This window comes from Halichoeres trimaculatus, unplaced genomic scaffold (assembly GCF_033239565.1).
Source record: "Halichoeres trimaculatus isolate MK-OKI-2021-1 unplaced genomic scaffold, fHalTri1.1 fHalTri1_scaffold_13, whole genome shotgun sequence".
Classification (NCBI taxonomy): Eukaryota; Metazoa; Chordata; class Actinopteri; order Labriformes; family Labridae; genus Halichoeres; species Halichoeres trimaculatus.
In genome coordinates, this window is record NW_027437191.1 from 23,073,609 (window position 1) to 23,205,460 (window position 131,852).

At 40.7% G+C, this 131,852-nt stretch overlaps 4 protein-coding genes and 1 long non-coding RNA gene across 9 annotated transcripts; 4 read left to right on the plus strand and 1 right to left on the minus strand.

Moving 5' to 3' along the window:
* Positions 1–363: 363 nt before the first annotated feature.
* On the plus strand, positions 364–25,432 carry LOC141801776 (3',5'-cyclic-AMP phosphodiesterase 7B-like). Of its 2 annotated transcripts, XM_074685040.1 has the most exons (13): positions 364–680; positions 6,024–6,084; positions 18,173–18,262; positions 19,996–20,159; positions 20,241–20,304; positions 20,427–20,522; positions 20,657–20,757; positions 21,782–21,913; positions 22,007–22,098; positions 22,495–22,639; positions 22,738–22,834; positions 23,960–24,040; positions 24,121–25,432. In XM_074685040.1, the coding sequence occupies exons 1-13, from the start codon at positions 660–662 to the stop codon at positions 24,360–24,362; spliced, it is 1,386 nt and encodes a 461-aa protein (XP_074541141.1). In that variant the 5' UTR covers positions 364–659; the 3' UTR covers positions 24,363–25,432. The 2 variants fall into 2 exon arrangements, with proteins under 2 accessions (XP_074541141.1, XP_074541140.1); XM_074685039.1 differs by lacking the exons at positions 364–680; positions 6,024–6,084 and adding an exon at positions 11,753–12,427.
* A 13,930-nt stretch (positions 25,433–39,362) lies between these two features.
* On the plus strand, positions 39,363–68,847 carry LOC141802166 (uncharacterized). Its single transcript, XR_012599458.1, has 3 exons — positions 39,363–39,468; positions 49,193–49,282; positions 68,140–68,847. It is a non-coding gene; the product is annotated as an uncharacterized LOC141802166 (long non-coding RNA).
* A 4,081-nt stretch (positions 68,848–72,928) lies between these two features.
* myb (v-myb avian myeloblastosis viral oncogene homolog) lies at positions 72,929–80,990 on the minus strand. 2 transcript variants are annotated; one of them, XM_074685055.1, is made up of 16 exons: positions 80,863–80,990; positions 78,873–78,990; positions 78,566–78,637; positions 78,383–78,475; positions 77,547–77,767; positions 76,934–77,162; positions 76,772–76,840; positions 76,582–76,686; positions 75,977–76,222; positions 75,793–75,873; positions 75,118–75,236; positions 74,908–75,022; positions 74,726–74,821; positions 74,391–74,489; positions 74,224–74,307; positions 72,929–74,121 (listed from the first exon to the last, which is right to left on the minus strand). In XM_074685055.1, the coding sequence occupies exons 1-16, from the start codon at positions 80,883–80,885 to the stop codon at positions 74,008–74,010; spliced, it is 1,884 nt and encodes a 627-aa protein (XP_074541156.1). In that variant the 5' UTR covers positions 80,886–80,990; the 3' UTR covers positions 72,929–74,007. The 2 variants fall into 2 exon arrangements, with proteins under 2 accessions (XP_074541156.1, XP_074541157.1); XM_074685056.1 differs by lacking the exon at positions 75,793–75,873.
* A 6,273-nt stretch (positions 80,991–87,263) lies between these two features.
* hbs1l (HBS1-like translational GTPase) lies at positions 87,264–117,076 on the plus strand. 3 transcript variants are annotated; one of them, XM_074684763.1, is made up of 18 exons: positions 87,288–87,528; positions 88,469–88,537; positions 88,683–88,814; positions 89,646–89,897; positions 104,479–104,587; positions 104,674–104,882; positions 105,710–105,875; positions 106,393–106,510; positions 108,837–108,983; positions 109,075–109,149; positions 109,258–109,375; positions 111,691–111,759; positions 111,932–112,036; positions 113,079–113,169; positions 113,287–113,395; positions 113,499–113,599; positions 113,684–113,828; positions 114,893–117,076. In XM_074684763.1, the coding sequence occupies exons 1-18, from the start codon at positions 87,486–87,488 to the stop codon at positions 114,902–114,904; spliced, it is 2,070 nt and encodes a 689-aa protein (XP_074540864.1). In that variant the 5' UTR covers positions 87,288–87,485; the 3' UTR covers positions 114,905–117,076. The 3 variants fall into 3 exon arrangements, with proteins under 3 accessions (XP_074540866.1, XP_074540865.1, XP_074540864.1); XM_074684764.1 differs by lacking the exon at positions 114,893–117,076 and having other exon boundaries at positions 87,286–87,528; positions 113,684–113,837; XM_074684765.1 differs by lacking the exons at positions 104,479–104,587; positions 104,674–104,882; positions 105,710–105,875; ... (9 more) ...; positions 113,684–113,828; positions 114,893–117,076 and adding an exon at positions 90,281–92,374 and having other exon boundaries at positions 87,264–87,528.
* Positions 115,891–124,627, plus strand: aldh8a1 (aldehyde dehydrogenase 8 family, member A1). Its single transcript, XM_074685877.1, has 8 exons — positions 115,891–115,900; positions 118,332–118,519; positions 119,213–119,360; positions 121,143–121,298; positions 121,383–121,532; positions 121,609–121,865; positions 123,922–124,083; positions 124,175–124,627. The coding sequence occupies exons 1-8, from the start codon at positions 115,891–115,893 to the stop codon at positions 124,625–124,627; spliced, it is 1,524 nt and encodes a 507-aa protein (XP_074541978.1).
* The last annotated feature ends 7,225 nt before the right edge of the window (positions 124,628–131,852 follow it).

Consider the following 131,852-nt stretch of genomic DNA (forward strand, 5'->3'; position numbering starts at 1 on the left):
GACATCTAGAAATGAGATGATTTTTTAAAAACATTTATTTCCTGTTGTTAATCATAATTAAATGTTAGGGTCCCATCCCTAGTATAAAGTGATCCATAGCTTTGCTCCTTCCCCATCAAAGGGTTTGTAGTCAAAGAAGGAGAGCCAACAGAGACAAGTGAATATTACAGTACAGATCCACTCAATCCAACATACCTGTCCTCTCCAACAGAGCAACATTTGTGGTTGTGCTATGTAGTATACTCAGGTACAGGTATATGGCTATGAACTGTCCCTGTCAAAATAAACTCATTCCCCTGCGCTGATTGGTCCACTCATCATAAGTCCCGCCCCCATGCTACAACCAGCCCCTCCCCTCTCCTCTCGCTGCGGCTCACAACCAAGTCATAGAAACGGCACGCGGCGGCCAGCAGCTCATACAGGACAACGTAACTTCACCTTGGGGGGTTTCGTACACCAACTCTGTCCTTCCTGTGAGAGAGAAGTGAGACCCAGCCGCTGGAGGAGGATGAAATAGTTAGTTTGTGAAGCTAGGGCACTGTCACCTTTCGTCCTGCTGTATGCGTCTCGCTCGTGCGCTTCCCGTGACATGAAAACACTCCGCACGCGCCTGATTACATCGCATTCACCTGCTGTCCACGAGTGGCAACGATGGTTAAATGTCCTGTTTAATGGTCGAGGTATGTACACTGCTGTCTTACTGTGCTTCTAGCTCTGACACAGGCGCACATAGGCTTCAACACACTGAGTTGTTTTGTATAGGCCCTTTAACAGCTAATGAAAACATCCATAAAATGTTCCTGTAAAGACGTTTAACGTGTCCCCAGTGCTCTATGAGTCAACAAACACCTTGCATTGCCGAAATGTGCTTTTATTCATGACCTAAACATGATGTTAATGTGCTGCACATGAATGTCTAAGCATTGTTTTGATTCTAGGAAGTGAGTGTCCAGTGACCTTGATTTTTAGATGCTAGTAGTAGTATTTTGGTGCAGACTCCTCCATGGACAGCCTCTTTTATAAACTGCTCTGATGTTTTCAGGAGGCCCCTTGTGTTATTGCTATATGTCACCTCATGGTATTGACGAATTTACAGCAGCTAGCCTGCAGGACACTGCAGACCACAGAAAGGGAAGCTTCTGTAGGCTGCTTCAGTAAGAGTGTAAGGTTTGGTTATGTCTCAGGAAATAAACAGAAAAACTTGAATCAGCGCTTGAATGTACGTTTTTCTGTCTGAAAATGTAAACAGGAAGTGCAGACAAACCAGTTAACTCAGAGTGGATGTCCTTTGTAAAGCACACCTGCGAGTTCATACTCAGGGCTTAATCACTACTTTCTTTACAGATCTTCAGAGTCACAGTTTAGTTGACAAAAAGTATCATACCTGTAACCTTTTGATGTAGTACACTAATGAGGACTACTATTTTAAATTTCAAACGAATACTTGTCTTTGTTTTTCTTTTTTTTTAGTGAAGTTTTATTCCCAGATATCTAAATATTTGCCGTGTTGAACTTAATTCAGAAATGTACATAATTAAAATGTGTCAGTATCCCCAGGAAAAAACTACAAAGCCACAGAATCAGAAATATTATATTTATCTTGAGGGATATAGTTGCTCGTATACACCTGAAAGTAAGATTATTGGAATAATAATAATAGAAAGTTGGAGTAGATCACAGCAAAAATACCCCCCCCCCCAAAAATAAATAAATAAATAAATAAATAAATAAATAAATAAATGAATGAATAAATAAATAGATAATTTTGAAAAATAAAATAAATAACATTAATTAAAAGACAAGAGCAGAATAGTTTAGCAAATATAATGTATAAAAAGGGTTGAAAAAAGGAATACATTAAAAAGTCATATTTCTCACAATATCTTTATTTTTAAATCCAATTTGAGGCCCACTCATCTGACATGTCTGAAAAAAAAACTCTTATTTAAGATAATTAATATACAATTAAGAGGTAACTAATAGTGACACCTGAGTTGCTGAAGTGTAAAAAGAATCTTCCAATGGGGCAAGAATAATGTGCTTAATTACTTTCTTGCCAAGAAACTCTACAAGTAAATTATAATTAAAGCAACTCAGGTGTCATTTTTGTCTCTTAATATCTTTAAACAAGACATTTTTTTTGGACTTTTCAGGTTAGTGTGGTTAAAATTAAGTCTGATAAGATATTTATTGTGAGAAATGGGGAAAAAATGGCCTATAGAGAATCTGGGCTGAATTTTGAGACTAACTTGGAGCAGACACATGAGATCATGTGAATACACCTCAACTTAAGCATAATAAATCAGACTTTTCAGAGTTTGTTTGTGGCTTTAAATTCCCTTTAAAAGTTGTTTGGTGCTTTGCTGCTGTCGCCCAGATTGCAGGACAGTATGTACCTCCCTTTTTCTGTGTCTTTATTTCTGTACTCTCAAGACCAAGAGACAGAGAACGACGGACCGACACTCAAATTTTACCACTGTGTCAACAGGAAGAGGATCAATCTGCTGTTATATAAGAAAAGGTTGTTTAAAGAGGTGTTTTAACAGCTACAGCATGTGCTATATTTAGCAGAATAAGCTGTTTATACATATGTGTGATATTGGTTGGACTTCCTGCCTATAATCCTGAAATATTTACATAACAGAAATCCGAACCAGTTTCTGTCCAGGTCCTAAAAACCTACAGGAAACGGTGAGCAGACCTGCTTAATGTAAACAGTTTGACAGAAACTAGCTGTAAACAAAGAAAGAGATTTATACACACAGAAACAGAGAGAAACAGAGCTGTACATTTCAAAAGGACTGAAGTATAAGCACATATTTGAGAGATCATGGGGAAAAACAGAAGATGGAGGGCATGCTGTAAACATGCCATAACCATGTGGGCTGGATGAGTGACTCGTCACTGCCCCTGGTTTGTCTCCATCCACCCGTTTCCTGCCCTCCGGTAAACAACAGCGTGCTAATTTAGATGTAAATCCTCCCACTCAAGGTGCTGTTCTCTGACTGTCTTCCTCTGGAGGGGGAAACTGAACATTGTGTTTTATGAGGTAAAGGATTATTTCTTGTGAGTCCATCAGGTCAGTCAGAGTTACCTGGTTTCTGTTATACGTCTACATGTCTTTGCCCCAATGGTGCTTTACACCGTGTGAACTCAGTCCCCTTTCATTCTTTCTGCACTAAGCAAACAGAACAATTGAGACACATTATAACCATTACCAGCAGTTATAAATACATGACCTGAAAAAGAGGTTCATTTCAAGAGCTGAGTGTACCTGGACTTTACCAGGAACTGAACTCAGACCAGGGTGCATCTTTAGATTACCACACTGCTGTAAGGTCAGGGTTTCAGTCCTTTTTTAGGGTCAACAGGTGTGAGAAAATATTGACACACTTGCACCATGATACATGTTTGATATCGTACAGACCCACAAAGTGAAGTTTTTATTGATAGTTTACATCTCTAAGTTATTAAAAAACTGAAATCCTTTTTCTAACCTGATCTGAGAGCAGGAGTGAGGAGTTTTTGGCTGCTAATGGAGCTGACTGAAAGTTTTGTCGTATTCTTAAGCAACAGTAATCTAAACTATCAGAGACAGAATTAATATGTTCTTAAATGCAATTTTAGCTTTCAAACTTCTGCAGAATCAGCAATATTTTACGTTAAACTGCAAATATTCAAAGCAAGTGAAATATTTGCCTGTAGAAGGGTTAGTGGTAACTTTTCTGACACCTCCTGCTTAAAACCCCAAAAGTCAGAAGGATTGTGAGGCCCCACTTTCACGGTCCGTATTCATACTGAAAATCAGCCTGCAGAAGGATTGCTGACCCCCTGGGTTTTTTTCCACTCTTTCTTCTTCCAATTTCTTGCTTTTTCCACTGTCCTATCTGTTAGAAATAGAGGTGTAAAATTCCATGAGTATAACTCAAAAATATATAAATGTATCTTACATGTACCACATTGTCCAGAGGGGGCACCAAAGAGACAAATATAAAGAGCTCTTCATTGATGCTTTAGTGTAGTTGGGTAGTTTTCATACATTTGCATCTCAAGAGTTTTAAAAATTATAATCTTTAGTCCTCTTTTTTTTTCAAAAAACTAAAAACTAGTAAACAAAAATTACAATATTACATTTTTTTAATACAGTTTGCAAGCTGTTAGTCTTAGATACTTAGATAAACACTTGATACTTAGATAAACACTTGAACCAGATGACTTAATGTGTAATAAGTCTGGAATATGTTGAATTCAAGATAGAAAACTGTATTTTTTGACAGTTTTCCAGTTTCTTTTGGATGCATTTGCGCACATGTGGATCCCTTTTTGATTACTTTTACCAAAAAAAGTCCCTATAAGTAAGTCCTTAAATAGTGTCTGTAATATCACCCATTTGTTTCTGATACAGAGTTTTGAAGCCCGTCGCCAAAGGGGCCATATTGGAAAATCCTTGTTTGAGTTAGGTTTAAATAAAGAGGCGGGTGGGTCTTTAGCCTCTTTGCAGACAGCTACTAAGTGCCCACTTGTCAGTCAAGCCAGAGACTTGGGTTGTGTCCGAAATCACTCACTCATTCCTACTCACTACTCACTATATAGTGAATTAGATGTAGTTAACTATATAGTCCACTCAATCAGCTAAATTAAAACAACATTTTGGACACTACTCACTCATTCGCAAGCCGCTGACAGTGACGTATTTACTCTTGTGTCGCTCACGGACGGCTTGGGATTTACAGTTATATCTTTTCTTAAAAACTGCAAAACAGTATTTATTTTAGTGATACCTAATATTATATTTAGCTTATTTTCTGCAACAGCCAAATATAATAGAAACATTTATTACACGTTATTTTTAAATAAATAAACCCTATATTTGCGCGGAACTTATGCTGTGTTTAAGAATTACAAGGTCCAGTGAATGCATCACCTGCGTACTTGATTTAACGGCTAAAGTCCATGTTGTTTGTGAGACGGGCTCGTCTGAAAGTTAAACAGGGAGCTAAGTGTTATTCTCTGACAGTTTTTAATTTTGTTTCATGCTATTGGTAATCATTAAACATGTAATTCTTCTGTTTGAACCGAAATGCATAATGGTATATATTGCTCATATAGTGAGCATCGCTAATACACTACTTTTCAAAATGCATTGTGGGATACATTGAGTGGACTATATAGTGAATGACCATGCTCACTCAGATTTCGGACAGCACTACAAAATGGCGTATTCACTATATAGTGAATAGGGAGTGATTTCGGACACAGCCTTGGTGTTTCTGCTCCCAGCCTCTAGTGGACGCTTAATGAACTGCAGTTTTTAACTTTGCTTTTAAATATACAGTTGTCTGTACCACTTTCTCCTAACTTTGAATGATAATGAATTAGCCAGTTTTATGTTGACTATTTGTGACTGACTGTTGTTCTTTAGTGCTCTTCTGTGTGAGATATGGGAAAGAATAAAGATGAGGTTTGAACTTGAAAGAACCTCGCCTTTTGAAAAGAGGCATCAGAGGTCTGACAATGAGGATGGACCATGTGGAGGCATGTGATTAATGTGCAAATCAATGCCAGATCATGCCAGTACTCTGTCTGACCCACTTTATCAGAGCGCTTGGCAAACACAGAGACATGTCGCTTCTGGAACAGCAGATGCCACTGTCGCTAAATTCATGTAACCTTCTTACTCACTGAGATGAGAAACAGTCAAACACATCATGTAATCACATTACGAGGTCTTTATTTTGAACTGTGCAGACCTCTTACTTAACTTTGTTTTGTTTAATGTTCATTTAATTTAAAAGAGCAGATCTGTAATGGAGGTAATAAGAGCTTGTTGGAAAACAGTGCAGGCAGGCAGAGTGACATCAGTGTGAAAGAGGTCTGTGTGTGTGAAGCCTTGCAAAGAAGGCCACCATGACTTTTCACACAGTTTCTATTTATTATCAAGGTTCGATGATGCTCTTTTGATGGCAGAGTGTATTTTGAGGTGTTGTAATATTAATCTCAGCTTCTCTCTCTCTTGGGCGCAGGGGTGTGGAGCAGTCACATTTAAAAGGTCGGCGCAGGATGCCATACAAGTTCGCATGCTGGGTAAGAAAGCTAACTGACCTGAATACTTGAGTTTAAAATGTGGTAAATGTATGTCGTCTGCTGCAAACTGATGGTGCAAAAGGTGTCTAAATATTTGGAAACAGAGCTCAGGGCTTTCAGTAACCTTTGGCAGTGTGTAATCTCTGTTAAACACGGAGGCATTTCTCTGCTATCTCTGTATTTACTCTGCACTGTGGCTCAATACAGTCAGTTTCATAACACTAGAGAAAGTTCAACATGTGCAGACGCAAGTTTGAAACGTCTAAATCTGTTACGTGTGTCTTTTTCTCTACGTGATGGAATGTATACCATAAAAACATTAATGTAACTGCAGATTTATATCCAAAGAGTGTGAAACTTTAATGAGTAAAATGTAAACTGAACTGGTTGGATTTGAAATAGTGAAGACATCAAATTTGTTTTGAAGGCACCAATTGCTGCAATTTAAAGATATTTTATTAAAAATCAGGAATGGGTATTGATAAGATTTTATCAATGATTCCTTTCAATTCCTCCTGTGAGTTTTCTCTGTAATAGGCGTTGCAGGTTTTCTGTGTCAACAACATTAAACTGAGTTTATAAGTGAATAAGTGATTGGTCACTGGATCTTGATATCTCTGGGGGTAAATATATAGAAATAAGTAAAAATTGCCCGCATGTGATGATGTACTGTTTTGCATTATATTATTGACTCAAGTAGGCCATCTAGTGTCTCAAAGTGGTTATAGTATTATTCTAAGTTGTTTGGACACCTTGCTGTAGTTATGAAGCCTGCCATGAGCGTGCATGTAACTTTTATTTCATTTGCCTGCAAGTATTGTAAAATTTTGAGTACACAGTAATTTTTTACAAAGACTAATTTTGATTCATCTCTGTGGTGAAAGTTGAAATTTTTCTCTGGAGTTGAAGTTATACCAATGCATACTAACTGCTATATCATGCAATTTCCCATCAAGCTAGCACTATTTTGTTTGTATTGTTTTTGGTAATAGGATCATGTTTAATGTAATGAATATGAATCTTGCATGAAAGAGTAATGTACATTTCTTTGCGTGTTCAGTTCTTCAGTAAAACTTCGAGCTGAAAATCTTGAACCAGAAATGTTATCTAACTGCTAAGTTCGGTGGCTCCACAGACTTGTCAACATAAGGTCCTGCAGCTCAAACAGAGTGTAAAGAATCCATAAGGAATCATTAAGAATAAAGGCTAACAATGCTTTCAATTCTCAACAGAAACCGCTTTTCGATACCTATCCCTATTAAAGATATGCAGTTGTTTTAAATTGATTGCTCAAAAAAAAAGCTGAAAAAGAAGTATGTTGCATCATTTTTTCTTACACTCTGTAAAGGTTTGTGAAGTAAGCAGGCCAGTGTATAGTTTTAAAAGTTTAATGTTGTCCCACATTTGTGTGCTTTCCAATTGTTTTCATTACATGATGCTCCAAGTGTTTTCAGTGGGCAACCAGTTAGGACTCTTCTACTACAGAGGCATGGTGCTGTGTGCAAAACATTAACTTGTTAAAATGTTTAAAGGCCTTGTGAAAATTTCAAAAGTAATCTTGAAATAGTCTCAAATTCATATTTTTGCATCTCCATAACCCATGATTTAAAATAAACAGCCAAAGATATGACGTATAAGTTGTTCCTGGGCTGGTCATAGGCCTACAGCCAGCAACTCCCAGAGGCTGTTGATGGTAAGGGGCAACATCCAAATTAATATTGAAGTTTTAATTAGTATTGAAGTTAATATAGTAGTATGCAGAAGTGCAAAAAAAATGCTCTTCGCTGAGAATCCACTTGAGGCTGGCTTCAGAAATACCGAAAACCTTGTATACACCAAGTCAAAAAACAGACTTTTACTGCAAAAATAAAACATATTTGCAGCCTGGTTGAAAAAAAAGCAGAGATCTGAAATACTCATTTCACCAGCGGCACAGTGTTTGAGGAGTGATTGATTTTTTTCTCTAACTCTGTGTTTTAGAAGATGTTAGGATCACAAGTTTGTCCAATTAGACATTTGACAGCTCAGCTCACGAGACTGATGGGTGCCCTATACCTGTTTAAGAGGAAGCTCAAAGCCCAAGTCATATCCTGTATGGCCCCCCCCAATGATCAGCTTCATTACTCTGCACCAGGAACAGATAGGTGACGTTGCGGAGGCTACGTCCATATTTTATATAATCTATGCTCGATGGTGACATTGTGGTCAGGAATCCCCATACTGCTTTCCCCAAACGCTGTCTGACTCGAGGTGACTCCTGTTAGCTCCTACATCTTTTTTAGCGGAGATCTCACGTTGACATAATAAGAAAGGGAAGCTACGGCTTACATCTCCTCTCCAAAAGCCTTTGTTGTCTTGCACCAGCTCTCTTTTCTCTTAGTTTTTGTCTCTGAATCCATCTGGGCCTTGAATTTCCAGAGTTCTTCAGATATCTCCAGTGGTTTGGCCGATGAGCCAGCCTGGCTATGCCGCCACCAACTAGGTATCCGGGTATCAACAACAGCAACAGAGTGCAAGCTAAAGCCTGTGACTCCACTGTGAAAAACAGTGAAAAACAGCCCGCAACTCTTTCCAAACGCACAAGCAGAAAAGGAAGAAACACCCAAAAGAAAATGTCAAAGAAAATCTGGCATGCTTGGTACAAACAGATGGTAGAATAGTGTAACAGTTCACAATGTCAGCAGGAAGTGCCCTGATTGGTCGACTGCATAGAGTAAGATTTCCGAGCATTTTCGGCCAAGTATTGGAGAACAACACCGAAACATTGGCGCAAAAATCAGCCACTATTTGAAGGTCAACACAGAAGTATAAACCAGGCTTCAGATTGTAAGAATGTTTTCCTTGTGCATAATTGAGTTTGAAGCTAAAGTTGGGATTCAGCAACTTCCTCTGAAAAGGATTTGTTTCCATGAAATAGATTAAGGATTTCCACATCAATTACAAAAAAAATAAAGAAAATGAATTTAGCCCGGGGTCAGGTCCAGTGCTAAAAATTTCACGCACTCATTCTTGTGCTTACACGAGCACAAACAGATACAAACACTTGGCAGGCTTTTTTTTTTTTTTAACAGGACATTTCAGTCAAAGGCTGACCCACTTCTCTGCACAGTACCCTGCCAGAAAACGTGACCAGTGGCATCATTAAAGAGAATCACAAATAAGAGGCGCGCACATACACACACACACACACACACACACACACACACACACACACACACACACACACACACACACACACACACACACACACACACACCACCGGAGCACAGAGACCAAGACCAAGTGTGTCCACTGGCTGACTCTCAAACGTAGCCATCCAGGCTCACACTGACCTCATTAACTCTCTGGTACCTCTCCCTCCCTCTGTAACCCCATCACCTTACATCTCACTGCTTCTCCCTTTCACTCACAGTTTCTTTTCACACTTTTTCAAAGTTGGGAATCAGATTCCTCATTGTATGCCTCCTTCATTCATATCGGTCTCATAAAAGATATTAATGTTACAACCATCACATTAATCTTATTGTCTGTGTCTTATCCCATCTTAAAAACAGCCTCTTGTGTCTCAGATTGGACTTTCAAGGCTGTGTGCCTGCATGTGTGTCGACTCTCCGTCTGCATGTGACTGTTTCTCAAAGCCAAGCTCCAGAATGAACACATTCATCTCCAGATCATCTTTTTCTTTTTTTTTTTCCTAACATGAACCCAGTTGAGTCAATCTAAATTAATATTGGTTATTAGCAGTCTCAGGAAGGCCTTTGGGGGTCTGTGTGCCTTTTAAGGACAACAGAAAGAGAGTGTTTCAGCTTTCAATGAGTTATTGGGTCATTTGAGTTAAAGCTGATTCACTTGAGTCCAACGAATTCATTTTATTTTTATGTGTGTCAGCAGAACTGAGTAAGTGCATTGAGGGACACTTTGTGTTTTAAGTTTCAGTCTGATGTGGATACACTGTGCTCATGCAACGTTCATTGTGAACCCAGCAGTTTTTTTTTTTTTTGTCTTTCTGGTGTATCTTTGAAAGTGTATCTGGGATTTAAAAGCGTGAGTCAAATTCTTTCACAAAATAATTTTTGTTTTTGTCCCCACAGCTCCAAGTTCTCACGCTTCTAAGATCATTTTCATCTGATTATACCAGTGTCATACATATTGCATGAGTGTTGCGATTCTGATCTCATCTATCTGATTGGCATCAATCTGTTTTTTTTTTTTTTTTTTTAATTGATGGATGATTGTCATCATCATCCCGTCTGCTTCACAATCAGGAATCATGCACAGTCTCATGAGAGTCACGGTTGGAGCAGCCTCAGATTTAAGTGTGCTGTTTTGCACGCGAAAAAGTCAGGGGTCTCATACAGGAGGGCATGCAAACTTGATCATTACCTCCGCCAAGGAGGTTATGTTTTTGGGAGAGTTTGTCCATCTGTTAATCTGTGAACAACATCACTCAAAAAGTAACAAGCGGATCTTGATGAAATTTTCAGGAAATGTTCAAAATGGGATAGAGAAGAAGTGTTTAAATTTTGGAGGTGATCCGGATCACTGTCTGGATCCAGCTTTTTTTAAAAAGGATTCCTTATCATTGTGAGATAGGGCCATTTTCACCATATAACTCCTGGATAAACAGTGGGGTTGCTTTGCAGTAGAAGACAAGACAAGGTCACGATCATTTCTGACAGATGTAAAAGTACAATCCAGATCCTGGCATTATTCTGGATACTAACATCCGGAATATGAAATTTGTACTGGGTCATCACAAGTTTCAACACTGTCAGGTAACAAATTATGGTACAAACCTGCAACTAACACCAACTCGTAGCATACAGTCTGCTGAAAGGGAGTATAACATTAAAGTAGGACTAAAGTGTTGCGTGATAATCACAATATGTTTGGCAGAGGTCTACGCTCTCTGAGTGCTTATCTAGTTTTTATAGCAAAACACTGTTTCAGAATTATTTTTCACCATTAATTTTTGTTCACACACAAAAAGTCTGCAGCTCCCCTCTCATAGTAAACGTAAAACTATTATCTTGGCAATCACAAATATCAGGGCCAGACTTGGTTTCAGCAGATATCAGCAGTAGAACAACAAATTTAATGTCCTGAAATATTGAGCTGGCAGCACTTGTGACAAACTTCAGCAATCTTTACTGAAAACACAAGTCATGTAACTTGTGGGTTTAAACGCCCTGAGGCCTCTTTGATGTTGAACCATGGCGTGCTTTGGTGGCATATGTTTAGACTCCAAACTGTGTCAGTGCCCATTATGGGGTTATTTTGGCTTTATTTTATGGTGTAAGGAAGTGAAGGCACATCACTAATATTTAATTAGAGTCTGTTTTAGATCTCTTTCATTGTATTGGTGACAGTTGGATTGGCGTTTGTAGGTCAGAGGTATCTACATGAAGCAGGTTAAAACCTCTTCAAATAAAGGTGAACTGAAGGTGATGTTGGTCACACCTTGAACACACTTGTGCTCCTTTCACTCTTTGTTGGCAAACAGGCGTCTTAATGTCGCAGGCTGATTCTGTGTCACTGACCTAACTATGAAGCATCATATTGGTGTGCTGTGGATGTAGCAGCATAAAGGCAGAGTGAGGGAGAGTGTAAGTGAGCTTCGAGCCGAGAGGGGAGGGGCTTTTTGACTCCAACAACAACACTGGAGCAAGTGAGACTGTAGCGGGGAGAGAGAATGCGGCAGAAGGAGGGAGCAGACCGTCAGTGGCCACCGGCTCTGAGAGAGAAGGATAGAGACGGGTTTCTCTTTTCTTCTCCGCTTCCTTTCACTGCGTCTTTATCGCTCTACACCCATTTCCAGCCGATCCCTCTGTCCTGCTCTCCTCCCTGCTGCTGATTCTGTCTCTTTCATCTCTGTCCTACATCTGACTTGCATCTTTCCCCACCTCGCCTCTTCCTACTCACCTATGGCTACCTGAGAGTGAGCTTCTCCTTCTCTCCGTCTCTCTCCTCTTTCTCCCCTCTCAGTACCGTCATCAGTCCGCTTATCCGAGTGTGAGGATGCCAGTGCTAGAGGGGCTTTGGGGCCCTGATATTAGGATGCGGGACTCTCAGCTTAGTGTCGGAGTTGAAGTCGGGGTATGTCCTGACGAGGCACCCCGCTCGCCGGTGTGGGGGCCTCTCAGGATGCCTCCAGTTACTTGCGGGGGTTTGTCGCTTGCTCTGGAGCTCCCAGCTCTCATACGCCAGCTCAGGGCTGCTTGGAGAGCTCGCAGGGCTGGCCCCCTGGATCCTGAGAGGAGTCCGACAAACACCTGGGTGGCTGAAGAAGAAGATGTGGAAGGGATAAAGGATGACTTAGAGGACGGGAACAGTGATCTGGAAGGTAACCACAGAACATGAAGTGAAGCAGGCTTTGACAAAGGATTCATAATTTGTGTGTAAAAAGCAGAAAAAAGATTGCTTTGATGTTTTTAGGAAGTTTTTTTTTTAATTTACATCTTATAATGCCTCTATATTTCTCCACAGCTTCTCAAAAATACTTATTTTGTTATATTTGCAAGCAAAACTTCAATATCCAATATCCTTTGTTTACGACTGTGTCTGTGCCGGTAAATTACGTGACTCCAGACGAGGTTCAAAGCAGTTCAGACTCCCAGCTGGAGTGACGTGAATTGAGGGATTTAAGCTTAGAAGTTGGAAAACAAAAAAAACTGTGTTACCATCTGCTGTGCTGACTCTGACATGATGCCACCAGTCCATCCTTTGTGTGTGTCTGGAGTGATAGGCAGGGAAAAGTTGCATAGATGACAGTTTGATGTACACAAATACAACAGAGACATCAAACTGCTTACCAGATCTGATAATCTTATTCTGGACTCTTTGCTTTGACCTTTGTCTGGTGTGTAGATGGGTTTTAAAACCTGTGAAGCTGTTGATGGTGATCTCATTGTCATTTGAGTGTAATGTCGTGATGACTGATATCAGTGTGTAGTGCGTTCATGACATTAGTCCCTGCAGAGCCTTTTAAGTGTTTTCGTTAGCTGATTATTCACTCTGAGGGGATTTACCTGAGTGCAGAGCCTGACTCATTTGGTGGAAAAATGGACAAATGTACCCTGTTCCCCACCGTCTGTGACTTTCCCTCCTTACGTCGTGATGACCTCATTGGTTTGATTATTCTCACGGACTCTGAGGGCCATTTTTGCGTTATTTGATGTGTGGAGACGCTGAGATAACTTGTCAGTAGCGATTGTGAGTCACTCTGACATTTATCACAGCCATGACTGAAAATGATCTAAAATCAAGCAGAAAAAGTGTGACTGAGTTTTGAGTTTCCCTACAGACTCCGAGTGAAGAAAGTGGAGGAAATTTCTGCTCTGACTCAAAAGCGTCAGATCTATTGCAATGCTAAAAATAAAGACGGTATCCTTTAAAGCTCTTGTGAGAAGTTTCCAACCAATCATCAGACAGAATGAAATGAACATTACAGCCTATTTATGACCTTTAAGATCAAACAAGACCAGTGATTACAAGCCTGACTTTTTTACATCTCTAATTTTTAACGCCTGCAACCTCTTGGAAGGGGTAGGCGTCAGACGAGACGATTACCGCACCTAAAAGAAACAGGCTTTTTGAGTGAGTCATACATTTGGCTGCTAAAAGATAACAGGATGAAACTCTTCTTTTTTCCAGAAAACAGTACTAATACACAGGCGAAAACCAGCAAATATGTACAAGGTGACACTTTGCCTACAGGGGGTGCCAAAGTCGACACAAATAAATAGTTTCTCGCTGGAGCTTTAAGGTCATTAAAGGTCATAGAAGTCTTTTAAACATTTATTTAAGCAGTTTTCCATCTGTCTTTGCCCTATAAAACCATTATAACATAAATAAACTGACAGCTTTTGTTGTTGAATAATGAAAAACATGAACTTAAAGCTCCTGTGAGGATTTTTTGCGAGTTATGGAACAGACAGAAACTGGCATTGAAGCCTTTTTACACAATGGATGAGTTGTGAATATCTTAAGTGTGACTTCAGTGAGATTTTTATGAACAGTTCTACAGTTTTGGCATCATGTCAACTAATCGCTGCAAAAAGTGTAGTTCAACCTTCAATAACATTCAATGATCAGTGATGAATATTCACAAAGAGCTGAGTCTGAGACTTTCTGACCCATTCTGCCCCTGGGGACAAAGAGGAGAAGGGTCAGCTTAAGGGCCTAAGTGTTCCCTGAACAGATGAGTCTTCATACATCTCCTAAAAGTACAAAGGGACTCTGCGGATTGTAAAGAGTTTGGTAATTCATTCCGCCATTTGGGCACAACAGAGGAGAAGAGTCTGGCCAGAGATTTAGAGCCAAGCTGGGTTGGGGGCACCAGGTGTCTTTCACAAGCAGAGCGCAGTGGGCGAGAAGGAGTGTAGACCTGGATGAGGGACCCCAAGTAGGCAGGAGGCATTCTTGTTAATTTTTTGTAAGCCAGAAGAAAAGCTTTGAATTTGATTGGAGTCACTGAGCTTCCAGTGAAAAGAGATTAACAGTGGGGTGCGTGCTGTTTTGGGGCTGGTTAAAGACCAGACATGCTGCTGCATTCTGGTCATCTGCAGAGGTTAAACACAGGGAAGCCTGCTATTTAAGCATATGAAAATATGAAAAATTCATGTTCACAATAAACCCCATGTACTCATACCTGAATAGTTAGGTTGCTCTAAAAGCACTGAGTTGACATTTAAGCTAACAAAAAGTGGTGCTGAGACTCATTTGATTATCCTTATTATGACCCCCTCTTTTGTTCCAAAGAGCACCTTCATACTCTTTTAATCTTCTGTCTGACATCACTGTAGCCCTCTTTTTTACTCTGTCACGTACACTAATGTGATCTAATGTCACCCTTCCCTCACACGAAGCTGCGTGAGGCTGTATGTGCACACCCTGCCCCCTCTTTACCTGGAGATTCCCTCCAGCTGTGCAGATTCACTCTGTGTATTTCTGCATCCAGATAAAGGAGCATCAGCTGGCAGCAGGACGCCGCATCTACCAGCGTGTGCTGACAACGGTTTGTGTTTGAGCATTGAGGTGTCTGTTTCTGAGAAGGAGAACAGCCCCCAAAGCACAGTTTGTGCCGTAAACACCCACAGATATATGTGAAGCCAAGTGAGCATATTCTGATGGGTGCCCTGTGTGTGAGCGTGGGCGATCAGCATCAAGTGCGCAATCTTGTTTTCACATATGGAATCAAGGATTTAACCTCATTTACAAGTGTGTGTGCGCACATATGTACAGATGATGATCATGCACAGCACAGGCGTGTGATGAGGCGCGTGTGCATCACTGCAAACAAGCTTCCTGACTGATTCACGTTTCCATCCCAAATGACCCAGTTCTGCGCCGCGCAGAGACAATGACCTATTTACCACAGAGAGAGTTAAAAGAAGAGGGAGGAGAGGAGAGGAGAGAGGCGGAGGGCGAGACGAAACGCTGGATCGGAGCGGGAGAGGGGATGTTGTTGTCGAACAGGAAGGGAGAGGAGGATGTAGAGACAGGAGCAAGGAGAAGCGGAGGAAGAGATGGAGTGACATGAAATAAAAGAGATGGTTGAGTGAAGAGAAAGAGAGCTAGAGGGGGTGTGAGTGTTTCTGTGGAGGTTTTTCCAGATCATGAGTTTCCTCCTCTCACTGCTCATCAGCTGGATAAAAAAAGCAAAGAGGCTTTCCCCCTCTTCTCCTTTTTTTTTTTTGCACAAACTAGGCCAGCAGGACTCTTCAGCCTCACGTGAACAGGCTGAGTCACTCCACCAAGCTGCATGTATCCACACACACACATTCACACATACACACTGAACACACACAAAGAGAGAGATGCCACTTCGTTTCAGTCGTATGTTTTATGCAAAGCTGCCAAGCTTGGACAGAAAAACACGACCTCCCTGCAAACTCTGCTTTTCGTTTGGTCAACTCACCCTGACAAAGCAGGATCTGGCAACCCGAGGGAGTTACTGTGGCGACTCTGACCCCATTAGCAGGTAGTTTAGCTGCGCTTCTGTGCAGAAGTTACAAAGGTGATGGGAATTTGCAACCTCAGGGATATAACACGCTCCAGTTCCTCACATCTGATCCTTGAATTATTCAGTACACCCATAGTTTCTGGTTTATTCCAGTGTGAATTCAATGCTTGCACATGTGAGCTGGGGCCTATTTTCATTGTGTATTGTTGTCTCTGGCCTAAATAAGGAAAAGATTCTGCCTCAATTTGACTTTTTTGGCCCTGAGGAGAGAACTTGGAGCCCATGTTATCACTTAAGTGGTTTCATCAAAGATATACCTTTATTTTAGATTTGATGCCAGCAATACGTTCCACAAACTGGGACAGAGGTGTGTGTATAATTGTGATGCATCACCTTTAGTATCTCAATGCTCTGTAAATTCAACAAGTAGGCCAAGTTCAAGAGTTTAAAAGTTAAACATTGTCCTACTTCAGCCTTGTTTCAAGGGTTTCATTACAGAGCCAGGCTGTTATAATTTGTGCAGAATATGGTTAGTCTCACTCTTCTATATTTGACTGTTGTAGTAAGTAGACTACAAGTCCCTTTCACAACACAAATGCCTGCAAAGTTTAGCCGTTAGAAGAAGGTCTGTCCTTTCTCTTGAAGAAATGACTTTCTTGGAGTACAGGTAAACTCTGGAGCTGGACTGGCAAAAAGACATCTTGGTATTTTCCAAAACAAATGCACCCCTTGGCAAGAGTCACATTTAAATGACAGTAGTTAATGATGCTCATGGGAAACAGTCGTATTCCAGAAAAACAGTACTGATTGTGACCACAGGTGTCACTGCAACCCATGTGAAATGCAGAGTCAGTGTCAGATAAAACACTGAAGCCCTGTTTCCACCAAGTGGTCTGGTATGGATTAGTACAGTTTGGTACGGGCTGGATCAGTAAAGCCTGGTCTTCTTTGTGTTTCCACAGCCAACTATCTTGGTAGGTGGCGTGTAAGCCAGATGCAGATAATCGCATCAGCTACGTAATAGCCTGACGGCATAGCAACACAGTGTACCCAGCCAATTAATTCAACCGAGAAAAAAACAGGACGTTTCGACCGCAGTTTCATGCTGTTGGTGATGTCTTTTTCCAGACAAAAAAAAAATTATCTTGAGGCTTCAGGATCTTGGCTGGTGATTTAAACATGTCAGGGTCATGTGTTGTTCATTATTACCACTGTTGCACAGGAAGTAATGATTATTTTGACCAATCAATGGACTGCAGTGTTTCCAGCTCCACCTTCTGGGGTCAGACCAGTATGTCTGGCACCCCAACAGAAAGGTGCCAGAAAGTGGGACGATACAGGTCGTTAGTCTGGGGATCTGTCTCAGTTTTAGTCAAAAGAAAAAACACAAAATGTGTGTCGTACCAAGTTGAAACAAACTGAACAGTTTGGTGGAAACAGGGTTTAGATATGTCCTCTTGTTTAAAAACATGAGCACTTTGAGCATGTGACACCCCCTTTTTCTTTGCTAAATCTGTTTGAATTATGTACGCCATGCGTCAAGTTAAACCCTTCAAACCAAAAAGTCTGTGTTAAGAATCGCAGCCCTTTCAACCAACCAGAATCAGTGTTACACCACAGTGGAAACAGGAATAACAAGTGTAAGAACACAGCGTATGCACTGAACACTCTCCGAATTTGAACACTTTTTATTATTTAGGAGACATGCACCCCAGCAGCTTCACAGTAGCATGAAATCTCTTCCCCTTGGGCAAACTCAGACAGAAGCATGATGTCCCTGTGATTCAGCTGTTTCAAAGACCCTCTTGTTGAACAGAGGCTGTTTTAAGAGACACTCTTAATTGGCTTTTCTGAGGGGCGATTATGTCGAACATCTATGAACCGCGTAGGGGAACGCTCGGCTGTGTTGTCCTCTCCTCACCTCGCTGCCTGCTTCCTTTGTTTCCTCTGTTCTAGTCTAAACACTCCTCTGTTTTTCACCCTGGAGGAATTAGATTCACGGATTATGTGTGCTTGTCTGCCAAAAAAGGCCAGAACAGAACATCAGTAATAACACCAAATGTTTGGATTTCTAAAATTGTCCTCCCCTTTTTTTCTCTCCTTTGTCCTTGTTTGTGTGTGCAGCTGATGGCAGACTGAACGCTGGTCATGCTGGTGTGTTGCTGGTTGAGAGACGAGGCTCCTACCCGCTGATTGACCTGCGAATCCTCAAAAGTGAGTAAGAAGGAAGTTTGTTTGTGCAGCAAGGAGCCTTAAAGTGACAGTGGCTTAAACCAATTTCATTGGGTTGAAATAAGAGTTTTCTAAAACACTAGTGAGAGAAAAATAGGATTTCTTGTTTTAGCTGTAACTCATGTAAAGAAACACCAGAGGATCATCAGAAAGCCTAATAAAGCACAATACCCCCCTCTTTAAAGTCAGAATTGAACAGAATGTCAGAATTTATTTACCTTCCAAAAATATTAGACATCAGGTGACCGAATTGCTAATGCTGATACTGAGTTGTTACTATTATTTTTTTGCATTTTACAAACAGAAAGCTTGGAAAATACAGCTAGACAAATATTGTGAATCATTACATAAAAAGACAAACAAAGGTATCGCAATTCCTTAATAGCAGCCACACTAACAAGGCTGCCTGCAATGTCAAACATGATTTGTTTGTTTTTCAATCGGCTTCATGAGTGTAAACATCAGTTCACACTGAGGACTCAAAACGCTGTTAATCAGCGTGATAAATTAATCTATGACAGTGATTCCAAACCTGTGAGCTGCAGCCCCCTGGTGGGCAGTGGATGTTTTGCAATTGAACAGCCAAATCCTTTTAAAAACTGTGATTTCTGCTTGTGCGTGTGTATGCATGAGCGTGTATGCATATGTGTATGTGTGCGTGGGTGTGTGTTTAAGGGGTTGAGGTGTAATTATGTAAAAATGAAAATACACAAAATACTGTTTCAAATGTTAAAACTCAGTCAACATTTGAAACAACATTAGTGTTCAAATATCTTTCTTATTATTATTTTGTTTGTTTTCCCTTTAAGTATTGGACATGTGACACGGAAATGAGAGACAGGAACTTTTATTGTTTTTGGCTGGACCACTATTCCCCTCTTTTCATCTGTGCTCATTCAGTGTTAGTGTGAGAGCCTAGTTGGTTCTAATCAGGTTTTTCTGAAGAACTTATTTGATTTTCCACCAGCAAAGTGCCAAGTTGGAGCCAAGTCATACCATTTCAGGTGGAGTTTGTTAAGTTCAAGTTTTTAATGAGGAAACTCCTAGTTTGGGCCCTGGCTCAGCAAAGAGTTGGTGCTTGCTAACCATCAGTTTTGAGCACCTGGAGCCAGAGCTTTGTCTATGGAAAAACAAAGAACCAGTGTCAAGTCAGGAATTGGCCTGGAACTAGCACCAGCACCAGTTTGGTGGAAAAGAGGTACCTGCAGCAGAACCGCATTGCAGTTTTCAGTTGAGTCTTTTATGTTCAGTCTTTGATTATAAAAAGTGGACCCTGAGTTGGAAAAGGTTGGGAACCACTGATCTTTCTTATAACAAAAAAAAAAACCCTTGCTTTATTTCAACATTAACATTCATTCAAGACTCTTAATGGGGCCTTAAATTATGGGCTACATGATTTGGTATTTGATGCCATGGCTTAAAAAATGTAGTTTTAGGTGGTAGGTGCCTCAAAACTTCCTCATTTCTCTCATTTTTGCAGTGGAACTAGATGCAATTAAAGGAAGAAACAGGCACAAATAATAAAGAGTTTATTCATATTTACTCAAGAATAAACTTGAAACTCTTCTCTCTGAGTCAGAGTCTTGTGCATTAGATTTATGGTAACTGAACTGTGTCCACTGCCCTACTTTATCACATGCTCTGCAGAAATATTCGTACATTTAGTTCCCACCACGGTCTGTTGGACTGAATCCTTTTACTCTTTGTCATTCCAGCCAGTGCCCAGCAGGGGGAGGTAGAGTCTGGCACCAGGAGGAAAGTGAAGCGTCTGCTGAGCTTTCAGAGATACTGTCACGCGTCCAGACTGCTCAGGGGGTTGGTGCCTCACACCCCTGGGTCACTGCACCTGCTGGACGACGACTACCTGGGACAAGCTGCTGTGAGAACACATAAGAATCTGCAGACATGTCTCTAGTTTTGGAAACTTGTTTTACCTGACTAATTTTGTTGTTCTTTGCAGCACATGCTTTCAAAAGTTGGCACATGGAACTTTGACATTTTCCTTTTTGATCGTCTAACAAATGGTGAGCTGTTTGTCTTCAAAATGCATGAAAATTTCCAGGTTTTCCTTTTCACAAAGTTGCATTTTCCTTTTTTTGTGACTATATCCTTATAATGATATGTCAAATGGATCTGTATACTGCAGGGAATAGTCTGGTGACTCTGATGTGCCATCTCTTCAATGTCTACGGCCTCATTCATCACTTTGAGCTGGACATGGTCAAACTGCACAGGTTTCTTGGTAGGTCACACCTTAGCATCAAGGATCAAACTGACTTGAGATTCATCAATCCAACTTTAAAAGTCCCAATACAGGAACCAGTATTATTAATTTTTGCATTTCTGGGTCTTTAATCTTCACTTCTATGCTCCAAGGCATGGTGCAAGAAGACTACCACTCCCAGAATCCCTATCACAATGCCGTCCATGCTGCTGATGTCACCCAAGCCATGTACTGCTACCTGAAGGAGCCCAAGGTAATGTAGAATAGAGCATTCACACACACTCACACACTCCTCTCGTGCACACATCACAAAGCTTTCCTCCAGCCGAGCTTCTCCTTGACATATTCCATCAGCTTTCCTTCCTGAGCGATAATTCCACATCCGTCCACAGCTCAGAGAAATCCCTGAAGCCCTCTGACCAGATTAAGTGTCTCTGCATCTCATCCCTCCATACAGTAATTGCTTTTGTGTCCTTGGAGATGCTCCTGTTTTTGTTAAAAGCACTCTCATAAATAAATTGAATTCAACGCAGGGAGCAGATCTGAGATATCTGATCAATTATGTGGCGTTTTGTCCTTCACTTGTCATCTTACATTTACCTACAGGATGTGACACATCCTTTAGCAACTCATGCTGATGCACCTGTGTGTCCTTCATGAGTGTCAGTAACAATACTGGCTTAATACTGTCTATTTCTTTATTTATAACGCCTCCCAGCACTGCTGCAGGGTTGCTGTCAGAAGGAGAAATTAAATGCAAACAGGAAGGTCTTTTGATTATTTCTGGTTCAGCCAAAGATAGGATGGAGGGAACTGTAGTGAAGGGTTTTGGGATCCAACCTGTGTTTTAAAAAGCTAGGAGGCAATTTGTCACAAACTAATGCAGAGTGGCTCATTTTTACCATTGTCTCTGCTGCACAGTATGTGATGCATTTGATCATCTGTGCGTACTTTGTGAATTGGAGGATGTGTTTGTTTTAATTAGCACAGGTTTAGCGGGGGGAGAAGAGTGCAGCTCTTTAATGAATCAGATCTGCAGTTGACTGGTGCTGAGCAAGACTGTCAAAAAAAAAGACAAACTGTCTCTGTTTTTAATCCATCCTCATCAATCTGAGAAAAAACAGGGTGGAATTCAAGATAAACAAATAAAATAAGCTCCTAATCATGTGTCTCCTGACTCTATAAAGCACGGCTTAGCGATCAAGTTTTAACAGAAATAAGTGCAAATGTCCCTTCTGAGTGACAAACAAACATTTCTCTGCGTTCACGTGTTGAAGCTGGCGGAGCAGCTGAGTCCTCTGGATGTGTTCCTCGGTCTGATGGCTGCAGCCGCTCACGATGTGGACCACCCAGGAGTCAACCAGCCTTTCCTCATCAAGACCAGGCACCACTTAGCGTCCCTTTACCAGGTAGAGTGTGTGACACGTGCAGATTATCCAGTGTGGAGTCTGTTTCTGATTCTGTTTGGATTATATTTAGTATGGGTTGTATTTGCTTGACAGAACACGTCTGTGCTGGAGAGTCACCACTGGAGATCCACTGTGGGCATGCTGAGGGAATCAGGGCTGCTGTCCCACCTGCCTGTGGACATGTCGTAAGAGAGCATGCACACAAACATGAGCACACAAACAAGATCTAACCAGAAATCTTGACTTTTTTTATTCAAATCTGATCTAAAATATTGAAATAATTTAAATAGTTAATTAAAGCACTGCTCTGTAAACAAAAAAAAGTAAAATCTAAACAATTGTCTTTTCTTTTTAGTAAAAAATGTCCTATGAAACTCAATGAGCCACATTTGACAAGTCCAGAAAAGTCTTATTTCAAGATATTAAAAGACAAAAATGATGTCTGAATTGCTTAAAAAAATCTGCCAATGATGTAAAAAAAAGTGTGTTTATGTTGTTTTGTGAATTTAGCTGCCATAAGTATTTCCATACCATTAAAAGTGTAGAAATGTGAGCTCAGTACTGCCCCCTCTCCCCTACAGGCAGGACATAGAACAACAGCTGGGCTCTCTCATCCTGGCAACAGACATCAGCCGACAGAACGAGTTCCTGTCCACCTTCAGAGAACACCTGGACAACCAGGACCTGGACCTTCAGCTGGCCTCACACAGGCACTTCATTCTGCAGGTATGTTGCTCTCATTCATCTTTTATAGAGTTTCTTATGAATTAATGTTGAAATGAAACAATCATATCAAATATCTGCCCTTCCTCTTGTTTCTTTAGATTGCTCTGAAGTGTGCAGATGTGTGTAATCCATGTCGCGTTTGGGAGCTTAGCAGACAGTGGAGTGAGAGGGTGTGTGAGGAGTTCTACAGGCAGGGTGAGTGATGAACATTTTATAATCCTAATAAATACGACAAAGAGGAAAGGTATGAGACATATTATGACCAATCTGAGAGTTTCTAAAATAAAATTTAGAAGTCAAAGAAGGTCAAAACTCTGGAAACACTTGCAAACAGCTTTATTCTATACTAACTGGATTCAGCTTGTGGTTATTACCAGTGTCATAGTAAAACATACTTTCGAAAAACTGATAACATTTAAGTAGGCTGAGACTGATAGGAAAAGAAAACTTTTTTTTTTCAAAGTCAAAAACATCCAATACTAGATGGAGCACAGACCTCAGCATATTGTGACTGTCACTCAACACTGAAGTCCTACTTTAATGTTATACTCCCTTTCAGCAGACTGTCTACTACAATTTGGTGTTAGTTGCAGGTTTGCATGATAATTTGTTACCTGACAGTGCTGAAAATAATGATGACCCAATACATATTTTATATTCCAGATCTTAGTATCCAGAATATTTCCAGGATCTGGATCGTACTTTAACATCTGTCAGAAATTAAAGTGACCTTGTCTTGTATTGTTTTGCAAAGCAATCCAACCATTTATCGTGGAGTTATATACACATTTGGGGAAAACGGCCCAATCTCACAATAACAAAGAATCTTTAAAAAAAAAAAATCCTGGATCCAGACGGTGATTCGGATCACCTCTTAAATGTTATCACTTCTTCCTTATCCCATTTCGAACATTCCCTGAACATTTCATCAAGATCCATTTGTTACTTTTTGAGTTATGTTGTTCACAGACAAACAGACAAACTCCACAGACCACATTTCCCATAAAGCCTATGCTTCATATGCCTCTAATTTGCAAGTACTCTGGCTCCCTCCCTCAGTCCAAAAACATGCTCGCAGATTGATTGGTCACTCTAAACACCCTGTAGGTAACCCACTTTGTTCCCAAAGACAGCTGGGATAGGCTTCAGACTCCTAACCCAAACCTGAAAGGGAAAAAGCTGTTAAGATTATGGGAGGATGGAAGGTCCCAAACTTTTTGAGATTTCCTGATTGAACTAGAAATAGTTCTGTATTTATTACATTTGGACTCATTTTATTCAGTTTTAGTCTCTGAAGCTTGATGGTTCTGTACTGGACAGGTGATCTGGAGAGGAAGTTTGACCTGGAGATCAGTCCTCTGTGTAACCAGCAGGCTGACTCTGTCCCAGCCGTTCAGATCGGTGAGTACACACACAAAAGCTAACCTGGATTATGTCAAAGTCTTCCTTCCCCTGACGCCAGACTTTCTTGTCCTCCTCAGGGTTCATCTCCTACATCGTGGAGCCTCTGTTCGAGGAGTGGCACCGCTTCACCGAGGCCAGCCTGCTCAGCCAGACCATGATGGGTCACCTGCATCGGAACAAGGCCCGCTGGAGCCGCTTGAGATTCGCACGCACACATTCAGAAACTCACTCCCACGCTGAGGAGCCAGAGCTGGAGCCTGAGGGAGAAGGAGAGAGCGAGGAAGGGGGAGGAGGAGGAGAGGGGGAGGACATCCCTTAACCTTTCTTCCATTTCCTGAGGTGTTATTCTTTGTGAATGGAGGAGAGGAGTGTTTATCCACCTCCTTCTTTGTCCTCCTGCGTGTTTTCTCCCACCGCCAGTTGTTCATAGGCTCTGAAAGCAGGAGCACTGGATAAGAGTGGAGGAAAAATGGCTCCCTCTGCTGGAGAGGAGGACTGAAGCCCTGCAGGGAGGGGTAAAAAAAGAAGCCAGAGAGAGATTCAAGGTTTGGCAGATGATCTTAGTAAATATATGCCTCACTCTATAACCCAGTGATATCTGCTTCAACGTAAGAGACAAACGCAGGGAGAGAATTTAACGGCACACAAGGGATCGGTTGATGTTTTTGCACAAAGCTGCTGGAGCTAAGAGAAATGAAAGCCGAGGTGCTGGAAGAGAAGAATATATGAAGCTATGCTCTATAAAAATACTTTTTTAACTTTAACAATAATAAAAAACATACTCTATTAAGATCTTTTCACTTCAAACATTTTGTACAGTTTTCACTTCTAAAGGATGCTTTAAAACAAGTGTCTCACTTGTTTGCTTTTCACTGAAACATGTTTTTAACTCCAGCACTCTGTCAAGGTACTGTACACTGTAAAATGTTTTACCTGTGTAACGGGAGACCGAAAACTAACTACAAAAAAAGAGCTTCAGCTGGATGTCATAGGACTTAAAAACAGAAGCAAAAGCCATTTTCTTTAAGTGTTTTTAATGTTATAAATGCTATAACCTGTACATACTGTGTCGTACAACTTCACACGCCAAAATCTCAGCAGTGTAATCTCCTTTTTACCTGGGTGAGGACGTAGGGAAAGTGTAACACTGGTTTTTAACACATTTATTTGTCAGAGTCAGATATAGCCTCAATTTGCCACAAACACATGCACAACAAAGCCTTAAAGTAACTCTGTCCTTCTGTCTGTGAAATCCTCTCTGATGATGTTTTTCTGCCTGTTTTTCTTCAGCCATACCAGCATACACACGCACACACACACACACACACACACACACACACACACACACACACACACACACACACACACACACACACACACACACACACACACTCAGAGTACTGTAGCAGCTTGTTCCAGTTTGATTTTTTACCAAGTATCTCAAGGTGCCACATTAACTCACTGCTCTGTTACCTCTCTGGACATTTCTTCTTCTTCTCTGTGTTTCTTATCTTCAGACCACACTTTGGCCAATTAGTAGTCGCAAACATCTCTTAAACTAATATTTACTCTTCAGTAAACTTAGCAGTGAGTGTCGAGTCAATAAAGATGTCTGTTAGAGAAGTTTAAAGCTCCTGTGAGGGACGTCTGGTTCACGTTGACTCTGGTGCCCCCCTGTGGCCAAATTGATTCCTCTTAGCTGGCCACACACTGGACTTCAAACCAGATTTAGGGCCTCATTTGAGCCTCCCCTAGTTATTTGTGGCTTGTCATAGCCAAATATTTTTCTGAATAATCCTGGAATTTATACATTTACTTACTACTCCTGGTCAGAGCCTCCTCAATTTGGACTCATAAGGAATAAATATGTCTAATGGTTATGATTTCTGGCCTCAAACAGAATACCAGCGGTAACCAATGAGACTGCAAAGTGTCATCAAAATCAAAAAGGAGACCTACTTGTGCCATTATTTACCCATATTCTTTGCCTCATTGTTTGTGTTTTAGCAGCTGGCAAAGCTTATCTCCCATCTTGTTTGTTTTTTGAAGTCATGTTAGATCACATAAGAATCAGTGAGATTTCATATCTGTGGAGCCATTACTGCAAGAATACAGGATAATGACTGTATCAGTGGAGGCAGATTAATTTAGAAAACACAACAATATTTGCACACATTTCCTACAGATCAGCTTAATTGAGAATCAAAGACTTTTTTTTGGTTTGTATTTGTCTATTTATTGGATGTTACAGTGTTCTCACAGCAAAGTGTAGCTAGTCTTAGTGAAGCAGATTATTAGATATTTCAAGAAAACCATTTAAATGGTGATGCAGGGATGAATATTGGCACTAATATTCTCCAAGGACCTCCTTTTTAAAGAATGGCATTAGACCTTCAAAAAAACAAGAGGGCGGCCATTTTTCCAAATGGCCACCATGGCTGCCTTCTTCATTCAAATGCTCATTATTTGGATAGTTTAAATGATGATGCAAGCATGACATTTAGCACTGGTTTTCCTGAAGAGCCACTCTTTTTAAAAATAATGTTAGACACCGAAGTATAGAAAACATTGTTTTTAGTGATCTAAACCTATGGTTTGGTGTGGATAAATGTGGTTTCCCAGATACTCGGCCATGTGTGGACATGGCCTTAGCTATGTCTCCTCATTGTGCAGTCAATTGTGTCAAGTGGCGCCTCTCCTCTATGCACAGCTTTTATAAGAATTGAAAATATACAATACAGAAATTGTGCAACTTTTTGCAGAGTCTAATGCTGCTTTTATGTCCTGTTGGAAACATTTAAAAAAAGTAGTTTCTGAGTTGGAAAGCGTATGCGACCACTTCCTGATGTCAAGTTCAACTTTTTTTTTTCTTAATCTTAAGCAACTTTTCACTAATCCCCATTTTGCACATCAACTTTTTGCTCCAATATAGGCCTACTTTCCAACATGGTATCACCATTAGTTATTGCCCACTTAGAAAGACTTACATTTGTTAAAAAAGTTATCAGTTTGTTATTTAACCCTTGATAAAAATCAGATATGTTAGCTGAAGCTTTATTTTCTTCATTATCATCATCCCAGCTCAGTTAAATAGTCAGATAACATCAAACCAGAACATATTCTCTAGTTGGAAACTAGGACATCAGAGGAGCTAATGAATCCAGCATCAACGTTAACCCTCACAGGAGCTTTCTATCACTTCCTCTTTAAAATGTGTTGAATTCCTTGCCAAAAATGGTACTTTTATATCTTTAAACTTTTATATTTATAACCCTAATGTGAAAATGTTCCTAATGTAGCTGTTACTGTAGAATTAAAAAAAAAAAAAAGAAAACAAAAGAGGTGTAAATACCATTTGGTCCAAGTGGAAGGTGTACTTCTCTGACTGTAAATATGTATAATTGTCATGTTTAAGATCCACTCCCCGGCTCGTATAAGCGGTGCTGAAAGAGGCCGGGCCCCACGTCTTCCCTGAGTTATAGAGAAATTATAACAATATGTACAATTTATTCTGTCACAGCTTAAATTCTGACATGAAAACTGTAAAAAAAAAATATTCGACTGATGTATTTGACAGTTTTATAAGAAAAGTCTTTTTTCTATGAAGTGCAGTGCAATAAGGTCACTGGCCAAGTTGTAAGAGAGTTGATAGCCCTAAACTGTAACTCATAAGCAAACGGTTCCTCACTTTAGCACTTTTGGCTTCGTTGAAACTTGCGCCACATGTAAGCAGCTCCAAACATTCATCCTCCATGAGCCACACATGACTGCCGTAGTGTAGACAGGAGGCCTCAGGCTGTCGCGTTTCTCAATACCTCCTCAGATCAGCACTGAAACAGGGTCACTGAGCCATAACGGTTTCACTTTGAAATATATGCTGTGAGCGTTTAATGTTTTATATGCCAGAGTTATTACACTTAATGTAACCAGAATCTGTATGAGTAATATATTATCAGAGACATATAGAGTCCTCTGAGTTTAACAGAAGTAAAGAGCACGCACTGAGGCAGGGGACAGATTGATAGATCCTCTCTGTTGAATTTATGAATGCTTTGGTGCAGATTTGAAGTTGTCCTAAAGTCTGTTTTCAATCTTAAATCACAGAAAGTGCAATAAGAATGATTGTGCCAACACTCAGCAGTGTGATACAGGAGCGTACTGCGTTCACACAAGCTCCATTTTTCCGAATTCATGAGGACATCATTTCCGAGTGACCATATTTTATTTTTTATTGTGTAAAAATCTGTTCTGTTTCTGTAGGTATGGAGATAAATATCTGCAAATCACATGACATTTTGAAAAGAAAAATAAAGTTGTTTTTTTTCTTAATTTATGACATAATTATCAGAGTTACAAAAAGTAATAACTATATATTTTTAACAGAAACAATTATTGTCACAGATTAGAGTTTGTTCCAGATTTATATCAAACTTGTTTTTTCTTAATAAATAAGAATTAGCGAAATAAAAAAGGTTGTTTTTTTTTTCAAAAAAAAAAAAAAAAGTTTGTTTTCTTGAATCAAAACTAATTCAAAGGTCTGCTTTGTCTTTTTTTCTGAATTTGGAAAAAATAAGTACAAAATTTGTGAAAGATAAAATGATCCTTTTTACTTTTCTTTTTTTAATTCTTTCATTCAAAGATAGTTGTCTCATAACTACAAGACTATTTTTCACTTCAAAGAAAGGCATTTTTAAAATTTGTGAATAATTTTTTTTTTTCAATCTGGAAGAAAAAAAAATCTCTTGTTTTAAATCAACAAGATATTTATCTTATTTAAAAAAAATGAATGAAAAACATCTGCAATTTTAATGGAACAAACAAAAAATAAATAAAATAGTTATGTCATTTCTGAATTTTTTTCCCATTTAAAAAACCTTCTTGTATTTTTGGAATTTGCGATGGAAACAGAATTTTTAGAAGAAGAAGAAGAAAAAAAACGCCTTTTTATTTTTTACCTTAAATTTTTTATATGCATAATTTTTAAATCTGAACCATTCGCTTTTTTTAATATGGATGGCTACTGTTTCCATAGTTTTCAGCAGCTGACTGTCTCTTGAGTCCATTGGGAGCCAGCTAGGTTCAAATTCAAATGCATCATCCTAAATTTGCAACTGCTTAGCTGATCCTGCAGAAGTGCAGAGATTTAAGGGTGATGATTTCGTATTCCTTTAGAAAAGCAGAGCAGATTTTTTTTTTCCCTGTGTGAATGCAGTATGCTTCTGTTGTAAGGAGATCATACATCCTTCTTTCTTACAGAATTCTGTAGTGAAATAAAGATGGAGACAAGGATGACTACTAAGAGAGTCAAGAAACACTTTAAGTGATGTTTCAAAACAAATTCTTCGGCTGGTATTTGTAGTCCAATATAAAAGTGCACCTGTGTTCACAGAAGTGTTTGCACTATTGTGATCCAAAGGGAACTGGTGTGAACTGGATCTCTGTGTCTGGATTTGTCATCTAACTTCTGACTGACTATACACTTCTGGTTCTGACAACCAACCTCTGAGCACTGTGAACGATTCAATAAATGTTTTTCAATTAACATGTGATCCACCCAGTGAACCATGTGTGTTTTTTCAACCATCAGACATGTATAACTCAATTGGGTGAAGCAAAACTATGTTGTATACAACTTAAGAGTATTTAGAATCAAAGCTCACCTGTCCCTCAGGTATCTGTTGATACCAGATGATCAGTGGTCACTTTTTGTAAACATCTGCAAACTCTGCTTCTGACCAAGGAAAATGTTCTCCAATGGGGGTGATAAGGGCAAAATATGATCTAGATATTATTTTAAGAGTATTTTGACTTACCGACAGTGTTTCACAACCAAGACAAAACCCCCGCTGTTCTTCTTGAAACTGAGATTCGACCAACCTTTAATCTCTCCTCTTCAGCATCCTGGAGTAAACCTGGAGTCTTGTGTCCTCTGTTGTGTTTTTTGAACTCTCTTTTTCTTGACCAGATTAATCCATTCATTTAGAGAATTACTGAGATCCCATAGAAAGAACAGCTTTTGCTTTATACAAGCAGGGTCAGAGTTAGACCACTAGAGGGCAGTAAACTCATTTCAAAGAGAAGACTAATAAGCAACACTTTGCTGTCACTTGTCTTTGCTGCTTTGGTTGCAGTATAAATACTTTCATCTTTATGATTTATGTATTATAATCATATCCGGGGGCTCTGAGCTCGTATTTAAACAAAGAAAACATGAAAAAGGAGGCCGACGAGCTGAAATCAAACAGGTTAAAGTTGTGCTCAGTTTGCAGAACAAACAGTGAAGCAGATGAATGAGTCACACTGTTGAATCATAAAAGTTTGCTCTGAAGGAGTTTGCATTTTCTCACATACATTAGAGAGCTCAGAGAAGAGGCTGAAGCTATGAGAGATGAGAAGAAACTGAGTGACGCACAGAGAAGTGATAGATTAAAAAAAGGGGATTAATGGGGATTTAAGTTGAGTAAATATGGGTTTTAAGAATGAGAGATCTCATACTGATAGAAAGGAGCACAGAGAGGCTCATGCAGCCTGTGTTTCCCTCATTTGCATGTTTCTGTTTTGCAATGCAAAGAGGCTCACAGATTGGGACAGATGCAGGGGCCGGTGTTTGATTGGTCACCTGTCAGATCACATTAAGATGAACTCTCTCAACTTTATCAAGAAGAATCAGAAGTAAACTTTTTGTTTCACTCAGATTTCAAAGAGTCTGGCTGCATTTTAACACACCGCCTGAAACAGAAGTTTTGTTTTTAGAGACGTGAATCTGCTAATCGGAGCATGACATCTGCAATCCACTCAGGATCATAATTCTGTCTTACCGGCTTTCTGTCACCCCACTCCACACACACTCACACACACAATTCCCCTCAGTCACTCAGTACTCATCCAGCATGTGTCACTGTAAATATTGACACTGCAAACAAAGCCCCCTCTTTCGCCCCCTTAAATGTCATCCTGCCACTCCTTCTGCAAAGACCTGCACCCCATCATCGATAAGCATCTCCCTCCACAGTGCAAACTTGAAGCCCTCCCTCTATATATATATTTTTTTCTCTTTCACCACAAAGAATGCACCTTTTCTTGCTGACCTGTAAGTGGAATAAAGTGCAGGAACTCTCAATGGAGCTGAAAATGAAATGTGACTCTGCACAGATGAAGATTTCCAGCTGTGTGTGTAGAAAGTGAAAAATGAAACTTGTGGTGTTTTTTTTCCGCTGCGTCTGTCTCGCTCTCTGTCCGGCTGCTTTTCTCTGCACTCAAAGGGTTAATCTCCTGGAGTTAGTCACTATCCCTTCTATATCTCTACTGTATACACTCCTTTTCTGAGTATTTTCTCTTTCTTTGAACAACAATTCCTGTGAAGTAGTTAAGAGAAAGTCAAATATGAGTTGTGTTTCACAAAACAGGACTTCACACCGTCTCTAATACAGTGAATTTTATGTCACAGTGTGAACCAGATCAACCTCTCAGGTATTAATGAGAGGACAGGAGAGCACACAGAGTGCTGGTGTGCAGGCGGGGAACCCTGTTTTTCCTCATCTTTGCTCAGAAGATCATTGACTGCATATAAATATGGATGATGTGCCTATATCCCCTCATGTTGTTAAAAAATGAGGCCAAAATGCAGTTGCTTTGTGCTGCTGGTGAGTATGCGCAGAAGCTCCCTGGCTTCCTAAGGTTGATACAGTCTGCAGCAGGATCTCCACAGACTCACCAGATCCTTGTCCATTCAGTCTCCACCTCTTGCGACTCACAGCTGAGTGTTCAGTCCAGTATGTAGCAGGACCACCAGCCAGCTGGAGTCCAAAGACAGAGGAGCTCCTGTAGTTCCCACCCCAATGATGATCCTCTTCTGGTTCATGTTGGGCTGTAAAACCTCAATCCTGTTTACCTGTCAGTTTGTTGTAGTTAAATACAATCTGTTGAAATGTAATGAGTTGTTCTAACTTAGTTTCAAGGCCCCACTTCCTGGCTCGCTCGATTTGCTGTGTGACACGTTGTTCCTTCATTTTGTTTTGTTGCTTGGCACAGCCGGAGTGGCCACTCGTTGCAATACCTCTGTCTCTGCCTCATCTTTTTTGTACTTTTTTCTTCTCTTTTTAGTTATTTTCATATCTGAGGTCTGCTATTAATTTTACGGCTTATTTGTTGGCATGGACACCAAAATACGTGAGCTAATAATGTGCGGGTACTGCAATGTAAGTAAAGAAGAGTTGACATCAACTTGTCTTTTCATCCATTGTTATGGGAAGAGTAAGATCCATCTCCAACTGGAAAAGCACTCAGAGAGCGCAGACCTCTGCCAATCATATTGTAATTGTCACGCAACACTTAGTCCGACTTTAATGTTATGCTCCCTTTCAGCAGACTGTCTGCTACAATTTGGTGTTAGTTGCAGGCTTGTAGGATAATTTTTGACCTAACAGTGTTGGAGATTATGATGACCCAGAACATATTTCATATTCCGGATCTTAGTATCCAGAATATTGCCAGGATCTGGATCATACTTTTACATCTGTCAGAAATTACATGACCTTGTCTTGTATTGTTTTGCAAAGCAATCCGACCATTTATCACTGAGTTATATACACATATGTTGAAAACGTCCCTATCTCACAATGATAAAGAATCCTTTAAAAAGAATCCTGGATCCAGACGGTGATGCAGATCACCTCCAAAATTAAATCAGTTCTATCATATCCCACTTTGAACATTTCCTGAAAATTGCATCAAGATCCGTTTGTTACTTTTGGAGTTATTTTGTTCACAGACAAACAGACAAAGTCTCCCAAAAACATAACTTCCTTGGCAGAGGTAATGAGACGGACAAGCAAACTGTGAAAACCCAGTACCAGAGGGAGTACTGACAGAGTAGCATCATGCTAATGTGCTATTCCCAGACATGGCTAAAAGAGCTAAAACCACATTGGAGGGATTTCACCTGCTGCAAGGGAGAGTGGGTCTGAACTGACCAGGCTAGCTCAGTACTGGGCAGCTCTGGACCCTCTGGACCCTGTGGAGGTGGTGGCTGACTGGAGATTGTGATGAAAGACTTTTGACCTTAAGTCATCAGTCTGTAATTATTTCATTCTTTCATTTTTTTTTTAAATATATTTTTTGTGGTCAAATAATTCTGCGCATATTCTTTTCTTGGTTACACATATGTTATTATTGTACGGTTTGCACTGTACACTGTCTTATTAGCTGTAACGCACCCCTCCTTTCAAGGCTTTTTGAAAGAGCAACATGTGAAAACTGCAAGTTAACGTAAAGACGAAAATATATGTTAATGCTGCACAGTGGTGCAGTGGTTTGAACTGTTTTCACACAGCTGGAAGGTTCCTGGTTTGATTCCCCACTGGGCCACAGCCTTTCCATGTTCTCTCCGGCTTCCTCCCATAGTCCAAAAACAGGCTCATCAGGTTGGTCGGTCACTCTAAATTACCTGTAGGTGTGTGCGTGTGAATGGTTGTCTGTCTCTACATGTTAGCCTGGAGACCTGGTACAGCATGACAGGATAAAAGCACATCTAGGAAATCCAACACAAGTGCAGGTTTGTTGCTCTGTTGGTTTGCAAAACAGTTTAGTTACTCGACCAAGTACTAGCTCCATCCGAGACACACTAAATCTGGAATGTCCCACATTGATGATATGTGCTGTTTTCATACTTTGTTAAACTTTGGTACTTTTACATGAGTTGCCGTTAAACATGTCTCATTATCAGGTTTGCTTTTTCAAAACAGGCTGTGGATTTGTTTAGTACTGAGACACTGCATGGTGCAAATGTCAAAGACTTAGTCATACAAAAAGTCCAAACTGACATGTGACATGTGATGTTTGAATCTAGTTCTGAAGCCACACGAGGAAGAATTGTGCCAAATGTTTGGAAACGCAATTATTATTTGCTTGATCGCAAAATAATTTTCCCATTAGGTCTGGTATTTTTTTTTTTTCAATTAAGCGGTTTACCTCCACAGGATCCCTGCATCAGGGCATCTTTGAGCAGCAGGTGGTTTCCAGACCTGTTGTGGAATGACTGCAGCGTACACTTAGGGGAAGTAAAGGGTTAATTTGTCATGCAGTGCTGAGATCATCGAGATGCAACACCCACACAGTCAGAAACACTGTGCACACTAACATGACCAATATCCAGGAGCAAAACCTGTTAGCACCCAGACTCTGAGCCTCTGTGTGTGTAACAACCTCTTATCTCACTTACTTAGCCCGCATCATTCTGTCTTAACTCTGACTAAATGATACACAACCCCCAGGTTCTTCAGAAGCACACCTGCCACACTTCACCTGCTTGCCCTGTCTGTGTGTGTGTGTGTGTGTGCATACATGTGTGTAGAGTGAGTACTGTACATCTGAACACAGTCATTTCTGTCCATAATGTATGTGTTTCGGTCCGTTATTAGGAGTTCTTGTTGCTTTCTGTATTTGCGTATTGCAAATGTACAGAGAGAAATTAGTGGGCAGATGAGAGGGCTCAAAGCATATGACAGGGACACGGTGGAGTCACAGATTTCTGTGTTTTCTAACAGTTTGTGGTAAGCAGCAGAAACAGTTATCAGCACAGATGGATCTGCAGGGCTGGTTTATGTTTTCAGTGAAGGTGAGGAAACCTGCAGAAACCAAAAGAGAGTGATTTCACACTGAATTTCACACAAAAGTGTCTGCCTCAGAAACTGTAGAACTGTAGAATATGTAGGTGGGTGGTGTTTGGTTTCCTGTCTGCTTCTTTATTTGATATTAGATATATAACCTTTGACCTTTAGTGGAATAATACACTAGTTCCCTTTGTGTTGTTGAGCAGATAAAAGCCACATCTGCAAGCGTCATTTCAATAAAATTAGGGTGCATTGATGTGCATATAACAAAATTTGGCAAAATACTGCATGATGCAAATAGTGCAGAATTAATGCAAAGGTAATCCATTCAACAAGATCATTCAGGGTATATTTAATGTTTTCCTATAAAACATACCAAAGATACTTCTAAATTCCAAACTGTTGGGTAAACTGAATGCTAACAAGCTGGTGTATAGTCCCTTTAAAAAGTTTTTTTTTCAGTATTTGAGTCTTCTTAACTAGTAAATCAGTTTTTGGTCACTTCAATTGGCTTCTAATTCAATATTTTTGCTAGAAAAGCTAAATTGATACATTTCTGACTTCTTTTAATGCTTCATTACAAATCAAAGCATCAGCGACCTTTTGTGCATCTTCTCTTTCCAAATCTCTACCTGTTTGTGTAATTCCTCTTCAGGTCTGCTGAGGGAATCCATGCAGCTTCCTGTGAGTCACTTCTCGTCTTGTTATTACAAGTTGAGTCCAACCTGCTTGGCCGGTTCCTCTGGCTCCACTGGATAATAAAATCATATTGTTATCTAAGTCCCAATTATATGGGCTCAGTAATAATGTTGCTGCTGTAAACAAAGTGTTCAGTTTTGCAATAATCCATGCATGTCAGGGTTTATTTTGTCTGGGTACAAGGGATTGGGTTTGGATTTTGCAAGGCCAAGTTCAATGTAAAGGCTGTGTTTACACATGCATTTTTCCTTTTGTAAACTGAATAATCCATGTTGCCGTTTCAGAATTGTCTTCTGTATCACAGGAGTCTCTCTGAACTATAAAAATGAGTTAAACTAAGCTTAAATGGTGAATTTAAAACCAAAATAACCATAAAGGAGACAGAAGTCTTAGCTTGACATTTTATTTTGTACATACCATCATTCATTTTACAAGTTATTTATGTACAACTGTTATTTCCATTAAGGGAACTATCCCAGACTGTTAGTGAAAGTAGCTCAGTAAACCAAATTGTAAGAATAAAGAAAAAATATATTTAAATGCATATTTTCTCAACTTTTTCTCTTGGCATAATATGTTTGCTACAATAAATTGTCAGATATTTACAATAAAAACCCAGGCAGCAAGTTAGGACATGGCTAAAATAAGTCAAAATGAACCAGGCTGATAGTTAGCTGCACGTCATGGACAAAACGAAAGAAAGAAAGAAAGAAAGAAAGAAAGAAAGAAAGAAAGAAAGAAAGAAAGAAAGAAAAACCTCATTTTTGGTCACTTACTGAAGGTGGCTGAATAAGAAGTCATGCTGGATGATAGCTCACTCCTGAGTACAACTTTGATTAGTAGGCCTATGTGTCAGACATGACTAATCAAATTCCACATAATTCCCGTGCTACATGGTTGCATTTCCGTAGTATTTCATCATTTATTGTTTGACTAACTTCCAAAATTCACCAGCAGTTTTAATTGAAATTCCATGCTCAGTTGCAGAAAAAGATAGACCGATTTTACAATCTATACTGCGATTATAAAGAGTTTGATTGTGCAGTGATCAGCTCGTAGTGCCTCGAAGATCCTCAGAGAGGCTCCATTTGACGGCTGCTGACGAGTGACAAACGGACGTTTGCGGGAGTGATATACTTATCATTTTCTCGCTACTTCATCCCCTATCTGAGGTAATTCATGTCTATAAAACAGTGTACACTTCAGACCACTTCTTAGAAAAAGTTGTTCATTTTTATAGTGATTTTGTATGAAAAACAAAAACGTACGTGTTGAACTCGTTTACTTCTAAGATAGTTTTGGCTAATCCAGAACAACAACTTCCGGTCTTGATGGAAACGTTGACATTGCAGTTCTTCGCATTTCTACTTGAGACTGGCTACAGAAACAATGTAAACCACTTACACATCAGAAAAGCTGATTTTTACTGTAAAAGTAAACGTGTTTACAGCTGATGGTTGATACAGAACAAACATTAAAACAAAACAAAAAACAAAAAAAAAAAAAAAAAAAAAAAAAAAAACAATCTTTAAATAAGAAGAAATAAATCAAAAACTCTTCACAACAGCTAGTATAGATAATTTAATATTCTATACATATATCTTATCCCAATACAAATTAAAGTTTCTCTGCCAAATACCCCTTTGCATAAAAATAATACGTTTACTTAAAGTAGTACAAAATACTCTGAATATTGTTGTGCTTTCACAACAGATGAGTGCAGCAAGGAATAAATAGGTGTATTTTCTATAGCGTTTAGTTTGAAAGTATAAGTTTAAATATACACACATTCATATGGAAATTTCATGTGTTTCCAAAACAAATGCACACCTTGGCAAGAGTCAGATCTCTGGGACAGTGGCTGGTGGGTCTATCCCAACACACTAGCTTTGTAGGATAAGTTTCACAGTGTGGTCTTACAGCTTAACATGTTTGTACATTTTTTTATTTGTTAAATTATAATTTGTGTTATGATTTAATTCATCCATTTCAATGGGTTTGATTTTGTAATGCTTGGAAGAAAGTTTATTTGTTACAGTTTGCATCATAACATTACTCAATATTAGTTACCTGTCATCCCACAACTATTCATGAAGCATTACTTACCCATTAACTTACTTAGTACTTTGATTACCACTATTGTTATGACTATAGCTACGAGACATGAAGTCAGGCCTTTTGTAATTGTTTTGAAAGAGAAAGCCGCCAATAAAAATGAGGGTCATGATAGCCTAATAGGAGGCATGTAAAGGAGTACATCACGGCATCAAATAACAAAGACACATTAACCTCCAGGCTAGATAAATGTCAGCAGCAAGGCTTCAGGAATTCTCCCTCAGGCTGACTCACCCAAATCAAGCACAGTATAATGAGAATATTAATGCTGTGCTTTTACAGTCCCGTAACTGCATGAGAGGTTTACAGCGCTGGGTTGGTGGTTCAATTGCAGCTCTCCAGGTCACACTCTGAGATGTCTTTGGCGGACATGTGTTTGTACGTAAGCCTAAGTCGTGGTGTGGTTGTTCTGTGTATCAACACTCATGGACGCCTCTCGTCCAATCAGATCCCTTGGTTTATAAACAGAGGAGTAACATTGTGCAGGTGGTTTGTTTTTTTCCATTCAAGCCCTTCTTCAGCATACGAGAAAGGGATTTAAATGTAATCCAAAAACTTCACTTTCCTGAGAAGAAATCCACCTGACCTTTTTCTTGGAAGTGATATGGGAGTCTCCCAGGAGAGGGGAATTCTGGGGGAGTTTTCTCTCCAAGAGATGCTCCCACTCCTCCGTGCATCTCATTTGACTAGCAAATGTTTATGCAAATCCACAGAGCTCTTGAGTTGGAGAGTGGAGTTTACAAAGTGGGATGGGTCAGGTCACACACGTGTGTGTTTATAGAGAGAGGGATTACTCTGTGCGTTCACCATCTTGCTCCCTCTACAACATATTTTATGTAATCAGAATGTACACACATAGCATTTTTCATACAGTATGGATAGATGTGTGTGTGTTTGTGTGTGTGTGTGTGTGTGTGTATGGGTGGGTGCAAGAGAGTGTGTGTTCATTGAATTGCCGGTGTTGCATCACAAAAGAATGAGCGACACATGTACCTTCCTCTTTGTAGTTGCACAACAGCTCTCTTCTTGTTCCCTCTCCCTCTGCGCGCCTGTGTGTATGTGTGTGTGTGTGTGTGTGTGTGTTTCTTCATTCATATGCAGCCTCATGTAGTAAGTCGTACTTGTAGTGAAGACTGAGAGGAAGCTGTCACAAAGAGGGGAAGTGTGTAGTAAAAATATGTCAAGATATGTCAAGTATTGTTCACCTCATTTAGAGAGTTTCCCCTTTTTCACTTGTGCATGTGCGCGCTTGTGTGTGTGTGTTGCTCTTGTCCTCCTGAGTGTGTGTGTGTGTACATGTTGCAAAAAGAGGGATACACCCAACGCTGATGTGACAGGCATAAATAATAACTGGATGGTTCTTTTTTCTTGTTCCTCGTTCTTTAAACTTCCTTCGATGAAGTTCTCCATGAGGTGATCAAACATTAAATAAAGACTGTTTTCTCGTTATTATTTTATGAATTCCAAACAAAAGACACACTAAAACTCTTAATCTGATCTGTGCTGACCCACCCCAACTCTGTGTGGTGTATATGGAGACAAAAAAAAGCAATGCACGCTGTGTGAAAATTTTGCAAATGTGTGAAATTTAGGTGGAAAATCAAACAAAAAAACACCTCCTCATTTCTGTGACCCAGATGTGTGAACCATGATTGTATCATCATCGTGTCACTTGCATCACACTTGGTGCAAGTCTTAGGGCACATATGCATGCTCACATGTGTGTGTGTGTGTGTGTGTGTGTGTGTGTGTGTGTGTGTGTGTGTGTGTGTGTGTGTGTGTGTGTGTGTGTGAGTGTGTGCATGTTAGAGTGACCCAGGAAGCTGTGCTGTCTCTCTCTCTTCTGGTCCCACAGCTGGTATCTGTCACTTCCTGCTCTCTTCCTTCGTCCACTCAACGTCTGCGGACACTCGGTCAGACTCCGGGTGAGGATTCCCTGGGGTTTCCGTCGCCACAGGATGAAGCTTGAGGAGGAGATGGCAGCTGTGGTGTCATCACCGTGTAAGTATGGGACTCCAATTTGTTTATTTCATTCATTCTTCTTCTCTTGCTGTAAATACGTCGCTTTAAAGGAGCTTCAGAGTTGGAGGACACACAACTCTCAGTGGTCAGTGAGCTTACATAGCGGTGTGATCTGTTAAGTCGATCAAAGTTATCATGACTCGTACTTAAGATCTAATTTACAAGATTTCTTTAACTCAAAAATAACATTCGGACGGATTCCCTCCAGAAATACAAGCCATTAACTTCTCATAACCCACATTTGATCACAGTTCAACAGGTCAACTCCAGTTTAAACCCACCAACACATAGTTCTGTATTTAAAAGAAGAGGTGTTTGGTGGCTTCTTCCTTGTTTTCATGCTGACTGAGTTTCTCTTTCTCTTGCTGGGAAACAGGGAGAGGAGAAGGGGAATGAGGAAGTCGGACTGTGTCTCCTGTTTTGCATGTTTTTTTTGTCTCCATTGAGATAAGAGCAGTTCAGGTTTTAGATATCTCAACTGCAAAGATGCAGAACAGCAGAAAGGGCAGACAAGAGTCTGATCTGTGACATTTCTTTGTAGTGTTTGTTCACCGATAGTGTTTTGTCGTTGCTGTGATAAGTTGCATCAGATGGTGAAAGCATTAGCATGATGTAGAGTGTGTCTCTTTGGTCCAAAACTGAAAGTACAGCAACCTACGCAGTCATTTATCTATTTCTATCTGTTAGGCAGGGCTTCTTCTTCTTATTAGAGAAACCAAGTTAGGGTCCTGGATTTCCAATAAAATTTAAAGTGTTGGATTTATGTACTTGAAATATCGGACGTTGCGTTCTTGGCAAGTTACGTTGTATAGATTTGTTATCTTGAATATCTTCAAAAATTTCCTCAATGACAGGAATACACCAGATCTGCTCCGGCTCTGCTCCGTTGTGTGCGTTATCACCAGACTGAGGACTTCCCTAAAGTTCGACCTCAATTATGATCCTCTCCTGGTTCATGTTGGGCTGTAAAACCTCAAATCTGTTGATTCCTGGTCTGGCTGCACTTATCATGTCTGTCTGTTGATTTTGACACTCTTTCTTTTATTTTGAAAGTCACTGGGTGTTTATATGTAGTGTCCATGCACAACTTCCTGTCCCACTCTATCTTTTTTGTGTAAATTGATGATTCACAGCTCCACTTAGCAACTTTGTGGCCATATTTAGCAGTTTTTTATACACCCCTTGTTAACCTTTTTCAAAACACCAACTTCCTATCCAGCTTGGTCTTTTATCTAAATCAACATGTAACAGTTCCGGTATCTAGCAAAATAGAAGGCTTGTGTATCTGCCTCCAACATTGACTTTATTCATTTTTATGTGGTTTCCATGCACAACTTCCTGTCTTGCTTGATCAACTTTGGATAAAGTGACTTATCGCAGCTCTAGTGTTGCCAATTTAGCGAGTTTGTCACAATATTTAGCAATTCTTCCTGGAGTTTGGAGACCTTGCCATGAAAAAAAAAAGAAAAAATAATTGACTAAAGAAAATAAATTCAATGCTAAAAACACATTTACTCTTTGTCTCTCTGATGACGTTATTTTGCTCCTGCAGCGTCCGTGACAAAAACATGCAAATTGCCATTATGCAACATAGTTATTGACATCATTTAGCGACTTCTAGGACAGCCAATCACTACCTTTCTTACTAAGAAGTCCCTGCATAACTGATCTGCAGGGCTACGACTTGCCTGAGCTGGGATGCAGCCTGAGCACAAGGAAGTGGAGATGGTATGAGCTGAGCCATTGGGTAGAATAGCCGTATGCAGGGATGCAGTATATTTTGCCTGTGAGTGCCAAAAAACAGCTCAGAAATGATTCATTTAAACTTTCTGCAATCACTTCACACTGCTACAACTGCAATCTAAGCAAGTGTTTGTTATTTTTTGAGTCAAACCTGTCTTATTACACCTAATATGAGCCTTGTTCATCTTAAAAAAAGTCCCCAAAAATTGCTTGAGTTGTGTGAAAAGAGTAAAAAAATCTGCAAATGAAATAAGAAAAGTTTACTGGTTTAGTCCTTTTTAATGAGACATTATTCTTATTTCAAGAAACTTGGGAATATCCTCTAATAGGGTTTCAAACCGGCCTCTGTTGTCATATTTTCACTCCATGGTGCGACTGGAAAACATACAGTTCTTCACTTTCATTTTCCCTCCTTGAAGAAACAACTTACTGACATTCATGTGACTTCTGCTCAAGTCTAAGGCTTGACCTGAATATTGAGTTTGATGGGAAACGTTTAGCAGCATTTACACTCTGCACTGGTGTGTTCTTCAAAATAAAAGTAGTCCTTAGATGTTGAGCCAAGCAGCAGAAATCCACAGGAGCTTCACCTTTGTTATTGTTTGTGACACCTTTGTGAAGGTTTTAGGAGAATACAGGTGTGACTTGCAAGAAAAGAAATTATCTGATGACTAAAAGGTGTCCAATTAAAAATAGGGAGTGATGCAAGAAAAGACACAGAGTAAAACAGAGCACAGCGAGGGTGTTGTATATAATCCAAACCTCAGGATCCGGCTGAGCAAGAACAGACGAGAGTTTCCTAACACTCGCTACGAGTCCTGACACGACGCCGATCGTGACACCGAGCCCCGGGATGAGATCGTGGAACAGGGAGTGAGACCAGACCCAGAAAAACGGGATTCCACTCTCACCGCCTGCTCACGGAGCAACATACCACTCCGAGAGTTTCCCACGAGAAAAACCTCAGGCGTTTTTCGGTCCAGGTAGAAGGGGAAAAAAAGACTGAACCGAGACAGGAGAGACAGGGAGACAGATACTGAGAGGGATAAGGCATGGAGGCATGGGAACAGCGTGGAAAGATGTTTACAGGAAGAGTGCATGAGAAAAACTTCAGATATCATCAGGCCTCACTTTATCCATCAGCTCACTTGTGTTTTATGTAACTGTCCCAGGACCACTCCTGCTGCTTCAAACACACAGACACATAATGATAAAAAGCTCAGGGTGTGTTCATGACCCACTAAAGTACCTGGAATTGCCGGTGCTGTGACTTTTTTCTCCTCTTCCCTTCTTCCTCCTGCCGCCTCCATCCATCCCTCACTCTGTGTGTCAGGAGGAGAGAGTCAGAGCTGTCAAACCTGTTCTTTGTCTTCATTTATCAGCTGGATCTCCAGGGATTTTCTTCCTTCACCACCTCTTCCTGCTCTTTTAAAGAACACACAGGGGATTAACACTAGAAGTCCCAGGGTTTTCTTACCCCTGCTGCAATGCCCAGAGGACAGCCAAATGGCTGCTCAGTTAGAATGTACAACTGAACGGCCTTCAATTAGCCACCATTGTTTTGCAAATGCAACCCTTACCTGACAGATTGGCAGTCCACAGATGTGATACATGATCAGGGGGGAGGGGTGTGCCTGAAAAGAGCCTGGAAGCTTCCAACATCTACTGAAACTTTTTGCATCGGGCTGTTAGAGTGTGAGGCAAGTGTAGCTGTAAATATCTCTGATATAATTAGAAAAAAATATTTCTTCCATAACCCGTATTAAAGTTCCCCTGTCCAAAACAGCTGTTGACTGTTTAGTTTAAGTTTACTATATTTATTTTGAAGTTAGTTTTTATAGCTATACTATCTCTATATTCTTCTTGATAGAACTTTGTTTATGTGTGTACAGCCTTTTGTGCGACTGTGAACACTGTAAGCTGCTACATAAAAGAAACCTAAACTGAACTGACTGCCTCTGTCACAAGCTCCCGTCAGGTCCACTGTTTGCATGGCTGCTATTTTTTTTTTTTTTGACAATATATCTGCTTGTATAACTGTTGGTTCACGTTTCACAAATGCACACACACACACACACACACACACACACACACACACACACACACACACACACACACACACACACACACACACACACACAGGTGCCACCCAAAGATCTAACTTTGAAGACATGCATATTAAAAGAAAAAGACCCAGTGTTTTTTTCACCATAATAGAGTGTTGAGTCTCGAGCATGCAAAGTTGACATGGGGTGCTTTGAGTAGCCTGGATAAAGTTTATCTTCATCTACCCATATTTGACATTTACTCCTGAGAGACACAGAAAATCCTGGTTAAAACAATAGAATAAGAAAATAAATAGTTAGAAAGATGGATGGAAAATGTAAAAGCAGGCCAGCTGGATGTAAGGTGGAAGGGTGGGTGTGGCTGTGAACGATGGCTAAACTGGGGACCCGAGGTGGATAAAAATCTCACTCACAGCCCATGATAGTTTATTTACTCAACCTGTGCATCAGCAATAAATCTCAGCAAGAAATAAAATTCATAAACTGTGTTGACCTCATACTGAGAAGGGAGGGGAAAATAACTTTCTGTCGTGATAACAAAAGTGGACTAATTATAGCTTGTTGAACATAAAATGAAGTCATTAACATTTTGTACTAAACCTCTACCTCTCTCTCATAACATTACAACACATTGGTTTATTCAGGTAAAGGCATAGCAACATCTTTCCCTTTTTCAGTAGTTCAGGAGAAAGTAATTGCCTCATTTACAAAACAATGGTGATCCGTTGGCTGTTCACACCTACAGTAGAGATGTTGATTCCAGACTAATCCAGCCACTTGGCTGCCCCTTGGGCATGGAAGGTAGAAAAGCCAAATGGCTGGGCTGTGGGACTTCTAGTGTTAATAGAGAGTACTTGTTGGGAATTATTGAGAATCAGGGACAAAAGTGGGATTTAAAACCTCTAATCTGGGTATTTGTGATGGTCTCATCAGTCAGTGTCTGAGCTGCTGCTGATGAGCACCTGCTCAGCAAAGAGACCTCAGGCAGGGTTACTAACTGCCCGACCTTTGACCTCTCTGTGTAGAAGGCTCCTGAAAGATCAGTCGAACAACTTTGCATGGAAGGACCAAGGCTCATAATTCACTTATATGCTGAGAACACGACTTTCAGCTGCTGGAGTCTGAGCCTGTTTAGTTTTATTTTAAATGGAGCCACATCTGTAAGAAACGTGTTTTTTGGGATGAGCAGCAGAGCTGAGTACATGCCCATGAACAAAGTGCCAAATCTTCTCTACTCTTCTTTGGGGCTTCTGGTGCCCCAGGTGCTGACAACCAGGTCCCTGACTCTAATTTTTTTAAAAGTTGTTCTAGCTCACAGTTTATGTTATTTGTAAGTAATCTGTTTCTTCCTTTTTACACATTTCATACCGTGATAAAGTCTATCAACTACATGAACTCTAACCCCTGTTATTTAAAATCTCTGTATTAGTAGTCATCTAAATTTTTATCCTGTTATTGATAAGGTAAGATATTTATCAGTACAGTTACATAGCGCTATTTTTTGAAACCCAACAAGTAAATGTTTTGAGTTTGTACTGTGCAAAAGTTGCTGGCTAAATGTAGCGCTACTAGCAGCCCAGTGTTGCAACGTCTCCATTGTGTAATGTTGGTGAATCCTGGTAAGCTTTGTCCCACCAGTGCTCAGAGCTAAGGTAACCTCATTTTTCATTTTATTGATGGACTCTCAAGGTTGAACAGACTGCTGCAGAATAACTGCAGCATGTGGGTTGGAATGAACATTATCACCAGCAGCTTAGCCCTTTTAGCCTTTAGCTGGGGCTGTGTCACTCTCCCGCTTAGCTTTTCTCTGCTCTTCTGTCCTTTTTCTGTCTGACAGTTATGCTCCTGTATCCACCATCACTACAAAAGGAATCACTGAAATCGTTTTTAGCAGAGAGAAACAGATTCTCTTTTCACTGCTAAACATCGCTAGCCAGCGTGGTGTTTTCATAGAGACGTGAAAGCGCTGTAAATTAATAGAATGTTGCTAGAACCTTTATTGGCACTGATAATCTCATTTTAAGATGTGGATTACGCTTGGGCATGTATCTAGAAGAGATACTTTTTCAAGATAACTTTCAAACTTCTCACAGCCCATTTAATAGTTGTTTTAACTATAAGTAACTGTTATGTGTTTTCTAAATTTATTTCATTTTTTTTAAAAGCCACCAAATGTTACGCTCATTATAGCTGTTTAATGAGAAGAATTTTGCATGTGAGTTGTTTTTCAAGTGTAACATTATGATTCATTAATCAAAAAAACAAAAACAAAAGACAAATAACACATAAAGTAAATGTATGGAATAAATATGCCCAAAAAGTACCCAGTATTGTATTAAATCATTAAAATGTGGTATTGCCCAGCAGTACTGCCAAAGCAAACTTCCAACTTGTCAAAACCAAAAAAGCATTTTTGTCTCATTGCTCAGTGCAACTGACTATTTGATTGTTGTGAGTATAAGTAAACAAAAACACTTTTTCATCTTTTTTGATATGAAAAATTTTGTTGTTTAAAAAAACGGATCATTACAAGCAACCAAAGCCTTAGGAAGTAGATAAAAACTTACATTTTTACCCACTTTTTAGTTTTTGTAGAAGATCTCTAGATTTATATACTGTAAGCTGCATTCATGGTAATGCATTGGAGTGAAAGCATCACCTGACTGCTGCAGAAGTTTGCAGGAGTGTTAGGAGTTATTAAGTGACAAACCAAGAGAAGGGGTCGTCCGAGGGGTACAGAGGTGATGGATGGGGAAGTAAAGTGATAAAAACAGACTCTGCTGCACAAAGTTTTGTTGTTCAGTTTGTGGGAGGTTAGTTTCTCTTGTGTCTCATTGTTTTGGAGAAAATGAATCTTTTATTTTTGAATCACAGTGACCAGCCTGAGAGATCGGGAATTCCGGGTGTTTCTGTTTACAGCACTCGAGTAAAAGTTCTGTTCCTGACCGTCGTCAAACTACTCTGCCTCACTCAAGTGAAAAAGTGACTCAGAGCCAAGCAGAAATTTTCCACCCCAGCGCTGACTCACTCTTTGCATCTCATTTGCATAGCTTTGCATCCTGCTGTGCTGCTGCCAACTCTCCCATTCAGCTGGATACCTGTGAAATATTAGCTCTGTGTGCCTGAAGGTCCACATTATGACAGATTAAACCCCAATCTGAGTTTTTTTTTCATCTGATGTTTGCAAAGTCCACACACTCACACACTCACTCGCACACACACACTGCAGACCTGTGACCTGAGGCTGACAACAACTCCATGGTTCTTTTTTTTTGGCTGTTTCATCTCATGTGCAAACACACGCAGAAGAAGCTCTGAGACGTTTGCACAGCTACAGTACATCCTGTTCCAGAGAATACCCCCCCTCTCAACACAGGCACACGCACACACACACTCACACCACAAGTTCCCCTTCATGACAGTATCAAACTCTTCCTTTGTGAATTGTTCCTCTCTTTTTGTTTAAATATTGATTCAGGATCAAACACACCTCTGGTCCTTATCTGAATGAGAAGAAAGTCACTTTTTCAGGCGCTCTAAATGAATTTGTGGTGAAACAGCCTAATAGAAAGAAACCTCTGAAAGCAGTAATTTCACAGGCCTTGTTTTAATTTTAGGAACTGTTCAGTGAATGTAGAGCTACAAAAAAGTCCAGTAATAATAATAATAAAAAAATAGTGGCAGACAAAATATTATTCATCTTATTTCCTTCTTACCTTGTTTTTATTGACTGCTTATTTGCTTTAACGAGGGTTCCCTTTTTCCTACTGAGCACTTAGCTACTTTGTCGATTATGATTGTCTTTTGATGATAGTTAATGTTAAAAGAAGACTGACTTCTCAACTGCAAACGAAATCTAAGTGCAAGTAAAAACAAAGTAACCTTGAATTTCTAAGACACAGCAAAGAAGAAAAAGGATTTTTCTTACCTGTGATTCCTCCAGCTTTCATCCATAACTAACATTTGTTTTTGAATCTTTTCTCTGACACAGAGTTCTGCTGATAAAAATAATATATTTCCAAGCTTCACTTTAACCAGTGAGAATATTCAGTGGGTGGTGGGTTTCAGTCCCACAGCTTTCAGCGTGGAAAACTCAGCAACTACTGAGCACAAATTGTGCTTGCAGATGTTAGAGATTTACATTATAAAATTTATATAATATTATATAAAATTGACTTCTGATGTGACTTTACCCACAACTAGAAAGTTTTTCTGCAAGTTTTAGGGATCTTTTAAAAAAAGACAGGATGTTTGAAAATGGTATCAAAGGGTGAGGTTCATAGACTGTATAAAATATGGACGTAGTCCGTGACATCAGTCCATCAGCTCCTGATGCAAAGTGATGAAGCTGATCGTTGGCGGGGGCCATATTGGATGTGATGCAGACTTTGAGCTTCCTTTCTAACAGCTATAGGGCGCCCATCAGTCACGTGAGCTGAGCTGTGCTTCTAACTGGACAAACTTGTAATCCTCTAAATTGCTGAGTTAAAAAAAAAGTCCCTGTACAGTGTGTGTCAACAGCAAAATAAACGTTTCAGACCTAGCCTGTATATATGTTTTGAATGCTGTAAAAGTCTGTTTTATTTGTCCTGGTGTGTCCATGGTTTCTGGCCAAGAAAACTCTCATTGAACAGCAACTCTTAGCACTTCTGCATACACTGTAAAATGTGATTTTGCATATTTGTTATTCTAGTTCATTATTCTATGTCAATATGACAAACGATTCCTGAAGTTTTTGTGATAACTTTTAATTATAAGTTGGCATCATCTCAACTACAAAATATATTTCAACTTGAAAATATACCTTCAAATAATTTAGTAATGTATGTCCAATTGAAAATGGAGGAATTGGGGTGGGGGTGGGATTAAAAATGCCTATGTCATCACGTTTCTGCTACTGTTACTAAGGCGCATTGTGGTAATGGGTGACTTCAGAAAACTTGTAATTTTTTCTCTTATAAGCAGAGTTTTCAGTGGTCATTAACTCTTTTTTTTTGTTAGTAAACTTTTTTTTATTAACACTTGCCCATGGTCCTAATGGTCAAATACTACGAGTCTGCTGCTGCACTTTGTCTCTTAATTTTCCAAACACCTTAGCTCCTCCAAGCTGTTAAGTAAAGCTACAGCTTTCGTGTTTACCCAGAATACCTTTGTGAATTGTGAGCTACAAGTCTTAACTTTAATTAATATCGTGAACTTTTGGGTAAAGTTGATTGTGCTGTGAAAACCTGATCACGTGATCGCCTCAATACAGTCAAAAAGTGACACACACCCTGTCTGAAAAGGACATGAGAGTGAAGCTTTTATTATCCAGCTGACAGGTTGTATTGAGTCCAGGTTTGGGCTTTGTGTTGAGCTCACTCTAAGACCAGACAAGCAATCATACCTTCAGCTTGTTTTAAGAGAGGACAAGCATATCTGCAAATGCAGTACAAGTGTGAGATGAAAGTAAGAAAAACTGACTTGCTATATTTAAATAAAGACTTTTTAATTTTTTATTTGCATTGATAAACAGTGATCACTTTGTATCTTTACTCTTTGAGGATCCCAGACCTTTTGTCATAACAACAATCACTCCCTCGTGACAGCGGCCCGTAATGTGTTGGATGAATTGTTACAGCAGGCTAAGTGCTGGTTCAACATGTGTGTACTCTGAGTGTTAAAGTCATCACAGGCTGCTGTGCGTGTTCAGACTTGTCCAGGACTTACAGAAAAGACAGTACAGTGTTGACTGTGAGTGTTTGTGTGTATAACAAAGAAACAGGTACAGAGAGTGATGAAGAAGAGGAGGAGGAAGAGGAGGCACTCATCCATCTAAATGAGCTCATGTTACTCCACCTTTACTTTCATTTATTCTGTTTTGCCCTCATGTCTGTTTCTTTTTTTCCACTCAGGCCTCCTTCTTCTGGTACCTGTTCGTCCTGCAGAGCGACCGACATCCTCAGTGCCATCAATCACACCTTGTGCTCATCTTGGCACAAAGTGTAAGCCCCAAACACATCTCGAGCTTCACAGCTTGCACATACACACATCCTGTACTTAGTGAGGTGTGTGCAGGAGAGCATCAGAAGAGGCCCTGTGACTCTGACACACATGCACACACACTCATACCCATTTCCAAGTGTCCTACGCAACATGCCCACACGCTTTTTGTGTACGACTTATCACGGCCCTGTGTTTCCTGTTTTGCAATCCCCCCAGAAATGGTTGGCCTCTGGTAGACTCAATGACACTCTGATTCTGCTCCCCCAAGAAAGTGCAATGAACACTGAGATCTATAAAAGCAAGTACAGAGTGTCTTTGAAAGAGAAAGCTAAAAAAATGCAGTTTTTTTTTTAAATTTAACTTCACAGAGCCAGAGTGGCTGCCTGTTGCAGCAGCTCTCTCTTCCCTATTGTTTTTTGTCTCTTTTTTTTTTTTCTCGCTTTTTTCTCATCTTTTTTCTTCTGTGTATATTTGGAGCCTGACATTAATTTTATGTTGTTTGTTGTTCTTTGACACCAAACTGGTTGCGTTTGCAATGGTGTGCTTAGCCTTTTTTACTTCTTTGTGTGTCCAGAGACCTTACTTGTAAACTATAGTCGCATTGTTTACGCACAAGTTTGTAGCTAACAGTATGTCCAAGCTAGTTGGTGCTAGGCCTGATGTTTCCTGCAGGCTGAGGAGGAGGCGAGAACAACATGTTGGTACTGTGATGTAAGCTAAGAAGAGATGACATCAATCTGTCCTTTCATCAGTTGTTATGGGGAATGTGAGATGTATCACCACTAAGATGGATGAGCTAGCCGTGCTTACCCAGCACCAGAGGGAATACCAGCAGAGTAGCATTATGCTATTCACAGACATGGCTAATGGATCTAACACCTGACAGGAATTTCACACTGGAAGGTTTTTACCTGCTGTGATCTGACAGGATACAGGAGAGAGAGACTGAACGGACTGGTGAAGCAGTCCAGCTCAGTCCTGGACCCTGTGGAGGTGGAGGCTGACTGGAGAATGATGGCCAAGCTGCCATCTCTTATGGACATTTTTCTTCTTGTTGACACCTGTTATATTATTATTCAGCCTCTGTCTGAAACACTTCGTTTTGGTCTCTTTAAGCCCCATTCCCATCAGGCGATTCAGTTCAGTTCGTCTCTGTACGGCACACATTTTGTGGTGCTACCTTTGACTAAACTGGAGTAGGTCCCCAAATTACCAACCTGTACCGTCCCACTTTTTGGTATCCTTCTGTTGGAGTGCCAGACATACTGATCCTACCCCAGAAGGTGGAGCAAGGAACACTGCAGTCTGTTGATTGGTTGAAAGAATCGTCACTAGGCTTACACGTCACCAACCAGAAAGGCATGTGCAATCACAAACAGAATCAGGCTTTACTGATCCAACCCGTACCAAAAGGAACTGATCCATACCGAATTACTTGGTGGAAACGGGGCCAAAGGAAATGCCATAAAATGTGTGGCGTACCCAGACAAACTGAACGATCTGTTTTGGGGAACGAGACTTACGTCTAATAATGGGCTGTGGTGTGAGGCCTGAAGCCTGTTGTGACCTCATCATTTCAGCAAATCCAGTGAAGATCTGGTGCTTTTTTAGAACAGACTGTTTTGATCAGTTTTCATACAGATTCAGGGATATGTAAATGTTTGAAAATCTGCACACGCTCAGTCTGAACATCTATCTTTGGTGCTTTATATCCATAAATTTAGCATGTAAGATTGTCCATCCCCCCAAAAGGAGTGTGGCTTGGATGATTTTGGACTCATGACTCTCTGGTTTTACAAATGATCTGGCTGTCAAGTTTGTGTGACTTTGTGCATGAAATGAAGCTTTGAAAACCTCCTGAGTTTATTTGCATTTCATACCGTTCCCTCTAAAGTTCAGAGACAAATGCATCACAGCAGATAACTCAGCGTGGGTGTTTGGACTTTATCTTTACGCTGCAGGTGAGAGAACACCATCCTGGGTTATAAACCTGCGTAACACTATCTGTGTGTGTGTGTGTTCCTATGTTTGCATATGAAAAACTCCTCCTCACTCTGCAATTATCCCTCCACAGGCCTGTGCACCTGTACTTTACAACTCACCTGACTAATGTGCCGACTATCACACACAACTGAGTCAGACCAAATACCTCTACGTTGGGCTGCTGTTACAGGTAGAGGTGTGGGGGGAGGGTTCCAGTCTATATTTTTTGCTATCATGAGCTTTAATGAATAATCAATTTATCTTAAGTCGTCCCCATTGAGGTGGTTTCCCCCCTGCAGGCAGGTGTTTGCATATGTGTGACTCTGCAGCAGACAGGGAGATCCCCTGGGGTAAGCAATTCACAGCTTTCACTTATCAATACCGCACATTGATGAATGAGTAACAGTCACAGGACTGCAAAAGCAAAACAGCATAATAACAACAAAGAGAGGAACCTGTGTGTGAGAGTGTGTGTGTGTGTGTGTGTGTGTGTGTGTGTGTGTGTGTGTGTGTGTGTGTGTGTGTGTGTGTGTGTGTGTGTGTGTGTGAGTGTGTGTGTGTGTGTGTGTGAGAGGGGTAGATGTGCCTTCTGTTACATAAAAGCAAGGCTGGACCAGCAAGGGGCCTTTAGGTGTGGCCATGCTGTTGGGGGGAGGGGTTTGATTGGAGTCAATTGTGGTACCTACTGTGGTCAGATACAGTGTGTGTGTTTGTCTGTGTGTGTGTGTGGTTTGTGCTCAGGATGGGTGGAGTTTTTGGGCAGGGCTTTTTTTGCTCCTATCAAACCCACAAAAGAACGAGGCCTCTTTGTGAATTTGAAGTGATAAATGTCAAAGCAGCGCTGTGATGCCATAAACACTTTCTCTTTAGAGTCAGAGCAGAATGGAAAACAGAGGAATTCTGGGTAATAAATCAGAAAACTTTGAAGAATTCTGGTGAGAGATGTTCTTTAGAGTGACTTTGGACTTCCACTAAGCAGCAGCCTCCACGGTTGTATAATGAAGCAGGCATGCAAAAAGCTTCAGTTCCTCTAGTGGCTACTTGAGGCTGTGGGTCAAAAAGCCAAGGAGTCCCTATCAACAACCAATTTAGATCTTCCATTTTGAGATTTTGGGGAAGTTGTACTCATCTCATGACTGGAAGTTTTGCGTAGATGCTGCAAAATTGATGGTGTGTCTGTTAAGAGAGCACATTGTGGTAGAGACGGATCAGGTGGGATCTGGCCGTACGTATCAAGTTCTGACCAAATGTAACTATGCTTCCAAAGAAAGCAACCTGCGACCTGTGATGGGTTCACTGCAAGGCGTTGCACTTCTTGCTTTACACAACAGTCCCAGAATCAGAATCCATTCCAATGTAGCAAAAACTTAAACTATAGAACTGTTTCCGTCAAGCGCAAGGGCGGACTGGCCATTGGGAGCACCGGGAGGTTTCCCGGTGGGCCGCTGCCTCAGTGGGTCGGTACGGCAAAGACTGAGGAAAAAAACAGGACTCCACTGCTTGTTTACCGTTTCTCTAGTGTCTGGCTAATCAACATTGGCCCACATGGTGTGTCAATAACCATGTGGGCCAATCACAGCCGAAGGCCGAGGGCCGCGGCCCCTCCTCCCTCTGCATGTGTCAATCAATCAATCTGCAAACATGGATAAGAAAAGGAAAGGTGGAGCAGAGAAGAAGAGGGAGGAAAAGAGACAGGCGTTACAAGCAGATGCTGCCAAGAACAAAAAATTGACGGATATATTCGCTAGTACTGCTGCAGCAGGACCGTTGTTATGGGCTGGGCCAAGTTAAAGTCCAGGGCTGTTTTTCAGTCCCAGTCTGCCATTGGTCAAGAGGTTATGTTTGGTTTTTAAGGCACACATACTGTGGCATTTTTACACAAATTACACACCTGTACCATCCCAGTTTTTGGTACTCTTCTCCTGGGGGGCCAGACTTACCAATTAAACCCCAGAAGGTGGAGCTAGAAGCACAGCAGTCTGTTGATTGGTTGAGAGAATTGTGACTTCCTGTGCGAGAGCGGTAATAAAGAAGAACACATACCCTGCCATGTTTATATTTCCATTCGACTTGGTGAAGTTAACTCTTTTCGTTTGGGAATGTGCATCACCAAACAGTGTGAAACTGCTGTTGAAACAAAACTGTGTTTCGTTTTTCTTCTTGTTTGGAATTATTAGCGGGGAACACTGTGTTGCACTGCTTTGCCAACATGCTACTGTGTAGCTGTCATGACTATTAGCATTCAGCTTACACGCAGCCTACCAAGAAGGCCTAACCCTGATCTTTCCCAGGCTGCTCGGGGGCTTTGCATGTTTGGAAACAGTCAAATTGAAATTCAAAGAAACCAAAATGCTGACCAGTGTTTCAGTGGAGTGTTGCAGAGAGATGCATGAAATCAGAAACATAAAGTGCTCATGACCACGTCGACCTCTAGACACCTGAGAATCCTAAACATGAATTACCTCAGATGGCCAGCAGAGGGAGACCTTTTGTGGGCGTTTTGTTTTTGGGCCGTCCCATTTGGAACTATGTTAGCGACAAAGCTGCGTATGCTGAACAGTTTGTCTGGAATACAAATGTCATCCTGCGTTGTTCCCCCGTTGCCCAAATATGGTTGCTTTTGGCTCCAAAAAACAAAATGGCAACAACCCAAATGTTGACCTCAGGCTTTAGTTGGTGGTTATTTTCACCATTCGTGGATGCAGAGTTATGACTAACAATATAAAGAGGCCTGCTGGCAAACATCTGCCCTCTGTTCAGAGCTGTGTGTATCTGTGTGTGGGTGTGTATGTGTGTAGTTGTGTGCAGTTTGCGAGGGTGTTTGTTGTCATGGTGGGTGCAGAGGTGATCCCTCATGTGCCTCACAGTGAGCAGCTGTCACTCCCTGCACCTCTGCTGTTGTTGTCTCGATGAGGTACTTTCCTTCCCTTGCACTTCCTCCCACAGGACCCTTTGTTTATCACAGTGTGTGTGCGTGAGTGTGTGTTAGTGTATGTTTAATACGCTTTGTTACAAGTGTCAGGTGTAGGCCTGACGATCTGAGAAGGATATCTTGAAGGGTTTGTACCCTCACTGCTTAAAATGTGCAAATTCAGACACATTTTTCTGCACTTCGTTCAACGAACAAAACATTCTTCACTCAAATTAGTTCGATTCATGGCGAAGCATTTTTAGTTTTGAGCGAGCACGTTCTCTCATTTCTCATCCTCTCAGTGACGTGCTGACCGTGACGAAGCTCTGTCGTGTGACCGTCTTTGCATAACTCCTGCTTCTCTTTTCCTCATGCACTCATCTCATCCTGCTTTCCTTGCACCCGCGTGGTGTCCACTCTACTGCTGCTGCTGCTGCTGCTGCTGCTGCGCTGCGAACGCTAACTGTGATGCTTTTATCTGCCAGGTACTGTTAACGTGAATGCGTGCGTGTGTGTGTGTGTGTGTGTGTGTGTGTGTGTGTGTGTGTGTGTGTGTGTGTGTGTGTGTGTGTGTGTGTGTGTGTGTGTGTGTGTGTGTGTGTGTGTGAGTCGAGTCGTGTGAGAAACAGCACAAAGCTGGTTTTGAAAACACAAACATGATTTGCTTACCTCAGCTGAGCCGTGCTGCGGGTGTGTGTGGTGACAGCATGTGAATGCCTTCACACACAGAGCTTAGGCGAGACCTTTGAGCCTCTTTCGCTGTGTTGTTTCTCACCTTTTTGTCTCAGAGCATCACTGTACATGTCGGGAAAGTCAGGTGTGAGACTAATCAGTCTGTTTGTGTTGCTAAGATGTAGGATGTGCAGTGCGCGCGAGTGTGTACGAGTGTGTCTCTTTTCAAATGTGTGTCCATGTATTAGCAGAAACAACATGAACACGCATGCGCTACCTGGACACGGGTTCTCACCGCTTATTTGGATGTCACTGGCATGTGGAGCCGCATTCAGGCTTGCTAACACTCTGCGTACACGGAGGAGCTCTCGTCCTTTTCACCTTCAATCTTTTCTTGAAGCTTTTACTGGACTTCTGTCCCACAAATTGCAGGATTTAGACTCTGGGAGGTTTGGGATTCCCCTCTGCTAACGGCTGCTTTGATAAAAGAAAGGTAAAGAGCTGCACCCAGCAGATGGTACGTGGTTATGGATAAGGCTTTAACACAACAGATGCACATTACGGAGGCGTGCTTTCCAGATCAAAAGAGGATTTTAACATTTATATGAGCATTATAAACTCTTGGTAAAGTAATTGAACTGTGTCTGTAGAGCAAAATATGGGATCTGATGTTTTAGTTTTTGAGTTTTTCCAACTTTCACAGAACTGTTTATGCAACAAAAGAGGTTTCGTTGACTGTAAACGGGTTATGAAAATTATATCCAGTAAAAAAACAGGAGTTATCTGTCTTTAGTTGGAAGTAGTTCCACTTTAACGTGACCTCTGGAGTAACCCCCACCCCCCCAGCTGAAGTTGTGATGTTGTGGTTCAGACGCAGAGACTCTCCACATCCATCTGTCGTCTCAGCTTTTCTCTTCTCGACTCTATGATCCCACAAACTTCTTATCTCTCTGCACTGCTGTGCTCCCACCACCCTAAATCCTGCCCCCCTTCTTCTTCTCTCATACTCTCCACATCCTTATGCACACACACACACAAACCTTACTCACCCCCCCTTATTTCACTGCAGGCGCCTCTGCTTGGTCACATCACCCTGTGTTTCATCCAGATAACTTCACTGTGAAGCCTGTGGTTTTTGGTTCTTTGTGTCAATGTGAGAGCAAATAAACAGACTTTAAATTGAAAACTTTTGTACTGTTGCGTTTTTATTACTTGTAAAAAGCAAAAAGGGACTGCTTTATTTTTGTTTGTTGTGATTTTCACTTTTCCCCAGCTTGTAACATACTTCACAAAAAAGTAAAGACAACAGGATTAGGTTTTTGTAAACATGTCTTTCACACACAGAGAGCAAGAGATAAGAGGTGTCACTTTTTTCCACAGGGGGTGCCAAAATCGACGCAGCACCAAAGTTCCTCCCAGCGGCTTTCAATTTGAATTTTCCTGTTTTAAAAACTCCTGAGTAAATATTTTTGTTGATAATGAACCAAGTGGAAACCCCAGCTCTTGAAATATGAAGTGAAACATAAAAAAAACTGCAGTTCCTTGAGTGTCCACTTGAGGCTGGTTGAAGGAGCACTTGAAACCATATTTGCAGGCTGGTTAAAATAAACGTCTGAGTCACTGTACAGGAGGTGACTTTTTCAGAACTCCTTACTTTCAAAGTTATCAAACTTGTGGATTTTCCCATATATGGGCATGGCTCTCTTGACTGACAGGTGGTCACCCTTTGTCTGTCTGCAAAAGGGCTCAAGTCCCGCCTCTTTAATTCATCCTAACTAGAACAAAGCTAGGTGGAGTTCAGCATTTCCATATGGCAACTGTTGATGAAAGGTTTCAAAGATCAGTATCAGAAACTGATGGGTGACATCAGAGACTACATCCATCTATTATACGGTCTGTGGTTAAAAATTAAAACTGGGGACCCTCTCTGCATCAAATGCAAATAAACTGATTGTTCCCTGACCCAAATGTTTTGGTTCTGTGTGAAGCTCCAAAAGTTTTGGTCTGAAATGTTTGTTTCTATTCGGAAGTTTATGGACAACATCTACCTCCAAACCCAGAAACAGCCATTCTCAACAGCTACAACCTATAAGTCACTGGAAATCATCCTCACTTCGGACAAGATTAGATCAGTAGGGTAATGCTGATGAGATGCTAGTTTAGCTTAACAGCTAATACATGCATGGTTCTCTTGAGAGTAGTGCTACTTTGCTGTTTCTCACCCCAAACTCTTTACTCCCCATATTTCCTGTCTTTCCTTGGATTTGGGTTTGGGGATGCACTGCAGCTTCCAAATATGACAAAACTCTCTCTAAGACCCTACAGAGAGGAGTGAAGAAAGGAATTGAAGGGAAAAAGGTTGGCAGGACGGCGTGCAGAATCTGAGAATGAAAAGAGAGATGGGTACTGAGATGGTCCTTGTTCTGCTACCGTCCACTTTGTGTGTGAGAAAAATGTTGTTTCAGGAACACATTAAACACACGTGGTAACAGCATCAACCCTCTGAATTCTGCTGACAGGGCAAATTAGTTCGAAAAACGCTGTGACGCAACATGTGTGTTTTGTAATTCTGCTTTTTGATGCACAGGGTGCATCATCTGCGTATCATTCACACAGCAGAAAGTCATGCTTTCCTCTTTCTGTTGTGGGTTTCCACACATCTTACATTGTGCATTTTAAAGACTGCATCCAGAGGCCTAGAGGACAAACCATTTTATTATTTAAAAATCACATTTTAAACAACCATTGATAGATTTTAGATGTAAAGCCCCTTGTTGCATCATCCTCGCCGCAGTGTTTGTTTACATGTGAGTGTGTCAGTAGAAAATGGTCATACGGCTGACTTTAAAGATACCTCTGCACTGATAAGAGCTCTTAAACACACCTCTCTTGTTCTCAGGTATCTGGGTCTCTTATCTTTTAGCGGACAGGTGTCTCCAAACTCACCATCTGCATCGCTCCTTACATTTATCTTACACACACGTACATATACACACACCCATACACACTTCAGCACACAGAAGTGTTTGCTCAGAATTTCCCGTAATTGATATGATTTATCTGCAGCCATCGTAAATCTGCGGATATCAGCAGCACATGGTGATGGAGAAGAAGTGATTCAGATATTTGTCTTTGTGTTTAATGGACTCATGATTCATGTGTGTTACATTCTTGGCTAAAACCCTCTTCTATTTCTGTTTGAGCCTCTTTCTTGTTATTGAATCTGCAGGATGTCCCTTTTACTGTCTTCAAGTTTGGAATTAGATCACTGTTTATGATCCCTGGGTGAATTCACTCTAAATTTTAACAAGGGGAATCATTTTCTTTAAAAAATATCATAACAGAAGAAAATTATGACTGAAACATGGACCTCAATTAGACTAAGACTAAAACGGACTTAAGTGAGATAATCTGAAAACTGATGAAAAAAAAAATAATACAAAAGACTCAGAGACTGAAACATGACATAAATAAACCACAATTCTCCGAGGATGACTCAGACCGAAACCAAATTCAAATTTCCTCTCACAATCAGGATGATTGGAGCCTGTTTTCTTCTTTTTTTTATTAATATTTTTTTATTATTTTTTTGCTGTTAGAGCAAGTTTAGTCATCATCAATACAACCAAAACATCTCAGACCTTATTCTTGCAAAATGTTATGAACGGAGGAAAGTGGAGTTATAAACCAAGAGAGAATGACCTAAGGCTTCTCAGACTGTGCTGCTCCCCTTCTTATCCTGTCAACTGGCTTCAGAGACTAAAGCTAAATTCTACAACCAAGATGAAGATAGAGGTTTTTGACGGTAATATATGTTCATCTACAAACAATGTAAGTGTGCAATTACAGGAAAAAAAAAGTTGACAAAGGGTTAACATAACTGCCATACCATAAAGAGTCACATGTTTGTAAGAGTTATAATAATTTGTAAAAAAAAAAAAAAAAAAAGAAAGAAAAATATATAAAAACATGTCAGAACATTTATATCAATTGTTTGGAATAAAGAAAGAAGTTTGTGAGATTACTTGGTAACAAATTTGTGAGAAAATTATAAGTTTAGAATTTAGGAAAAAGATTTGTGAGGAAAAAATTTGCTTTTTTTCCCCAAAAAGTCTGAAATTTGGGAGTGTAATATTTTAAAGAAATGATGAGAAAGTTTTATTAAAACCTATTACAAAAATCTACAGATATGTACATTTTTTGAGTCAAAAATTTTCAGGGAAAAATGTACGTTTTACGTTGAAAGTTAAAAATTTGCGAAAAAATCCTTGGATTCATTACAAAAAAATGTTTAACATTTTTTGAAAAAAATAAAAAATGGAGAGAAAATTCTAAGCCAACTTGAAGCAAAAAGGTACACTTGTTTAGAAAATTAAAAATCTGAAAAAAATTTGAGATTTTGAGACTTAACAAATTTTCCCCAAAAGGTCTAAAAAATATTATTGATTTTAAAGTGTTTTAGAAGGTAGTTGCAAGTTTGTTAAAAAAAAAAATCACAGAATTACAGTTAGGAAAAACTAAAAAAAAAAAAAAAAAAAAAAGAAAACTGCCATTTTTTTGACAAAATCAGAGTTTGTAAAGTTCAAAAATTTATAAGGAAGTAGCAACAAATTTGTTCAAAAAAGTCCTGAAGTTGTTAAAAAAATGTATACAATTTTAAGGAAAAAAGTTTGAAATTTGTTAGAAAAAGCCCAGACTGCAGAATAAAGTGGCAAACCTGCAGATTACAGAGTCACACATTTTTTGGAAAGTTTCCCATCAATTTGCAAGACAAAAAGTAACTTACTTGTGTGGACATGTAGTCATGGACTTGTGAAGAAAAAAGAAACCAAGCTGTGAGTCAAGACTTGCAAATTTGGGGGGAAATGTTGCAAATTAGCATGAAAAAAAAATCTGAGCACTAAAATTAAGAATCAAAACTATATGAGGAAAAATGTCACTTGTGATTTTTGATTTAAAGTTCCAAAAAGAAAAAAAAAAGTCACCTAAGGGATGTCTGCTAGTTTAGACGTTGAACCTGTGTTTCTAAGGTCTGAGTGATGCTGCAGGAGGACAGGTGATTGGCTGTTATGATCTCACGAAAGATGCTGACAGAAGCTTCTGGTGCATTAAGGTTTCTCAGTCAGTTTGTAATCCATTATAGTAGGTTTTTCCAATGTCTTTGCCGATGAGAAACGAATAAAGAAGTTTTATCTGTGTGAGTGTGTGCGTGTGTGTGTGTGTATGAATGTGTGCACACTTTGTTAGATTAACTCTATTGTGATGACAACAAACAGAGAGGAGTAAAAACCCAGGAGAAGTCATGAATGTTGTTTTTTTTAATCACTCATGGCGGTGAGTGAAGAAGGAGCACTATTCCGGATCTAGGAGATGATTTCTCAGGATTGTAACATCTCAAATGTCCTTAAGATGGACAGAGTTGTCTTTACAGCAGTCTCCAGCAGCAGTCTGCTCCAGGCATGGAGTAACAATTTGCTGTACTTCTTCCCCCACACATCTACTACCCACATTTCCTTTCTCTTCAGTCATTTCATGCCAGCTCATGCTCCCGGGAAATGGAGTCTTAATCCAAGAAAACACTGTGGGCTCTAATTTCGCAGACCAGGCGCAAGCGCAGGCGCACCTGCCCTGCGCTGGCCTTCACCGCGCAGACAGGGCATGACTGGCGCACTTTGCAAGTTTCCTGCAGTGCCAAGAGAGGTGCAGTCGAGGCGCAGAGGTGCGGGTCCAAGCCTCCCTCCGCGCAAATGGCAGAGAGGGAGGAGAAAAGCCATGAGTGGGTTTAACACAGCCCAGCGCTGTTTTCACCAATCAAATGAGCGCCTCTCCTGGCCTTTAAATGCCCTGCAGCCGAGGTGCAGCGTCTGATTGGTCTGAGTGATCCCCAGCACAGCGGCAGTGTGCTGGAAACACCCGGTAGCGGCGACAGTCAGAGCCTCTGTCCCTGCAGCAGGAGAATGGACGGCGGGGCACAACAGTGGACATGAAGCGCGTCACCTTGTGGGCCAGCTACTGGGACAGATTTAATCTGTTCCTTTGTCATTAACAGGAGTACAAAATTAAAAGACAGTTACACAGCTGGCTTATCCATTCAGAATACTTTTGATCCACCTGCACTCCTGGTTTGTTATTGCCAAATAGCAGAACCTTTGGTGATATACTGTATACTCTTCCAGTGTCTCCACCTCATCCTCCTTACAATAATGTACTCCATCTTTTTAGATCACGTTAAAATTAAGACTTAAACAGAGAAATATGGGAAATCACGGGTAAATCCTGAGTGACATACATTTATTTTGTCTCTTTTTTTCTTTGTCTTTTCTCTCCCTCTTTTCTTTGAATTAAATGAAATGAAATGAGAGAAGCCAGATATATACTCAGTATCAGATGTTAAGGCTGTTTATTGTTCAATTGTAAGATGTGCATCAAACTTCCAGCTGCCGTCAGGTTAACTTTCCATTATGACAAACGGCTTTAATCTGACATCAGATATGACGGGACAGTTAATATAAATATAAATGTATATGCTGGTTCAGATGGTTACATTAAGTAGTGATTACTGTGATTGTTTATTGCATTAAAATGTGCCTGACACTCTGGAAATCTGCGTCTGAGGCTTTGTTGACATGTGCGCACATGTACGCCTGTCACCAAATTACAGCTGCGTGGGGTGCGCTCCGCCTTGCGCCGAGGATAGACCAGGTTGGAGCTGGCGAGCGTTCAGCACACTTTTTTTTGGCACGAAATTATCACTGTGCCAACATGAATCTGCTGACACCTCCCCCTGGTGCGCCGTCAACTCCCCCTGGTGCGCAGTCACACCCATCTCTGCGCAGACGGTCTACCAAATTGTCAAATTGGCAGTGCACGGCGGTGCGCAGCACGAAATTAACACTGCCCAGGGTGTGCCATGCTTGCGCCCCCTGCGCTGCGCCACGAAATTAGAGCCCTAAGTGTCACTGCAATCAATGCTGGTTAGTCGAGTATTATAAAAAATCATTAAACTAAACTCAGTGATTCTGCAAAAGTCACCGTGGAGTCTTCCAAGGTTCAGTTCTTGGCCCAGTCCTTTTTTTACTCTACCTCCTCTCACTGAGTGCAATTCTGGCCAGGGCCAGAAAATTCCACGCCAGAGGCAGTTTTCAAAAGTTTCTGTTTTAGGTTGGCTAAAATGCTGATTTTGTTTAAATGAGAGGCTGAAACACAACAATGCCTCTGTGTTTCATCCCAAAAAGCTGTCATGTAGGGGGCTGGGCGTTTTTGTTTGGAACACTCATTCTGCGTTCCCACTCACGACTTCCCAGACTGTACTGGGAAGTCGTGAGTGGGAATGACATCATCTCAGAGTTCAGCGTTCCAGTTGCCAAGTTGGAAAAACTTGCCTCAACAGCAGTATTTCTGTATATAAATATCAAATAATACTATAAATATATATAGGGCTGATTTATTGCCACAAACACTAGTCAGAAATTCTAAAATAAAAAGAATATAGAAGGAGCTTAATTACTGTTTACCTCCGAACTCAGAATTTGATACTGGGAACTCAGAGGTGGGGTAGGTGCTCCGACTTACAAGTCAGAAATTCGGACCTAGGTGAGCGTCCCAGCTGGGCGTTCCCACTTGGAACTTGTAAATTCCAACTCCTGAGTAGAAATGGAATGCAGCATATGCCCATACCTGTTTTTATTCAATAGCTCTTAACAGTGGTGAGTTGTGTGGTCTCATGTCTTTTTTTATTTTATTGTTTCTATTGTTTTTAGTATTTATGTTCATTGTTTTCAGCTACTATTTCCTGTTTCAGTATATTTTCTTGGCGTTGTTGGTTTGCAGCACAAACGGTCAGTTTATAAAATGTGCTGTATGAATAAAGCGGATTGGATTGAAAGATAAAACTGCACAATGTGTTCATCACAAGCTGGACTGATTTTTGTTTTTCAATTTGTTTTGTGAAGACTCCCATTATGCATTTTCCTCCCATATGTCCTCTGCAACAGTTGCATCACACACCTACACACACGCGCACACACACACACACACACACACACACACACACACACACACACACACACACACACACACACACACACACACACACACACACACACACACACACACACACACACACACAAAGGACAATCAGGCAGTACAAAGGAACATTTGCTTCAAGCTAATGGTGTCAGAACATGACAGTCGTCACTCTGTTCTCCACTTTATCTCATAACAGGTGTCATACAAAGAGAGAGTGTGTGTGTGCTGACATGAGTGTGTGTGTGTGTTTTCCCTTTCTGGCTGGCGGTGTTTTGGACAGCAGACCACAAACAAGCTGGAGGTCTGAGTATTGTTATCTGATTGGAGCAATTATGCCTACTTGATGCCCCCACCCCCAAACACACACACACAGACACACACACTTTCACCCCATTACTGTACCTCCAACCACACCCACCTTCCAAATGAGTTCAAGGACAGTAGGGGGTGGATGTGGCACTGTGTGTGTGTGTGTTGGGGATGGGTGTAGGGCAGATTTATTGACGGTCGGGGGACCTCGGTGACAAGTGCCCTAAATCGAAGCGGTCAGGCGTGATCATGCCGAGAGAATCGACTTGTCAGGAGCACTTAGAGGAAACAATACAGAGGACAAAGAGGGGAGAGGAAAGGAAGCAAGTGAAGGAAATAAGGGGACAAGAGGGGAAACTACCAAGACAAATATACAAGTGTGTTTTGAGATGTTGGAGAAAAGTCCAGAATGTTACTGTGAGGCTTTGGGGACTGCGGTTGGAAGTGTGGCAGAGCTAAGCGTGTAGGTGTGTGTGTTAATTAGTGTGTGTATATGTGTAAATTAGTGTGTGTGTGTGTGTGTGTGTGTGTGTGTGTGAGAGAGAGAGAGAGAGAGAGAGAGAGAGAGATAGAGTGTGTGTGTGGTGGGCTCCATTGAAAGGCCCTTCCTTCTGCTCTATTTACCCAGGTGAATGGGGAAGCTGAACCAAGCCTGAGCGGGAAAACATGTCATTTGGTGCTGTGTAAATGGGTGTGTGTGTGTGTGTGTGTGTGTGTGTGTGTGTGTGTGTGTGTGTGTGTGTGTGTGTGTGTGTGTGTGTGTGTGTGTGTGTGTGTGTGAGAGAGACTTCATGTATATAAAGTTCTCAAGAAAGAGAGTCAGCCCCCCCCCCAACCAACCAACATCCCGCCATAAAAGAAAAGACAGAAATGGATGTAAACACTGACTGTTTTGGAAATTTATCTTTATTTGAATTAATTCTTAAAAAAGTTGACAGAGGTGATGTGAAAGTGAACAAACTGAGGTCTAAGTGGAAGTGTTGTGTGTGTGTGTGTGTGTGTGTGTGTGTGTGTGTGTGTGTGTGTGTGTGTGTGTGTGTGTGTGTGTGTGTGCGTGCGTGCGTGCGTGCGTGCGTGTGTGTGTGTGTGTGTGTGTGTGTGTGTGTGTGTGTGTGTGTGTGTGTGTGTGTTCAGGGTGTTGCTGGGAAAGGTCTTAGCCAGGAAACAGGGTGACAAACCTGACCACACATTTAGCTGAAAGCTGTGGGCATCTGTTTGTGTGTGTGTGTGAAGTGTGTGTGAAGTGAAACTTCAGCGTCAAACTTGTCACCCCTGAACGAGATAGATTTCTTTAAGATATTGCTAGATTTTTTTCCACTCCTTAAAAAAAAAAAAAAAATCCCTGTACTGAGAACGAGGTGGTGTTCTTTTCTTTATGTTCCCGAAGTCTGCAGGGTACTTCAGGTGGCTCATCTTTGCACCTGATAATAATGGCAAAAGATATAAGTTTATTTAAATCTAAATTTTTTATATTTCAAAAAGTGTATCAGTTGGTCTGGAACAAAGATCTTAGTGTAGCTTTGATTGTACTTAATGGTAATTTTGATATTATGTTTTTTTAAGTTTTCACAGCAAATTTCATTACCATCACAAACACAAACACTGATTTTAGTACAAAATGATATGAAAGGCAAAGTTTCAATAATCATGTACTAAGAATTTGTAAGTACATTTAAAATAAATTTTAACATGTTCGCTCTAAGTTATCAATATACCGTCCTTGTCTCAACAATGAAACATTGTGTACTAACCAGAATATTTGAATTAAAATGTATATTTTTTCAGAAAATGCAAATTTAGACTTTTAAACATTACCACAATGATTGAGGTAAAACCAAAGTTAACAAAAAAGCAACTTTTTCCATCAAAACGGTGACAGTAATGACAACATGTTTTAGTAATGACATAAAAATGAACACAGGTGCTTTTTTATAATCGCACACACACACACACACACATGCACACACACACAAAAGTAAATCAGATCCAGTTTATATCAGCTGTCGACCTTTTGACTACATTTGTGCCGTTTGTAAAATAAGACTTTTAATGCCCTCAAAATGAAAATTTTGCGGCACTTTTACAATTTATATTCAGAATTGTGTAGATGAATACCGTATTACAATCAATTTTGAGTCATTAGTCACATGCGTTTAGTAAATATAACCATCTTTCTTCTTCTTGTTCTTTGTTTATTCCTCTTTTCTTGTTGCTCTTTTATCTCTGAGCAAACGTCTGTTTTCTTGCTCTTTGACACCGTTGGCACTACTTCAGCAGTCCTGACCTACTTTTTGAGAAGTGTGTGAGCAGTTATTGTTTTGGACTATCTGCAGCAGGCACATTGCTCTATACATACTTTTCTCCTCAACACAACACAACAAACAAACAAACTGCCAAACGAATGGCAGCCAAATCTGGGAAGACAGTTACTGTTAAAGAGCTCTCTAATCGTCTAATCACCTCAGCTGCAGCCTCCCATCTCTCCGTCTCTCCTATCTGTCCCCCCTCACCCTCCGTGTCCACATGGCAGGGGGCTATCTCCTAAATCTGTGTGTTCCTCGTTGTTAGTCGGCATGACTGCATGTGCATTTTGTGATTGTCAGGGGCTGCACGTGGGTTCTTCTTGTCCCTGTGTTTTGGTGCTCACGTGGCCCCAGACTGACTTAGACGTTTTGGGTTGGGGTCCTGCACCTTTACTTCTATCTACAAACGGATAACTGAAAAATCTATTCTTGCTTCTTAGCCTTACACAGTCATCATCTCAGCTGCTTTTTTGTATCCTAATGGTATTTACATGCCAAAGATTGGTCTGAGACGTAACCTTTGACCCCACAGTGGTACCAAAACTTCTTCTTCTTGAGAGCTGATGAAACTGGATTTGAGTCTTAATATAATGATTGTATCCACAAATCTTTAAGCCAATATGTAACACTGCATAGTATAAACTTTCTCAGAATGTTGAATATCATGAAGCAGTATCAGTTTAAGGATCTTTGATTTTGCAAACTGAGTCAGGAGGTCACTAGAGCAAACTGCAAAACTGAATTGGGTCCTTTGAGAAATACTTTGCACAATACGGTCGATGATTCAGTCCCAGCCCCCAAGAAGATAGGTGCTCTGTAAAGCGATAAAGTTAAAAGATTTTGATGGGTTGAAAATAATTCTGACCCTATATTGAGTTGGGGATGATGAAATAAGAACAAGTCAAATGTTAAAACTGTTTTTTTTTTTGTTTTTTTTTTTGTACGAAGCCCTTGTTTGAAACTTAACAAAGGCAACACATTTAGTTGGGACAAATCATGAAAAGTTGTACAATGCTTAAGAAAAATCACCTAGACAATTCTTTTCTATTTAACAAGGCTAGTGATTAACATGTTAGAAACATGAGTGGATGTAACAAGGACAATCCTGAGAGCCTTTGTTCACTCTGTGAGAGACTGTTAAGTAACTTCAGAATAAAGTTCCTGAGTTCCAAATTTGCTGAGAATTACGTGGACTTTGTCACCCACAGTGAACATGGAGAAATCTCTTAACAGAGAGAACGATAGTGACATGATCTTCAGGCTGTCAGGGTGAGTGTCTGACAAATCCTTGTTAACGTCTGCCACTAGGAGCCAGGCTAGGGGCTGCTGCTGTTGGTGAAGCTGCAGTTCTCTGTGTTGACGGGACAGCAGCTGTGTCAGTCTCATCCAAACCTGGCTCCAGTATCCCATCCTGTAGACTGTATAAAATAGACTCCATAATATCAGTCCCACCTTGACACCTGCACAAAATGAATCCGAGCACGAAAGCTGACTCCAATGAGTCCAAAGAAGTGGACTTGATGTCCTGCTCCATCCATCTAAATCCATCGTAATCATCTTAATGAAAACTCAATAAAAATAATACTTTGCAAGAAACACAATAAACACAACCGTAAACGCCTGATCTCACTCACTACCACCTATTATTTGCATTGGCTAAAGGTGGGGTAAAGGGGTGCGAGTCTCCTTAGCTACGCCATATAACCTGATGTTGAAAGATAGAGTGGTTTAAACAAGCAGCAACCTCCGGTCTAAGAATACGAGACAATGCTGAAGTGCTAAAATCTGCTGTTTTTTGAGTGTTCGCTTGAGGCTGGCTCCGAAAGTGACGGAAGCCACATACACACCAAGCCAAAAAAAGCAGTTTTCAAAGCAGAAATTAACATATTTACAACCTGGTTAAGAAAAAAAAAACCCTCTCTTGTCTGAATTGCTAATTTTACTATTGACACATTGTGGGGGGTTAATTTTTTCTAACTTGACAGTCCAGAGGATATTAAGATCGCAAGCTCGCCCAATCAGAGGCACAGCTCAGGTCACGTGACTGATGGGCGCTCTATAGCTGTATGCAAAGCCCTTGCCACTTCCAATATGGCTGTGATTCCCAATTTGCTTCATTTTCCATTTCAGAAACAGACGGGTGACTTCAGAGAGACTAGGTCCACGTTTTATACAGTCTATGGTTTTTAACAGCTGTACTGAAAACAGCCACTTCGTCCAGTAAAATTATTCACTTTTGTGTTGAATATCATATAAAATCAATGATTGCATTATTCTACTGCCATTATTAGACAATGTGAAGTGTTCATTTATAAAGTTAATTAACCTGCAAAATGCCCTTTAACCACTGAGAAACAACTAAAGACTGTTTGTGGCTTCTGTCTTCTTCTTTATCTAGAAAAATACGCTTCAGCCAAATTTTTAATTTATTCAACCTTTAAATTTGCAGTTAAAGCTTTAATGTAAAAGATGTTTGTGCATATTAACAGAAGTTGGGGTCATCACCTTTTCTTCCAAACACTTTTGCACAATCTAAAACTTTAAAAACCACTGTTTGATCAAAATGAACCCCTGTTTTAACTTTTTGCTTTTCTCTTCTCCTCTTCATCTCTGCCCTCTTCTCCTCCTCTCTGTACCATGGATGGGTAAGAGTGGAGTTATCAGACCCAGCCAGCCCAGCCCAGCCCTCCTACCTGACCGCTGCCAGCAGGGAGCGGCTGCTCTGGCCTGAGTATCTCCGACCACAAAAAGCACCCAAGGAATGAAGAAATCAGGCGAGAGTAATCTATGCAGGCCCAGAGTGAGCCTGCGAGTGCACGGAGCGTTTCTGAACGTGCAGGCACGTTCTCATGAGCCCGCCACTTCTGCAACATCCGGCTATAAATCTATTGTGACATGACAAACTGAATTTATGAGCCAATCTGCTTGCGACAGACTTGTTTGATTAGAAAAGGGAAAGGAGGATGAAACCAAAAAAAATGTAGTTGCAGGAGGGAACTTCTGCTTTGCCAATGAGGGCTGATTATTTCAGAGATGTACAGAAAATGTGAAAAACGCCTTATTTTTTGAATGCTCATTCTTTAAACTTTAAAATTTGTTTCTAGATGTAATTACTTGGAGCTTAAGATCTTATTTCAAAAATCTAAGTTCTCCATCCATCTTGCAGTGGCATCCCTGTTCTAAGTTGAAAACATTTGACCAGATAGATGGAAGACTGGAAACATCCAGCCTTTAAAGGGGAACACAATGAAAGCTTTAATAGAGGCTGACATTCTGTGTTTCCCCTTTATGTAAAGGTCAGGGCAACTTTTCACTGTTATAGAGGAAATAAACAGTATTTGTTTTTTTCTTATGTAAGAGGCGATGTTTGAAGAGCCAGGTCAGCACGAAAAGTCTGTTAGAGGCTCTGTTTTACCTTTTTTTTTTTTTTTTTTTTTTTTGTAAATCTAGGATTTAAAACAAGGTACCACTTAAGAAACTTTGAAGGTCTACAAATAAAATGAAGAGCCAGGTTCTCTTAGCTCTGCTTGGTGAGGTTATAGTTGGTAGATGAGCACTGGTAGGGAATAACCAGGATTCAACTTTTCTCTCTTTGTCTTATTATAAGTAAAAATTGTACTCGCTATGAGCCACATTCACCTGACCAGTTCAGAAAAATGTCTTGTTTCAAGTTCTTTAGGGACAAAAATTAGGTCTGGATTGCATGTTGCAAGTAAAAAAAATATGCCACTGGAACAAGAAAAGTTTGCTCAAAAATTTGCTTGAAACTGTAGTAATGCCTTACTATGGGTGACTTTTCTTTTGTTCCACTGGCAGATTTTTGTTTTACTTGTTACAAGTGAATCAGACCTCATTTTTGTCTTTAATTAACTTATAGGACATTTTCTGGACTGGTCGGAGGAATGTGGCTCATATTGAGTTTGAAAGGCCCTTTCCACTGAAAACAAGACAAAAACACTTGATAAGATTTCAATTTTTGCAGTGGGGCAAGTCCTCCTGTCTTGCCCAGCAGTCCCTCCCAGCTGCAGCCAGAGCAGCAATGTCCATCTTGGGTCACTTTTTCTGATCCCAAGCTGGATAAGGAGGGCTGAAATATTTTGAAATCAAGATTAAAAAAGAATCAATGGAAGAAAGTTTATTTGTAAATGTAAACATGTTAACTGTGCTTTTTACTCATGTTGTCTCTGGTCCCAGGTCATTTGTCTCTTCTACAGTGTCCATGCAAAGGAGAGACACACAGATGTCACTGTTATCAACACCAAAGGAACAGTCCTCACAGAATCCTCAAGTATGAAATGTATTGTCTTATTGTGTTGTATTGTTCTTGCACAACTTCTTCGACTGGAAGCATGTTTCATTGGCCATTTTCTTCCTCTTGTATCTTGAAATAAGATATTTTCCTGGAGTCATGTTATGGCAGTTGGTAAGATATTGATAACTACGATGCAGCTCTCTGCATTTATGATTTCTGCAGACCTTTTCTCTCACCTCTTCTGCAAAGTGTCATTTCACTGCTGGATTAAAGTTGTGTCTCGGTAAAAGGTCTGTCTTTCTTAAGCACCTCACAGACTGTTTTGTTTGTATTTGACTCTAGAAAAATAAAACATGTGGAACTGGCGAATGACTGGCCTCTGATTCCTCTGAAATGAAACCACTATAAAGTTGATCAAGTAGGTGTCGACCAACTGTTTTCACTTTGTTTGGTCTTGCTGTCTTTTAATATCTGAGTCTGTGTTGTTTTTGTCAATAAACCACCATCCATTGAAACACACACAAACACACTCACACACACTCTCTCTCTCAGGCAGCTGGCTCCACACTGGAAGCAGGTGTCTTTAAACCTCATGGGGTTTGGGGCTTTTTTTTCTTCTGGGTGTCTTAGAGCATGGTGAAATTCCCAATGTGAAAGTCTGCGACATGCTTTTGGCCTCTTTCCACAAGACACCCCCACCCCCTACACACACACACACACACACACACACACACACACACACACACACACACACACACACACACACACACACACACACACACACACACACACACAGAAACCACACATACATTTGCTCACTGGTAGCTCATCTTTTGAATTTGAAACCTTCTCTCCTCTGCTGTCTGTTCACTATTTTTAATGCCATACTTTGAACCACATCACGTCCTTTTTAAATGAGCACGTATTTAACTCTCAGTAAAAGCCCCATGAGGGGGGAGCTTTTTGGCTCTGCTGTAAATATCAGTTCCTGTTCGATGTATGTTCTGCTGTGATGAGTGTCACTTCTCTTCATGTATCCCTCTGAGACTCATACTTGAGATGGAATCTATATTTGAGGGCACTGTGGTGGATCAGGGGGAGGGGGTGTAAATTTAGGTCCTGGTCTGAGTCTGGGCCCCTTTTCTTTCAGAGCCTCACAGGAAAACAAGCGTCCTCAAGAGAATGCGTGTGCAGCTCAAACATGAGTGGAGAGAGTTGCACTCTTACATGCTTAAACACTGCAAATACTGAAATATAACAAGTGTACATGTCTTATTTCAGTAAAAAAAAGTCTTATCAAACTTAATATGAGCTGCATTCACCGAAAACGGAAAAAATGTAGCTTGAAGAGGGGGAAAAAAAAACTGCCAGTTGGGTAAGAACAATTTGCTTGTGAAGTCCAGTTTTCCAGATTTTATGAATTAGCCCCTGAGAGCACAAATAGTTCAACAACTTTAGCTTAATGTTCAGGCTAAAAGTGCAAATCATAAGAGGGTTTCATCTTCTTGGGAACATTATTTTATTAGAAGAGTTAGAGAATGTGAAGAGGTATATTTATAAACAAAGGACAAAACAAACCAGGACATTCTTTTTGGACATCCTGGATGTCACACCCCTTCACCCAGGCCTTTTTTTCGAACAATCAATGATACTGATAAAGAATACATGCACGAAGCATTTACATGATAAAACTAGAAAGGCACTCAGAGAGCGTAGACCTCCGCCAAGCATATTGTGATTGTCACGCAACACTTCCTACTTTTTTCCAGTCCTACTTTAATGTTATACTCCCTTTCAGCAGACAGTCTGCCACAATTTGGTGTTAGTTGCAGGTTTGTACGATAATTTGTTACCTGACAGTGTTAGAAATTATGATGACCCAGCATATATTTCATACTCAGGATCTTAGTATCCAGAATATTGCCAGGATCTGGATTGTACTTTTACATCTGTTAGAAATTAGCGTGACCATGTCTTGTATTGTTTTGCAAAGCAATCCGACCGTTAATCGTGGAGTTATATACACATATGTTGAAAACAGCCCTCTCTCACAGTGATAAAGAATCCTGTAAAAAAATCCTGGATCCAGACAGTGATCCAGATCACGTCTAAAATGTAATCCCTTCTTCCTTATCCCATTTTAAACATTTCCTGAAAACTAAATCAAGATCTGTCCATTACTCTCTGAGTTATATTGTTCACAGACCAACAAACTGACAAGCTCTCCCAAAAACACAACCTCCTTGGAGGTAGTCAAAATCACATGATCAAAAGCCAGGCTCACAAGAATACTGCAAAAACTGACATCTCACAAGTGTTCTGGCTTATCTAAATGAAACTTATATTATTAGACTGAATATGAGCCACATTCTCCTGACAAGTCCAAAAAAAAAAAAAAAAAAAAAAAAAAAACTTATCTCAAGACATTAAAAAACGGAAATGACACCTATGCAAACTTTTATTTTTACTATTTGCAAGTAGTTTAGGTGTCATAATATCTTGAAATAAGACATTTTTCTGGACTTTTCAATTAAATGTGGCTCATGTTTAATCTAGTTTTACTAAAAAGAAGACAAAAACACCTGCTTAGATTTCAGTTTTAGTGGTCTAGTAGTTCCCCTGTTTACCTTTGTTAGATTTATGTTGTTGCTTGAAAAGTTTATGAGCATATTCTTTTATGCTTGTTATCATGGGGCTGAATTTATTCATGTGCAACTCCCTGATATTCAGTAACTTTTCTCTAGATCTACTGTCTTTAGTTTAGTTTTTGTAGTATTTATAATTCCAAAGCTTATTGTTTTTCTTTTAAGACTCACACTCTACACCACTACATAACAACAAACCTATTGTATGTGCCGGATTGTGAGTGCCAGTGTGAGCAGGAGTTAAGGGTGGGGTATTTGAATACTACAGTCCCAACAAAAAATTTGAATACTTGCGATAGGGTACACTTTGGAGGTACATGGAAGAGCAAACAGTTCATTCACATTAAACAGAGTCTTCTCTGTGATATTTACACTACGAGTTTTAAACAACTCGGGGCTATTTGTACTCCAGTTGTGAGCGATAAAAGCATATTTACTGCTTAAATACGGAGAGGTGCATTTGAATGATCCAGTGGGAACGAAACATGACTCTTTAACACATGACTGGTAAAAAACAGAGCACACTTTATTTACAAGGCAGTATATAAAAGTAAAAAAGGTGAAAACTTGGCATGTATAAATGCTTTTATAAAATCATTCTGCTCAAAAGCTATCGTAAAAAAACAGGCTTTATAAAAAGATTGTCTGCTAAGTGTTTGACACGGGCTACTGCAGTCTTAGTCAGAAAGCACAATTCTGATTGAGTATAAAATAGTACAAAACTATTCGTAGAAATGTGTAAAAAACATACAAAAGTTCAAATTGGGCTTTTGTTTGTAGCAAAATGTATAAAATATCAGTGTTTAGTATTCTCGCTTCCTACAGAGGATAGAAAATCAAGTGCAGCTTGGTGTTAACTCTTACTGGGTGAAGCTCGAATGCAAACGTGCACGTCATACTCTGAAATGAGCATGAATGTGTTTGTTCATTAAATGTTTGCAGAGGAAATGAAACGTTATGAAATAAAGGTGCCAATGTGGTAATGGATTAATACTAATAAAGGCCCCTTTATGGTTTGTTTTATAAAAGCTGCTGTGAAGTGTTTACAGGAGGCGGCACAGACCAAACACTTGAAATTCTCAGTAGACCCAGAGTAGGTTTGAAACAAATACAAAATAATGGAAACATGTCATGACTGAAATACAGAGGTCAGTTTTGAGTTATGCCTTTGGATTCATGATAATGCTTAAAGGGCTTAAATACTTAACTTACAACACTGCTCCACTGGCCAATTGTAAAAAATAAAACAGAAACAACATAATTAAAACAAAAGAAATAAATTAATCAACTTGTTCATTATATTAATATCAAAATTCAGAATTAATAATACAGCCCATGAAATTATATAACCACCATTTCCCATTTATAATACAAACATGAATAATAATAATACAGAAAAAGTGATAGGCGCACGTTTCTACAAACCAGAAGCAAATTCTATATAAAAGTTTTTAAAAAAAGAGAAAAAAAAGTCTTTGGTTGGTTGAAATCCAACAAGTGTGAGTGTATAAACACAAAGTGGCGTGAAGCCTCTCCCAACTGTTGTACCACAACAAATAAGCATCCCGCTGCTCTGCGTCCAGCACAGGACCATCAACGTTTTCAGGATGTGCGTCCCCGCCTACATGACCAGCGTCCTCGTCGAGTAAGTGTTGATGTACTTGTGGCTCTGCTCGGTGCCCAGGATGTGCTCCTCGGTTTTCCCGCAGGTGGCATGCTCCCAGGAGCTGAGCTGCTGAGGACGAGAGGAGGAGAAAAGGAGAGGAGGAGTGAGGTTTGGTGCCAACGGTGGAATCCTGATGATGAAATATTTGTGTGGATTTGAAGAGATGCTCACCTGTAGTGGGCTTCCAAGGCCTCTGTGGGAGGAGTGGTAGGCTTTGTGTCCATCTTCACTCAGTATTGAGCTGGTGAGGAGGTCCTGAAGAGAACAGGAGGGAGTTAAATGATGATGAAGCCCTGAACAGAAATTTAACTTAATCACTTCGAGGAGGTTTGTCTTACCGGTACTTCCTGTGCAGGCCCGCTGGGGGAGAAAAGCTGGGTATGGAGGTCTTGTCCTTCCCACTGCATGCACGGGCTCCTCTCACATGGAGACTCCACCTAAACACAAGTAAAAACCATCAAGACTCCGAACTTTTCAGCATGCTTCTTCCAGTAAACCATGAGTGTGTCTCACAACTCAAAAAAAGCACCCTCATTTTCAACCCAAACTCAAAACTGAAAACACTTTTCACCTCTCCTCTGCTGCTTCAACATAAAAACTAAAACCTCTTGTGTCAGTCACACATCTGAGTCTGTGTTTGTCGCATACGTGCTTATGGCTGAGTGGAAAGTACCTCTTGTTTGATCTTCTTCAGAGGAGGCTGCTCAATAGCACACTCCATTGGCTCCTGCTTGATGGACTCTACCATCTGCTGCTGCAGAGGGGTGTTCTGGAGAGGATGCAAAAAGATCCAGTGAGACACAAATACACCATAAACAGCACAACACAGGTGGGGATGAGGGATAGAAGACTCACCAGGAGTTTTAAAGGCCCGTATTTGGCTTCCTGCAGCGTCAAAGCTGACCTGAAAGGTGTAGGTGTGCAAGGAGACGACTCCAGGATGGAGCGGCGGATGTTTGGAGTTCTGAACCTAAAGAAAGAGGCAGAGAGAAATGGTTGTAAACCTCTGTCTTTAAAGTTTTCCCAAACAGAATTAAAAGACATAAGAAAGAGTGAGAGGCTCACATTTCATTCTCCTTCTGGGACCTGAGGCTGTGGTCGATGAGAGGCTTGGTGTCCACAGGCGAGCTCATGGGGACGCTGTCGTTGTCAGAGTGTTCAGAGCTCATGGACTGGTGGAGAAACTGTGAAAAAACAGAAAACAGATGATTACAGGATTCTGTCTTAATGGCACAAAAAGAAACCACCTTTGGAAGAAACATGCATCTGTCGGGGCTGGGTATTTGGGTTGCACCTGTGAGAAATTTGCAGAATCTTCTCTGCCGATGTCAAACAGCTTAACCTTCCACTGAATATTGTTTCCTGCGTATGATTAGAAATCTAATCCGGCTCCTGGTTGTCAGCATTTGGGGGTACCAGGAGCTCAAAACGAGAGTTAATAAGCAGAGCGGGGTATGTTTGGCAGTGGCCGAGAAGATTCTGCAAATGTTTGGACCCACATACTCGGCTCTGCTGCTCATCACACAAGTGCACGTTCCTTACAAATGTGGTACCATTTAAAAGGGGGCTTTACAAAGGATTGAGATTTATTACCAAGCACACAGGATAGATGGATGAACTACGAGAAAAGAGGCGAAGACGAGATGATCGAAACGCTAACTAAATGATCGGTTTGAGATAGGATCAAGCTGCTGGATGGTGATTGGATGGATGCTGATCACACACTTCTACTTGAGCTACCTGTGAGGGTGAAAAGGGGAGGCTTCTGCCAGCTTGATTGGGCGAGACCCTGCCTGTTCTATCCTCTACTGAGGAGACGCTCTAGGAGAAGGGCGGGAAATCATGCGTCAAAACTGGCGTCTAGGTCAAATCTTTGCTGAGCTACCTCATCGTCTACTTTGTGATCAAATTTGCAGATGCTTACTGAATCAATGACGGACTCCATGAACTCTGGCATAGGATTTGAGAACGTTGGACTGCTGCTGTTGTTGTTGTTACTGTTGCGGTTGTTAATGCTGCGGGCCCGTGTTGCAGACGCGCTCTCCTCAGGTAGGCAGCTCTGATCGAGAGGGAGGGCAGGAGCAGCCGCCTGGTGGTGAGGTAATAACATTCCCATCCCCTCTGAGGTGTCAGTCACAGAGCTGACCCAGCTTGGGTATGACAAGTTCATCTGCGGAGGAGGCAGAAGTAGAAAACATGAAGCACACAGTGAAGAAAAAAAATTGTCAAACATGCAAAAGAGACAAAATGCAAGCCTGACAATAAGGGAAGAGGTGTGAAAAATGAACAAAAGAGCAAAAAGAGAAGAAGAGAAGGAACTTTAATGTAAAGAGTGGGAAAATGTTGCACAAGTTGTCATGGACGTGCATGAAAATGCTTCTGTTTCATCATTTCTTTTGCAGAAACAGACCCCCCAGATGTTTCCTCCTTCTTCATGCACGCACACACACATCCAACCACTGTCCTTAAGCCAGGGTCAAAAGCACATACTGTCACACTGAAACCAACACACACACATTAAGAACTCACTGGTAGTGAAGGCTGGCCTCGGAGTTCGTCCTCTGTTGACATGAGCAGCAGTTCGATCTCTTTCACCCTCTGCTCCTTCTCAGGGTCCTCCTCACTATAGTGTCTCTGGAAAACAACGTATGGTGGTGAGTTTTAGCAACAAATCAAACTTTAAATCCTCTGGAAAGGGATGAATCCTTGTTATTGTTACCTGTATAGCAGCAGTTCCAGGCTGAGGAACATTCATGAGGTTCAAATGCAGAGCGAGAGGGAACGGTACCTGTTGAGCCAATCAAAAAGCACCAAAATCAGATAAACGCACGACTTAGAACAACACATTTTAAAATTTTAAATTTTCCCAAAGGACTCTTACTCTGTGTGTTTCTGTGATGTATGTGTAGTTTAGCGGCGATGATGGAGGCAGCTGTGCGTGACTTGGCGAGTGATGAGAGAAGCCCATGATGTGGCCACTGCCCTTGACGTAGCCGTGTCCGATGGAGAGTGCGGAGCCACTGTTCTTGCTGGCGCTCTGCAGGTAGCCCTCCTGTTCCACTTTCCGCCTCATGGTGGAGTTCCAGTGGTTCTTGATAGCGTTGTCAGTCCTGGGGGTTGTGGATAAGACGTGTTAGCTTGCGGGTTTTTTGATAACAAACACAGACAAGAGCATGCAAAGACATCCTGGTACTCAAGTGGTGTTTGATAGTATTATCAAGGCAGACACAGAGGGTTATCACAGGCACACAGGCACGAATATGATAAGACTATCAGTGTGGAGTAATCATAATCATTTTGAAACTGGCGTATCTTTGTGCTTTTCCTTTTGTCTTCTAAATTTGCTTCCTCACACCCTCATTTTTCTGTTTCTGCACTTTCTTTCATTAAAGTCAGAATCCTCTTTCCTTCCCCAGCCGCAGCATTGCACAGCAGACCAACACCGCTTTCTGTGATTCATCCAGCTTCCCTTTTTCTTTACTTCTCCATCTCACCTGCCAGGTAGCAGCTTAGCGATCTCAGCCCAGCGGTTCCCCAGCTTCTCGTGCGCCTGGTAGATGATCCTGTCCTCCTCCTCGGTCCAGGATGTCTTCTTCACCTCCGGGTTGAGGTGGTTGTGCCAGCGCTCACGGCACTGCTTCCCAATGCGGCCCTTCAGGTGCTTGGCGATCACCGACCAGCGCTTGGCTCCGTATTTCTGGACCAGCTCGATCACCTGGGGAGGGAGAGGAGGGGGGTTGATTGAGAAAAAAAGAGGAAAGATGAGAGAGAGTAGGAGGAAGTAAAAAGTTAGTGGAAGGGCGTGGGGAAAGAGGAAGGAAGGAGCAATAATAGGGAGGAAAGGGAGAAGTGAAGGGGTGTTAGAGAACAAGAGAAAGAAAGAAGGGGGGAGAAATGAAAAGAAAAACTTATTAAATACACAAATTAGGACTGCAGTGTCATTACTCCTCCTCCTCCTCCTCTCTTTCTTTATCTCTCAGCCTGTGGAGGTGATCAAGAGCACCTGGTGGTGAGCAGAGAGGGAGTTTCCACAGGAACGTTAGCCACTCTGCTAATCATTACAGTGGCATCTGGGTGGAAATATAACTCCTGTGGACTCGCTCAATAAATGCTTTACAGGTTTGAAGAGACTGAAGTGTTTGCTTCTTGTTGAGTAACGGCTCAAAAAAAAAGGAGTTTTTGGGAAACTGAGAATGTGCAAGAGCAGAGGAGGAGTTGCTACAGAATGGTTGCTTTAATAGAAGTAGTTTCACCTTACAAGTGTGTGGATTACAGCTTGTTTAGTCATTGCTTAGATGTGATACACTTTTTAATGACCTAAGAGTCTTACCCTCTGGTCCTCCTCTTTGGTCCATGGCCCTTTGATGAGCTCTGGGTTGAGAACCTTCTGCCACCTGTGCTGGCACTGCACATCTGTACGGTTCTGGAAAAAAAGAAAGAAGTTTGAGTCAGAAAACAAGATGCTTTTGCCAAATCAGACTCTCATATTTCTGCACACGTATCAGACACTTACAGATAGTAAGCTTGCAATGAGTTTCCAGTCCTCTGATCCATTCAGCTCCACCAGTTTCTTGAGCTTCTCGTCCTAAACAAAACAAGACAAAGCAATCAGTCAGACGTGCAAAACATGCCGCTGCAATGCTCGCTGCCTCTGCTTATAATCAACATTCAAGTTTGCAATTGTGGTTAGATCAGACAATAAAAAAGAGGTTCCCAGCTCCCTTTCAGGTGATCTTTCCTGAGGCAGTTTCCTCTAAACATGTGAGAAATCTTTTATTCTTTGGGTTCAGGAAAAGAAAAAGTTGTGTATGTTTTTGTACCTCTTCTCGAGTCCAGCGTGTTTTGCCGAGGTGGCGTTTCCCCGCCTTGGCCATTGATCCATCATAATCATGTTCATACATCTCGGTCTCCTCCTCATCCTCCTCGCTGCTGTAAACACTGCGGGCACAGGGAGACAAAAAAAGTTAAAAACAAGAGGAGACTGTGTGAGAAGGGCTAGTTCAAGATGAAATAATAGGACATTAAGATCCTCCAAACTACTCCCTAATCTGCTCTGCACACGGGGCACAAAGAACTCAGCCCAATCTTTAACTCATCAGGTGTCAACACAGACAGAACCAGTCATTCCTGAAGGTTTGGGTGCAGGCTGCAAGCCAAGACACCCACAAGGGGAGAGAAAGAGAGCAAGAGAGGGAAAGAGGGAGGGAGGGAGGGAGGACGGATGGATGAACAGGTTCCAATGTTTTTGGTTTCCACAGATACTGGGATTGGCATATGCGATCATAATTTCGTGACCCCGGCGTGTTCAGACCTGCAGCTGCATTGTGCAGAACAGACACACAGACATGCACACACACACTCTCTGACTCTGAGCCAATCAGATGAGGAGAAGTGGAAGCTAGGCAGGGTACTTTAGTGCCATAAAGAGCAACAGGTGAACAGGAACCCCACAGAGAGGTGTGTGTGTAGAGAAGGATATTTAAAGTGGATTCTCTTCCCTTTTTGTCCTTAATTGTTTATGAAACACTGACGACGAAACGCCAAATATGAAGAACAGCAGCTTCTTTAAGTTTGGATATACAAAGAGTTAGAGTATAAGTTTAGAAATTAGATGAATTGCTTATTTATGAGTCGTTTTAACGGTGTCATAAAAAAAAAACTCTAACAGCATGTCAATAAAAATGCAAAAGGAGTGCGTGTACAAACCAAACACAATCAATACAGCACAATGAACTCATGATGAGAGTGATGACTAACCAGAAAACTTTACCATGACGCATTCATCATCAAAACTGCTCTCAAATATGAAATCCGTCTCTTTTTTTGCTCAGCACTTTCTGATTCACCTGCTCAAAACTGTGACAGTACCCCCCTAAAAAGACAAACTCCGACCAAAACTGGATCACAGATTTACAATAGAGAACGGAAGGGAATCGACAACTCAATGTGCACTGTGTTACAAAAGTGCAGGGGTTAAAATGAGGTAAATAAAGGTTAAAAGCAGCAGCCATGCACTCGTGACAAGTGCGCGTTACAGGACGCAGAGAGCGCAGTTTCCAAAATAAGGCCGAGCGCTCCTCGCTGTCAGAGATGCTGTAAGGAGCACGGTAAAGGCGCGTATAAGTAACCTTTGCGCCCGCTCTACGGGTAATAATTTATCCAGCCTGCAAGTGAAAACGAAATCATCCCTCCATGCGGTGGACAATGTGGTGATCCTCCTGGACAGCCATGCTTCATTAACTTTTCCCAAACTTCATGAAGTAAATTAGAGTTTGTTACAAAAGGATTCACGTCTCCCTGCGAGCTCAGACTGACATCAGGAGACGCTGTGCCGCAATATGTTTGGATTTAGGGCGCACGGGAGACTTTTATTTCAACTATTGTCCACGTTCTGTGCAGCACACAGCGTGGCACGCGCCCATCCACCTGCCGAATTTACTATTACAACCCCTGTGTGTGTGAGAGAGTGTGTGTAAGAGACCCCCTTTCCCTCTCTCCACTGACAGCAGCGCGAGGAGCGCACATGCCAGATGACCACCACCTGTCAGGGCGCGCGAGTGAAGCACTTATTCCACTCAGCGTTAACGGCCAAAGAAACAAAACAGCTCACAAACACCACAAAAATGTACGGTTATAAACTCTTTCTGTGTCACTGAGCTGCACATTCAGCGTTTTCACTCTGTATCCAACACAAATGATCCCATGCGTAAAAAAGAGGACGCGAGAGAGGCTGAAACGCGCACACAGGAAAGAAAAAAAGAACGGAGAAGAAAATGCATAAGAAGAAGTAGTAGTTCAGGTCAAACTTACCTATTTCTCGGCCGCCGAGCCATGTTAATGTATGTAGAGTGGCTCGCAGGTTACGCTGAGCACGTACTTTCACTATCTGCGCTGAGTTTCTTCTCCCGGCGTGGAGGCAGGTTGACATTAATTTAAACTGCAGCAGGGCTTACTACGGCTCCTCCCCCTTTTCATGCCCCTGCGAAATTGGCGCTCCGAGGCGCGCGCGTCCACACTGCGCATGGTCAGATATCTTCATGTGCTGTCCGGTCTTCTTCTTCTTCTTCTTCTTCTTCTTCTTCTTCTTCTTCTTCTTCTTCTTCTTCTTCTTCTTCTTCTTCTCTTTTTGGGGGGGTTAGAAGACGTACAACAGTGTGAAGAGATATAGAAAAAATATTTCTACAAGACTTTTGCAGTCTGTTTTGAATAACAAGAGCGTTTAATATCGTAAAAAACAAAACAAAACAAAACACATTTTTATCTGCTTACGACACTTAAAGAGAAAGGAAAAACACACTTAAATTTATGTGAGGACAATTGCTTTAGTAATGTCAAAGTGTTCTCAATAAAAAGGATAATCCTGTTGCTTCAAGCAGCATAGACCAATATGGGTCTCGTGTGTCTTCAAACTGTACGAGGCGTCAATGAACGCACCACAGGATTACACAGAAGAGTTGTCAAAGGCGCGTTTTGCCTGTTCGTCCGCGCGACAGGCTTTTTGTCAACAATGTGCACGAGTTACTTCTCCTCTGGTGGAAAGGAGAAGGAAACATGTGTGACTGGAAGGGGTAAACAACTGCGGAATGAGTGTGTGTGTGTGTGTGTGTGTGTGTGTGTGTGTGTGTGTGTGTGTGTGTGTGTGTGTGTGTGTGTGTGTGTGTGTGTGTGTGTGTGTGGCGCGCGAGTAAAGTGAAGTTAAAAAGCTACCTGCGTGCAGACTCCTGCTGTGGGTTCTGTCACTCACTAATAGCAGCTTGCAGATGTTTCTTAGTGATAAAAACACGCGAGACCTTTGTCTTATCATGAGCTTTTGTGCTCGCCCAGGCAAAGAAAGTTGCCTGAGTGAGTTGACACTTTAACTCTGTGGGAATTTTACTGCACACATCCAGTGAGAGAAACCACAGTGTTTACAACCTGTTGACTTCATGTTTTTACAGCAAGAAAGAGGTGCAAGATAAAAAATAAGAACACGACACGGTATTGGATGAGGAAAAAAAATCTTTAAAGTTGTGAAAAAAAATTGAAAAAAGAATTTTAAATCTCGTAAAAAGGTGGGCGTTAATAAGTATTCCCTGAACGTTTAAACAAGTAAGGAACGATTATTTTTTAATAACAAAACATGTTCTGAAGCATAACAATATGTTGATCAACAAGAGACAATGAAATGTAATTTCAAATGTGTAGTACTAGTGATGAACTGTTGTTAAGTATGTGTTGTCCTAAACACTAGTTCGCTTGTTTCCTTAGCTGCATTATTTTTTTGAACATCTTTCACAGATGAAAATTAGTGCTATTGCTAACTTTGGCTTGATACTTTTTTGTTTTGAAAATAAACTAATAAAATATAATTAAGAGGGTAAAAAGTGAAATACATTCAGTGTAAGTAAAACCCTCCCCCTCAAACTGTAGTCTTGATTTTAGCAAATAAGTTTCCATGGACAAGACAAAAACCACTAATTTAGGTACAAAATGACTCAGTGTTAGAGAAATGTTAATAAGATGGTACTTTTGTGTGTCAAAGAAAGTGTGTTTATGTCAAAATATATTGTTTATGTGATGTTATTACGCATAGTACGCCTTAAACAGGAGCTTGCTCATGTCTTTGCATTTATTCAAAATAATCCACATTTGAATTAGAAACGAGTTGAGCCTGTTTTCCAGTCACCCTCTTTAAAAGTCTTCAAGCTCCTCTCTCTTTACATAACTTGTACTTTATTCCTTATTAGAAGAACCAGCTGTCATGTTTTGTGGCTATTTTGTTTTGGTTGAGTCCCCCCTGCCCTGTGCCTGCACTGTCCTCACTCGGCCATTCACATGCAGGAGCAGGACGAGGAGGGGGAGAGCTGCTTTATTTGTATAAATGTGTCTTCTCATTGTATTAGTTCCTCCATACGCGACCGTATTATCCTGGTCACTTGTAATTAACATCTCCCCAGACTGACCTATTGTCCCAGGCTGGTCTCCATAATAGTGGCCTGATAAAGGATTACAAACATGTCCATGGACTGAAAATTTCTCCTCCTGGTTCAACACTGTGCTCAGTGAAGTGAAGCACTCAGACAGAGAGGGATATTAAGATTTACAGGACTTGACATGTGTTAAATGAAGCACAAAACACAACATATTTTTGAGATTTGTCATGTGTGGATTTACAACTCTTAAAAATCTGCTTCACAGGCTACATGTTCAGCCCACCAAGATATCTCTTTGGAGGTTTTAACTGCCTCTAAATCCCGCTACAGGCCTCTGTCTAATATCATATGTCACATAATGTAGTTGCCTGGTTGCAGGCCTTGCATCCTGACTCACCTGTACACACACTTTGGGCATTGTTCTACTCCTTTGTGCCTTGAGGAGGGTTAATCTATTCAAATCTAATTTTGATAATTCAGCAAACTATCGTGCAAGATTGTTACAGAAGATTAGAGAAAAGTAGGTCAGTTAAAGAGACACAGAAGAGCAAACAAGCATATAAAAACAACTCACTTAGCACAAAGGTAGCAACTACATGAATGCAGTGCCATCTCCTCTTTTCGTGTGTGTGTTTGCACATGTAAGTTAAGCATGTCTTCAAGCATGTCTCTATATTTTACACAAGCCCTGAATGTGTCTTTTCCCTCGAGGATAATATTAAAAACTACATTTTGTTATCTGAAACCAAATTGAAGGAAGAGGAGCCGGGGTATGCAAATCCTCCCTGTGAGTACTGTGAGCAGGAAGCCTGGCTCCCATTGACTCTCAGCCGAGCACATTTGCATGGGCGCGATTGGACAGGTTAAGGGAAGGTATTGTGATGGCCGCCCCCTTTGCAAAGCATTGTGTGCACAGGTTGGCTCATTTGAATGATTTTTAATGATGGCCCCCGGGCCTGAGATATCAACCCACCAGGCTTTCAAATCCAGGGTTAGACGTGTATTGTTGAGTGTCTGAGCGTGTGTGTGAGAGAATGTATGTCTGCGTGTATGTAAAGGCCTGTGATGGGGAAGGGTTGATCCAAAGGCAAATAGCGGAGGTGATCCTGTATAATTATGTGGTTATATAAACCCACATGTTGAGTAATTGCTAATATTTGTTAATGTATATCAACACAAAGTTCTCTACATTTTAGTACAGTTTAATCAGCAAGCTTAACATTTAACAATACTGACCTGCTGCCTCTGTATTTGCATAAACATAACTTTTAACCTGTTATTAGTTTACCTGTTTGGACCACCTGCCAAGGCTCCCAAAGGTGGAGGTTTTGCATTTTCCCTGGGGGTGAGTTCCTCTGAAAGACTCTTGCGCCCTTGGCAAATTATGTAAAGCATGACCTCATACCCTCTGCCAGGTTTTGGACAGGACCTCACCCCCACCCACTTTGTTTTTTCTTCTTCAATTACACCAGGATTCATCTGTACACCTCTACATCCACGTTTCCCTTGATTCTGCAGGGACAGTATTCAAAAATACACTTTTTTTCATGTTTATCCCAAACATAAGGGATGTAAACCATGACATTTGTGGAGCCATTGTGCTATCCTTGTCACATAAACAACCCATCCACTGATCCGCTCATTCCTCCAACAATCTGTTCCTCCATCTGTCCTGTTCATCACCTCAGCCCCAAATTTTGCTCTGCCTGCCTGCCTGCCTGCCTTCCTGCCGCAGATTCATTGATAGAGGCTTCTCAGAAACTCTGCGGCCATGTCAGCAGCACAGATTTGACCAGAGAGCGCTGAAGAAATATTCAAAGGAAACAAAAGACTCAGATCCTGTGTAGAGGTGTGAAAAGTCACACCTCAGCCTTGTTGCACACAAAAACACACTGAGGTTTCTTTTTTTGTCCGCAAAGTAGATTTGTACATTTATTTAGTTTTAAAACCAGAGTAAAATGATGTTTTTATGCATTTTATGCAATTGACTGTTTCATGCAATGATTTGAACTTAAGCAATGTGTTCCATTACCATTACAACCCAGGTGCTGCTTTCTGGGTTTGGTGTTAAAATGTCCCAGAAACATTTAAGTGATGCAAAAAGCAGAGATCTTTCTCTGTCTCTCTGTGTCACCTGTGTAACCCTGTAAATAGATCTGGTTTATGTCTGTTTACTTGTGTTCCATGTGAGCCTGTGTGGTTGTTCATTTTGACATGATGTGCAACTTAAACTTCAAAACACAGGAAGTGGAATTCAGAGGGGGAAACCTCCACCCACTAGCGACACACACACAAACACAAACACGCACACACTCCTATCAAGTGGTAAAACTATATGTGCAATAAATAATAAAGTTCTCAAGTGTTCAGTGATGTGAATGATCCGCTTCTTCTTAACCTCAAACAATCTAAGCTGCTTTTGTCAAACTGTCACCTGTAATGTGAGTCACTTATTGAGAAAAAGGTCTTTAAAATTACCTAAGCTGGCTTCTTTCTTCATCTGTGCTATTTTTAGACAAGGGGAGACACGCTAAGCTTCATATTTCATCTCTTCATGCAGATGTGCAAGTGTAAACTTCACCTGCATCACCAGTATCGGATTATTCTCTGACATTTTCATCATCGTCTTCTGTTTCAGCTGCACGGAGGCTCCTGCAGATGAGACTTGGACAGCATCATGGTTCAAAAACAACAGTAACAGTTGTCACCTGAACACATGGTATGTGCTCACAAATGCAAACTTACTCAAAGCTATAAACATGGTATAAATATATTTCCTCTTTGTGGTAGGCCTGTTATAGGTTTTCTTTGGGTACAAAGACAGCAGGAAAAAATGATGTCACTGTTTGGGTGCATTTGTTTGTTCAAGGTGTCGAGTGTGGGCTCATATGGGTTGGTCTCTTACCAAAGGGCATAACCTTTCACTGTGGTTTAGACACTCAGTCTGCACCAGAGCTGCTATTAAAAGTTCAATAAGTGTTTTGCACAGGATGCCTTCCTCCAGTTGTGTTAATGCTTATCTGTCATCTTCTTTTGCTGAAACACTTCTTAAGAATCTTTTGAAAAAGTTTTCACTGGTGTTGTGTGCACTTTTTTTCCTCATTTATCCAATCCAATCCAACTTTATTTGTAAAGCACTTTAAAAACAGACAATGTTGTGAAAAAATAGATAAAAATAATAATATACATATCAGCTAACGTGAGGCCCAACATAAGGCTTGGACCTATAGAGATTAACAGTGACATGGATCTAAGGGGTGTCCTTTCTCAAAACAGAGCAGCTGCAAATGTGAGGACATCCTGCTCACTCAGGAAAAAGCAAAATCTAGGTTCATTTTGACATTTTTAAAGAACAAGTTTATGTTTATAATTGTGCAGACTGACAGGAAAGGCAAGCCCAAGGCTCCCTAGACAGGGGACTAACTCATTCATCCATTTTCAAAATAATTTATTATGAGTTCCAATTTGAGTCATCTGATAAAGGTTAACACACACTATTAAAACCATATTTACCTTCAGCTCCTTGTATAAAAAAAGCTAAGAGAACTCCTTGTGGAAGGCAGGGCAAAGGAGATGCTATTGGACTTGAGGAAGAAGAGACCTAATTGGCCATTCTTCATCTGGGAGCTTGAGGTCTAAAGGGTAAGCATCTTGAAGAGATGACTGGTTTCACTTAGAAGTATCATCAAGGAGGAAAATCAACATTTGCGATTGCACTATCTGAAGTCCTCAGCAACTTCTACAGCTGCGTTGTTGAGGACATGTTGGCTAGCTGCATCATTGTGTGGTATAGCTACACTACTGCTATCTTTCACCACAAGGTCCATGAGGGCTGTCTCCATCCTTACAGACTCTGCCCACCCACTGGCAGGTAAACACATGTGAAATGCAGGACCTCTAGATTCATAAACAACTTATATCCCACTGCCACTCTTAAACAGATGACGGGTGTATTATAACTTTTTTGCACTACCTGCATATTTCTGTTGTATATATTTTGTTTTTGTTTTTTTTTCTACCTGCATTGTACGTCCCAATTTTCTTATTGTAATATTGCATCATTCTGCCACCACTGCACAGTTTATTTTTCATAATCAATTTTTCTTCCCCTATCCATTTTTTTTAGACAAAGAAAACATTGTCACATTGTCCAGGGGCACACTTACTGTTTCCATGACAATAAACACTTACCTCTTCAGTCTTGAATGATTGTTCTTGCAGGTTGGGAGCTGCGCTGCAGAACCGGAAATTGCGTCAGAAAAGTAAAAGTTTTATTCTATTTTATTTTTTAATTATTAGATTTTTGTAAACACAACGAAAGACAGAAAGTGATAAAATAGAAGCAGTTTGCTAATTCAAGTTCCCTTTCAATTTTGTGTTTTCTGGCTGATTCTGACGTACAGCTGGAGTTTCACTCACAGCGGTAGCAGCAATGGCAGCAAGGCACTGAGACACATGCCAACACAGTCTACGAGCTGAAAAACACAAACCTTGGGGCCGGGAGAACACCAATAAGCAGAAATGTCTCGGCACAGAAATGTTCGAGGTTACAACTACGATGAAGGTATCTCACCGTAGCTTACATACTGATGTTGCCGGCTGTAAACGTGACAACAGGGCCCGCTAAATGTGTTAGCCGCTGGGCTAGTAGCCTCTGTTATTGATATTAGCTGAGGCTGCTAATGTTAGCATGTAGAGATAAGCTTGGTGTCGTGTCACTCAGAACTATAAACAGGATCAGACTTCATTCCGCAGAGGTATTTTCTTTTAACACAAGCTTGGATGGGTGTTGTTTTTATTGCGGCAACGTTTTAACCGTTAGCGAGCAGATGTTTATGTTTTTAAACGCAACACTAGCCACTGAACTAGCCTGCTAAGACCACTATTCCACCTGAAATACTCACCCATACTTACTTTGAAGTTATAGTTAAGTGAAATACATTTCATTTACTGACTTCTGTAGCTTCTTAATGCATTAAAAGTTCTGCGACATTAACTGACTCATATTTGCAGCACAGTTGTGCTCATGAGTTCATTGTCAGTAGCTGTCAAAAGAACCACTATTTTCCCACTCCTTTAACAGAGTTTGAACATCTCACTATATTCTTTTCCTGATTTATTAAGTTCAGCTACAATTTCTCCCAGGGCCTTGGACAGTCCTTTTGCTTTTCCCATGGCTCAGAATCCAGAAAAACTGCAGCTCTGGATAAAACATGCAGAGCACAGAAACATACTGACTGTTCACACGGATACTATTATAATCAAACCTCTTGCAGGATACTGACCTCTAACAGCCTTTTAAATCTGTGTGTGATAGCCTGTGTATGGGTGTGTACACTTATGAGTACAACTGTATGTTGTACTTTCAGTGAAGTTGCTGACATGGCAAAGTGATACTTGTAACAACAGCGTGTTTCGCTTTGCAACAACAGCTTTTGTTGTGTTTGTGTTTGTGGAAGTAGAGAAAGGGAAGTGGATATATACTGACTTGTATGTGTTTCTAGACTTTGACGATGACGACGTGTATGGCCAGTCTGTGGAGGATGACTACTGCTGCATATCACCAGCAACAGGTTGGTATCAGTGACCCTAACTCTAAAGATGCATCTTTAAGTTGAACTCCCCGTTAAAGAAATCAGAGGTGAATTTCAGGATATGGTTTATTACACTTCTGCAAGCTTATAAGCAACTAATCAAATGGGTTTTTGGTTTTCGCAGCAAATCAGTTCATCTACTCTCGTCAAGAGAGGCACGCCCCAAAAGAAGAGACTTTAGAAGAGGAGGAATATGAAGATGAGGATGTACCGATGTCCCCTACAGTCACCCACAACCTTGACCCTCTGGATCAAGGTAATATAATGAATATCTGTGCATGCAACAGTTTGCCTATAAGAATCGATCTCCTCATCCCTGCAGTTGACTTACAGCAATCAATGTGTGAAATGTGTTTTTTTAATATTCTCCCCATCACACTAGATATTTAAATTTGAGCTTCTTTTTGTTCTTCATGCACTTGGATGTCAGTTCCTCATCAAAATGTCCCAAATACTCCTGTTTCTTTCCCCATGTCTATTTTTTATTTCTGGTTTTTAGACATTTTACTGTTGTCAGTTTATGTTCAGGATAAAAATGAAACACAAAGAGACAAGGTGTTGTCCCTGCTTATACTAAAAGGTATGACAAAGAATAAGGGGCACATTAAAAGAAATAAAAGTTAATTTACAAGTTTAATGTCATAAATAAATGAGAAAAAAATGTAAATTTACAAAAATAAATTGGTAAATTTCCTAGAATTAAGTCAAAAATTACAGAGAATAAAATAAAAAAAAATGAGAATGAATCCAAAAATGAACGAGAAGAAAGTCAGAAATAATGTAACTCATTTATAAGAATTACATAATTTACTATGACTCAGACTAAGAGAATTTTTCTAGTTAATTTATGGCTTTCTACCTGTAAATCTATGACTTTATTCTTGTAAAACAGTGTCATTATTCGTGTTAATTTTTGATTTATTCTTGTAAATTTACAAATTTATTCTCAATTTTATGAATTTTTTTTCTCATACATCATACAAGATTGTTCTCACAAAGTTTTTTTTAATGTGGTCCTTATCCTTTGTCATATGAATGTGTTGAAATATGTATATAAAAGAGACTACTTTATGTGTTTTTTTTGTAGCCAAACTGTTCTCTTGTCTGGACCACATGCGGACTGTGCTGGGGGATGCTGTACCGGACTCAGTCCTGACCCAGGCAGCCATAAAATGTGGATTTGACCCTCAAAGGGCTCTGGATGCAGTCCTGTCCGAAGATACGAAGACGGCTCCAGTGAACAAAAGTGCCAGTGAAGATGTGTCACCTGTCACAAGAGTGAGCCAAGAGAAAGCACCGCTTCCTCAAAGAGTCAAACCAGAGGCTGTCGCTGAGAAAGGTACACCTGGATCAATCTCTGATATCTATTTGGTTAGGAATTATTGTGGTCTGTTTTTCTGGTGTGGCTCAGTAGAGTGATTGTTTGTGAAGTTTTTCTCAAGTTGTATGTTGAACACGACTCTGGATTTGAATAGCATTACACTCTGGCGTCAAACAAGTAAGGTTCAAAATGTGTATTTAATCAATCTACTTTCCATAACTGGAATAACGCTCAGTTGGAGGGTTTTTTTAACAGAGCACAGCAATGACTTTTCTCAGTTGTTTAACAAAGTGCCTTTTTCTGTTCTTGTCCCTCTCACTACTGCACCATCGGTCCGTCTTTCTTTCATGATCCTCCTGCCTCTCCAATTCGACAACTGCAATTGGCTTTCGTAAGGTAAGGAGCCTTCTTGTCTGCTTCTCAAACACACATTACATCCAAGACTCATAAAACCCATTCTGGAGGGGGCACACACACTCTGCCAGGCCTGAGAGACAGTGGGCTAAACTTGCATGACCTCTTATGTCATAAAGGGGCTGACCCCGTGGTTGGAAACTCTGAACATAAAACCAGCCACAGTGTTAGTCCAGGTGTTAGTAGTGGTATAAGTCTGTCACAGCTCATGTCTGAGCATGTACAAAAGAGTAAGGTGTCAGGAGTTGACGCAGGACAAGGTTTCGGTGCTCTCACTCTGGGGCTTAATTCACCGAATCAGAACAGTCTCTTGTTGGGAACGTTGGCGTCTTTAAACATGCCTGCCACACCACAAGGCACAGCTCCTTCCCTCCTTTCAGTTTCACTCAGCAGTCTTACTTTAAGCAACCCCAAGATAACTACTGCAACCTCATCTTTGGCTGCACCTCCTGGATTTGGGAGTCTCAGCTCTGTTCTTCAGGGAAATCAACTTGCAGCAGGAGTTGGAGTCAAACCCTCAATAGCTGATCCTAAAGGAAGTCTATCGTTAGCTGATCTGATTCAGGAGCATTCAAACCGCAGCCCGACAACTGCTATTAACTCCTTCCCAGCTATCCATAGCGGAAGAACGTCTGTGGCAACACCAGCACAAACTCTCTCCCTGTCCGAGCTTGCGTCACAGCACCAAAACAGGAACACAATCAGTCAGACACAAAGCACTCAACAAGGAAACACCTTTACTACTCCAGCCAACATATCCTCTGCATGCTTAGGTGGGACTGTGTCATTGTCTCAGCTAGCCCTGCAGCATCAAACCAGCACTGAGCCTGCAGCACAGCCACCTGCTGCCTCTGAGCTGCTCTCTTTGTCACATTTAGCATCTGCACACAAAGGCAAAACCTCAACCACCTCAAATGGGTCACATTACTCTCTCACCTCGCTCCTCTCACCAGTAAAACCAGAGGAGGCTGGCGTGTTGGCAGGGAGTACTATGCAGAGTAGGACAGAGCATGAGCTCGACCACAGACCACACCACCAAAGCTCCAGGCTTCCTAAGCCGAAGCAGGCAATCGATTTGAGCACGCTCATGGCCCAGTCAGACGTAGCAGGCCCTCGCCTCTTCGACCAAGATCTCCCGTCACCGTCTTCTCTGACTCCAGTTGCTTCTGTCTTTGCTGAACCGTCAGTTTTTGCGATTACTTTATCCATTCAGAGCCGCAAGCAGCGAAGGAAGCTGAGGAATGTGTTGAGGGGAAAAATAAGGGGTCAGAGAACAGGAAGTGGTTACCAGTCCTTCCTCTGTAAATCACCAGACAAATCCAGAGAGCAGCAAACCCCACTTTTACCCATTGTACCATTCAGCTTCGATACACCTTCTCCTGATGATATTGTGCGAGCAAAGCAGCGGAAAGCTTTCACTCGATAGAGCAGGAAACAACTTTTATTTCGTGCATCCATGATGGTGCTAAATCTACTTTTTGAACGAGAACTCTTGGATCATCTTTGCAGCTTTTACTCCAATAAATGAACTCAAGTCACTGAGATGCAGCTCTCAGGGTCAAACGCCTGTGAGACTTTCTTTTTTACTGCTTTTGGGACCAACAATGTCTGATGCTGTGCTTAAAGACTGCTAACAACGGTATTACTACGCTATTTCGCATATGATGAACAATCTTATATCATTGCACCCTACAAAGGAACTCTATAAAGTCAAACTGAATCAAAAATGAACGAGTTAGTCAGCCTGGCAGCTTGAGATGTATTGCAGCTATGAAAGTTTGAACAAACTTTTAGTATTTTAAGAATTTTTAGACTTTTTTTTCTTACTTAAAATTTTTATTTTTCTACGCCTAGATTTTTAATCTTTTTTTTGTGAAGTATTTTGAAAAATGACTGAATAAGAATGCCTCCTTCTGTTTTTTGCATGGCCTCTTTTTGAATTTTTTTTTGAGCTGCATGAACCCTCAAAAGAGAAAAAGAGGTTGATTTTGTCTGCAGGTGTGCTGCAGCTATTGGAATATGGATCAGTTAACCATTGTGCTGGTTTTCACTGCTGCCTGGGTTTGAGATCATGGGGTAGACATGTTCTGGGTTGGGGGACACCTGGAGATTTTCCCATGAGGGAGTGTGCACGTGCATACAAACCAACACACACACCAAGAAAAAGAAGAGTTGTGAAGTGTTGTAGAATGAGCAGTGATCATAAAAGCTTTTAATATGAGGATTTACAAATGAGTTTGATTTACGCTGGGTGTGTCCTCTCACCCTGCCAAATTATAGTTTGTCTATTTTGAAATAAAGATGACTAAGGTTGTGTACTCTTAATGCACCTGTGTCTGGGCGTGTCTCTCTGCTTGTGTGCTTTTGTGTGTCTGAATGTCAAAATCCTTTTTTTTAGGATTCATGTCCTGAATTAACAAAACAAAATCCTAAGACTGGGAGGAAATGCACAAAAATTTGCACCGAAATGTGAAATCAGCAATTTCTCCATCTTACTGGAGATAGATCTTACATTCACCATAACATTGAATAGGAGGACAGGTCAATGTTGTATCTTCTTAGCTCACATCGTAGCATTAGCCCTCGCCTCCTTCTCCTCAGACCGTGGGGAACATTGGACCTAGCACCAGTTAGCGTCAACATGTTGTGATCTGCTAACAGCTGATCTTGTGTGTAATCAGTGTAACCATGGTTGCATGTAGGATCCACACACAGTCAGCAGCCAAAAATGGCCTTAATTAGGTCAAGAACTGGCCTGCGTCTTCATTGACAGTATGTTGGATCCTCCAGCTCTGTGCAAGTGAGATGTTTTGGGGTCTTGACTTGACTTTTTCAACCCATAAACCTCAGGATCTTTTAAGAAATTTTAAGTGACTGTCTTGTGAGAGGCTTTGCATGTGCAGCTCAACAATTCTGTAATGTTCAAAGACGCCTTTCTGCCTCTGGCATCAGGAGGTCATGAGAGTGAGAATAACTGAATGAAAATGACATGAAAGAGATTTCTCTCCAGACTATTTAGATTAATTACCTCTTGATTTTTTCCTCTGTTGTTCCTGTTTCTTCTCCTTGCATTTTGAAGCTCTTTGTAAAACCTGTTTATGATCCACCAGTGCCAAATGTGAATTCTTGCATTCTCTCCCCTCATTCGTGAGATTTTGTTTTGTAGCCCATAAAAGAATTGCTTCGTTCTTTTCTGCTCAACTTTAAAAAACAGGAAGTGTATGTCTGCATCAATAACATAAAAAGACAAACCCAAGTTGGCAAACTGCGGTGATTTTGTGGCCGTTTTATTAAATGAAATATCTCCTGCTATGTGAAATGGTTGCGAAAAAATCTTGCGTTGTTTATCTGGTGCAGAGCATTTTTTGTAGGTTAGGCTTTTCTGAGTTTCTTAAGCTATCTCAACTCTTTGTGTGAGTCACTGGTATTGGTTTGAATGGAGAGTTTTGCTCCTGAAGACATGAAAGTGTGAAGCTAATGCTTGGACAGGGACTAGTTAAATTTCCCCACACACACTCACACACACAGATAGAAAAGGGGAGCATTATTCTTACTTTTGTCTTCAGGACTCTGGTGTGTTTTGTGGTTATCACAGAGGATGAGATGATAGGGGCTGATGTCAAACTCTCCTCTCTGTTTAGTCATTTTCTCTCCCAGCGTCATTGTTGTCTTTAGTGTGTGAACACTCTTTGAGCTCAGGCCCGGGCTTAATGTGTGTAAACTTTATACAGGTGCAGAGAGTTGAGTGAAGTGGACCCTCAGGGTGTCAAACATAGACTGGTGAGCCTGAGGGACATGATAGATAATAAAGGGCAGACTGTGGTAATAATGACAAGTCAAACATTAGAAGTCAAACAGGTTCCTCTGCCGACACTCCTGGGAGCTTTGGGAATCATTTGGGACGGGTTTTATTGTAGTCAGTGTAGTGTTTGAATTTCAGGCTTCTTGATGCGAGAAAATCCAGATATGAGTAAGGGTAATTAACTAATGAGTTTGTCCAGAAACTCTTTGTCCTTTTTTCTCTCTAGAGGCGAGCTGGTGTGTGGGTTTTGAGCAGGAAGCTGTACTCTTGGGGAAAATGTCACCCCAAACACACACATACACATACACAGCCACCGATCATCACACTCTGTGTGCCTCTTTTACACCACCTACGTAGGAAAATCTGATCATGTCTCTCAACTTTTTATCACGGCTTTGTCAGTCTTCAAATCATTTAGTGTCTTTGCACTCGTGCAAGGCGTACGCGCTGCAAACGCGCAGCTCAGTTGTGATGTGGAGCCAACTGGAAAATATTCATTTATTTCACAACAAGTGGTCAAAGGAGAGCGAGTGCATGCGGTTGTGTAGTTTTGTAGTTCTCCTTCTTTTGTTTTTTTTTTGTGGTTGAGTGTTAACAAGAAAAAGGGCAGAGAGTGACTCTTAAATGGAAAAAGCCACACTCTCTTTTTTGTAAGTTGCAAGAGCAGAAGAGTGGAGGCAAACAAAGTCATTAAAAAGAATTAATGTGACAGTTTGAGGCTTCAGATTTCATTTCTAAAGTTCTGCAGTAAAGCTATGTGCACATACGTATTTTCATAGGCTAAGAGGTTTAATCCAATGTTTCAAAGTCAAATCATTCTTAGGTGCATGATCCCATGTTAGAAGGATCCTGGAGGATATGATTGGATTAAAGTCAGAAAATGGGCACACTCAAGATGTGGTTAAAATATTTAAAGCGGGGCTATTCTGCATATTTTATCATGGATCCAAAGTACCAATGCTGGATGTTCAGACTGAGCGTGTGCAGATTTTCAAACCTTTACATGCTCTTATGTTGTACAAATTCCTGAATCTGTCTGTAAACTGATCTTCATGGGACTAGCTGAGGTCATCACATAAGGATCTCCTTACTGGTTCATGACACATTAGAGGAGCTGGCCTCAAACACCAAGGCCTCCAGAGAGCTGGCCAATCAGAGGGAAAGGGGCTCTATGGAGCGAGGAGCCTTAAGCCCTGTATCCACCAAGTGGTTCAGCTCAGTTTGTGTCTGTACAGCATGCATTTTGTGGCATTTCCATTGACTAAAACCAGGACAGGTCCCCAAATTAAGCCGCATTTCCACCAAGCAGACCGGTTCGGTTCGTCTCGGTATGGCATGCATTTTGTGGCGTTTCCACTGACTTATCCCGAGACAGATCCCCAAAAACCGAGACGAGCCAGCCTACTATTTTGGGACCTTTCCATATGGGTTCCAGACTGAATCGATACCCCCTCGGAAGGTGGAGCAACACACTGCAGACCGTTGATTGGTCAAAAGAATCGTCACTTACCCCCACAGTGGCTGCATTTCTCCTGGCGGTACACAGACTTCTCTGAAACAAAACTTTATTGCACATTGTGTCAAAGAGCTACATGCCAATCACAGAGAGGACAAAATGCTTCATGTCCTCTATCGATGCTTTTTGCTTACTGTGTCGCGTTTTTCTTCTTCGTTGGATTTATTAGCGGGGTACACTGTGTCGCGCTGCTACTGCGTCACACTATTGTTTACCAGCTGGGGTTCCACAGTTTGCTGTGGAAACGCAAAGGGGATCAAATGTACCAAATGTACCAAACAGAGCCAAACCGCACTGAACCGACCTAAACTACTTGGTGGAAATGTGGCTTTAGTGACCTGTACTCTCCCATTTCTTGGTACCCTTCTGTTGGGGTGTAAGATATACTGATCCGACCCCAGAAGGTAGAGCTAGAAACATTGCAGTCTGTTGATTGGTGGCAAGAATCATCACTTTGAGGTAACAAAGAACAACACATAACCCTACCATGTTTAAATCTCTAGTTGACTTCCTGAAGAAAACTCTATTTTTGTTTGGAAAAAAGCGTCAAGAACAGCACAGTTGGAAGGGAATGCAAACAGGATCAGGCTTTACTGATCCAACCCATACCAAACTGTGCTGATCCATACTGGACCGGACCAAGGCAGCTAAAACAAAGTGTTTCAGACAGAGGCTGAAATATAGGTTTTTAAGAACACCAGTGAGAGAAAAAATTAAGATTTTTTGGGGGTTGAAAATCAGGTAAAATTATTATGGGACACCAAAAGGACAGAATAAAGGTAAAATATGGACAGTACCCCTTCTTTAGAGACTGATGCATCCAAAAAGAAAGCAGATAAATGACATTGTAAACATGAATTTATATCTTAGCTACTTGATTGGATAATGGATTGGAGAAAGAGAAAGACACGCTGGGTTATGCTATACATTTGAAGAATGTGTCTGATATTTATGTTGGAAGCAATATAAAACAAACAAAACCAACCAAATTTAACCTGGGTTATGAACCAGTTATTTGCCGGTGCCAGCTATTTAAAAGGCTAACAAATAATGGATCTATTCCTAGATTGAAGTGACTCTCATGATAGCCATCTTTAAATTAAGCTTAGAGAATCCCACTTTGAATTTGCACAATCCAAATACTGATAATTTGTAAATAGGCACGACAAAGTGTGGATTAAGATAGCAACCTGTGTACGGAAATTAGTCATATATCTTTTTTTGGCTGAACAACAAAAGAAACAGTTTTCTTCTTTTTGCATTGATTGTAAGCCAGATTCAAAAAGACTGAGCTGAAGAAATGATCATTATCATGAGCAACATGCAGAACTGAGACATTTTTATTCACACTTTGGTTAAACTTTAACACTTTGTGCAGCTTGTATTAAGTATGAAACTTTAGCACCACATCAGATTTCCTCGTTTTTGTCTCCTGATCAGAAGCTTTAGTCCTTATCTAGCTGAAAATCACTTCTGTTTTATAATCATCGTGCCTGTCAGTTAGATGGCTGATAAAGTGGAGTTTCAATAATTTGCAGCTTTTTTTAAGCTTTGAAGGTAGTTTATTTGCATCTTGCAGAATACTTTATCTGCAGGATTATGTCTTTGTCAGTCAAAAAAAATCCCAACAGGATTTAATAACAGAGCTTTTGTTTGTCTCGGGCTTGAAGTGGCACTCACATCTGTTTTGTGACGCCTACAGCTTAGAACTGAAACTACAGACGCTGGCATTAGAGGCCTTTGTGTCTACTGTTATATGACATTTGTCAGCTTTGGATCACACCAGTGCAGCACTGTGTCCAAATTTGGTTCTGGTATTCAGAGTGTATTTAATTGGAATAATCTTGATCTGAGCTCTAAATCTTGACTGACCCTGTTTTAGAGTTTGCATATGGAAGTCTAACCTTCGCCCCATTTAAGCAGGAAAAATGGAAAACTTGATGCTCCACTTAAAAAGTCTTAAAATAGACTGACTTATTTGTTTAAATATGGAGTCAAACAAAGAAAACCAAATGTATGTTGACACTACAGGTGAGTGAGCTGTTTCTAAATCTGTCGACATCAGGTGAGAACTCTCAGGAGGTTGGTGTGAGTCATGGCAGACAGTCTGCTGAGTAGGTGGGAGTGCAGCTTGAGGAGTTTGTAGATGTAATTCTGTGAAGTAAAGGTTAGTTGAGCTGGGTTTGAATGACTGTGACTCATCCTGAAAGGGGTCAGACAGGTCCTGCTTTAAGATTTTTTTTCCAAGACAGCAGACTCATTTCCTTTAGAGGTACTTTCATTTATATTCTCATTCAATGACATTCGGACGAGTAGACTTGTTCATTCACTCAGACACTCATCACCAGATGTGACGGTACCACTACCTGTGCAGTTTGATGCAATTCAATCATACCTTTCAATGGTTTTCCTAATATACTGACACTTGTTGCATTACAATGCTGTCAGAATCTGAAAATGCAAAAGCTAAGACTAAGTTCAGTTGCATTACATCAGATGGGTGGGAATGCATGCATTTGGACGACCATATTTAATGTCACCATCTCTGCTACACAAATAATTGTGATGCTGTAGCCCTAAGCGCTGTTTTACTGTTATGTTGGGTTTACACTGGTTTTAGGATGAAACACACAAAAACAGCACTCTAGCTGACCTTAAATGGAAACTTTTGTGAATGGCCTCCAGAGCCTCCGTTGTCAACAGCAAGCCAGAGTTTTTAGTGGAATTTACGTCACGCTCCACTTTGCGCATCACACTTCCATTGTAGCAACTTAAATTGCATTGCATTGAAAGTACCATTGTGGACTTTTCCACTTGTGTCATGTGCTGTTTCTACCCAGCCCCCAGTTTACGAGACCAACGTTGCTTTTTACTTCAGAATTTGAATTTCTGCTTAAATGAATGGGATACTTTAGCTACTTTTGGACATTCCTAGAAGAAGTTGCTCTGCTTTCCCTTTCTTTCTTCTAAATTCTTTCCTCTATCCAGCAGGGCTGACTTCCATCCAAAACGACTCCTCAGCTCGGGTTTGCCTCGCCAGTTTTCCTTAAACCCTGTTTCCTCCAAGTGGTCCAGTACGGATCAGTACAGTTTGGTACGGGTTGGATCAGTAAAGTCTGATCCTGTTTGCGTTTCCACAGCCAACCGTGCCCTTTTTGTCACGGCACCATGTAAGCTGGATGCTGATAGCTGCCTCAGATACATAACAGCATGACGGCGGCACAACACAGTGTATCCCACTAATAAACTGACAAGGAAAAAAACGCAACGTGACACGACAACGTTTCATCTGAAAATGCTAAAATGCAGTGAAAAAAATCTGCGTTTACACAGAAACGCGGTGTGACTTAAAACGCTGTAGTAAGCATGCCAGGCCTGCAGGTGGTGCTATAACTAACTTGTCCAGAAGCAGCTTCGGGAAAATCTCCATCAAAACAGAGTTGAGCCAATCATCTGATGTATTGGGGAATACTAAGTGCAAAAGTGGAGTAACAGATGCACATTTTGTATGAAGACAATCAGCAGATACAGCGGATTGAGCAGCACAAGCTCAACACGGTAGTTCTTGACAATTGTAACAACTGTACTGTTGTCCTGTTGTATGTGCTGTCAGGCAGATGCTGTGGCGTCAGCGTTTCCACTGAAAATGCTGGCTTACTGTTTACATGGCAACAGTGTCGGCAGCATTTCAGAGAAATCCCACTCTGGAAGCCGTTTTCAAAAGTTTGCAATTTATGTTGGTTTACACGCCATTTCCGTGTTAACCCAAGGCAGAAACGCAACAAAACTTTTGCGTTTCACTCTAAAACTGTTGTTGTGTAAATGGCCCCTTAAACATGGCAGGGTTATGCGTTGTTCTTTATTTCTGCTGATTCATGTGAAATGACGATTCTTTCCACCAATCAACAGTGTTTCTAGCTCCGCCCTCTGGGCTCTGACAGTACAGGTTGGTAATCTTGGGACTTGTTTCGGTTCTAGTAAAAGGAAATGCCACAAAATGAGTGCCGCACTGAGACAAACTGAACTGAAATGCTTGGTAGAATGGGGCTCTACATCCCTCTCCTTTTAGTGTTCCTCTCGTCTTTTTTTTTTTCCTTAAGCAAATGATTATAATGAGCTTCATCGAGCTAATGGGTGTTCCTCTCAAAGGGGTCATGGGCCTAGCTTGACAAAAACTGCTCACTTGATAAACCCTTTGCTGTGCTGACTCCTGCTTCTTGTGTAGTCTTGTGGTCCAAGGTTTGAGGGCCAAATGGGGTGAAGGCAGGATAGGTATCGCCACGTTTATATCTTTTATTTCATAAAATGGTATAAAGCACAAAAGTGGGAAAATTAAGGTTTTATTTGTTTATTGACATACTCCTAGACTCCAAATACAGCAGCCTGGCCTGAGAACACTTCACCCCATTCTTTCCGGGCCATCCTGTTTTTCCCTTTACATAACCCATAACTGTCAGAGTTTAACAAACAAGCTAACTTTGACTCAGATATTTACCCAGACTCAGATACATCTGATGTGTTAATTTGGGTTTCCCCTGTTGATTCTCTGCTGTAATATCTGAAAGAAGTCAAATCCTGGCATAGTCTCCTACAGCCTTTAGCGGCCTCCGGTGGCTGGAAATGTCACCATCATTACAGGATCCTCTCTGTTTTATTTAATGGCTCCAGAGCTACATCAAATATTTGAGTAGTCGATTTTTTTTTTTTTTTTGCAGAACCAGTTTTCTAAAAGAATCTACAGTAAAGGGAGTTTAAGAGTAAGAACAGATCAAACAGCTAATAAAGCAATCAAATGTGAAGTCATCACATCCGGCTACCTTCACCCCAGCACCAAAGCTTGTGTTATTGTCCCTTCACCTGCTTGTGTGTGTGTGAGAGTGTGTGTTTGTATGTGTTTGAATCGGGGGGGTGATATTTGCATATCCTGGGCGGGCTCCTCTCATCCTGTGCTCAGTTGAGCCCTCAGGCCAAGGTGTACGGATGACTCACTCACTCTTAGTCACTCGCAAGGGTCCCCTTTACTCCAGAAATCCTGGATGGGAGGACGCCAACTGTTTACCTGCCAGTCCAAACAGTGTGAAGAGATCCTGCTCCTTGCCTCGGAACATGATTAGACCGCCTTCCAGTTAATGCTGCCCCGAGGCGAGAGTAGAAAGAAGTGTTGGAAAAGTCAGTTGTTTGCTGAGTTGTTTCAGCAGCGTGTCCGGTAGATCAAAAAAGGGTTGTTTCTTGAGGGTGTTTGATCGTCTGTTACACCCCGGGTGAAAAATAGAAGCAAAGATCTCAGATAAAAACACTTCAGCTACTCAGTTGTACCGGCTTCTTTATGCAGATTTTGTTGTGGTTGTCCTGATTAGCTTGATTGTAGTTGATGTGATCTAATGTTTACAACTGATGCTGCGTTTAAGTTTGCTTCTTGTTGAACACAGGTGGTTGAAACCTCCATGTCACTCTTTAAGAAGAACCAGAAATCCCCAAGTTTTTCCATCTCATGTTGCAGTTTGATGCAAAGCAGATGGGTGCAGATTTCACTGTCAACAGTGGAGTTCAAGTCTAAAACTGAAGTTTTTGGTTGATTTTCTGTATGCATCCTTCTAGTATTTCATCATTTGTAGTACAAAATCTCATCAAGAGATTCAGAGGAATTAAAAAAAAAAACCAAAAAGACAGATAAGTGTCATCAATGTTTGTGATTTTCAGTTTTGATCATCTCTGCTATTTGACAAAAAGACACATCTCCTCAACGGTCAAATTTCCCCAACTTAATCTCAGTCTTCTGGGTGTCAAGTGTGAGAATAAACAGTTTTAAATCCCACTTCTTTTAAAAGCTGATAAAAGTGCTGCTTTGCCCTGCTTGTGTATCAGCGTTTCAGAATGAAGGGGACTTTTTCTCAAAGCCAGAGCGAGTCATTCAGAGAAAGTCTGGTTAGAGAAAGTTCATTAATAATTCTGTTGATTCACACCTCCTTTCCTCTCTTTTTCCCTCAGGGTATTTTTTTAATGTTGAATAAAATGCATGAGGAATGGAGGAGCATGCAGGGGGATCAGTTTGATTTCTTAAATGTATGATGATGAGATAAAAATCTGCAGTCTTGCAAGACAAACATGAGGGTAAAGCAAACTTTGGAGCAGACTTTTTTGCATAATGGATATAAAAGTCAATAAAGAAAGTGAGATTGAACTCTCACTTCAGTGAATACACACAAGTGTTAAAGAAGAAGTTATAAATTGTATCAAATCGGTGATGTGTTACGTGATGTTAGACTCTCCCGCCCTGCACTCTGCTGAGGTGACACCTTTTCTTCATATTCATTCTGCGAAACGCTGCGTCACACTGCTCTATTTACGTGGAGACGGGAGGCAACGGCCACTTCTGAAATTAACCCTCTCTTAACCAGGATGTCACTGCCACACACTGTGCACACAGATGCACACGGAGAGTGTGCAGCAGGCTTAGTCTAAATGAATCAGCAGGTTGAAATGACAGGGACTGGTGGCCATTTGTGACTGGGATGACAAAGCAATGACCTCAACAAGTCTGCTGATTGTAAACTACCAGTCAGGGAGATGAAGGGTTAACTTAGGGCATCACACACCTTCAGGTCAGAGTGTCTACTTCAGATTCTAACAAGACATTCAGATACAACACCTGAACAGGGTTTTAATCATGCACACAAAACACAAAATTTATGAAAGCATGCGTCAAGATCCAAATAATGTCAATCAGCTATCAGCTGTGAGCTGTTGACAAGTGTGATGAATCACGCTGATTGTCTCTGCAAAGCACCACGTGTCAAGTATTGAGGATGGTGAACATTTATGCATCAGAGAGAATGTGTTTAAAACTGCAGAAGTATGCAAACACAGGAATATGAGCGACTTAGACATGGGCCAGATTTTGATGTCTGGAACAGGGGTTCTCAGACTTTTTTAGACTGTGGACTCCTTTTTGGAGGGACATTTTTCCACGGCCCCTCTCATTAGCGTAACATTAATTACCATGATATTACTATGTGATAATGTAATTCACATTGTAAACTGAAAAAAAGGGTGGCTCAAAATTGTTGTTTTTATGTTTTTTTTTGTCTATTCTTGCACACTATGATGTGATAGACATGTCACAGTCATATCAGAATTGTTCCCACAGTAAAAAATTAAAAGAGGTTGCAGCAATGGAAAAAATAGCAGATTTTTCAGTGATATAGCACTCTTTAGCATAGCATAGCATAGCATAGAATTTTATTATCATTGTAACAAGTGCAACAAATTTGAAGTCACAGCAGCAATCAAGAAAACAAAAGTAAATAAGTGCAAAAAGGTCCATAAGAAAATAGATGATGACAGCTTGTCCATCATTCTCCAGTTCAGCCAGCCTCCACCTCCACAGGGTCCAGGACTGAGCTTCTTCAGTCACGCTCCATCACCTAGATCCTGTCTGCTCACAGCAGGTGAAGCTCTTCCAATGTGGCGTTGGGGTCTGATGTTAGCTCTGTTAGCCATGTCTGTGAATAGCATGATGCTACTCTCCCCTCTGGTATTCCCTCTGTTGCTGGGTTAGCACGGCTAGCTCGTCCATCTTATTGGAGGTAGATCTTATGTTCCCAATAACGATGGATGGAAGGACAGGTCGATGCCATTACTTCTTGGCTCACACCTGGGAACCAGCAAGTCGTCCTCACCTCCTTCTCCTCACCTTGTGGGAAGACATCAGGCCTTACACCGGTTAGCACTGACATGCTACAGGCTGCTAACAGCTGAGTTCACATGTAAACAATGCAGCCATAGTTACATGTAAGATCTCCAGACAAACACAGAAGAAAAAGAGGTAAAAGTATCGCTGAAGCCACAAAAAGTTTGGTGTCCATGACCAACAAATGAGCCATACAAAGTAATGATCCACTCCAAATACAAAGATTACGAAAAAGAGACGAAAAAATTACAAGAAACGGGCAAAGAAGAGAGCTGCTGCAAAAGGCAGCCATAGCCAACAGGGCGGCGCCTAGCAACTCACAACAACAACTTAATTAACTTAAACAATTTTACAGCTGTTTTCAATTATTCTGTGGACCCCCAAGCTATGGTCCACAGACCTCTGGGGGTCCAGGGCCTCCACTTTGAGAACCACTGGTCTAGACGACATTTCCCAACCTATCAAAACTACTCCAAGGAAAACCAGCCAGCATGTCGCCACTCACAGCAGGTGAAATCCTCCCAATGTGGCGTTTGTGTCTGGGGTTCGCTTCATTAGCCATGTCTCTGAATAGCATGATGCTACTCTGAATACCCCATTGGAAGATTTATTTCACTCATTAAAAGTAAATCAGACCTTATTTTTGTCTTTAAATAACTTGGCATAAGACATTTTCTGGACTGGTCAGGTCAATATGACTCATATTTAATTTAAAAATACTTTTTTTTTTCTTTAACCGAAAATAAGACATAAGCTTCTTGCTTCTTTGAGGGTAGAGTCCAGCCCCGGACTGTTGAGTTATGGGATTGCCAATGGATGCTGAAGCTCATTTGGATAGCTCTGTAGAAGACAACCTATGGATTGTTAGCGCCTGGGGGCACCAGAAGGAAAAAACAAGAGTTGAAAGCAACAGGGAGCTGCTCATCCAACAAATTCATGTTCATGTTCAAATGTGGCTCCTTTTACAAGAGAAATCAACAGGCTTCATGATAGAATCAGACTTTTCTACTAAACACAAATTTCCTTTCTCTGTTTGCTAGGTTTAGTATGAAGCTAGTGAGACGAAAACATCCTCTCATGGTTTGAAGTCAGAAAACTCAATTGAAGACCATTTGTGGAGATTTTTTGCCTGTGTGTGAGAAACATTTTCTGATTTTTTTCCCTCTCTTCTCTTCAGCTAAAAGCAGAGATTCATCTCACAACAAACTGGACTCTGAAGTTGTGCCTAAAGTGGCTCGAATGACCGTCTCTGGCAAGAAGCAGACTATGGGCTTCGACGTCCCCAGGTACCTTATATCTGCACGTAAACAACAAGAAAAGTTATGTTTCAGTGTTCTTCATGTTGTCTGTTTTTTTCTTTTTCTTTCCTCAGCACGGGTGAGAACGGCGTCACACCTGCAGCTGTCTCAGAGCCCACCCCGAAACGTCCTGAAACTCCATCCAAAGGCTCAAACGGAGAGGAGCCCTCCACGGTCCCAACCCCAGGTCGCTCTTCTGGAAAGGCGCGGCAGTCGATCAACATCAAGGCTGAATTGGAGAAGAGGCAGGGGGGAAAACCTCTGCTGAACCTGGTGGTTATTGGTAAGTAGAAAACAACTCACAAAAAGCTCAAACAGTAATTTTGTTTGCACATAACATTAAAAACCTCTGCTTGTGCAGATTGAGCTGCTGAGGAAGGGTAATTTGCACTTGTGGGGAGAATACAGTATAGTTACCTTTTTGAGAGTGATGAGTTGTTGATTTAATAAAAAAGAAACTTGAAACTGAAGAAGTGGAAGGTAATTTTGCTCATTTCCTTTTTAGATTTCTGTTTTTTTACCTATTCAGGCACGCCAATGATTCGTTGTCTTTAAAAAGCTCACATTCTCCTGCATCAACGCTTCTTGAACATTGCGTATCAGAGGCTCATTTTTCTGCTGCAGTCTTTAATTTTTGAACACACAGTTTAGTTGATTTGCCTCATACTAATCAGACTGTTCTCTGCAGAGTTTAGTCAAATCAAACCCCTCCAACAGCTTGTGTCTGACAGAAGTTGAAGAGTTGGTCTTATGAGCAGGAAAATTGCTCAATCATATTTTCTCATTCTCGGTTACAGCAGAAAAAGTGACTCGGGTAGTTTCAGAGGTGAAGCGGATTTTCGTTTCCCACAAGCTGTGAAACCTTTCGTTTTTACCACGGCCCCAACCCCCCTCCCTCCATCCTTGTTCCCATTTCTGTCCTCCTCCCTCTGCTTGAGCAACTCTGCTTCTTTCCTGCTCCAGCTTCCTTTCTCCTCTGACTTATCTTCTCTGCCTTATCACTCTTATTAGTCCTCTTTTCTGTCTTTTCTGCTTTCTGAGAACACCCCACACCCTCTAAGCTTCTTTTTCTTTCTCTTTCATCCTCTTTCTTTGACGTTTCTTTTGCAGGTCATGTGGACGCTGGTAAGAGCACGCTGATGGGTCACCTGCTTTACAGGCTGGGCAACGTCAACAAGCGCACCATGCACAAGTATGAGCAGGAGTCCAAGAAGGCGGGAAAGGCGTCCTTTGCGTATGCTTGGGTCTTGGATGAAACTGGAGAAGAGAGGGACAGGTATTCTCAAAGTGCAAAGATAAACACAAACATCTGAACACTCGGATGGGGAATTTCCCTCCTGTTCCCCTCCACGCTGACAGCACAAACCATACCACCATATGATCTCCCTTTGTGTCTTTGCTTACTTATACCTGTCCTGAGAAAATCTAAGCTAACTCAGCATATTAACCTCCTGACTTTGGTTAAACTGAGTCCTTTAAACATATTTAATGAACAGAACTTCATTTACAGAGCTCTTCACTCTAAGATTCAGCCCTCGCTCTGTTGTTGTTTGAGTGCAGCGGAAGCGAAATCGTCTAGAAACAGAAACCGATCAGGGTGGGGATCTGTATTGACATATTAGTAACTTCTGAAGCAAATACGTGATACTTCCAGCATCTGATCGAGCGCCTCGCCCACCATCAGACACGCTCCTCAACTGAAATGACTGACACTCTTAATCTACACACCCTGAATGTTGCAGAAGTCTCTTCTTAGCTGTGAAATAATGCCACCATGCGTTTGTTTTCTGCAGAGGTGTGACGATGGACGTAGGCATGACCAAGTTTGAGACAAACTCTAAGGTGGTGACTTTAATGGACGCACCCGGACACAAAGACTTCATCCCCAACATGATCACAGGAGCTGCACAGGTATGTGCAGAAGTTTTCAAGCAGCTTTAAAAACCAACACTATGCCTCCAGGAAGCAGAATATGGTGATTGGAGGTGATGTTTTTGTTAAGCAGGAAAATAAAAAAAAAATTAAATCAAGAGAAAAAACAAAGAATATGAAAAAAAGAAAAAAATACACTCAGGTAAAGGTAGAGCGCATGTTTGACTCTTTGACAAGAATTAAAAAAATACAAAAGTCCTTGTGCTTAAAGCAATATTTTATTTGACTTTAAATCAGTTGTAACTTGTTAGATAGACCACTTTTGACGCTGGGCTGCCTCCCCTGGTGGACGTATTTGTTAACAGCAATGCAAACATGGTATGTTGAGGTACGCAATCAGTAACCGTGACATTGTACGAAGAGGACGTATACATTTCCATTCAAAAAGGGAGGATAAATGGGCCACCCTTTTGGTTTTGGTACAGAGTTTTGAAGCCCATCTTTGACAGGGGCCATAGCCGTGGTTGGAGTTTCTATGAGGTAAAGAGGAGGGACTTTTTGCGGACAGCTTCGAATGGGTACCGAATTAGGTACAAATTCTGTCTGTAGTACCTATTACTGACTCGTGTAAAAGTCAAACAGTACCATGTTTCGGTACCTAAATGAATCCTTGTGAATGTGGGAGAGTTGATGAGTAGGCAATTTTCCATGCTGGACATGAACACAGCATTGCAATTTTATATATTGAGAAATAAATATATTAAATTGAAAAACGTTGAGATTATTTTATTAAACAAATTAATATTTATTGCTACATAAACGCACCCAAAAGTACCAATACTGATTGCCAGGTACCTACAGGCTGCTACAGGGTGCCCACCTTTTTGTCAAACCAGTCATGCCCTTATATGGGCAAAACCCAACCAGCACAGTGTGTGCCGACTCATACCCAAACTGTTGCTTGAACCAGGCTATAAACATGTTCTAATATATGTAATCTGCTTTTGTAGCTTGGTGTGTTTGTGATTTCTGGTATTTCTGTGACCAGCCTCTAGTGGATTGTAAAGAAACTGCGGTTTGTAACACTTCCACATATGGTTTACAATTTAAATTTAGAGCAGATGCTTTTAAAAGTAGAATGATAATAATAGTAATAATAGTAATAAAAATAAATCAGATTCAAATGAACAAAGTTACTCGAAGATGCTTTATAGAAAACATGAAACAAATACAAATACGTTATACAAAGAACAGTAACGGAAAAGAGAGAGTATGACGGTGGGAGTCATGTCTTGAGAGCAGTCTTGAAAAGGTGAATTTGAATTGATCTCTAACTGGGTTGAGACTGAAGTTTGCTGCTTAGTTTTTTTTTTTGCAACAGGCTGGTTGATTTCTTTAGGATTGTTTAGATTCTTACACTTTTGCTGCTTTAAAATAATTTTGAAATTCGTATTTTAAAAAATAACTGCAAATAAAGATTATTTTTGGCTTTACTGTTCATTGTTTTAAATTGAGTCTTTAGTTGAGTGTCACAATAACACGAAAAATAAGCCTAAAAGCCTAAAAGAGGAAACCAGAAATCAGCACATTTCTGTAATTCAAAGTGGCGTCACACAAGACATAAAAAACAATGCAAAGGTCAACGAAACACAATCAGAGAAACATTTTTAAAGAATTATAAAGAAAACCTGTATTTTTTTTATACTGGGAGAAGAGATGAGACGGAGAAGATGAGATAGCAATCCCATAAGGGACATTTTGCTCTTTGCAGAATCTGTAATGTGTTTTACATTAGATGTTGAAGCTGATCAAAGGAGTGAAATGAAACCTCTGAGTGACTCTGCAGACGTCTGCTCGATCGATCAGAAACTTTCCCTCCTCTGTTTGCTCTCAGCCTGCCACACCTGTTAGCGTAATTTGAAAAACTCTGGTGGTTTGGGTGTTGCTGCTGTAAGGTGTTTTTCTAGGCATGGGCGTGCTCCTCTGTCTCTGTTTTGAGCCATTAATTGTAATTTCTCTTTTTACCTTATGACTGTCATCACGTTCAGTGAATCGTGTTGTGACTAAGGAGTTTCTGTCGTGAGCAAATGAAGGCAGAGGATGTTATCGGTCAGACTGGAGAGAAAAATAATCTTTACATATCACAGCCTCAGTTATTTCTCAGTGGTTTGATTTTTTTATGTTTTAAGTCACTTAATGTTCCTGTTTTGGCTTATCAGAAAAAAAAACAGGTTTCAGTCAAACTGACAGAAAAGCTACAAACATGAAACCTGCACAAAGTTGAAACAGACATCTTTTTTTATGCAATATTCATCTCTAAATGCTGAAATCTGTCTCATCTTCCTCCTCTGCTTCCTCTCTACAGGCTGATGTGGCCGTGCTTGTCGTAGACGCCAGCAGAGGAGAGTTCGAGGCGGGCTTTGAGGCCGGTGGTCAGACCAGAGAGCACGCCCTGCTGGTGCGATCGCTTGGCGTCACTCAGCTGGCTGTAGCCGTCAACAAAATGGATCAGGTCAGTGCTGCACCACACATTTCTAAGATCATCTGTATTTTTAATGACCCTAAAGAAGAAACTTTTGTCCTTCTGTATTTGTACAAATCAGGTAAACTGGCAACAAGAACGGTTCCAGGACATTGTTTCCAAACTTGGACATTTCCTCAAGCAGGCAGGATTTAAGGTGAGTCTGCAACAAGTCACCAAGTTATTAAGTTATTAGTGTTTAAGGAGGTGCTGTTAAGTCCAGGACAATAAGTGTGTTGAATCCAAAGTGTTTGTGTGTTTTCAGGAGTCAGATGTTTACTACATCCCCACCAGCGGCCTTTCTGGAGAGAATCTGACCACCAGGAGTACAGTCCCCGAGCTGACCTCCTGGTTCTCTGGTCCCAGCCTGCACGAGCAGATTGGTAATGCTGTCTGATGTCTGGCAGAGCTCAAGCAGAAAAAAAACTCAATGAAATTTAAAATCTGTTTTTCACAAAAAAAGTCATTTAAGTCAGTACAAAATAAATGTTCACAAAGCATTTAACTTAATGACATAACAGAATTAAAAAAGGCAAGTTTGTTGACAAGGCAGCATTCGTACAAAGAGCACTTTAATGTGTTTTACAGAGTGAAAAAATAAGCAGTAACATAAAATAAAGAAAAAATGTATTGGTAAAATGGTAAGATCAGGAAAGAATGAATAGCAGTTAAAACATTCACTAAAAAAATATTAAAATTAGTTCAAGAGATAAAACAAAAGTTTAAAGTAGTTTGCTTCCATGAATGTCAAAAAAGAATACACACATTTTGTCAAAATCAGTCAAAACAACACCCACATGAAGGAGAACATCTCAAGTCTCATATGTCAATCTATATATATCACCTTAAAATCACCCAGTGAGAACAGATTATGTAGCTTTAGCTCAAATTGTTACTCATTCCAAGAGATAGGAGCCAATTGGAATCCCTTTTTAAAGGTCCCATATTCTGCTCCTTTTCTGCAGTTTAATATGGATCATTAATGTCTTCATGAAATGGTAGTAACATGTTTTGGTACAAAAAGCCAATAAATCAAGCACAGCAGCATTGTTTCCAGGCTTTCATAGCCCCTCTGTTCAGAACAGTCTGATTTAGTGGGCGTGACCTTCATATGTAAATGAGCCTCCGCTAATACCGCCCTGCTCTTCCTTGTCACTGAAATTGGCGCCACGAGCTCTGAGTGCACAATGTTTAGAAAACAGCAAAGCTCTTTTACCGTAACATTACAGGGTAAAACAACAGGATAACCACAGCTTAAGTTAGCATCCTGAAGCTAACACAGAGACAGGGGGTCACTGAGGAAAAGCTCTTATATCTGCTCCACAGCACACAGCATTTAAAATGCTCCCATTTCCAGGGTCCGAGGTTTGTTGGCGGTTGGTGGACCAATCAGGTCAGACCTGCTCCTGATTGGTCAAAGAAGGGAATCTCTGACGTCGGCAAATCCCAGAAATCCAAACCGCTCGTTTTAGGTCAGGATTTTACATTCACAAGCACTACTAAGTACAGGTTTTGTCATCACATATCACATTTTATGGGCTGAGAGGCAAGCCAAAGACCCACAAATTTAACTAAAAGACTTCATAAAGTGATATTTGCATAATAAGGGACCTAAAGCCTTTTGACCACCTGACATTAGGACACACACTGCAAAAACTAGAATCCCAAGTGAAGGGTGTAAAGGGTAAAAAAACATCACACAACTTGGATATAAAAAATAGCTTATCAAGTTTCCTTTCTTTTACCCTATTTGCAGAATTTTTTACCCTTCAGGTGTTATTTTTGTTTTTAATATCTTGAATTGAGAAATGTTTTGCACTTGTCAGGTAAATGTGGCTTAAATTAAGTCTAAGACAATATTTTACTAAAATAAAGACAGAAACACTTGCTTGATTCTATTTTTTGCAGTGCAGATCTTGTTAGAAAAATCGTAGATGCACAAGCTGCAAGTCTGTCCTGTTCATTTTCCGATTGGATCTTTAAAGAGCAGTCATAAAAAAACAACTTCTGTTTTTAGGTTCTTTTGCAAGTTTGTCGCAGTAATCAGAAAAAGAGAAGAGAGAAATCAACCACAATGATGATTCTTTCTTCTGGTGCAAGTTACTTATTGAAGAGAGTTTTGTAAACAGGTTATCTTATCCGGCAGCTTTTCTTGCACACTTTTAAAGTGATGCTTGATTAAACTCATTCTTCAAACTCTTTAAAAGTGCCGCTGGAAATCTCTGCCCATCTTTGCACAAGTCTGCGCTGTGAAAACATGCATGCATCTCCACGAGTGATTTGTAAAAAAAAAAAAAAGGTGTGGAGAAAATGAAAATGTTGTGAAAGTTTCGACACTTTCCGTCGGTTATAGATTACTTTTAGTAAAACCACCAAATCAATCTGAACCCAAACGGTTTAAAGCCAGCTGTCCCACGTGAAGAAGACATTTGAATGTTTGAATGTGGAGGGAAATGTTGCTTTAGGCTGACTCACTTCAGATGTATGTAAATAGCGGACGTACATGCAGGAGAAGGGAAATGACATGTAGAGTCTTAATGCATACAGATGTCATCAAAGTGCTGATCATGTTCCAGGAAGGACACTGTGGTGTTTTTCCTGAAGTACCAGGGAACATGATTCACTGACACACTGCTGTAATCTTCCCGCTCTTCATCTTGTTCTTCCTCTTTTTATAATCTCCCCCTCTTTGCTACAGATGCCTTCAAAGCCCCTCAGAGATCTGTAGACAAACCGTTCAGACTCTGCGTCTCAGACGTCTTTAAAGGTAAAAATCACTTATGAAATGAAATTAAACGAAAAATACTTTATTTATCCCAAAGGGAAATTCAGACACAAATTCATTCACACTCACAGTTTGTTTTATTTCATGTCCCTTTTCTTTGCTCTTTCTCAAAGTTTAAGTTGGTGCTGATGTTGCATTTCTCTCTTTCTCTCAGACCAGGGTTCAGGTTTCTGTGTCACAGGGAAGATTGAGGCTGGTTACATTCAGACTGGAGACAGGATACTGGCCATGCCTCCCAATGAAACCTGCACGGTTAAAGGTACACAGGCTGTTGCGACGGTCATATCAAGAAAATTTAAAGAGGGGTGTCCAGACTTTTTCCCCAAAGAGGGCCACCTTTGATTTCTCTATTTAATAATTATTTTTATGAGTGATTTCTGTAAAAATCTCACCTGTTCCTGTCTCTTGATACCAGATGATCAGTGGTCAGTTTTCTGCAGTGTTACGTGCTGTGTAAACATCAGCAAACTCTGCTCTGGCCAAGGAAAATGTTTTCCATTAGGGGGCGATATGGATAAATTATGTCAGGCTGTTCTATGGCAGGATCAGGATTTAAATTTTCTACTTATTTAACATACAAGAACAATGGATATTAACCAACATTTCTATAAATATGAGTTAGCCACAAGGCTAGTTTCCATCTGTAGTCTCCTACCAGATATTGTTTATTATTTAAAAGGATCCCCATTAGCTGCCATCAAGGTCACAAGCTAATCTTCCAAGGGTCTACACAGAAAGGCAACACACAATATATTACATGATGCACATGATAGTTACAATAAACATAACTCACACTGCAAATCTGAAGTCTCAAAACATTATAGACACCATAACAACAAAAATCAGAAAACTGAGAGATTGGTTATCATTTTCACAAGTTGTATCCATCACATAAAATCACAACCACTCCTCTACTTACAGTATATGCTCAGGTATTCAGGTATCAACGTAGGAAACTTCTAAAGCATAAGATAATGTAAAGCAAAACAGAATAAAATGTATGGGGAGCCAGTTATTAGAAGACAAATCACACCCTGAAGTTAAACATGACTAGAATCTAATTTAAAGCATTTATTTAAAACAACAACAATGCAGACATACCTTATTATTTTATTAAACAGACTGAATTGCCTTATGACAACAGTAAGACTTTGGATTGGTTTGCATTCCTACAAATTTTCATGAGTGTAACTACCTTTCTCTTGTCCTTTTCTTGTAAGGATGGCGTTTAACAAATCTGTGATGAACACTGCCATCCTGTGGCACCTCTGTGAACTGCACCCTGTCTTTGTGCTCCACAGGTATCACTCTGCATGATGAGGCTCTGGACTGGGCTGCAGCAGGAGACCATGTGAGCCTCACAGTGACCGGCATGGACATCATCAAGATCAAGTGAGCTAGAGCGCTGCTGTTCACACCTTAAAGAACAAAATCAGCTCTTGTTTCACTGATATTTAATCAGATTGTGTTTGTTGATGTCTGTACAATGTGATGTCTGCTTCCTCCCAGTGTGGGCTGTGTCTTCTGTGATCCCAAGGAGCCGATTCGAGCCTGTACTCGATTCAGAGCTCGAGTCCTGCTCTTCAACATCGAGGTCCCCATCACACAAGGATTCCCTGTAAGAAAAAAGAAGTTCACACGCACACACATAATAATGACTGTTTGAGAGTTTAATGAACCGATTAAGTGTGTTAACTCTCTTTCTCTATGTGTGTGTGTAGGTGCTGCTGCATTACCAAACCATCAGCGAGCCAGCCACGATCAGAAAACTCATCAGTGTTCTTCATAAGAGCAGCGGTGAGGTCCTGAAGAAGAAACCAAAGTGAGTGCCGTGGAGAGGGGTCAGGATGGTTGAACGTTTTATATCTATCTAACATCCTGTGTGTATGTGTGCTTTCTGATGCAGGTGTTTGAGTAAAGGTATGAATGCCATTGTGGAGATCCAGACCCAGAGACCTGTGGCGTTAGAACTGTACAAGGACTACAAGGAGCTAGGGCGCTTCATGCTGCGATACGTGGGTTCAACCATTGCTGCTGGAGTTGTCACAGAGGTAAAGTAAACAAGCAGTAACAGATGGACGTGTGTTGGTACTTAAAAAAACTTTTATCTTTCTCCTCAGTGTGTCGTTCTGATCTAAAGAAGTTTAAATCCCATAGATGACTGTTCTTCAGAAACATTTCTTCATAAAACTCACAAAGACCTTCAGAGCAGTTTGCAGCACAACAAAGCTAATACAGCAGCACAACAAAGCTAAAACAGCCAAAACAAAATATGAGGATGTGATGAAATAGATACAGTTTTCTTTCATTTAGTACCTTAACATATTAAAAATATATAATGTACAGATTAATTTTAATTTTCATCATGCATTTTCTCAGCCTGCAAAATGTAAAGATACAAATGCAAAATTTAATTTTTAAAAATATCATATTGGATTTCACCTTATTGCCCAGATACAAAACAGTAGACACAAACTTTTTGGCATAAAAGTTTACTTATGGTGTCTTGTAGACATGAAAAGGACAGAAAGTACCGCTCCACCTAAAAAACAGAGAGTGATAGAGCACAGTCTAAAGGCTAAACACACGCTAAAAGCTAAAACATGGGATAAAGGCTAAAACACTACAGTTAAGGGCTAAAACACGAAAGCTAAAGGCTTAAACACAGGTTACACTGTACATGCATCAGTTATACTGCAACGCTCTGTTCAAAGTTGAGAGTCGATCGATAAAATGAAGAGTGAGGTTACATTAGCTCTGCTTGGTGAGGTTGGAGTTGGTAGATGAGCTCTTGTAGAAAATAACTAGGATTTACTAATGCTACGTGTTACATGTCTCAGAGCACTGTGAATAGAGCTAAATACAGCTGGCTGCAAACTTTGGTACAAACTGACAAAGTTTGCTTGTTGTCAGGTTTCAAACCAGATTCTGTGTGCAAACAACTCAGCACTCTCAAATCCAGATTTAGACCTCTCTAAGAAACCTCCTTTAGAATAAGTTGAAGAGAAATTTTCAGATGTTGAATGAGGCCTTTTTTCAGATGTTGTTGAATGAGTGTAAACCTGCTCTCTTAAGCAGCTTCAGGCCGTTAAATGTCGCTTTTTCTTCTCTGCAGATCAAAGAATGATGATCCTCCTTGTGGACACGGTACAAGTGGGACGCTGTTCTGCAGCAGGAGAGACAAAGTGCAATTCTTCCAGAGACTCAGAGTTCATCCATCCATCTGTACCTGGCTTCGTGGCTGTGACACCTGCTAGCTTTGACCAACACTAACTGCACACATTCTGAGCAGCCTAAAAACCCTGCTTCACATTTCCCAAAACCAGACCATTTGAAGCGTATTAGTTTGATTATCATGAATCAATAACTGAAAGTGACTCTGAAAGATGCTCAGTGATTAATGTCACTGCTCTTGCTTAAAGGAGGCTGAATTAAAACACTTTACTTCACAAATCAAGTTTAGGAGGATCTCTTTAGAAAAGCTGCTAACCTGAAACAACCCGTTTTACTGTCGAGGAATGATGATGTGACTTACACCGTGCAGGAGTGGGTGTGGTTTTTACCTGAAGTGTAATTATGCAGCCAAGGACTAAGGGTCCACTATGATCGGGGTTAAAGGGAGTTTTCAGCTCTGTTGGGATAAAAAACAGATTCATAATTTATGTCAAAAGATTGAAAAGAGGAAGTCTGTGCATGTTGAGCAGCACAGCGCTTTTCATAAGGGTGTTTTACTTTCATCGGAGACTTAAAGGGGAGATGTAAACAAGATCTGATGTGTTGGTGGAGCGGAGATGAAGCAAAATGAACAAGATGAAAAATGTGTGTTCTGGAGTTTTTATTCTCAGTGCTGTGAAGAAAGAGCTTTGACTGGTTTCATTTTAGAAGTGTTATGAGGTAGAAAAATCAGTGTGAGCGGACGTGTGCTGGAATTTCTACTGCGAGTTTTTGGGTCCCAGAGGAGTGGCGTTAACCGGATGAATAAAGACGTCTGAGGCTGAATGAGGAGCAGTGTTGTTTTCGTCAATGATGGCGAAATTATTTTGTTGAGGCCCTTTTTTTCATGACAATAACGAGACAGTGACAAGCTAAACATGTCTCTTTGATGACTAAAACATGACGAGACGTACGTTTTTTTGATGAGACTTGACGAAGATGTAAGTGGATGGCAGTGGTGTAGGTTTGAGTTCTACATTGGTGGGGACATAGGCAGCACCAGCACAGACCTCCCACCCTGCCAACACCACATTTTTTTTAATTGTGTAATGACATAATGACAGATGAAGTGGCTGTTTTATGATGATGTCTGAACTTTACTTAAAATAACTGCATTGAACTTTACATTATACATAACAAAACACAAGCATATTAACAGCTCATGTAAAAGCACTGCTGGCTTTGGAGCATCAGAGAGCAAAACTTGGTATCAACAAAACAATCTACCAGGCTATGATTAAAAAAAAGGCTGCTCTAATGAAAGGTTTCCTAAAGTAAAAACTTATTTGCTCAAGACAAAACCTTTAAATCAGGATCACTAAATCAGAAGTGAAAATCCCGGTTTACAAAATGAAGTTGTCTGCCTGCTCCTTATATCTATATAAAAATTCACAGCCCTACCACAAAGCGTCTCAGTGGTTTTTTTATTAGCATTATTTTTAATTTTTCCATTTTTAAATTAACCACCATCTCCTAATTCAAGATCACCTGTTTCTGTAACCCTGCCACTCCACTGCGGTCTGATGAACAGGACAGATCTGTTACTTCTTCTGTCGTCAGAGAAAAGTGAAAGTAACAAATCGATCATTATTAAGAGTAAGAAAACGGTTGGAAATTATGTTTTACATTCATTAACGGTTGCCTGAAGGACTGTTTTTCTTGGGTGCCTTACCCTTTGTTGGGTGTAAAAGCCTTCCACCTTTCTTTTCTTGCTCAACATCCAGATCGGTCTCAAAGACATTTGGGAGGCAGTGATGAAGTGGGGAGGGAGTTAACCCTTTGTGTGCTGCATGAGGCGCCCCCTTTATTGGTGGGGACATTTCAGCCATTGTTTGAGATTGGTGTGGACATGTCCATACAGTCCATACGCAATTCTACGCCTTTGGTGGGTGGCCTGTCAGACGTTCAAAATACATGACATTCTGCCTGTTGTAATCTGTCAAAAGTTAAAAGTATCAGCCATGCTGCTTCAGCCTATCCTTTTTTGGTTGCACCCGCCACCTGACATGCAGCGCACACTCTGGACAATGCACCTGTGACGGCACAAACTCCTCTTCAACCTATGTCATCAGAAAGATGCATTTTGGCAGCCGAAGCAGCGTTTAGCTCCGTTCATTCAGATGAGTTAGTCTTCTATAAACACTGTAATAAAACTGTGAGCAGCATAAAAATGTCTGGTCGTACCATACTATTCCATGGAGTCAACTTCTAACCAAGTTCTGACTGTTACAGAGCTATCAGTGTTTAGGAGTAAAGAGTGACCGTGCTAACTGGTGACTCTCAGCTGAACATGTCAGTGATTGTCCGAGTGCAACCTCCGGTCTAAAAATTTGAGACAATGCTGAAGTGCTAAAATCTGCTGTTTCTTGAGTGTCCACTTGAGGCTGGCTCAGCAAGTACCTGAAGTCACATACACACCAAGCCAAAAAAAAAAGCTATTTTTTTCACAGCAGAAATAAACCTAATTACAGCCTGGTACAAAAGTTATCTCCTGTCTGAATCGCTGATTTTAATGTCGGCACACACTGTATAGGGGGTTGGATTTTTTTCTAATTTGGCAGTAAAGAGGATATTTAGATCACAAATTCACCCAATCAGAGCCATAGCTCAGCTGACGGGCGCCCTGTAGCTGTTAGTGTGGAGACTCAAAGCCTAAGGCCACACAAGAGGATTTGCTCCAAAAACCAGTTTCAGTAATGGGTGACGTCAGAGAGACTACCTCCATTAATTATATAGTCTATCGACACGAACACTAGCAATGTCTGAGGCTGTTAAAAATGTGTCTTCTTTATCCAACCTCAGGTAACCAGGCTTTACCACAAATAAATAATTTCAACTGACGATATTCTTAATCCAGTTTATAATTTGTGTATTTAATGGAAAAGTTGGTTTGGGGCCAAGGTTATGGAACCAGAACATGGACTCTCTATGGAGAATAAATAATGAGTGAACCTATAAATTCAGCATAAAACTACAGTTTGCTGTGATCCTACAGGTTTGGGTCAATAACTTATGGGATTCTGGTTCAAAGGTTGAGGATGGAAGTAAAGTCATGTGCAAAACAAAATGTCAAAAGATGAAGATAGAAGAGTTTTTGTTTGGAAAATGCACAAAAAGTTCAGAAAGTGAAGAGAAAGAAGGAGATATTTCATTTTGAAGCTTTGTTTTTTATTTTAGATGTGGTGCAGAAGTAGGAAGAGGCCAGAGCTGCAACCTGGGACAATAATTAGCTCCCACACACACGTGCACACACACATTGTCTCAGTGAAATGTAAGAGGAGTTGATAAAGTGGGAGGACCAGCTCACTGAGAACTCAACCTGTCCCATCTTGCTCTCGTAGCTGGAGCCTCCACAAACCGTCTGCTTTACTTTAGATTATCCTTGCATAAAAACATGTCTGCAGCCGCAAACCTCGTTTTGGAAAACTTCATTGGAGGCAAGTTCATCTCATGTCGCAGCCACATCGACTCATTTGATCCATCCACAGGAGAAGTTTACTGCAAGGTGCCTGACAGCGGGAAAGAAGAGGTGGGTAGAGGAAAAACCTGCAGTTTTGTCTTTACTTCTGCAGGCTGCATTTCACAGATTCTCTCTGGAAGCTTTGTGGGAAAGAGACAATGCAACATTTCCAAGCTTAAACTGTTTTGTCGCTAGTGTTGCATTTGTTAAGATATAAAAGTTCAGCTCTATCTGCCTTCAAAGTCATGCTTGAGTTAATAATTCTCATGTCCCCGTTTGTTAGACCTTTTAGGAGGCAGGTATACGCTTCAAAGGTCATGTTTTTTTATGTGCTATTGCAGATGCAATGCTGGTTTCATAACATGCTTTTTACATCTCATAATGTAATCATGTTTGCAGAATTTGTAGTAGTCATCGTGATGCTACACTGTTTTATTTGTCGTGTTGTTGTGTAAGAGTCTCGGTTTGTTCAGAAGCTGCAGGTGAAACTGTTTTAGAGGGACTGCAGTCAGAGGAAGCACCTTTGCTCTTTACAGAGTCAACAGTGAAGTAATCATTGAGCCTGTCACATGTCAGTACACAAGTTGTAGCCTTGGAAGACAGTTTGTAAATTGATTATAAAGTTTATCTGCACCTCTGTGAATCAGTAGCTGTTTTAATTTTTAAATGAGATGTGAGCGCTGAGGCCAGAGGAGGTAACAAACTTGGAGAAATTAAACTTTTCTATCTGTAAATCTGAGTCTAACCCCTTCCTGCCTGCAGGTGGAGGCAGCAGTGGCTGCAGCTAAAGAAGCGTTCCCTGCCTGGTCCGCTTGCAGCCCTCAGCAGCGAGCCCAGATCCTCAACAAGCTGGCTGACCTGCTCGATGCAAACCTGGAGGAGTTTGCAAAAGCAGAGTCCAGAGACCAAGGTGTGAAATGACCTGCTTCAAAGCACAAAGTATCACCCAAAGAGTCACATTCACCACTTCAACCAGTTCAGCTGAAAGTTAAACTCAAATTAGACTCTGAGTTATCGCCTGCAGATTACTGATGTTTTATTTTAGTCTATTACAGAATCAAAGAGGCAGAATATAGACCAAAAAGTCAGTCCAGAAATGATTAAAACCACAAGTTCAGTGAGGACAACCTTCATCAAAGTAATTAAATATCTAAATGCAATAAGAGCGCACACCTTCCCTCTCTTTCATGCACATCCATCAAAAGCCAAGACAGAGTGAGCATCAGTGGTAGTCTGATGACCCTGGTTAAATCAGTCACAGTATGGAAGGAGGAGCTGAAATGGAAGTGGGTTGCAAAGAGGTTTTTAGGTGCAGAGTATCCAGGTTGGATGTATCAGCTGACAGGGGGCTGGTGTTAAGAGCAGCTGATGTTTTGCTTGACTTTGTGACCTGCCTTAAGTAACAGTGCTCAATTTCCCTGTCATGATTAAAGACAGCAAAACAAAAATTCTGAAAAATAGAAAACAAAACTGCTATTGAAATAGTTTTCCAGTAAATTCATCAATCAAAGTCTTCCATTTTTAAATGTGGGCTGTCTGCAAACTGCAATGTAAACAGCTCACCTGATGTGACATTTATGACATCGCACAGATTGGTATTTATGGAAAAGAATATAGTCTTTTTTTTAAGTAAATTTTTTGCGGCTATTCATGCCTTTAGTGAATATGAGAGGAAAGGAAAGGGGGCAAGACTGGAAAATGACATGGGGGAAACAGGCCTCAGGTTGGATCTGAACCTGGGTCCCATGATGCTTAAGGGCATCATGGAGCACAACCTAGACCGCTAGGTCATCCTTGCCCCAACCAACTTATGTTAAGAACAGCGTGGCAGCAGCAGCTGTCAAATTTGTGAGCAGACTATGTTAAAAAGGACTTAAAGTGTGACTCCTGCCTCGGTTTTTGTATGCAGAGCAAAACAGCAAAACGTCTTCTTTGGTGTTTGTTGCCCGTTGGAAAACAAACTTATTGGTGCATTACCACCACCAACTAGAATGGAGCGTCTTTGTGTCACTCCAAAACAATGTCAAGATCACACTGAATGTGACCCGGCTGTTCAGACCAAAAACCCCTTAAAAATTCTGATATGAATCTGATTCAGTCCCACATTTAAAAGTGGCATAAATCTAACTCAGAAATGTCAGATTTAATGTGACTTGTACTGTTCACACCGTCATAAACAAAACAGATATGGGTCACATCTGAGCCAAAAAAACAGATTTAGGTCACTTTTGAAGTTCAGTGTGAACGCAGCCTCAAATTCTGGCTATTGACTGTTTTAAGAAAGGATGACACGCCTACATGGTCTCATGTTGTAAAAAAAAAAAAAAAAAGTAAAGCCAAAACACAACCAGGTGCTGATAAGAAAAGACAAGGCGTGGGACAAAACAATCTGACTGATGGAAAAAGTACTTATGGTCTGTTAGGTTCAGCAATGTGCAGTTTTTGTGCAGATGTGTTGCTCTTTCCAGCACAGCGTGCACAGTGGTTTATAGTTACAATAGTTACTTCCTGTAGCTCCTAACAAGACCTTCTGCTCATCATTAACTATCTCAAGTTGGAGATTTTTTTGGTTGTGACTTGCTAAAAACCTTAAAATCAAAAGGTGTTCAGGGAGATGCTCAGGGGATAACAGAGAATAAATGAGGTCAGATTTGAAGTGTGAAGAGTAAGTGATCTCTCTTTAACATTCTAGGTAAGACCGTCACTTTTGCACGGACTGTGGACATCCCTCGATCGGCGTACAACTTCCGCTTCTTTGCCTCCTCGGCGCTCCACCACACCAATGACTGCAGCCAGATGGACCACATGGGCTGCCTGAACTACACCATCCGCTGTCCTGTGGGAGTGGGTAAGAGCTTACAGTGTCAGGAGTTGAAAGCTGAAGGTGTTCCAGGTTTTGCTGTCAGTTAACGGTGTCATCATGTGTGTGAAGCTGGTCTGATCAGCCCGTGGAATCTCCCTCTGTACCTGCTCACCTGGAAGATCGCCCCTGCCATTGCTGCTGGAAACACAGTTGTAGCCAAACCCAGCGAGATGACGTCTGTGACCGCCTGGATGATGTGCAAGCTGATGCAACAGGCTGGTATGACTACACCTCCCATGGTTCACCAGGAGAATCATTAAAGCTAGACTGTAAACCTGTCTCTGCGTCCCTGCAGGTGTTCCTCCAGGTGTTGTGAACATCGTATTTGGCACTGGACCCAAAGCTGGTGATGCTCTGGTTGGTCACCCTGAAGTCCCATTGATTTCCTTTACCGGCTCCACAGCCACCGCTCAGTACATCACTGAGCGCAGCGCCCCCTACTGTAAGAAGCTCTCACTGGAGCTAGGGGGGAAAAACCCAGCCATCATTTTTGCTGATGCAGATCTGGACCAGTGCATTGAGACCACAGTCCGCTCTAGCTTCTCCAACCAGGTGAGAAAAGGTCCCTGAAGACCTGGGTCACAAAAAGCTTTGAGATTTTTGGAGATCATAGGTTCCTGCCTCCTGTATCAAATGGAAAGTTTGTTAGATGTGCTCAATTAGAGGACATTCCCCCGTATTTTATTGTGGGGTGACTTATGCACACTGATGGCAATAGGATATGTATAAATAAACAATAAAAGATGATCATTAAGGATAAATTAAAGCTATTTGATTAAAGATGAAAAATATGCCAGCTTGAAATAATGAGATATTAAAATTTCAGATAAAAAGAATCAGTAAACAGGTATCAGAAAGACTTTGTCATTGTACAATACACTACACTACAACACACAACAATATTAGGAGTGCACAGAAAGGGGGCAGGGGGGCCAGTTGTCTACCTTCATGGCCCCTTCATGACCCCCCTTGTCCTATGCCAAAGTGTCCTCTCAGGCCCCAAAACATGTACTAAAGTGCTGTTTTAAGCCCCAAACAGGGTACTAAAGTGCCCTCTGGGAGCCCAAACGCACACTAAAGTGTCCTTTCAGGCCCCAAGTAGCGTGCCTAAGTGCCCCTTGGGAGCCAAAAACATGTATAAAGTGCTCCCTTGTGTCAGAATGCCGACCAAAGTGCCCTTTTGGGAGCCAATACACACACTAGAGTGCCCTCTTCAGGGGGCCAATATGTGTACTCAAGTGCCCTGGAAAAAAACATTTGGTATCCAGCACAGTCTTTAGTGGTGAGATTAAGACCCCCCCCCCCCCCCCCCCCCCCCCCCCCCCCCGCCCTTTAAAGCAGGGATCTCAAACCTGTGCCATGCAGAGCCAAGAGGCTGCAGGTTTTCTTTCCAACTAAAAATTCCACAAACTTATTTAATTGATTTGTCCCTGCTCTCTGCTCGAAGGTGAGATAATCAGTGAAATCAGCTGGTGGAGTTTTTGGTTTGACAAAAAACAAAAGTTTGACATCCCTGCTTTAAAGTCTGTGCACACCACTGGCTTTGTGAATTGGAGACAGAATTTAAAAGACAAAATCTATCGGGCCTCCAGAGTAAAGATTTTAAAAGTAATGCGATGTTCTGCCCCCTTTTGGTCTCACAATTAATGCAGTCAAGTTTTGAATGAACAGAAACTGGTGTATTGTTTTCTGTGGTCAACCAGAGAGATGGCGTCACTGTTGTTAGTAATAAAAAAGAGCTGAACTCTGCCTTGAAGTTTAAAATATTACTTACTAGGTTAAATGTTTTCTTTTCCTATTACACTGCATTTTCTGACTTGTCAAATTTTCTCGTAAGTTTGAGAAGCATTTATGGTTATTGTAACTTTATTGATTGTGTCACACCTTTAAAAAAAAATAGTTAAAAGATTCTTTGACAGATGCATGACAGGGGACAGGAAAAACATTTAACAGAAAGTCACAGCAAGATTCAACAGGTGGATTTTCAGATTAGGAAAAGGTTAGGGCATAAAGAAAAAACAATAGTTTAAAATCTAACAAACTAAAGCGGGATTAAAATGCAATACGAGAAGTTTAACAGTATTTTTTTTATTCCCTCCTCTAAATGTTTTTAAAACAAACGCTACAGTGCCAATGCGTCAGCATGCCTTGAGGATGCAGTAACGTAGATTGTCCACACGAGGGACCTCATGTGTCATGTTTTTCAATGGGCAGAATTCTCCCTCTCCTTTCACCAACACATGCAAAACCGGGAAGAAGCAGGATCACAATAAACAAATAAAGATCTCCACTTGTGAAATAAGCATCTAAGCATGAGTTTTGACTTAATTTCTCATTTCTATGATTAGACTGAAACAACTTTTATTTTTGTGGTAAACTTTATTACCTCAACCATATAATTATCTTTCTTTCATTTTTTTTTCTTTTTTGTCTTTGTTGCGTGTTTTTCAAGGTAACTCTTCTATTCCTGCCCTTGTTTTGAACGTGCCAACTACTTTTTTTTCCCTCCGTTGTCTATCTCCTGTGTTACCTTTTAGTCTCATAATTTAACATGTAAAGATAGTATAAGATATTTCTCTGTCTCATCTACCTTGTCTTGTTTTGTCAGGGAGAAATCTGCCTGTGCACCAGCAGGATTTATGTTGAAAGGACAATTTACTCTGAGTTTCTGGAAAAGTTTGTCGCTGCAACTAAAAAGTGGAGGACAGGCGTGCCCTCTGACCCCGGCAGCAATAACGGAGCGCTCATCAGCAAAGAGCACCTGCAGAAGGTGATAATGAGATCTGAGAGTGTAATCTCTAACCTGAAACAAATGTGTTTTAATGGGGTTTTTGCTGTAATGCCTCTGTTTTGATGTGCAGGTTAGGAGCTTTGTAACACTCGCCAAATCTGAAGGTGGCATCATCCACTGTGGCGAGGGCGTGGACCACCTGGACCTCCCTGAATGCAATGTTGGTGGTTACTTCATGCCTGCCACTGTCATCTCAGGTGTAAGCGACAACTCCCGCGTCATGCAAGAAGAGATCTTTGGTCCTGTCACCTGTGTCAACCCCTTTGACACAGAGGATGAGGCTGTTTCCAAAGGCAACGGCGTACGCTACGGTCTGGCAGCAACTGTATGGTCCAGGGACGTAGGGAAGGTCCACAGGATGGCCAAGAGGTTGCAGGCAGGTCTGGTGTGGACTAACTGCTGGCTGGTGAGGGATCTGAACCTGCCCTTTGGAGGTATGAAGAACTCAGGTGTGGGACGAGAGGGAGGGAAGGATTCCTATCACTTCTTCACGGAGGTGAAGAGCGTCACCATCAAGCACTGAGGGAGCAGCAGAGGCGTGTCGTCATCCAGAAACTTTCACTCTTTGATGTAGGACATTTTTTTTAGCTAATCTTGACCTTCATCAACCTCTGAGAGCAGCTCTTTGGAATTTTAACATCGCATTTCTCCTCCCACGCCTCCCCCGGTTACTGGAGCCTGTAATTAAATCACATTTATAGGAAAGTCAAAGAGTCACAGCGTAACAAAAAACTGATGAATGAACCAACAAAGTCCAACAGAAAGCCCCAGAACAGGAAAAATATATCAGTGCAGGATAGACCATTATCCTTTCATTCAGTTATTGCCTCAATTTTCCACTTCTTAAATGTAAAAATGAAAATGAGTAAAAGATGACACGAAAACCCAGTTCAGTTTGACGTCATTTCAGACTGAGAGTCCACACAAAGACAGGAAGATACATATGGAAGCATCAAAGGGGTTAATATTTAGAAAACAAGTTTTGTACTAACACGAGATGGTTGATAAAACTAATAGAATTTCAATTTCTTAGCTGTAAACCCAGAGAATAAGGGCCTGTGTCCACTAACAGCATATTTTTTGCACTGTCAGCTCCTACAGACTAACTCTCAGAGCACTTATCATCAACAGCTCTAGTCCTGGAAGCTGTAACTACAAAAATGTCCAGAACAAAACAAAGTTCTTTAAGTTTTTCCTCTGAATTGACCACCACTATTTGTTCTTGACAAATCACAAGTCCTGATGTCCCACACCTTCTTGACGGTGATTGGTCAGTGGTAGATAGGAAAGTTGCACTGATGAGCTTGGTGCTCCAAAAGCTCAACATATTGAACGACAAGTGCTTGGAGCATAGTGGCAGAAAAAGAGACCTGTAGTTGAGGTTATTTTTGTGCTCATTAGGCCAAGCAAAAAATGTTAGTGGCTAGTAAAGACAGGCCCTTATCTTCTGGACTTACCTTGACTCATATTTTACTGATTTCATATTGTCTGTCATGGTCTCTGTGGTCATTTATATATTGCTTTTACTTGCAGTCACTTTTCTAGTCTTAAATTAAGTCCTAAAAAAATAGTAGCTTTAAGCACAAAAAGTTACGTTGATGAACACAGGCCCTAAAGTTATAACTTTGCTTAAAATATCTCCACATTAACAATATAAAGGTGATTCATAGGTGCAGTTAGAAACATTTCAGATGCAAGTAAGTGTTGGTCTCATTGTATTGTTACCATCCTACTTGGTCCCCACAAAAACTTCTGTCATTGCCAAATAAATAAATAAATAAAAGTAAAGTGGTTAGTGGACACAGGCCCTATTCTTCTGGTCTTACCTGGGCTCTTATTTCCCTCGTATCAAATATTTTTGGTCATGTTTTTTGTGTTCATTTTGTGTGTGGCTAGTTTTCTGTAGTTGTTTTCAATAGATAATAGTTGCTATGAGCACAAAAAGATGGATTAGTGGACATAGGCCCTTACTTTCCTGATAGCATATCCACAACAACAGTGTTAATAAATATTCATTGGTGTGTTAATAACATTTTAAATGCAGATAGGTATCTGTCCCATTGTGTTCTAATTGTGTCACTGAGATCTAAAGTAAACAGCTGCCACTGCAAAAAAATAATAAAAGTGTATAGTGGACACAGGTGATTTCCTTCTGGATATACCTAAACTCTTACTTTACTAATTTAAAAAAAAAATAATGTGATATTCTCTTTGTTCTGTTTTTATGTTTGTCACCAAGTTCCTGTTGTGGGTTTTCAATAGAAAATGGTTGCTATAAGCATAAAAAGTCACACTGGTGGGCACAGGACCCTAACTTTCCTTATAGCATCTCTGCAATAGCAGTTTAAATATGATTGACTTGCAAAGACAAGGGCATCTTACCTTTAATATCACTATCATTGTGTACTTACAGTCACTTGAGGCCCAAGAAATTTCCTTGTCTTTCCAAAAGTAATAGTAAAAGTATTAAGTGGACACAGGCCCTATTCTTCAGGACTAACCCAAACTCTTATTTTTCTTGTACCAGATATTTTCTGTCATGTCATCTCAATTCATTTTGTGTGTGGCTAAGCCTCTGTATCAGTCCGTCATTGCAATAGTAAAAGTAGTAAAAGTGGTTGGAGGACATTGGCCCTATGACTTTTCTGGACATATCTAAACTCTTATTTGTGTTTTTTTTTTTTTGTTAGAGTTTTACATTTTGTGGGCAAAAATATTCCATCTGTGACTAAGTATTTGTGGTGGTGTGAAATAGATAACTGGTGCACCAAGAGTTGCACTGGTGGGCACAGGCCCTAAATTTTCTTATAAGACCTTTAAAAAAAGAGTTTAGAAAGTGTTGATTTGTGCCATTGAGAACATTTTATCTGCCCTCCAGAAACACATTCATGGTGTTTTCACCATGCTTCTCGCTGGCCCTAAATACACATTTGTACTTTGACTGTTGATTCATGGTCTCAGTCCAACAATTAGAGATAAAACTGAAAAAGAAGATTCTCCTGTAGCAGGTAAACACAGAGCGATTATTGGTTTGTGCCTCGGGGTCAAATGCGCCAATCGCTCCATCTGAAATAAAAATAAGCTGCTGGAATTTGCTCAGCTCCTGTGTTGTAACACCTACATGTGCTGTCCCACATTAAAACACCTTATATAAACGCCACATGTAGTTCAATGTGTGGTATGTGTGTTTGCTGCTCTGTCTGGGTTATGTCATTCCTGTCTGAGGAATGCTGAAGGACTTGATATTATCTGGAGCAGAGTCAGTACATGATAAATTTGCTCTCCAGGTTAACTGTCACTTTGACATGAATCTTCAGTTATAATATATTTATCAGCCCACTCTGAACTCTTCATAATGTATGACTTCTTTTATGGCTGCAGGTTTGATCGAAGTCTCTTCAGCTGCAGAATGTTTTGCATCATGCAAACTGATGATCTCTGGAGGAGGTGTAATACAGCAGCTTGTTTTCATGTCTGACCTTCAATCAAGATGGTGAATTAAAGCCAAAACCAACATGCTCTCTGGCGTTTATTCACCTTTTGAGGTCAGCCATGTGGGTGTAAATCAACATATTTGGTGAGAAAAAGAATACATGACCTGGATGGTTCAAGTAGGACTGTTGGGTATCAGATTTTTATCTCACCTCTGTCTTAGCCTGAAAAACAAACAAACAAAGAAACAAACAAAAAAAAAGTGATTTTTTTAAATTTATTTTTTTACATTAAAGGGTAATATAAAGAAAGCTAGTCAAGGCTGGAGTGAAATGCTATTTCAGAGATTCAGGACCTGTAAATGCATTCTTTCTGTGTCAACAGCTCTGACAGAACCTTGTTTAGAAACTTTGAATAGCCTACAAATTTATTTTATAGATGTGTTATGAACTTGATTCTTATTGGTTGATACTTCATAACGACATCCTGGTAGTTCTTGGTAGCATATGAGTGTTAAACCCTTAAGAGCCCAGTGTAGCACCAGTGCCATGATTTGCACAATAAGTTATGATTGGTGGTAGATTTGAATAAGATGGATGTATCTGGGGGGTTACATTTTCATACTGCATTTTCAGCATGTCCCAAAGTACCATTTCCTTCCACCAATGAGTTTGCAGCAATCCAGAATAACAAGTAAACAACAAAAACATTACTATCTAGACTTCAGTTGTTGAAATGGCTTACTATGTTGAATACATGCCATCATATTTTTTACATTTACACATTGACATTTCTGAAGGATACAGCTTTGAAATTTCTGTATTAAGAAAAAATAAGAAAATAACATAAAAAAAGAAAGAAGGACATGGTAGGTCATAAAGGCTTAAAGAGGGGTATTATGTTTAAAGAGGGGGGTATTTGACTTTTGGATATATTAATCATGGATATGAAGTAAAAAATACTGGATGTGTTAACTAAACCTGGGCAGATTTTTAAACCGCTAAATTTTAGAAATCCCTCAATCTGTTTTTGAAATGATCAAACTCTTCCAAAAAATCTTTATGAGATCTGATTTGTGACACGTTGGAGGGGCGGGCCTCAGACACCATGGTCTTTCCCATAGCTGTTTCCTTTTCCTCTTCTTCTTCAGCTGCTTTGACTTCAGTTGGTCTTGTGGTCGAAGACAACCAAGATTAGGAAAGACTCCGGTCTCCTATCAAACAATTAGCTTCACAGCGCTGTATGCTAACTTTGAACAGAGTTTTAATGTAATTATACAAGAAAAGTTATCATACATACTATTGGTATACCATATATAACCATATATACTATGGTTTAGTATTGAAACAATGAATCAGACAAAAAAAAAACTTAAATATATCCAAAACTAACATTTGCATTAATACAAACAATTATATGTGCATAAGTGAAAACAACAACAACAAAGAAACAAAAAATATAACCTAACAGCCATGTCTGTCTCCAAAGGCTCATAAAACAAAATGTGTCAAAGGATAAAGAGAGAGTCTCCCTCATCCAAAAATATTGATATGAACCAAGTCAGTTTTACTTTGAGAGGCCTTTTTCTGGTTGGAGCTTTCTCCTCAGAGAAATTGGCGAGCAGGTACAAATATTTGCCCTCCTGTAGTCAAGTAACTCTCTTCTCTCCTCTCCCTCTGGCTCCTTACTCATTTCTCTCTCCTCACACACACACACACACACACACACACACACACTCACACAGGACTTTCTTGGCTGAGTTTGCTTAACCTGCCTGAACTGCCGCATTTTCTCAGGACTCAGCTTCATTTCAGAGCTTATCTCCCACCGCCCGCTGCTGAACATTCCCTGAACCTGAATGTGACAGAAGGCCCTGAGAGACGGGAGCGTGCTGAGAAAAAGAGAGGCGTGCTGTGTGAGAGGGAGCTTACTGTGTGTGACACATGACATTAGGATAGAAGGAGGGGAGGAGGAGAGAAAGGGGAAGGAGACTGGAGAAGTTGATGTCATCCTAAACCTTCAAGGAACACGTGTAAACAAAGCTTTCGGTGTGAGGAATCTGGGACGAGAGGAACATAATGACTCTAGGTCAAATCAGAAACCTTTCACTCCTTATCAACTTTACTTGTTCACCCATTTTCATCCAAAATAAAGAAAAGGCTTGTGTACTTGCAGCTGAAAGTTAGGAGGCCTATCACTTTTTCACAGCCTGAATGAAAAGTCTTCTTCTGAGCGGCCGGATCTTCAAGTTTCCTCCTGGATATAAAATGGAAAGATGCTGTATTTTCTTTTCTCTGTGCCCGATAAGTGAGGTGAAAGTAAAATGCTTAACTTGGCGGGAACATAGACGCAGAGAGGAACACACAGTCACGTAACACGGGCGAGTCTTCCTTCAATGAGCTTTTTCCTCTCAGAGAAACTTCAACTCCAGGCGGAGATGAAAGATAAATCAAGAAAAGGGCCGGAAACACAAGAGAGGGGAATAACTGCTGACTTACTTTGTGCTCTTGGTGCAACAAAGCTCAGACCTCATTCCCTACCCTAACCTTTGGGTGGTATCCATTTCACTGCACACTGCGGGGGCATGAACGTGTGTGTGTGTGTGACACAGCACAATACCCTAGCCAAAACACAGAGGGTGGGTCGCACACAAACACACGCAGCGCAGCAAGAGAACGTGATTCGAAACTTGTATTACGGACAGGGCGCGTCCCTCGTGTACCCGCTTACGTGTGGGCTCAGGTGCACGCAGGCTCATCTGCATGCATGAAGCACTGCAGACGTCAGCTGTCGTTCACGCTACATTAATTCATGATCAGATGTTCGACAAAGAGAGGAGACATGTTAAACCAGGAGGGGAGGAACGTCACGACTGATGTCAGCAGATTTTATTTGATTTATTCAATGATAGTGTCAAAAGACTTGGCTCTGATTGGGCAATTCCAACAGTCAAGCAGTTCTTGGCGGCATATGGATATGTTTAAAGAGGAGTATCATGTTTAAAGAGGGGGTATTTTGCTTTCTGATATATTAAACATAGATTTAAAGTAAAAATGCTGGATGTTCAAACTAAACTTGTGCAGATTTTCAAACCTCTACATCCTCACGTTGTATAAATCCTTGAATGTATCTGAAGACTGATCAAAATGCTTTGTTTTAAAAATTGAATCACATCTTTATGGGACTAGCTGAAATGATGAGGTCTTTGCAAATTAATATTTCCACAGGCCTCAGACACCAAGTCTGACCATAGCCCCTCCCCTGACAGGCCTCCAGAGGGCTTGCCAATCAGAGTGAAGGGGGTTTGTGGAGTTAGGAGCTTTAAAGAGACAGCACTTAAAATGAGGCAGCTGAAATAACACCAGAAATAGCATCACTGCGATTTTTATGAGCTGTTTATAATGTTAAGACACCAGAGGGACAAAAAATAAAGAATAAATAAACCCATGATACCCCTCTTTAAGGTGTGCAGTGCAGATAAAGAAAGTGTAAGCATGGAGCATTAAGGTTAACAGAGAAACACCTCTTTTAAAATAAATAACTGTGGTTTGGCTTTGTAGCATTGCTAACGTCGCTAAGACAGCCCCATCACATAAGTTAGATTTCCATAATACTCTCATAGCCCCTTCTGTGACCTCTGCACTTACACAACCTCATTGTGAGTCACTTTCTCTTAATCGCTAAACTTGAGAGCAAAGACAAATAATTCATCTGTGCAAGGTTTTTTGATCCCACGTATTTCAGGAAGGATAAAATGTTTGCCTGTGGCAACACTTCTACCTTTGAAGATGAAACACCTCTCAGTATTAGATTATAAAAAGATATCTTCTCCAGGTTGACATGTAATACTCTTCACGATAAGGAAAAAGGAAATAAATTTGAAAAACAGTGAGAGGGCTCGGACATAAGGGTTCACTTGGGGTCATGTCCTATAACTTATGAATTCTCATGAATCAAAAAGTTGGTGCTGCCTTGTGTACTTACATGTTTTGTCATGCTAATGCAATATTTTGGTGAATAAGCTCAAATGGCACCAAGCTGTTGAATCTGACGGCCCTGAATGAGCCCCGTCTGTTTGTCCTGATTACACATGAATTACATAATTAGACCTCAAAGCATCTGGTCTCTGGCCTTGTTCACAAACAACATAATAGAGAGACAAAGTCTGGTTCTCTCATGGCAAACATCCACTGTGTACAATCACGGGTTGTGAAACAGAGCATCGAGGACGGAGTACTTTTCCACTGACACAGAGATTTATTTCTATACCGCTGTTTTTATTAATATTCGTGTATTTTATTATTTGTATTTTTTTG

What these genes read in the sequence shown, in the direction of transcription:
- LOC141801776 (XM_074685039.1), top strand. Translation starts at nt 12,103, where the DNA reads ATGCCAGTGCTAGAGGGGCTTTGGGGCCCTGATATTAGGATGCGGGAC. An exon ending in ACTACCTGGGACAAGCTGCT is followed by an intron (nt 20,160 to 20,240) that starts GTGAGAACACAT and finishes TGTTCTTTGCAG; the next exon opens with CACATGCTTTCAAAAGTTGG. An exon ending in TGAGGAGTTCTACAGGCAGG is followed by an intron (nt 22,835 to 23,959) that starts GTGAGTGATGAA and finishes TGTACTGGACAG; the next exon opens with GTGATCTGGAGAGGAAGTTT.
- myb (XM_074685055.1), bottom strand. Translation starts at nt 80,885, where the DNA reads ATGGCTCGGCGGCCGAGAAATAG. An exon ending in GCTCGGCGGCCGAGAAATAG is followed by an intron (nt 78,991 to 80,862) that starts GTAAGTTTGACC and finishes CTGTGCCCGCAG; the next exon opens with TGTTTACAGCAGCGAGGAGG. An exon ending in TCCCAGAAGGAGAATGAAAT is followed by an intron (nt 75,023 to 75,117) that starts GTGAGCCTCTCA and finishes CTCTTTCTTTAG; the next exon opens with GTTCAGAACTCCAAACATCC.
- hbs1l (XM_074684763.1), top strand. Translation starts at nt 87,486, where the DNA reads ATGTCTCGGCACAGAAATGTTCGAGGTTACAACTACGATGAAG. An exon ending in CTGCATATCACCAGCAACAG is followed by an intron (nt 88,538 to 88,682) that starts GTTGGTATCAGT and finishes TGGTTTTCGCAG; the next exon opens with CAAATCAGTTCATCTACTCT. An exon ending in ACTGGAGAAGAGAGGGACAG is followed by an intron (nt 105,876 to 106,392) that starts GTATTCTCAAAG and finishes TGTTTTCTGCAG; the next exon opens with AGGTGTGACGATGGACGTAG.
- aldh8a1 (XM_074685877.1), top strand. An exon ending in CTGACAGCGGGAAAGAAGAG is followed by an intron (nt 118,520 to 119,212) that starts GTGGGTAGAGGA and finishes TCCTGCCTGCAG; the next exon opens with GTGGAGGCAGCAGTGGCTGC. An exon ending in GCAAAGAGCACCTGCAGAAG is followed by an intron (nt 124,084 to 124,174) that starts GTGATAATGAGA and finishes TTTGATGTGCAG; the next exon opens with GTTAGGAGCTTTGTAACACT.